Genomic DNA, 126,886 nt, shown 5'->3' with positions numbered 1-126,886 from the left:
AATTTAAGAGGAAATTTGTTGAAGAACTAAATTCAGGGGTTACAACAATGGTTAAAATAATGCATCTTGTTTAAATGGTATTGGAAGTATTTACTTTTATTAAAAGTATTAAATTGTTAGGAGAATTTAAATTAAATTAAATTCTTAGGAGGGGAGGGGGTGACCCAAATTTCTCTTGGCTTCTCTTTTCTCTACAGCACAAAATCTGTAATAACATGGAAAGCCATTTTAATGCTGTCACTAATGGAAAAATAACTTTTTATAATTTACTACAGTACCACCCAAGCTCATTGTTAGAGGACATTATGATTAAAGGGAAAAAACAAGGTCCCATTTAAGAAAAAAAGTCCACAATATATAAATCTTCTTTGCTATATTCAAATGTTGTGAAATTCAGTCGGTCAGCCCCCATATAAGTATTAACCCTTATCATTTCAGTTTTGTCTGAGTTTGGTTTCAAATTTGCCTTCATTCTTGGGCTGTATGTAACTTCAGCAGCTTCCAGTCTGTGAACAGAATTTGGCTTGCAAGCTTCCCTTGGTCACAGAAGGTCCCCAAAAGCTTTGTCCAAGGTCTGTGTATAGGTAGTCCTCGACTTACAACAGGTCATTTAACAGTTACAATGTCACTGAAAAAAAGTGACATGACTATTTTTCACACTCATGACCACTGCAGCATCCTCATGGTCACGTGACCAAGATTTGGATGCTTGGCAACGGGTTCATATTTCTGATGGTTGTAGCATCCCCGGATTATGTAAACACTTTTTGCAATGGGGAAGGCAGATTCACTTAACAACTGGGTTATTAACAACTGCAATGATTCACTTAACTATGGCAATAAAAGTTGTAAAATGAGGCAAAACTCATTTAACAAATATCTCACTTAGCAACATAAATTTTGGGCTCAATTATGGATGTAAATCGAGGACTACCTGTATGCTTCCCACGCTAAGTGGAGGCTTCCCAAAACCAAGAACACCTTGATCCTCCTCTTTTTAACCCAGCAGGAAAGACTAAGTGTTAACAATGTGTCTTTGTGAGAGGCCTCAGGAAGCCTGGTCCCTGTCTTTTGGTGTTATTTGGTCCTCAGAAAATTATTGGAGGTCAGTCCAAGGTTGGGACTGAAGTTCCCTATGTCTGAACTAGAGAATAAGACCTTACGCAGGGATTCTCTAAATTTGTAATTTAGGAAAATGGATTGAGAATATCTTTTGAAGCAGCCATGACATCTTCCAAAATATGCTTCGAAAACAATTTTTAACTGCTTTGCATAATCCTAGTTTCTTCAACCATTTTAAAATCTAATGTTGCATTTAATTAAGGAGGATGTTGCCCTTAATCCAAGTTTTTCAATGCAGTTTATTATTATTTAATAATTTCCACTCCTTATTTCAAAGTTAAACATAAATTCAGGTTTTCTAATTATATACATGAAACAGGCATAATATTTCAGTTAGTCTTTCTTATTTAAAAAGTAAATATCCCACTAATTAGATTCACTTCTATAAGAATTATCGGAGGGCTTCACGCAAAGGCTGCCTAGAAATTATTGTGTACAGTGGCATTCTGTGGTGGGACATATTATGATATATTGGACCCACCACTTGATTATGGTAGGTCCATTGAACATTGCATTATAAAAGTTATTGATAGTGGAGTACACATATAGCAAAAGCATCCAATTTGGCTGGCAGCCCTCATGCAAATATCACACTTCTACAACTGGATACCATATTGCAGAAATATTCCACCACTGTTGCCCTTGCAACACAAAAGAACGAAAACATGTAAAGCCAATATATATATTGGGGGATGTGTGTGTGTGTGTGAAGCAAATATATAATTTTTTTCCATTACTGCTTAATAAAATATATTGAATAACAAAAGTTTTGAGAATTTAAATTTGGACAAACACATTAAAACTAGTGAATTGTGAGGAGAAAAGAAATGAGTCTAAGTCCAAAGTCTTTGGGTTTTTATAGATAGATATCAAGACTTAGGCTCTCCACCAGCATGTGTTAAAGTTGATAAATCCAGTTCAATTGCTAATGCAAGTGAAAGTTCCTTGGACAATAGAGCATGAAGAGAAATACCATCATGAGAATAAATCCAATTTTTTCCAGTCCAGTCATATCGCTTTGGGCCACTGAAAAATTAACACATAAGAGATAACACATAATTTAAATGTTTATAAAATAGGAAAGAGAGTGCATAAAGTAAAAGCACAGGTTTACAGTAACTCAGAGAACTTGTACATAACCCTGCTTAAAATGTGCGAAGAGTACTCTCCGTTCTGTACTATAGGAGAAAGTAAAAGGAAACCTGACAAGTTATTAATTATAAAGTTCAAATTCATCATATTCCTTTGGAAATGCTAGATTTTCACCATTTATTATACTCAAGGCACACATCTCTTCATTCCTTGCTTTACAACGGGTGCATATCTCTCTAGCATAATCAAATTAAAATGTACTATTTTGTCCAAACTGGCAAACTACAGTTTGAATAAGACCTGCAGCAACGCTTTAAGTCTGCATATCTGGTTAACAAGACTACTTCAGTTTTTTAGGGGGAAAAAATCCCTGTGAAATTTTAGTTTTTTTCCCCTCGTTCTATAACAACTTTAAAAGTTAGGCAAACACTTGTGGTTACCCCTCCCCAATTTTTCTAAGGTGCTTAATGTTTTTACAGCTACAGAATAGATTTCTTTTAGTCACCTATCAAAATTTAGTAATTGAATTGCACAGCTGGTTTAAATCTGCTTGCTGGATTATTTTACATGTACTTAACTGGCAACTACCTTGTAAAAATATTTGTCAGCATACAAATGGTGCATAAATATACACTATTAATTCCAGTAGGACATCCCTATGGAAAAAGCCTGTATCTAAGGCCTTCTTCTAGAGCAGCGATCCCCAACCTTTTGGGCACCAGGGACTGGTCCCTTGGAGAGAGGATTTTCCGTGGACCAGAAGAGGGTGTGGTTTCTCATGCTGCCTGCATCCCGTGGGTGGGGCTTTGCTTGTTTGCATGGCCTGGTTTCTGGCATGCCGCAGCCCAGTCCCAGTCCACAAACTGGGGTTGGGGACCCCTGTTCTAGAGAGCAGAAATTGACAGTTTCTGACACTCTCTTATTATTTGGATGTTGTGTGCTTAGAAAACAAATAAGACGTTCAGCTACCTACAGTATTTTATTTACTAGTAGATTTTACAGAATCCAAGGATGGTTTATGTATTTCTTCCACAAAACCACATCAAATCAATAGTCTTTCAACTAAGACAAAAGCATTAGAAGGTAGTAGCATTCAGCTGACTTCACCTGGGCTTGGAAGTTAAGCAATCTCAAATTGGTTTAGAGATGATGGACAGCCAGGAAATTCTGGGCAATGTGCTAAGCAGGAGATTTTTGTTATGACATCAAAGTTTAGAATCTGAACAATCTGGAAATGCCATGCTATTGATTTAGAAATTTCAGAATGATACCTAACAAACGAATTGTGCATAAAGGTGTTTTAGTTCAACTACAAATTTTCAAGTCATTTTAACCTATAAACTACTCACCTGATTGGAGAAGAGAGCCATATCTGTTTATTTGGTGTCTGTTTATTGATTACATAAGTTCCCATGTTTCCACCCAGTTTCACTGTTAATACTCCATTCTACAGAATAAAAAAGTAAACAAAAACCTTTGAATTAACAACATTATTGTGAAAGAGGTTTTCAAATATTAAGTAGAGGCTACTTCAATTAGAAGAATCACTCATATCATTGTTAAATGAGCACATTTGAATCAAATTATTTGCTTCATTTAATTCCTTCTTTGCTTTTGTCACCCTTTTCTATATCAATTTGCTTCCAAGAAGTTCAGCCAAATATACACTCTGGTTCTAAGCTACACATACTGTAAATGTAGTTATATCTGCCCAATTGTAAAACATAAAATGGTATCTCACTTGTTACATTTTTCCCCAAGTATGCCATCTTCTGGTCTCACAACACAGTGTATTCAGTAAAAATAATTATCAGACTATAAGAGAAAAGTGCTTCCAGATGACAGCCTATTATTTTTTTTTTTCCTTTCACTGCTTAACAAGTTCTCTGCAGCTAGAAAAAAATATTGGGAGGGGATATGCAATTGTTGCAGAAGGAAAATAACATTGTCTGGTGTTCCCCCTTTTCCCCAATAATGTGTTTGAGACTTTAATCTGGAAGTACCTAGTCAATACGACCAGGAAAGAGAGAAGAAATGTGCACACACACATGTACACACACTAGTATTGTATCTCTTATTCAGGGGTGTCAAACTCAATTTCATTGAGGGCCGCATCAGCATTGTGGTTGCCCTCAGGGGGCCGGGTGGATATGGCCAGGGTGGGCGTGGCTAGTGTTGTGTGGCCTACTGGGTGGGCATGGCCAGCTCTACATCGTTCGCATCAAGGGTGCCTATGGGGGCCTGGGCAGGAGTAGGACAGATCTGAGGGTCTCTGGCAGAAGGAGGGTCTCTGGGCCAGGGCCAAGGCAGCAGGGGCCGTTCCCTCACTATTTCCAGGATGGCTTCGCGGGCCACATGAAATCACTTTGTGGGCCAGATCCGGCCCCCGGGCCTTGTGTTTGACATGTCTGCTCTTATTGGTCACACTTTCTCAAAATCTTTAATCCAGAACCATAACTGAAAAGCTGAACAGGGAAAAAAAATGCAAATACTGAACTGTGACAAGAACCAATGTTTCCACAGGAAAATTCTTTCATATACAGAATCACAAAGATCATGTAAGAGGAACTAAATGAAGCAACGGTTTGAATTCAAGTTTAATGCTAAGGGGCAAGGCCTGAGTGGTCTTAATGAAACAACATTAAGGAATGACAGGGTGGGCCTACATAGTGTTGTGCATAAGGTTTCCAAAAGATGCAGCAAATTTGAAGGATGGACATTTTTCCACTTATACAGCCACTCAGCTCGTGTGTTGGGGCTCAATTTGCTTGATTCCACGTAACCATGACTTTCAGAGCTAGGCTGGTCTGTGATATACTTGCAGGGCTCCATGAAAAAGGCTGAACAGTGATTTTACTGCCTTTGAGGAACACTGCCTCCGATACAGGTATTGCTCGACTTACGACCATAACTGAGCCCCAAAATTTATGTTGCTAAGTGAAACATTTCTTAAGTTAGTTTTGCCCCATTTTACAACTTTTCTTGCAACAGTTGTTAAGTGAATCATTGCAGTTGTTAAGTTAGTAACATTGTTAAGTGGATCTGGCTTCCACACTGACTTTGCTTGTCAAAAGGACCCAAAAGCTGATCACATGACCCCTGGACACTGCAACTGTCATAAATATGAACCAATTGCCATGCATCCAAATTTTGAACAAAGACCAAGGGGATGCTGCAACAGTATAAGTGTAAAAAATGGTCATAAGTCACTTTTTTCATGCTACTGTAACTCTGAAAGGTCAATCGTGACCTCCCGTTTGGACTACTGCAACGCTCTCTACATGGGGCTGCCCTTGAGGACCACTCGGAGGCTTCAACTGGTGCAGAATGCGGCCGCGCGAGTTGTGATGGGGGTCTCCCAGTACTCCCACGTAACACCTCTACTCCGCGAGCTGCATTGGCTTCCGGTTGCCCTCCGGGTGAAATTCAAGGTGCTGGTGATGACCTATAAAGCCCTACATGGCTTGGGTCCGGGATATCTGAGGGAACACCTGCTGCCGGCATCAAGTTCCCTTCGTCCAGTGCGCTCCCACAGGGAGGGTCTGCTCAGGGTGCCACCGGTAAGAGATTGCCGGTGGGTAACACCCAGGGATAGGGCCTTCTCTGTGGGGGCGCCTGCCCTTTGGAACCAGCTGCCAGTGGAGCTGAGGACTGCCCCCGACCTCCGTTCGTTCCGCCGGGGCCTGAAGACCTGGCTCTTCGAGCTCTCTGGCCCAGGCTGAGGACTAATTTATTTTAATTGGGGTTTTATTTATACAGGGATAAATTTAATCTTTTTTAAATTTGGTTTTTAACTTTTGTATTTTTGGTTTTTAATTACCCTGTAAACCGCCCTGAGTCCCTCGGGAAAGGGCAGTATATAAATGTAATAAAATAAATAAAATACTAAATGAACTGTTGTAAGTCAAGAATCATCTGTAATAACTTTAGGATTCTGGAACTGTAGTGAAATCTCCAATATTTACAGCCACAATTATTAATATATCAAGAGTTTTAAAATGTTCTATCTACAAACAACAGGTTAGAATTTACAAAGAAATACTGTAAAAAAGCAATGATAACATTATACCCCAAAGTAGACATCGTAATCTTTAGAAGAAAATGGCTTGTCTGCCAAATCCTCAAAGAAATCTGTTAACGATTCCAGTGTTTCTTCAGCAAGTTTTTCATACTTGGTTTCATCTAATGAGCTGTAAAAGTCATGTGAATAAAGATTCGCTCAAATTTACTTGCTGAAAACAAGAGGGAGACAATATAAACATTCAGAGGAGAAAAAATGCAGACTACTTCAAGATATTTGTTACTAGCTAGTGTTGGAAATATTTCATAGATTTTATTAATAAAGAATGGGGAAAAGTTTATTGTAGGCCATAGAGAGAGAAATCAGCTGAGTTTTAATTTTAGTCAGGCCATTAAGTCATTTCTGTTCATTTAATTTAAGCAACCATCTGATATAATAATTCTAAGCTTATTACTTGAGGATTTCTAAAAAAAATGGATATGATACAAATATAGTATATTAGATAGTAGCAATTAGCTCTCTATGAGACAAACCACTGAGTACACTTCAGAACTTCTAGAAACAACAAATTGAACTTTGGATGAATTACCAAATTCCTTTTCTTTCAGGAATGGAAAGTAACCTTAGCTTGGTTGTTCTTTCACTATCCTTGGAGGAGGAACAACTAATTTTCTTTTCTAGCTCATAAGGAAGGAAGTAATTTCAATAAAGAGCAGTCTCCTAGCTAGTTAAGAGATTATGTTCAGTAGTACTGAAACAGCATCACCAATTTTAAGGACTAATCTGCAAAAATGTTCTGGCTGTGACTTGTAAATTAACCCTGCATCATCTCATATAAGAATAAAATAAGGACCACAAGTTGCTCAATATTTATTTGTATTCTGCCTTTATTATTTTTACAAATAACTCAAGGCAGCAAACACATACATCCTGCTCTTATTTTCACCACAACAACCACCCTGTGAGGTGGATTGGGCTGATAGAGAGTGACTGGCCCAAAGTGACACAATCGGCTTTCATGCCTAAGGTAGAACTCCTGGTTTGGGAGCCTGGTCCTTTAACCACTAAACCTAACTGGCTCAGTAGATCAGTAATAATCCTAATGTTTCTGTGCAACAATATATACAACAATTACGGCAACAGTTAAGGATACCTCCAGCGCCAGTAGGAAAACAGAGTAACAGACTTACTCTAAAGCAGAACAGAGAAAAGAAAGGGTAACATTTAGCAAAGGACTCCTATAGCTACCTGTAAACCAGAGTACAGGATTTAGAAAACTAGGAAGATGCTCTCTTCTGCCATCTAGAGGCTGCAAAAAAGTTATTTGGTTCTGCCTGTCTGGAAAGAGAAGCAGCTGAGCTAAGAATATTAAAGCTGCAAGAATCTGTGGTTTACTACACTCAATTAGCAAGGACATGTGCTTTCAGTTAAGGATTCCTTAACCCCAACATTCTCCAGCTTGTGCTGCCTCAATATGGCAGAGGGTGTTTTGGGTACAGATGAGTGAGGCAGTTACACAAACACTGTGTTCTTCCAGAAGGGTCACCCAAGATGCGAAGGTCATCATAACTGCCCAGCTAAGCAAGCACCAGTATCAGCAGCAGCAATAGAGGAAGGTGTCAGAGGTGGATGATCACTGTAGTGACAATAAAGACATCATTTCACACTGCACAGGAGAAGGCAAATAGCAAAGCACTCCTATATTTTATCAAGTAAACCAGAAGGACAGAGAAGATATGAGGGGTCCTTGGTACTCTCCTAGCTTGGTTATTTTCTTGCATACGTTTCCTTACCCAAACAAGGTAACATCATCAAGGTTTTATCTTACAGAGAAGTTGAAGTGAATGCTGGATGATAGGCCCATCAGGTTGAATGGCACTCAACATGCTATGGATCCTCCAGAGTAGACATAGTTGACATTGGCTGATCAAATCCTATGGGATGTCTACTGACTGATGTTTTCATGCAGAGAAAAGAAAATCCCAAACTATAAAAACAGAAATGCAGTAGAACGCAAAGCGGAAGCCCAATTATGGAAAAGCTCAACCCAATGAAAAATGAAATGAACTCACTACACAAGTGATTCCTTGGGCATCGGTGAATTGAAACAGAGTGAAACTGGTTACTTTCAGTCAGAAGATCATACTGCTTACGTCTCAGAATGTAAACAATCAAAAGGACCCTGTTGTTTTCATAGTCAGGAAGGCAATAGTAAAGACAGTATTTTGGTACAATGCAGCTAATGAATAAATAATATCAATTAGATTTTGTAGACAACCCTTTAACGATCTGTGAATAGTTATCCAGATCTGTGATCCTGGTATAGAGGAAGAAGATGAATGAATGCTATGGTCAAGTTCAATCAGAAATCGACAGAACATGCAAGCAAGATGCACTGTTTGTGATTGGGAACTGGAAAGACAATGTTACAAATATTAAGGAGGAAAACATGTAGGGAAAAGAAATGAAACAGGAGACTGGATGGTCAGTTTCTGCCAATTCAATTTCTTCATTGCTAATACAATCATTATCATCAGATGGAACAAAAGAGAAACCAAATTGACTGTATTATTGATGTAAGGAAATGGAAGAACTCCCTTAAAACAGCAAAGACATGGTGAGGGGCTGATTGTGGAACGGATCACAAGCTGCTAACCTGCAACTTCCAAGCCAGGTTAAAGTGGAAAAACAAAACCACTTTCCGCTACATAATCTTGGCAATATACTTACCACGCAAAGGAAAACTATGAAATCCTGAGCTTCATTTACAGGGAGCTATAGGAACTGTGGAATTAATTCAAAGAAACTGTTTAGGATGAATGTGAAAATATATTTCCAAAGACCAAGAAACAGAAGAAACCAACTGGATGAGAAGAGAGTTGATACAAATTGCCTACAAGATAAGCCAAAGCTAAGGACACTACAGGAACTGAGCAAAGAATTTCAGAAAGCTCTTAAAAGAAAAAAGAAGCATTACCACAGCATTACCACGGTAAAGACACTAAAATGGAAACAGCCACAGAAAAACAACATTTTCCAAAAGATCTCCAAACTCAGAAGGATATTCCAACCTCAAACCTAGTATGCTAAAGGAGGTCAATAAACAATAACTTATTCAAACCAGATCAAACAAATACAAAGTATAGTGAAATACTGCACAGTTAATATACCAATATCCAAGATACTTAGAAGATACATATATATTCATGTTTGTAAGAACTTCTAGTCCTGGAAGTTAAATCAGCATTCCAGTCATTACGAGGATAGAATGCTATAGGAACAACAAAAGAATCAAGAGAAGTTCTAACCAAATTTTGCAAGCCAATGGGTAGAACAATACAGTTGTCAATAGTCTGAAAGAGTTGAATCTACTTATCAATATCGAAGAATAGAGATTTAACAGATTATGCAAACTACTACACCTTAGCCTTAATTTCACATCCTAATAAAATAATAGGGTCATCCAAAACAGATTAAGAGTCTTAAGCACAAAGGGGAAATAGTGGTTTTAGAAAAAACCAAGGAATAAAGGACATTATTGCTTGTGTATGATGGAGAATTGAAAAAAATCAAGGAATAAAAAAGACCAACATGCATTTTATTGGATATAGAAAGGCCCTGAATTGTACTGATCATGTCAACCAGCAAATGTCCAAAGGAAAATGGGAGTCTCTGAATCTCTCACATGCAAAACCTATATGCATGACTGAAAGCCAATTCTGAGCAACACAACAACAGACTGGTTCCAAGTGGACAAAGGAACGAGATAAGGCTGTACTGTATACTCTCTTTATTTATTTAATTTATATGTTGAATATATTTGAGGGATGCTGTATTGGTAGAAGATGAGCATGGTTTAAAACTGGACAAAATATTAATAACTTATGATAGACTGATGACCACTTTGAAAGCTATAAATGATGTGAAAGTTGTAGTAATTAAAGTCAGAAAGCGGGAAAAATGGAATTAAGATTAAATATAAAGATGATCAAACCAATGATAATTGGTACAGTAAAAAGCCTTTGAAATGATAATGAAGACACTGAAGTGCTGGATTGACCATCAACAGTGAACAGGCACCAGTCAACAAAGATGCCATAATATCACTTGGTAGGATAGCAACAAGATGTTGAAAAATATATTTGGATGCCAAAATGTGTCCGTACTTAGAATCATTAGAATGACGAAGACAGTAGTTTTCCCTGTGACATTCTATGAACGTGCAAGTTGCATTTTGAAGAAGCAAATTAGAAAGAGTATTGACACTTTAATGTTGGAGAAGATTCTTGCTAATATTATGAAGAGTCAGAAAAACAAACACTGGACCACAAAACAAATCAATCCAGTTTTCACTTGAGGCACATGTGACCAGGCTCAGCTATCATATTTTAGACATATTATATAAAGATACAACTTCCTTGAGAAGTTCATAATGCTGAAAAGTAGAGTGGATGATCAGTAGCAAGTTGGTGGAACTGAATTTCAATAGTCATTAATTCACTACTGATAGACTTAAAAGGTCAAATTTTTGACAAAGTTTGTCTATGTGGTTGCTAAGAATCAACATCTCCTTGATGAAACTTAAATCACTATGGGCACTGGCTTTGGTTAATGTCAGCTCTGAAGTGCCAGATATCAATTTCTGTCTTGCTCACTAATTTAGCCTTTGGGGGGGAAAAACCTAATACAATGTGTTATCAATTGTATATACAACATACCTTTTGTCTATGAGAGTTCCTGTGCTTCTTTCAAATATAAGTTGAATATTCTTGACTCTGTTTATCAGAACATGGTCTAAAAAGTACAGATGAACATCCTGTAAAAAAAAAGTTTCAAACTTAAATGTGACCTATAGAGGGGACTATAACTTAATTATTTTGTGGATGTTTTCAATGTTTTTAATGTTTTTAATTGTTTTATAATTTTAGAATTGTAAGCTGCCCAGAATCATTTGATTGAATTAGGTAGCTATAGAAACTAAATGAACGAATGAATAAATTTTCTAGAATTCTACCATTGGTACTTAACATCAGACAAGTTAATAAAAAATTTATAAAGGTATTTCAAATGAATGTTGGAAATGTAAAGGAAAGAGGGGACATTTTACCATTTATGGTGGGCATGTGATAAAGCAAGAAAATATTGGAATAGGATTCATATGTTAATACAAAAAATTCTTAAACTAAATATAGAAAGAAAATCAGAGACTTTTCTATTGGGACTAATGGACAAAGACCTGGAAAAAAATATGGAACTTTGATGTTATATATGTTGACAGTAGCAAGATTACTCTACACTCAGAAATGGAAGACTACATCGATTCCTACAGTAGAGGAAAGCTTACAAAAACTGATGGAGCTCAGCCAATATCAAAGCAAGCTAATCCTAAGGATATGTATTCAGTAGTAAATCTCTATGGAGATTCTCAGGCAACCAGGTCATAGTTGTCCCAAAGGTGTTTTTTCACTAGGCAACTGGACTTTCTTGTTTTTCTTTGAAGATGTTTCCCTTCTCATGTAAGAAGCTTCTTCAGCTCTGACTGGATGGTGGGGAATTCCTGAAGAAGCTTCTTGGAGAAGTGAATCGTCTTCAAAAAAAACCAAGAAAGTCCAGTTGCCTCGTGAAAAAGCACCTTTGGGAGTAGTAAATCTCATTCTCTGCAATGCCCTTTGGATTTTAAGCACAAGTTAAAGGAATCAATAAACTATGTTTTTTTTCCTAGTGCAAACTATGATTAAGTGCAAGCAATAAAAGCGCACAGGCTGCACAGAATACAAAAGCCTTTCTTGGAAGACTGTTGATTCTGTTCCATTCACCTCGTTCAAAACCTCCCTCTGGATTGGCAACATATTATTACAGAACGTAGGTAGCAGATACATCTATTTAACAGTGCACCACCTCTTCTTACCTGTTTCAACTTTTCAGCTGGGGAGAATTCATCAGCCTTTAGAAAGGCATCTAATCTGGCCTACAAGAGCTTCAACGCCCCCCCTGGGGTAATTTGGTTTCTTCTCCCTCCTTCCCTCCCCATCCATGCATTGCCTGGACGAGGGTGGTGAACAATTACGCTCTTTTTATCTCAAGACTTTCAGTGGCCACCATGCCAATTTATGGAGAACGAACTATATAACTCAGGGCTGTCCAACCGTGGCAACTTTCAAAGAACTGTGGACTTCAATTCCCAGAACTCCCCAGTCAGCCATGCTGGGAGTAGAAGTCCACAAGTCTTAAAACAGGGGTCTTCAAACTTGGCCCTTTTATGACTTGTGGACTTCAACTCCCAGAATTCCTCAGCCAGCTTTGCTGGCTGAGGAATTCTGGGAGTTGAAGTCCACAAGTCATAAAAGGGCCAAGTTTGAAGACCCCTGTCTTAAAAGTTGCCGAGGTTTGACACCCCTTCCGGGCTACTCGAAGGAAGCGACGACAGGCTCTGCAGGCCCGGGGCGGATCAGGGGCGATCCCTTCCCGACAGAGGCAACGCCTATCTCGCCTAGAACCGCGGGAAATAAAAGTTCAAATCCTCCGCCAAGGTCCCTGTCAAGGCCTACTCTCTCCTTGCCCCCCCACCAAAAAAAAAAAAAGACGATCTGGGCAAGTCCTGGTGGCCTTCCTTCCGCCCTCCTGGGGACGCCCGCGCAAGCCATGCACACTCACCGGCTGGCTGAGAAAGAAGGAAGAAGCGGCGGCTGCTGCGGCCTCTTTCCTCCGGCCCCCGCCGTTGCTTGGACGGCGGGCCCCGAGCAACAGTCCCGCGGAGAAGGCGCAGGCTCTCCCCCGGCTCCACATGCTGCCAGGCCACCGTAGGAGGAAAGAGGCCTGCTTCTGGCCGCCGCGGCCCCTTCCGCGAACCATAGAGAACGGCGGCTGTGGAAGCTCGTGAAGGCCCGCGGCTGCCCTCTGGCGGTGCCGGAGAAGGATCCGCGGTGCTTCGGCGTTGATCTTTTCCAAGTGGGATTTTTTTTTAAAAAAAAAATAAGTTAACCATTTGGGAGTTTTCTTTTTACACTAAAAACACAAGAAACTAACAGAAACTAATAATCAAGAGAAGGAAGAGAAGGAAGTAAAGGACAAAGAAAAAGTGCAGAAAGAAAGAAAAAGAAATGTAAGAAATGATTCTGATGTTATTTATTTATTTATAAAGTGCGTATAGTCAAGGTGATGGTCTTCCCAGTTGCAATGTATGGCTGTGAAAGCTGGACCATAAGAAAGGCTGAGCGCCAAAGAATTGAAGCCTTTGAACTATGGTGCTGGAGAAGACTCCTATGAGTCCCTTGGACTGCAAGGTGATCAAACCGGTCAGTCCTAGAGGAGATCAACCCTGACTGCTCTTTAGAAGGCCAGATCCTGAAGTTGAAACTCAAATACTTTGGCCACCTAATGAGAAGGAAGGACTCACTGGAGAAGAGCCTAATGCTGGGAAAGATTGAGGGCAATAGAAGAAGGGGACGACAGAGAATGAAGTGGCTGGATGGAGTCACTGGAGTCACCTTGCTCCTGATGCAGAGACCTGATCTTTTTGTTCTGAAAATGTATAAAAGGTGGAAGACATATTTCCTGGTTGTTGCCTTCATTCCTCTACCAGCCACGAAGAGGGATGAGGCCACCCCTCTCTGTTTTGTCATTCTTTGCTGAAACCTAGGCTCAGGAGTTTCTTTTGGCTCTTAAATTCCTGAGTAGCGCTGGGACAATTATGAGGCTAACTGGAAAACCTTACAACAAAATAAAAATACAGAAAAAAATTGAGAAAGAAAAAATGTAAAGAGGAAGAGAAAAAAGTGGTGACTTTTTCAGTGCAATATAATAAAAAAAATACAATTGCAACCTTTTGTTTCTTTAACATCATGTAAGGCCTTCCTGCCACATTGACTGGTTATGTATCTTTTACTACTACATGGTAACATACATGAAATAAAACTTCCATAATACAGAGAAACTTACCATTTCAGTGACTAGGTTACCTGTTGCAGTGGTCTAACCGTCTTATCATATACTTTGAATGAGCTACAATTTACAGGGTTTACAAAACATGCTAAGCAATAAGCTATGGTGTAGAATGCACACTTGTGTTGTGCACAGAAACAAAATGAATTATTGATGTAAATGTGATGTAGTCATGTTGTATGGACATATGTTTGTGAGATATTTATCCATGGTTAATGCATGGTTTATTCATCCTGGTTAACTGGCTTCATCCCAAACACTGAACCATACAGTAAACATGTCTTCTTTCAATGTGCTAGGCTAAAATGTGGCTGGCTTGTTTGTCGTTCTGTGTATGGAATGCAAAAAGAAAACCACCTTTTTAATTACATGTTCTGTGGCTAAACATACAGCCTTAACCAGAGCTAAAATCCTATTCAAATTAGGGCTGAAAGCTGCTGCTGTTTTCTCTTGTGCTGTGCTTGGTTGTTGTTTGCCTTACTTATGCTAAGTAGCCAGATTAGAATAATTATATGCATTGGAAAACATTCTGCATCATACTGATTTTGCTCTCAGATTATAGGGCCTGGAAAAGTAAATTAGGCCTCTGCAAGGCAGTTTAGTGAGGCATTGCACCCTGCAAACACAATGTGATTCACTTTGTTGGAGACCCAAAACTCCGCAGTTGTCTCATTTCACTGTTAGCAGTTAGTGGTCATTCCTGTTTCTCTTTTTAGGTAAGGAAACAGGTCATGGGTCATCTAGTATCCCTTTAAAGATTATCTTGGAAGAAACAATGTGCTGTGGCTTTGGAGAATCAGGTTGAACAAGTTCTGAGAACCAGACAAATGCAAGCTAAAGGCTCTTTGTGTAATCTCAACTCCTGATAACTACACAGTCACAGCTAGTAGGACAGAAGTGGTTTGCCCTTCTAGAATAGTTTTCTGTTCCTATTGAGCCTACACCTGTGGCCCTAAGACCTCCCAGTGGTCTCCCAATCACAAACTGATCAGTCCTGAAACTGGTTTGCTTTTACACCCAAACAAATTTGTCTGGCTGCTGCCAAAACCAATTACACAGCTTAAAACGCAGGATTGGACAGGTAGAGTTTCAATTCAGCAGTTAAATAGTTCTTGAAAATAAATTCTTCATTCTTTTAATCAGCTTTTTTTTAAAATAAAATGAAATAAAATGCTTACTGTACAGAAAAAAGCAATTACGGTATTTAAATGATGAGTGCTTATTATTTTTTGGAGAGTCGTAATGTAAATAGTCTGACTGGCTTAAATACTTTGTCAGAGTCTCTCAAAGAACCGTGCATTAGGCCAAGAGTTTAATATATCCTCCTGGCCATTCCTACCTCTTTTTCCCTGAGGATCTTTTCCCAAGCAATGAGTAGAGAACACCTGGTCTAGTTCTCACCTGGGTTCATCTGTATTTATAGTATGTTACAATGATACATTTATAATAGAACACAAGACTCAGCTAGTAGTAAAGTCTCTTGCACATTTTTCCTCCAACTGTGCTCCCTTTGAGGGGCAGACTCTGTGCATGGGCAGGAATCTGAATTTTCCACTGAGGGATTTTCCTCCAGGATGTCACCACCACCACCAATGGTTTGTGGGGACTATCTTGGGAGACAGGAGGCAGATGCTGGACAATCAGCATGTAAAAGAAGTAGAAGTGTGGGAAGCATTTTGGAAGGGACCTCCCCTAGTTTCCTGGATATAAAATACTTTCAGATTGTGTTAATAGAACCTTACACTAAAAATAGAGCTGGTATTCCTGGTTGTGCTTCTTGTCTGGACTACCACAAAGGGCCTCAAAATCATGACAGTCCCTGCCAATCCTGTATAGCTGACAGACATGACTGCCTTTCTTTTAAAGTATTAAAGTATTAACACTGCAAATTATCTAACTACCATACTAGCTCCTCTAGTTGGTAACACCACTCATCATTCCAATATTCACACGACTTCACTAGCAAAATTTGGAAAATAAAACGACATGGATGAGACCACGGTTTCCTATGAGGTGACTTCACTCTTCACTTGCATCCCAACAATTGAAGCTGTCATGGTAGTGAAAAAATGTCTGCTACAAGACAATGCAGTGAGCCATGTGCCTATCTGTACATTGTGGGGGGAAACCAACAACTTCATAAATGTATGGCACAACATACTGTAGGAGAACAAACCCATCAGGACAAGAGTCAGCAGTTCATCTGCATTTAAAAGACAAAGGCCACTCTTGAAGACGGCAAAGTCCACATTTTGGACAGGCAGGACAGGACAGGCTGGTTTGAAAGAGGGGTCAAAGAGGCCATCTGTGTCAAAATTGAACAGCCCTCTCTCAAAAGAGGGGGCGGGAACCAAAATCATCTATCTCCAGTCTACAACACGGTCCTTTCAACAGTTCCAAGAAGGCTCCACACCCATTTGCACTACTCGGGTGACCCTGAAGACACAGATAAACCTCTGGGTGGCCTCAAAAACTCGCTAAAAGAATGCAAATGACCAGCTGTCTGCAAGGAATATAAATCCTTCCATTGCCCACCATCCAAGTCAGAGCTGAAGAAGCTTCTTGGATGAGAAGCGAAATGTCTTCAAAGAAAAACAAGGAAGTCCAGTTGCCTCGTGAAAAGGCATCTTTAGGATATTAACATGTTGGTTTGTACAGTTGATGAGTCTAACAGTCCAGAAATACAGGAAGACTGCTCATTTCAAACTATTTCTATGATTTAATTCAAGGGTGGGCACCTTTAGCAACTTTATGACCTGCAGACTTCAATTCCCACGATTCCATGGGATTTCATTCATTCATTCATTCATTCATTTATTTGCCGCCCATCTTACCATAGGATAATTCTGGGCCGCTTACAATTAAAGCATAAAAAGTTAAAATCAAACATTAAAACCAAAGACACATGAAGAAGGTGGACGCAGAGTGGGGGGGGGGAAGTGGGATCTGTTATTAATCAACCACCTCCACTGTGCTGTTCCCCCACTGGGACCCCAAGCCACTGGCAAAGCCACAGCAGAGAAGGCCATAAGTCATAAACTTGCCATAGTTTCCTACCCCTGAGTTAACAGGATATATTATGTAGTTCACCACTACATCTGCAAAAGCATTTCCAACTTTGATTGGGATTTACTGGTGTTACAGTGTTACAGTGCTAGAGCACCATATTCCATCCTCTGCCCTAAAATGTTTGAGACAGACATCTAATATATTTTTAGAAGGGGCATCATTCACATTCTTCTCTTCTCTTCTCTTCTCTTCTCTTCTCTTCTCTTCTCTTCTCTTCTCTTCTCTTCTCTTCTCTTCTCTTCTCTTCTCTTCTCTTCTCTTCTCTTCTCTTCTTCCCCTTCCCCTTCCCCTTCCCCTCCCCTCTCCTCCTCTGTTAGAATATGTGCATTTATGAGCACAAGTGACTCGGAAAATGGCTAATTGTGTTTTTTGAATTATGAGTTCGGGCAATGCCTTGAGGGAAGCAGGTAAGAAGACCAAAGAGGGCACAGTGAGGGGAGGGGGGGAGTCACTGAGTGAAAAGAACAAAAGAAAAGTCATCAAGTTTCTCCTTTTTAAAAAATTCTAATTGAGATTGGCCTGTACTTAAAAACAGGAAACACGAAGACTGAGTTGGGGCCTACAATAGCAAAGTAGGGCAATGAAGCGCTTCAGTTAGCTGGACAAAAAAGAGCTTTCTCTGCAATTTTTTCAAGCAGTTGCATTTTTTTTTCTCTTGCATTGTGCAGACTTGCAGCTGAAGTGCAACCCTGGGGAGATATATCTGATATACAGAGATGCAGGCAGGTGCTCCTTGTGGGACATGCCCTGGAGTCCCTTTTTCGAACTGCAACACTGCACAACCTTTTGACCTAAATACATGCAGCTCAAGTATGGAAGCAATTCTTAATTTTTGCAACAGCCATCTGCATGCTCAGAAAACATACAAAATCGTAGGAAGCTGAACTGTGGTTTACTGAAGTAGTCCAGATGCTTTGAATCATAGAAACTGCTGTCCTTGAGTTCATGTAAGGAACTGACCCACAACCTACCAGGCATGTTTTAACCAATTCTTCACTGTAAAAACTACCTTTTTCAGAAAGGAGATTGTGGAGCCCAGCTGCTCATTCTGAAAATCAGATGCATGTTGGTGAAACTAATAAGGGCTTGGATACTGAGGCAGACAGAATGAATCCAGGATAGCAATAGCAACAGCACTTAAGACTTATATACCGCTTCATAGTGCTTTACAGCACTCTCTAAGCCCTTTAGAGTCATCATATTGCCCCAACAATCTGGGTCCTGGTTTTACTGACCTTGGAAGGAGGGAAGGCTTGAGTCAACCTTGAGCTGGTCAGGATCAAACTCCTGGCAGTGAGCAGTTAGCCTGCAATACTGTATTCTAACCACTGCGCTCTTGTACGGAGGATGCCTTTTGTACAGAACTTGAGACACATACTTTTATGCCACAATAGAAACTGTGCATTCTGAATTATATACACTTTTTATAAAGTGCATTCAGAAAGTATTTTTAAGTCCCCCTTTGCTTTTGACAATGTTATGCTGCAGCCTGATTCTAGTTGTTGGACATTTCTACAATTCTGTTTTCACTTTGTCATTATGAGGTACTGAGTGTAGATTAATGGGGAAAAATGAATTTCAACAACTATAGAATCAGGCTGCAGCATAACAGCATTGACAAAAGTGCAGGGAGCCTTAAAGCTTTCTGAATGCATTGTATATTTGGAACAGCATAATAGAAGAGGCAGATGCAGATGGAGATACAAATTGAGAAACCAGCATGTTAAATGAAACCTGTCTTTCTGTTAAACATATGCTAGTAAATAAAGGCTGCAGTGGAGTACTGACTTGAACGCACATCACATGTACAGATCTCCGCAGGGTGCTCTTGGAGCTACCTGGTATATGGGTGTCGTTGTTGTTGCCACTATTGATAGCTCCACAATAGACCGAGAGATTCTGAGAGAAGCAAATGGCACTTTGGTCTTCAAGAAATGTTACACGTCTTCGTTTGAATCAAAATGATAGATGTTTTTTCCACAAGCATCTGAGAAAGACACCATCTCATCTGAAATGCCACAAGGTAGTGATTTTCTGACCTGAAGGCCTTCCCTTCTGACATGAGGCCTCCTGCTTTTCAGGATCCCAAGGCCACAGAGAACAGTTCAATAAAGCCAGAACTTCTGGTGTGAATTTCACTCATAAATTCAGACTCTCCCGATTTCATGGTGAACGTATGTAGTTTGGGGTGAGGGGTTCTGTGGGTGGTTTAGTCTGTTTTGTCTTTGAGATGGTAATGTTCTATAAAGGTGGAAGACATGGTTTATTATTGATTTTATCTAACAAAGGGAGGGATGTAATATAGTTCTATAAATCCTAACAAACATTATGGCCAGACCAAGGGGGTTTAAAAAGGATAGATGAAATAAGGGATTGTGATAATGCTTATGTCTAAAGCTATTATATATTTTAAAAAGTGTTATGTTTTTTCTGCAATCTATGGCAATAATTCTCTCTTAAGTAATAGCAATAGCACTTAGACTTATATACTGCTTCGTAGTGCTTTAGAGCCCTCTCTAAGTGGTTTATACAGTCAATATTGCCCCCCAAAATCTGGGTCCTCATTTTACCAACCTTGGAGAGAAGGGCGGCAGGGTCAACCTTGAGCCGGTCAAAATCGAATTGCTGACAGTCAGCAGAATTAGCCTGCAATACTGCATTCTAACCACTGCACCACCAGGGCTCATGGAAAAATAGAATTAGAAAATAAAGGTGTGATATATTAGTGCATAATTATATATATTTTTAGGACTTTTAGATCAGAATAATCTTAGATAATGCAGTATCAGGTATTGTTTTGCTGATACTTTTTGCACAAGCTTAAATTCCATGTACTAGTAGGCAAACCTGAGCCTTTACATACTTAATGTAAACTTTTAAATAGTGTATTTATGCATACATATTGGAAGAAATAAGCAAACATAAAGTTGGCTTGCAAGACAAGATTTAAGTTAGCGAAATCAGGAATTCTTCCACTTACATGAAAGAATATTTTCTAAGCCATAAAAATAGAGATCAAAGTGCCATGGAGAAAAGGTTACACACAATCTTTTCTACTGATTCATGTTTTATATTTCCCAGTAGTCTTCCATAAATATTGTTTTTGAGGTATTGTAGCTAGGAAGAAAAACTTGTCTAGGCCATGTTTGCATGCTGTATAAAAACTGCCTATTTCTGGAACGCACATTGTAAACATAGCAATCCTATGTGTTTCCATACATTTTTAAATGCCATTTGTAAATTATTTAAAATATTGTATTTCACTGTCCAGATTTCTAAGGTATCTGAAGTTTGCATTAATTTATTTAAGATTAATCAAAGTCCGCTCTCCAAACCTGTGAGTTTCAAGCAAGCCAATGGCTCCCTAATGGGAGGGACTTTAGTCCTGCAATTAACAGAGCCCTTACGCCTGGAAATAGGCGAGCACTGGGAGTTTATTTGCTTCCTGGTAGCTCCAAAGATGTCTGAGACTGTGATCCTAAGACTAGCCTGGCTAGACAAATGGAAGTCATTTATCTGGTGGGAAAAAGGAATGAGAACTGTGAGATTACCCATAGGGCCCGATCCCCATTGATTCAACAGATGTTACAGGGGATTTTAGCCCACCCAATGAACAAGCGCACATGGCTGCCTTACGGCCACCTGGCGAGCTGCTCATCCCCAGCAAGTATCAGGACCTAGCAGAGGCGTTTAGTGAGAAAGAATGCAATACCTTGCCTCCTCACTGTCCCAATGATTGTTCCATTGAACTGTTACCTGGAGCCAAACTCCCCCAACCAAGAATGTACGCTATGTCCCCCCTTGAAATGGAGGAGATGCAGCAATATGTGGATACAAACTTAACGAGGGGATTCATCGAACGGGCCAAGTCAACTGTGGGATCCCCTGTGTTGTTCAAAGAGAAAAAAGATGGGTCTCTACATCTCTGCCTGAACTATAAAGGTCTAAACGCTGTGAGTGTGGAAAATAAATACCCTCTCTCCCTCCTGAAAGACTTGCTAACCCACCTGGCGAAGGGGAGCATCTTCACCAAGTTAGACCTAAGAGAAGCATATTACCGGGTAAGAATAAAGGAGGGGGATCGACGGATTGCAGCAGTGAAAATGAATGTCCTGCCCAAATTTTTATTTTTGTTTCAAATGATACCGATTCTTAAGAAAGATTCCAACTTGGAGGAATGGCAGCGTGGTATCAATAAATTTGTGTGGGCAGGGAAAAAGCCACGAGTTAAACTTAAGATTATGCAGGATACTCGTGAGAGAGGTGGCCTTAAACTGCCTAATTTTAAATTATATTATGAAGCTGCTGCATTAGTAGGAATAAGCGATTGGATTAATTTGACGCAATTGAGGTTATTAAATCTTGAGGGCCATGATTTGTTGTTTGGCTGGCATGCATATTTGTTGTATGATAAGAAGGTAGATACTGTGTTTAGGATGCATATTTTAAGACAGGCATTGTTGAGAGTTTGGAAGAAGTATAGACATAAGCTAAGCAGCAAGATACCATTGTGGGCAATTCCAAAACACGCAATAGAAAATATACATGCTGGTTTCAAACATGATGTGACTACGTACAAGGAAATTTTAAGCTTGGAAAGGAACGTTTGGTGTTTGAAATCATATAGCCTCTTGCGAGAAGGTTGTTCAAACTTGGTTTCAATATATTCAATTACAGACCAGGTGGAAAGAAGACCAGAAAAATGGATTTACAATGACTGATGAAAATTTGATAAAGCAGATTAGAAATCAGGGACCAGCACATATTAAACGGATATATCTTGCATTGATAGAGATTGACTCGGAAACAGAGCTTGTTAAGGATTGTATGATTAAATGGGCCCAAAACATCCAGGAAGTTATTACAATGGACACGTGGGAAAAGATTTGGGTGAGAAACGTAAAATTTACTCAAGCTCAAAATCTAAGAGAGAACTTTTACAAAATGTTTTATAGATGGCATCTAGATCCTAAAAAGCTTGCAAGTATGTATCCGAATTATCAGCCTAAATGTTGGAGGTGTGGTGATGAGGATGCAACATATTTTCACATATGGTGGACATGTAAGAAGGTTAAGGCTTTTTGGATAAAAATCTGGTGGAATATGCAGAAGATTTTTAAACAGAGGATAAAGTTTTGTCCGCAACTTTTTTTGCTGGGAATAATTGCAGATGCTACAGTTGTGGACACCAAGCTGATGTTGAACTTAATTACGGCGGCAAGACTTTTGATAGGCCAATATTGGAAGAAAGAGGAGTTGCCGACCATAGAAGAGTGGACTTTAAAGGTTTCTGACCTGGCAGAGATGGCGAAGATTTCGGCCTATTTGAAAGATTATTCGCAAGAACGTTATATTATGGAATGGAGAAAATGGATTGAGTTTATCCAGAACAAGTATAGGGTTAAGAAGTTTTATGTAGCATTCGAATAAGTCTTCTTTCATTTCTCTTTTTTTTATTCTAGTTTTTTATATATATTTAATATTGTTAAGGTGTGATTTATCCTATATAAGCTAGAGAGAGATGGATTTTAGAACTTATAGTTGTTAGTATATGGTTGTTTATGATTGCCTTTTTATATATATATACCTTGTATTTAGCTCTGGGAAGTCGGGGGGGGAGGGGGGGTGGAGGGAGGGGTGGAGGGAGGGAGGTTGGGGGGAGGTAGGGGGGGTATAGGGAGGGGGAAGGGGGTTTTTTTAAAGGAAAACTGTATTTTAAAACTTTTCAATAAAAAAAAAGAATAAAGGAGGGGGATGAGTGGAAGACAGCCTTCAACTGCCCCTTGGGGAGCTACCAATTTAAAGTCATGCCATTTGGACTGCAGGGCCCCCCAGCCATATTTATGCAGTTGATTAATGAGGTCCTACATGAACACCTATACAAAGGGGTCCTAGTATACCTTGATGACATCCTGATATACAGCACAAATATGACTGACCACATAAAACTGATCAGAGAAGTGTGAAACTATTGAATGCCAAACTTTATGTCAAATTGTCGAAATGTGAATTTCACCAAACCCGATTAGATTATCTTGGCTATAAAATCTCCAATGAGGGTATCGAAATGGACCCAGCCAAAGTAAAAACCATAATTGAATGGCAGCCCCCCAAACTCCAGAGCTTTCTAGGGTTTGCCAACTTTTACCGTCAATTTATTCCCTCTTTTGCTGAGATTACAGAACTACCTCTTACAGAACTACTCAAAATGGGCGAGGGGGGAAAACCGCGACCTGGCCAACCACTAGCATGGACTATGAGTTGTCAGAAAGCTTTTGAGAATTTAAAAAGACTATTTGCGGCTGAACCAGTCCTAAAGCATCCCTGCCCAGGGGAGCCCTTCGTAATTGAGGCAGATGCCAGCGACGTGGCAGTAGGAGCGGTGTTATTGCAAAAGAATAAAAGTGGGGTCCTGCGACCTTGTGCTTACACCTCAAAGAAATTTACTGAAAGCGAGAGATGGACAATCTGGGAGAAGGAGGCCTTCGCTATTAGGTGGGGGCTATTAAACTGGTGGCACTTAGAAGGGAGCAAGGTGCCTTTTGAAGTATGGACAGATCACAAAAATTTAGAGGCACTAAAAACTCCCTGCAAATTATCCCCAAAACAAGTACGATGGGCACAGTACTTCAACCATTTTAACTTTACTCTAAAGTACATACCAGGAAGAAAAAACTTCCTAGCTGATGCGCTCTCCCGATTGCCACAGTACAAAAGCGAACACGAGGCAATTATCCCCGGTCCACAAACTGCGGCCCAACTCACACCTCGCAGGACCTCTAATCCTGATGATCCCGGGGTAAAGAAAATAAAGCGAGAACTCTTCACTGATCAATGGTTTAAAGACAATCAGACATCCCTAACATGCAGGGATGGTCTGGCTTACAACAGGGGAAAATTGTACTTGCCTGAAGCTCTTTGTCTTAATGCCCTCAAACACAGCCATGATGTCAAACAGGCTGGACATTTCGGATATCTAAAAACGCTACATCTCACTCGCTGGCAATTTTGGTGGCCGGGACTAAAACGAGACGTAGAAAACTATGTCAAGAGCTGTACTGTATGTGCCACCATGAAAAGAATCCCAGGAAAGACTCCTGGGTTACTGCAACTGGCAGCCGAAACTTCTCAACCATGGGAAGAAATAGTTATGGACTTTATAGTAGACCTACCTGACAGTAGAGGAAATACTGTCATTTGGACTGTGATAGACCTATTTTCAAAGGCTCACTTTATCGCCTGCAAAGGACTTCCATCGGCTCAACGCCTGACTAAATTGTTCCTAAAACATATCTATCGACTACATGGCACCCCTAAGCGAATAATTTCAGACAGAGGGGTGCAGTTCACAGCGAAATTTTGGAGACTATCTTAAATTAATTGGATCATCTCAAGGCCTATCAACTGCTTTTCACCCGGCTACTAATGGAGCCGCAGAATCTGCCAACAAAACACCTTAGATGCTACGTCTCTTACCAACAAACAAACTGGACCGACCTCCTCCCTTTTGCAGAGGTGGTTTACAATAATTCAGTACATAGCAGCACCGGCTACACTCCTTTCCGTGTAGCCACAGGGAAAGAATTCAACCCCATACCAGAATACCCTCAGTTACCCTCCGCTTCCCAGACTCTTGATCATTGGGTGAGGGGTTGGGAAGAAGTTTGGAAAAATACAAAGGTGGCCTTAAAAAAGACCTTTGAGACCTACAAAAAGCAAGCTGACAAAAAGAGAGCTCCCCAAAGAACATTCAAAGTTGGGGAAAAGGTCTATTTGTCGACCAAATACTTATGCCTTAAACTACCCAATGAATTGGGACCAAAATTATTGGGGCCTTTCCCCATTGTGAAAATCATCAACCTGGTCACAGTAAAATTGAAACTACCCAGAGTTTTGGGGAAAATTCACCCGGTGTTCCATTGTAGCTTGCTGAAACCTTTTTGAACCTCCACATTAAGACCTCCCCCTAAGAAAGCACCTGGACCCCTCGTGGTAGCAGGTCAGACCCATTATGAAGTGAAACATATTCTTGACTCTAGAATCTTTAAGGGAAAATTGCAATACCTAGTACAATGGAAGGGATACCCATTGTCTAGAATCTTTAAGGGAAAATTGCAATACCTAGTACAATGGAAGGAATACCCATTGTCTGAAGCCATTTGGGTGAAATCTACTGATGTGAAAGCTGACAGACTTATCAAAAGGTTTTATGAGAAACACTCCAACAAACCAAAAGCCAGTTCCTAACTTGTTTTGTTTACATTACAGGATCTGTCTTGTTTGTAAGGGGGGGGGATGTCAACACTGCTAACATCAAATGTTGCTTGACAAGAGATGAAGAAGTAGCCATTTCATGTTAAACTTGTGTATTGCTTTAAGAAATTTAGTTTAAGGTTGGGAGGGGGGACGAGTAGGATTGCATCTTTCAAGGCCATCTCTAACTAGAGAAGACCTTGGCGGGTTTTCTAACGGAAGGGAAACTGATTCTTTAAATTAATTGGAGAATATGATTAATGACAAAATTAGAAAGGTGGAGAATTGTGTTTTAATATATTGTGCAAGGGGTGGAGATTTCAGATTCCAGCTCCCTTCGAGCAAGCATTTGCCGGTGTATTAGGCTAATAAAGGACTTTTAAGGTAAACAATGCCTCAGAGTCACTTGAAAAGCCCATACGTCGGAAACTTGACACTATTATTTCCTCAAATGGAATGTCAATTACATATTGGCTTCTCCATGAGAAATAAAACATGAAATATTATTTATTTTGGTTTAGCATTCCACTTTGCAATCATATTCCGTGTAAAAAACAGATTACATAAATTCCCCTCATCCCATTTAATGTACCATAGCAGTCTAAAAATGGAATTTGATACAAATAAGACATCCATTAAGTTTAAAGACTTTCAGCAATATTTATTTTGAGAACAAAATACTTTATTTGTCAATAAAACTATAGTTTACAGTAGAATATACTAAATAAATTATGTAATTTATCCTTTACAAGCAATATATCTAATCACAAATATTTCAAAGACAATATATGTACACAACATAAGGCTTTGTTATAAATAGCTTCTTTATTTCACTAATAAACAGTGAAAATTTCTTTATAGAAGATAGTTTCCATAAAGTTATGTGCAGACATACTAACTCTTGTATGAAATTAACAGATGAACAATCATAATTCTGGGGGAAGGGGAGAAAAGCAGAATTGATTTATAGAATAGTCACCACCGTGAAGATGGCTCTTTAAATAGGAAAGGTGGATTAGATATTTTTGTCCATGTTCAATGAATACATGCAAATGAAAATACCACCTTCAAGTCCTAAAAAGACAATAGGAAAGTAGAAGTAGAAGCTAAAAGGATGGAAGAGGCAAGGCTTCACAGTTGAGCAGGCAACAGCAGGCCATGATTAATTGTGGAATGTTTCCCATTTCATCTGCTGAGTCTAGGGTGAGATGTCTATAGTTCATGAGCCGTTTGATGATTTCTGTAGAGCTCTGATGATTAAGACTTTGTTTACCAGGCTTAACAAAAATTTTCCCCAAAATCTGGAGTGCAGAAAGTGCATTTATTAAAATATGCTCATTTTCTTTCATCCTTCGTTACTGTAAAAAAAAAAAAAGAAAACATTTTACAAAAGAACAAATCCATTTTCTTACACGTGTAAGGCCTAAAATGTTTTGCTGCCTTTGTGCACTGTTTTTTTGTCCTAAGATAGTTATAGATCAGCTTTTCTATAGTAACCACACCATGTTTTAATATTTATTATACATTAATGACAGCTACCTGCTGCAATCTATTCTTCTTCTTCTAAAAACACAAAATGGTACACATTAGAAACTAATTTTTGAGTAATACTTTGGCAGTTAAAACTGACTCTCCACTGACACAATAATGATATTTGGGATGTTTTTATGCTCTGTTCCCAATTATATGTATATTTGCCTTCCTTTTTTTCCTTATTGCTCACTCTTTTTCAGTTGGCGTTCCAATTCTGTTACATGACCAAATCTTCAGCCATTTCAGGTTAATGAGTACATAAGGGGACACACACTGGAAAAAAGGCTTCCTATAATAAATGATCTTGCCCTATATTCAATCTTTAGAAACAAAAATGTACACTAATAATAAAATAAAAACATGCTGCCTATATGCCTGCTAAATATTTTTGGTAGAAAACAAAAATCACTCAATATCAAAATGATGAGATATCTCTCTTTCTTCATGTGATACCCTTTATTAGAAAAACATGTTTGTGTATTTCAGAAAGTAGTAGTATCTTTGAGTTGAAGGACAGTACTGCCTTACACCTGGGAGGACTGGTTGTGGGACCACAATATAGTATCACCTGTACCATCAAAATTAAAACCACTAGAAAGTCTGGCTTCCAAGGTAGTTCTTCTCCATTTTTAACAATATCAATGTTTCTCTTCTGCTTAGCCTTAGACAAAGCTTACTATATGACTTCACATTAATTTTGTCACATTGGTATGAACTATATTAACATATTCAGCTTTAAATTAAATTTTGCACAGACTTCTAGTATTTGTTAAAAAATTGTGATGCTATTTAAAACGTTATGTAAAAAAAATAGCTTACAAACTAACACAAACAACAAAACAACACCTCCACCCAAAACCCCATCAAGCTATTTTTATAGCCTTCCACATTAACAGAAAAGTAAATGTTGGGAAGCATGTTAGAAATCTAATGTTGCTCAAAAAAAAAAAAAGGACCCAGCAACTATAAATTGTACTCAATTATACTGAAAATGTCGGTAACCGGTCATGGTTCCTGGCATGAGTCATATAGTATATAATGTGCAGCATAATTAGATAATATATGAGATATTGATGATACTACTACATAACAGATTATTTACTAACTACACATGAATAGCAGTATTGTGATACTCAATACACTAGAAAAACCCTTCCCAGCCTGGCATCCTTCAGATATGTGGTAGTACAATTCACAGAAAATGCATCCCTAACACATGGGAGAGGTTAAAAATATTCTATTTATTTAAATAAATTTATATAGCTGCCCATCTTATGCTGAACTCTGGGTGGCTCCCAATCAACAATTAAAACTTCTAAAAACCAACACAATACATAAATCTATAAAAGCCACTTCATAAAGCCCCTAAAAATAGAGAACTGTGCTTAAGTTAATTATACACCCATTAGCAATGGAAGTACTGAATAGATTGGAGAAGCTATCAGTATCCTTCAAGTAATGCACAATACACTGTATTGCAAACTCAGATATTCAAAGTCAGGTATCAATATTTTAAATGTCTTTAAAAAAATCAGTTCAGTATTATAGACATATCTAAAGAGCCTTTCTATCTTAGAGAGGCTGCTGAGATACATATCAGAAAATGCATCTCAATCTATATTTTTTATCTCAGCATTTCCTGGAGATTGTGAAGCTAAAGTATATACATAAAGGAAAAAGGAATGAAACCTGGAAAGCCCTGAGTGAGAATGTATATATTAATGGGCAAGGAAAGGAATTAGACAAAGAGAGAATTTTCTTATTATATCCGAAAGGAAATGAAGCTGTTTTACTGTTCAAATCTAAGGCCTTATTAGTTAGATGTGCACTGTGCACAACTCAAAGAAGCTTCGCCAATCTATTCCCTTATTTATATTGCTGATGGCTATATAATTAACATTAATAGAATTACATTTTTAGGGGCACCTAGCTTTAATAGATTTATGTATTATGCTGTTGTTACTGAGGTTGTTTAGGGTTGGAGTTCTTACTTTTATATCACCTATTAATTATTTGAAGGCCAAGATAGCTGGAATTGTGTTAGTAGCTTATAAAACTAGCAGATCACGTTGGTAATTAATGCTTGAAAACTGGGAATTATATTTATAACCCATATTTTGCCCCGTTTAAATATAAAACAGGCAACTGTTTCATGTTTAAAAGATATAAAAAGATTTATGGAGAACAACCATGCACTTAAATCCAGGTAGTCCTCGACTTACAACAGTTCATTTAGTGCCCATTCAAAGTTACAGCGGCACTGAAAAAAGTGACTTACGACCGTTTTTCACATTTACGGCCGTTGTAGCTTCCCCAGGGTCACATGATTTACATTCAGATGATTGAAAATTGACTCACATTTATGACGGTTGCAGCGTCCTGCGGTCATGTGATCAGTTTTTGTGACCTTCTGACAAGCAAAGAAAATGGGGAATCCAGATTCACTTAACAACCATGTTATTTACGTAAAAATGCAATGATTCACTTAACGACTGGGGCAAGAAAAGTCGTAAAATGAGGCAAGCTCACTTAACAAATATTTCACTTAACAACATAATTTTTGGGCTAAATTGTGGTCGTAACCTGAGGACTACCTGTAGTGCAGTTACATTTACAATTTAAAAATATTTTTTAAAAAACTGAACTTATGAAACTGACCATTGGGATAAATAGCAGTACATTATTGCTTTGTCCTGAACTCCCCGGGCAAACAGTAAGTTAGACGTTTTGTACCTACCTGTATACGAATGACATGTCAAGTCAAATAAAAGATGCCTATGCTATTTTATCAACAATAGGTGGCAGCATTGTGTTTTGAAAGATAACATGAAACTTGTTTACTGTTTCTTTGAAGACCTAGAAGGTTCTAGTTTTGGCAACAGCATTATAATATTCACTTAACGAAATAGCTGCAATGCTAATTTTAATCTTGAAAAATAACTGATAAAGAGATTGATTGTTATAATTATAACTGAATTATTCTATACTTGCAATGAAATTATTAGATTTAACACATGCATGAATTGACCTTATCCCACCAAGAACAAGCTTGAAAAACTGTTCCGAGAATATAGCCAGGAATAAGCTCTATTCGAAAACTACTCATTATTTAGTTTATCAATATTTCCAGTAGTGATGCATATCACAGCCGAAGATGACAGAACTTGATAAAAAGGCCCCGAGTTTCTGTTTGGCCACACATATCTAATGGCATTGAATTTTTTACTTGTTTTCTCCAGCTTTTTTACTTCACGTTCTTTCTCTACTACTGTATGCCTTGAATTTATTGTGAGTTATTTTGTATTCATGCACTCAGTCAAAATAAAAAGATACTAAATCATCTTAGGATAATGTTTTACTTTAAAATGAAAGCAGAGATTTCTAACAGAATCTTGGCTGCTTGGATCAAGCTTTTCATTCAGAGTAACTAGGGTGCCTGTGTATATGAATGCTAACACTTGGACAAAAGAGCAAAAACAAAGACTGCTTATTGGTGATTTCCAGTTTTTTGTTGCTTTGCTACAAACTCTGACTCAAGAAGAGGCTGCTGTGTTTAGTCTCCAAAGTAAGAAACTCACACAAACTATTGAGTTTGCTTCTCAGGATGAAACAACGCAGTATCAACATAGGCCTTTCAGTGCATATCAACATAAAAATATACTATTACTTGGACCTTCTCTTTCTCATACAACAAACAAGAAATGCTTTTACTCAGTTTCGCGCGCACACAAGCACACACACATACAAAATAAGAGAAGTCCCGAACTAAAGCAGCTGATAGAATGGATTTGCAGCTAAGTAACAAACTGTATTTATTCTGAGTAGGGTAGCTACAATCAGTCAAAACTAGAACATTAAAGAAAACTTCCTGAGCAGAGGTCTGCATTATGCTATCTTTTTATAACTAGCAACAACAACTTTATTGATTAGCCCTTGGGCCATATCAAAGTACAAAGTTCCAGCAACAAACCGTCACCAAAACTTGATAAAAGCAATCCAAAATGGAATTTGATAAAATACAATTTAAAATGGAATTAAAATACAATTTAAGTTGAAATAGTAATAAAATACAAATTTAAGATATAGATAAAATATGATAACATTATATTTCGGAGTCGCCCTTACAATCTACCCCAATCAGTCCCACATATGCAGATCTTAACTGGATCATTTTGTTTAAATACTGTGCTACGTTGAATGTTATTTTCAAGTTCTGGCCAGACATAAGGTAAGTTATTTTGATATGGGGATCCCAACGGGTCATTCGTTTGGTATATAGACCAAGATACCTATCTCTCACCCTTTTATACAGACAACAGTCAAATAGGATGTGAGCCAGGTCCTCTACCTCTGCCGCTCCGCAAATGCAGAGACGCTCATTGTATGGTATAGGCTATCTTTTTATAGTTCCCCTGCAGGAAACCGTTATGGTTAATAAAAATTAAAAATGGATTCAAGTTTCCTGACATCTGCCATATTGAATATAGAGGCAGTGCTGACACAGGCAGTTGCCGGAAGCTACTCTGGCATTACAGTATTCCTAACAGGTTTCTCTTCCCTAAAATCTGTATTTCCTCCCCCCCCCAAAAAGGTATATTTTCTTAAAATATAATCATTAGTGTCAAGAAAGACTTACTCTTGAGGTAGTAGTTTTCCCAAACATGATCTATTTTAATGAATATGCAAGTGGAAATGAAAGACTCTTGGAAATTAACAGAATAATCTGTAAGAATAACCAATCTGCTAGTTCCATCACACTACAAAAGAGATGAAAAGATTACCCACCCCACCCCCCACCCCCACCGGTCACTTCCCAGATGGCCCATGGTCATCTTCATTAGTGAGATCCTTGAAATGCAAAGACTCAGAAGTGCTTGGGAGACAAGAATTGGGTAGTGGGATAAACTGAGAGTTCCCACTTGTGGAAAATGGATTCACCCATGGTTCTGCAAAACTCTAATGCTCTACTTGAAAACCATTTCCTGAACTAAAAATAAATCCACTATCAAACAAGGATGTCAACATTATGTATGGCGGTCCTCAAAATTATTACATTATCAATGTTGTAAAAATATAAAGAGATAGCTTGGCAAATACTTTACATTTTCTAGATTATGGGATGAAATAGGAATGAAATATTTACACCATACTATGAGCAGATTACAGCACATGACGATTCAGAGTTAAGTTGAAACATAAATTGCTAAGCACATTGATTTGTGCTTTAAATTGTAAGCCGTCCTGAGTCTTCGGAGAAGGGCGGGATATAAATGGGATTAAAATAAAAATAAATAAATAAAATAAATGCTTTAAAAATGTAATCAAAACACTACTAACATGATTGGACAACTTACTAAATATACATCCAGGACAGAGGCATTATCAGTCTCAGTTTCCACCGTGCTCTGTTCTGAAGTCAAGCAGATGGCACTGTCTTCTAAAGTGAATGTTGAACTTGAAGGCAACCCTTTACTGGATGAGAAAAGAAGATACGATGAACACTCATAAAATGAAGAACTGTTTTGGCCTTTCCTGGCCTACTAAAGAGCTTTCTACATATTTGTTCAAGCTCTGGTTAATGCTGGGTTGCCATGCAACTCTACCAAAATATTACTTAATCAAAGACCAAGCCCTTTGGCATCCAGTAACTTGCCAGGCCTCAAAGCTACAATACCCTGGCTGCTACTTGGAGGAGATGAAAAGTTATGAAGGGCATGAAGGAAAGATCATAAGAAGAAACCTCTACTTGCTATGGGATGACCCTAGGCCAGGGGTAGGCAACCTCGGCTCTTTTATGACTCGTGGACTTCAACTCCCAGAATTCCTGAGTCAGCTGACTCAGGAATTCTGGGAGTTGAAGTCCACGAGTCATAAAAGAGCCGAGGTTGCCTACCCCTGCCCTAGGCAGAAGAATGCTAGGAGATTAGCAATATATAATTGTGGCTATGAAGATTTCTATGAGTGCTGCTGACCTGTTCTCAAGCGCTTTCTCTAGAAACACAATCTTCTGAATTGTGATTTTGCTATATGTTCCTAGCATGCATTATATTAAAATAATTAACAGGAACAATAGAAATATTCCTTTGGACAATGAAAAAAACCTCCACTTAATTATATATCCTCATTATATTCTAATGCTACAAAAACAACTTCCCAACATTACATTAGGGAAAAACTGGTCATGTATACATTGTTGTTGGCAGTGTCATAAATAAATTTAATGTATTTATACACCATGATTTCCAGAAGTCATCAGCCTAAAGGTATTTCTACATTCTTCGTCTGTTTATACACACAACATCCACACACAACCTAGGAGCTGTTAATTTATTATGGTTATTTAGAAACAGGAAAAGCAAAACCTGATACACCCACAGAATGAGCCAGGTTCCAGAGTGAGTGATATGTTGTGGCTTTTCCTGTTTTATTCATCTCATGCTATAAATATATTATTACAGCTGTGACTAAATAATCTGTAACATTAAAGAGTTTATTCATGTGTTTCCGCACAGATTTTAGAACCATTAGTAATTCAAAGAAAGAAAAATAAACAGTAACATTTCCATAAATCCTAAAGGCTGTATAGTAGTTATCCTTCTATCAAAATAGGAAGGGAAGTATTTATTTATTTATTTATTTGTTTTTATAAACCGCCCTTCTCCCGAGGGACTCGGGGCGGTGTACAGAATAAGGTAGGTATACAGATTGAACAATAGTGAAAAAACAATAGTAAAAACAAACTGGGACCCCAATTAGAGCTATCAGGCCAGGCCGGACTGCTGGAACAGGTAAGTTTTTAAGTCGCGCCGGAAGGTGCGGAGGTCGGGGGCCATCCGGATTTCGGTTGGCAAGCTGTTCCAGAGGGCTGGCGCACCCACTGAGAATGCCCTCCCCTTGGGGGCCACCAGCCGACATTCCTTGAGCGGTGGCACCCTGAGGAGGCCCTCTCTGTGGGAGCGCACAGGACGGTGGGGTGCTGACATTGGCAGAAGGTGCTCCCGTAGGTAGTCCGGACCCATGCCATGTAGGGCTTTGTATGTCATTGTTAGCACCTTGAACTTCACACGGAAGGCAACTGGAAGCCAGTGCAGCGCACGGAGGAGAGGTGTGATATGGGAGTATCGGGAGCCTCCCAAGAGTGTCCGTGCCGCTGCACTTTGCACCAGTTGAAGCTTCCGAGTGGATCTCAAGGGCAGCCCCATGTAGAGAGCGTTACAGTAGTCTAGGCGAGAGGTCACAAGGGCATGGGTGACTGTACGTAAGGCATCCAGGTCCAGATAAGGCCGTAATTGGCGAACTAGTCGAACCCGGGAGAAGGCCCCCTTGGTCACAGCTCCTATGTGATCTTCCAGGGAGAGCTGCGAGTCTAGGAGGACACCCAGGTTGCGGGCCCTATCAACAGGGGGTAGTAACTTGTCCCCGATGTTAAGGGATGGGATGTTCTGAGTATCCTGGCTTGCCGGTACGTACAGCCATTCAGTCTTGTCCGGGTTCAGTTGAAGCCTGTTCCTCCCCATCCATTCCCAGACCGCTTTCAGGCAGCGGGACATCACGTCGAGGGCATCACTGATGTTGTTTGGAGTTGAGATGAAAAGCTGGGTGTCATCAGCATACTGATGGTACCCTACTCCAAAGCTGCGAATGATCTCGCCCAGCGGTTTCATGTAGATGTTGAACAGGAGAGGCGAGAGGACCGACCCCTGAGGGACTCCGCAAGCGAGAGGCCTCGGGGTCGACCTCTGTCCCCCTGCCAGCACCGACTGCGAGCGACCCTGGAGAAAGGAGGAGAACCAACGCAGAACCGTGCCTCCCACTCCCAGTCCCCTGAGGCGTCGCAGCAAGATACCATGGTCGATGGTATCGAAAGCCGCCGAGAGGTCTAATAAGACTAGGACAGAGGAATGGCCCCTGTCCCGGGCTCTCCAGAGATCATTTATCAGAGCGACCAGTGCCATCTCCATGCTGTAGCCCGGCCTGAAGCCCGATTGGTACGGGTCTAGATAAACCGCTTCATCCAGGATCTGAGGAAGTTGGTGCGCCACCACGCTCTCAACAACCTTCGCAAGGAAGCGAAGATTGGAGACTGGACGAAAGTTATTCAATGAGGATGGGTCCAAGGTGGGCTTCTTGAGGTCTCACCACCGCCTCCTTCAAGGCGGTGGGGAAGTGACCCTCACTCAGAGAAGCAGAGATGACCGCCAGGAACCAGCCTCGTGTCCCCTCTCGAGCTGCATAAGCCAGCCAGGAAGGGCACGGGTCCAGTAAGCATGTGGAGGAGCTCAACCTCCTCATAATCCTGTCCACTTCCTTAGGAGTCACAGGATCAAATTCCTCCCAGATGACGTCGACAAGACTGTCCATGCCTTGTTCTTCCAGCTCAGCCCAGTTGGAGTCCAGGCCGGTTCGAATCCGAGCAATTTTATCCAGCAGATATTGACCGAATTCCTCGGCTCGACCCTGCAAGGGTTCCTCCCTCACCTCTTGGTTCAGTAGGGAGCGAGTCACCCTGAACAAGGCAGCCGGGCGATTATCTGCGGACGCGATGAGGGTGGAAAAGTAGTTGGATTTTGCCACCCTTATCGCAGCGAGATAAGACCTGGTGAGGATTCTTAATCGCAATCGGTCGGATTCGGATCGACTGGATCTCCAACAGCTCTCTAGGCCCCGTCTCCGACGCTTCATCTCCCGGAGCTCCGCGGTGAACCATGGGGCTCGCTGGGATCTGCGCCGGGTCAGAGGCCGCAAGGGTACAACTCGGTCCAGAGCCTCCGTGGCTGCCTTTTCCCAGGCTTCCACTAAGGCATCCACCGAGCTGTGAGCAGGGAGTGCATGTGCGTCCCCAAGCGCTGCCTGGAACTATCAGGGTCCATTAGGCGCCTAGGGCGGTACCATCTGGTTGGCACCGCGCACCCACGGCGGGGGGTGGCAAAGGGGAAGTCTAGCTGCAGGATGTGATGATCGGTAACGTAACGTAATATATACACACTTATGAATGAACACGAAGGCAGTTCAGGCAGTTCTATATCCACAAGACAAGTTTGACTTCACAGATAAATTATTGTGGCTTAAGCAAGATTTTTATTCATGTACACATCACTAGAGCAGACCAAAGCTTCAACCATGCCTTAAGAAAGTTAGGGTTCATAGGCTCAAATCCAATGATCCAGGGCATGGCTAAAGTTTTTTACTTTCCCAGGGGTAAAAGCTAACAACTGTGGCACAAGTGGGCTTTAGAAACCATTATCCAGACAGGCTTTGCTAGAGATATTGCTTGCCTTCCACCAGCCATGTTTCTGATTTGCCCTTGTTTGTTGAAGATTTAGCTTTTTCAGCTGCTCTCTGCTGGATGTCTTGTCTATAAATGTTGGCCTTTTAAGTTTATTGTGAATTATTGGTTTTAGGTACTTCAGATTATTTATTCATTAGCTTCCTAATACCCTAGACATGTCTTAAAAAGGGTTAGGGGAATGTAATCAGTCCCACCTTAATTATGGCATCATCATAAGCAGTTATATTCATTTCTTCTTATCCCACTTTTACCCCAAAGAAGCCACAGCTCTCTTTTCTCCACATTTTTCCATACAACAATTATTTGAAATAGGTTAGCCTAAAAGCTAAAGACTAATCCTAAGTTACTTAGGATCACTCAAAAAAATCCTCAGAGTGGGCCTTCACAGTTCTAATTCATTATTAAAAACTACACGGTGCTGGACCTTTTAAAAAACTTTTATTTAACAATTATTATAATTTGTCCCAATCCCCAAAGGCTATGAGTGAATACTAAAACAAACAAAAAAGAAAAACATAATCTTGGCAATAAAACCCAAACCAAAGCTTATGATAGATATATTCAATCAAAAGACGTAGTCAAAATCCATCGAAGTAAAGCCCCAATGGGGACTGCACATATTTCTTATCTTATCTACATCCACTTATCACAAGAAGGCGGGGAATTCTCAATAGACATTCTCTAGATCAGGGGTAGGCAACCTTGGCTCTTTTATGATTCGAGGACTTCAACTCTCAGAATTCCTGAATCAGCAGCTGGCTCAGGAATTCTGGGAGTTGAAGTCCACGAGTCATAAAAGTGCCAAGGTTGCCTACCCTTGCTCTAGATGATTAAACTGGATGGGCAGATTTGATGCTGTTGCTGGTTATATCCTATATTCTGCTATGTGTAGCTTTAAAGGTGATGATCAATCCAAATAGGAATTTCTATTTCAAGAATCCTAAAGTCATTTGTTACTTCCCACTACGGTGGGAAGGTAACAGCGTTCCGTGCACCTTTGGCGTCGTCATGTTGGCCACATGACCACGGAGATGTCCTCGGACAAGCGCTGGTTCTTTGGCTTTGAAACGGAGATGAGCACCGGCCCCTAGAGTTGGAAACGACTAGCACGCATGGGGAATCTTTACCTTTAAAGTCATTTGTAAATTTCCTCCTAAAAAGCTCCATTAAGAAACTCAGTATGTTATGAGTAAATTAAATAGCCATCTCACCGTTAAGGGAGATATGAAGCTATTTTTAAAATGGCCCTATGGGTTGTATGTATCTTTCTCAATCTCGGGTGCTCTACCATAGGCTTGGGAGTTTGCGGGTTCAGCATCTTAGCTGTTCCTAGCACTTCTCTCTTCCGGGCAAAGAACTCTGATGTTCCCTTTGGGATCTGTTGGAAGTCATTCTTCCAGCTTAGGAATCAGAGCTCCGAGTGTTCTACAACCACTGGGAACACTTTGGCCTTTACTTTCCACATCTCCTTTAATTTGTCCTTCAGACCCTGGTATTTCTCCAATTTCTCATACTGGTTGTTCCTGATGTTGCTGTCATTTGGCACGGTTACATCTATCACCATTGCTATCTTCTAGTCCTTGTCTAGTACCACAATGTCTGCTTGAGTTGCCAGTACCTGCCTATCTAGATTTGGAAGACTCACAGGATTTTAGCACTGCTATTCGCCATGACCTTCTGTCTATTCCAAGCATACATTGATCAAAATTAATTCTTACAGTCAAGTGTATTTAGTTTATCACATAGACATAGTCAAAACATATAAATGATAGATATTCTTAATTTGAATTGCAATTATTATTGGTTCCTTATTTTAAATAGTATGCTTAGTAAGTCTGGAAATACATTTCCAAGAGAAATTGGTTGTACTCCTTTGTAGGAGGAGGGAAGCACAATGGCTCAGTGGTTAAAATGAGCTTGTTGGATGGAAAGCCAACCCCCCAGACTTGAGATCTGAGTGCCACGCAATGGGGTGAGCTCACGTCCTTGCCCCAGCTCCTGCCCGCCTAGCAATTCAAAAGCATGCAAATGTGAATAGATAAATAGGTACCACTTTTGTGGGGAGGTAATAGCGCTCCGTGATGTTATGCTGGCCACAAGACAGCGGAAATGTCTTCAGACAGCACTGGCTCAAAGGCCTTGAAATGGAGATGAGCACTGCACCCTATAGTTGGCAAGAACTAGCGGAGTAAAATATGCAGAGACTCCCTTTACTTTTTTTTTGGTAGGATTAGATAAGATCATGATGAAAGCCATGTGATGTGAGAAAGTAAACTAATTTGAACTTAGGAGCCACTATGATATTTCTTTTGAGAACAAGTGAGATCAAAATAGATGAATTATAAGGAATGCCAAATGAGATAAAAAAACCCAATGGTTTAGGCTACTGCTAAGCTTGTAAGCCACCCTGAGTCTTCGGAGAAGGGCGGGATATAAATGGAATTAAAATAAAAAAATAAAAATAATATCTAGGCGTTATTATCTATAGCAGACATGTTCACAGAGTTCAATTACAGAATTTAAATTTGCATGGTAAATTAGTGTGAATTCCGTCCCATCATGTAAATATATATTCCATTACACCATGCAAATAAATCTTGCACATTATGGCAAGACATAAACTACTATTGGTTCTTACAACATTTCTTATCAAATCCATCCAATTCAGTTCAGTTTAATTAACAAAATACCCATGTATATTTTCAGGACATGGCTGAGACAAGATACTAATTCTACACTAATGTCAATTGGCTCTTCCAAGGTTATTATTTTTATTTCAGAGAAATGCTTACTTTTCTTCCTGACAATAGCTTGCTATTAATTGGTTTTCCCAGAAAACTTTGATGTTCTGCTGAAATGAAGGAAGTATAAAATCAGAGGGTTTGGGAAATATTTTTCTGCTGAAAGCACCTCCCTCTTCAAATGACTTTTTGGCACTCGTTTTAAAACCATCCACCTATCTTGATCTCACTCGTTCTCAAGGGCACCATTGTACTGGCACCTAGTTTCAAATTAGTGTCGCTTTCTTGCCTCATGTGGCTTTGATCATCCCCCATGCTGACTCTACAAAGAAACCGGATGCTATAATGATGAAGGAACAAAGAATAAACCATAAGAGTAGAAAGAAGGATGAAGAACACGGCCCTGAAAATAACCGCATGCTTCCTTGCAGAAAATAATTACTTGCTTTCCAATAAACTTAACACAGTTTTGTGGTATAGATGGTGCTCTTCAGTCAAAACCATTTTAGTAACATCTAAAATCTATCTATTCCCCTTAGAATAACTTCTTGTGTGCCTATCTTTTGCAAAAGTTACCTAAATTCAGGTACAACTCCACAATCATATTTAGAAATCATGAAGATATATTTTGTTGCAATTATGGACTTTTAGAAGCATCTCAAACACACAGTTGCATATTGCACATAGAAAATACAACACACTATATTTCCCCCTTAAATTGATACCTAATAAAGATAAAAGCAAAAAACACTTATCAATCCTTCAGTGGTTTTAGTCTAATATGATGTAAATAACCTGGTGGAAGATTAACTGTTGCTAACACTGAGTCTTTAATACCCAATTTTGTAACAATTTTTTGTCCCAAGAATATTGAATCTTTGCTTAATAAAACCCTTCCTATGTATGCATGATATATTGTCAGCTACAAAAAAGCCATACAAAAGTCCTATTAAGTTATTTATATACTTCAGCATGCAAGGAATATTGAGAAGTTGCTGTGGTAAGTAAAACTGCGCTGCAACATCAATAAAAATGCGGGCTATTCATACAAATACTGTCTGCAGAATCCTGCATTATAAAATCATGGGTCTTCATATGGAGAATTCTAATATATTCTTCTCTACATTGGAACAAAATGGATTGCAATTAGAGGTTCTTTTGTGTTACCAAATGTAGGTTAGGGCAGAAGCATGTCTGCATTATTGATGTTTATTAGGGACACTAGATACTGACTACTCCAAGCAATACTAGCCTGAACTACAAAGGTGAGACTACTTCTGAAGTTCTATGTTGCTCATCATGACACATCACATGATGCGGCGAGCTTGACACCTGTGCTCTATACATTGCTAGTTTGGCATTCCTCGTATCAAGAACTGGTCCAGAAAGGTTAGCATAAGCATTCTCTTGATGCCCCGCTGACAAATTTGAGAATCTACACAAAACTATCTAGAATGAGCAACTGATTGCAGCAATTATTCTTTTATTCAAAGTATCTGAGCATTCATTATACATTTTTTCAAACTTAATAATTGTATATTTAACATTTCTAAAATTTTCTATTTTAAACATTATGGTTTTAACTGAAAATGATAAAACATTGGTTAAGTTGCAAGAATTTCTATTGTTTATCAGTTAATAGTGGTATCAAACCTTTTTAAGCACTAAGAATACTGCAGAACCTTCCCACACTGTGAAAATCAATGTGGAGCCAGAGAAAAATAAATGCATCAGCATTTATCAAGTTCTTTGACTTTATAATCCCCCTAGGAGTGTGTAGGGGCAGGAGAAAATAATTCTGCATCCCCACTTTGGCTAGACAGACACACTTTGGGTGGAACTGTACAAGTTTGGGCTTGTTTGACTTTGGATCCAAGACATAGCTTTGCTTTTTCTACTTTTTGAATCTTCATGAATGTCTATGTGACAACTGATGGTAGTATGCACAGAACTGTTCAAGTTAGCCATAAAAGCTGGGAAATAAACTTGAGCCTCTAGAAATGTAGGGTGAAGGACAATTCTTCCCCTAACAAACATCATCAAAGATATTGCCTGTGGGAATAAGCAAATCCGGAATTTTCAGGATGTAGCTTCTTTTTACCCCTCTCTCCAGATGACAGCAACACAAATGATTGTTATAGATCTGAAATTTTAGAAACTGCTCTTTTGCTTTGCTTTTTCAAGATTCAATTGTCTGAGGCTTTGTGGTTTTATATTTGGATTTTGTTCAAATCGGATGCACATTCATACCTGTGCAGGTTTTGCATATTAAAATGGAATTTTTGCACCTTGAAAGTTAGAATTGCATTGAAGAATTCCTAACGTAATACACAGAGTTAACAAAGAGTATCACGGAGAAATGTTAAGAAGATTTGCTTCAGTAATTCCACAGAAAATACATATGCGGGATTTTATACCAAGTGTATTATAGAACTAAACTAATATAAAAAACAACTGTTACATAATTCCTGGAGAAGGTAATTAAAATCTAACACCAACTTTTGTTCTTTTGTAATGAAAAAAATAACTTTACAAATCTTTAAGCTTGGCAACAAGAGTGCTAAAGTGGCGTTATGACATTCATAGATTCATTCCTTTTATATGCAGGCATTTCTGTAAGAACCCACAAAATAGCAAGATTCCAGAGCAACAAGCTTAGAAATAAGCTCAACTGGTATTTGGTTAGAACTTTTCGCTTTTTGGAATGGAAAATAATTATTCCTGTGATTACATGGAGGTTCCGAAGTTGCGATCTTGGCAATAGTATGGAAATACTGTTTTTATTTCCAATGTAGTCTGCAGACTGGGAATATCCTATGGGCTTCCTATTCCCATAATAAACAAGGCCAAGTATTTCAGTTTTCCAGATTAAATCAGCTCCCTTGGTTCTGTCACCTACGGTGATATTGAAGCAAGCCCCTAGTCGAAGGTGAAATGTTGCATCTAGCCCTCCCAAATGTGTGAATATCTTTTCTGGGCATTTTGCTTGGCTGTCATATCTCAGCTTGCTGTCAGCAATGAAACCCCCACAGTAGCTGTTATAGAGACCCTGTTCATGCTACGGGAAGTACAGTAATAATTGCAAGCCAAGATCTCCTGCCTTCTACTAATGAATTTACTTTCTAGTTTTCATAGTCAGAATAGCCATGGAGGTACAAAACAAAGGATTCTCTCTTTATATAGGTAAAAGGTAAAGGAGTCCTCCGGTAGTCTTAGCCAACTTCAGGGGGTGGTGCTCATCTCCATGTCTAGGCCACTGAGCCAGCCCTGCCCAAAGATGTTTCCGTGGTCATGTGGCCAGCCTGACATCAGGCCACAACACTGTTATCTTCCCACCAAATCCACTCGCATTTGCAAGCTTTTGAACTGCTAGGTTGTCGGGAGCTGGGGCAAGTAACGGGAACTCACCTCACCATGTGGCGCTGACAAGCCCTACTGAGCCATTGCACCACTCTTCTCTCTTTATATGCCACTTCTGATTTCTACTTTTATTTAATTAAAAACGACAGCTTTAACTAACAGAGGCAACAGATGAGAATTATTATAATTATTCCACGTTTCTGCCTACCGTAGATGGCAGAATGTCACCACCATCTTTATACAAAAGAAAAGTATTTCTGATTGTGAAAACAACCAACCAAGATGTCCACTTTGAGAAAGGAAACAGAAGTTTGTATGATGTTTGCTGCCTTGAGTTGACCTCTTTTTCAGAAAAAATGGTAAGATAAGGCAAACAAGTTTCAGTTACCAAGCCTCTTCAGAACTGTTTAACTATATATAGTTTATTTTATGTTGGTAATATATTATGTAGTAGAAGACAGTTTCACTTTAAAGTCAACAATATAGTTTAATATATAACATTTATTTGGACCACTTTTCCTTATCCAAAACTAACACTGTTGTTTCTTTTCAAAGGCAGCTTTCCAGAAATTCTCACTGCATTTAGAAGAACAAGTTTAAATGAAAGCAGCTAAAGATTCGCACTGATGTTAGCTCATCTCTCAATAGGGATACATAGCAGCTTACTAGGTTTCAAGTCACTGAAGATGACCCTGACGTGAGACACCAAAACTTTCTAATTACCTTCAGCTAAATTGAAAAGAGGGAAAAATGGATAACTGAGTCTTCAGTTACTTCAAGAAATACCAAAATGTTTAAACATTTCAACCAGTGGACCACACGATAGAACAGGAAAAGCATGAAGCAAAATGTTCTTGATTTCCAAGCAGAATTTACACAATCAATTCTTTTTTTTAAAAAAATAAATTATTTTCTATTCTGAAAATAACAGCTAAATTTAAGTTTCAGTTTAGGGGTTTTCTGAAGCCCTTTGCACAACAGCTAGATGGGGGAGAAAAAAATGGGAACTTGATACTAACCAATACAGGGTGCAAAATAAAACATAGGCTGCAATGTTATGCACACTTATTTGGAAAAAAATAACTTGAACTTGTGGGGCTTAGTTTAAATAATGTTCCAAATAGCCCAGAAAGGACCAACATCTGCACTGATTGAGGTGCTAGAGAGTTTAAAAAGCCGGTGTGAGAATAAAATCTAGCAGCTATTACCAAAACTATCAGCAGATACATATTCTACAACATTACCAAAACAGACATGCCTCATCTCATTTGCCCCTACTAGAATGCACAAAAAAAAACAAAAAAAAACAAATCAGTTTTGCAGCAATAGATTGCTTAAAAAGTTGTCATCTGAAAGAGTAGTGCTTGCTGGAATGTTTGACTTGTAACCTTAGACCTTTAATAAAAACTATTAATCAGATTCTGAGAGACCAATTCTTTGGATTAACTGTTTCCAGTCTAGTCTAGATTGCTAGGAGAGAAGTATGAGAGCTAGAGGTAGTTCTCGATTTAAGAACACAACTGAGCTCAAAATTTCTGTTGTTAAGCAAGACAGTTGCTGAGTTTTGCCTTACTTTACAACCCCACAGTTGTTAAGTGAATCACTGCAGTTGTTATGATAGTAAAATGGTTGTTAAAGGAATTTGGCTTCCCCATTGTCTTTGCTGTTCAGAAGACAGCAAAGGGACACTGCAGCCGTCATAAATACATGCCAATTGCCAAGCAGTCAAATTTTGAACACGTGACCACGGGGATGCTGCAATGGTCATAAATGTGAAAAATAGTCATAGGTCACTTCAAATGGGCACTAAACAAATGGTTGTAAATCAAGGACTACCTGTAATTTGATTGGGATCCTGGCAAGGTGAGGAGAAACTTAACCATCCTTCCATAGTGTAGTAAAAACTGAATATTCAGTTTACCTGTTAGAATAAAACCTAGTTCCATCATGCTGATAAGGGTCATCTACGTAGAGAGAAGAGGAAGAAATTGTGGTTGCTAAAGAAGCGGCTTCAAACAGAGATGCAGTGCTTGGCACTAAATCTGGATGATGTCGGGAGGCTAATACTGTACATGAAAAAAGGGGAAAAAAGTCAAATTAGTGTATGTAAAAATCAAGGGCTTGCTTGCCGTGAAAACACACAAACGAGATACCGAAAGGCTGTGTTTGTGTGACCATCCACAGCTTCATTAAATAGGGGTTTATAAAGTTATGGATGAATATTGTGGCTGGGTGTGCCTTTCTTCTTTTAAATCCCTTATTGCATTCTGCCTTTGAACCAAAGATCTTGATTTACAGTGCGTTAAGATAATGCATATTAGGTTGGGGGGGGGTTAGGTAATCTGCTATTATTATCTATTACCTTCAGAAAAGCTTAAAACATTTTTTTCCCATTTGTTTAAATGAGAAGTGTACAATTATTTCAGGTCAAGGATTGCATTTGAGTTTACTAGCAGGGGGCTCATTTGAGAGCACTGTGCAAGTCTAGCCTAAAAGCTGAATTTAATGTAATCTGATTAAATACAAATATAATTAAATACAATTAATATTATTTTTCAGAAGTCTTAAAATCAATCTGACAGCTTTTGAAGGGAGTCTGGAGGTCCATATGCAGGGAATTAGGGAGTTTTGTTATTTACTATTCTTCTGGAATACCAGAATGCGCACCCCTGTTCTAAAACTATCACTTTTTCCTTTTGGCAAAGAATGCTAGCTTTGGAATCTAGAGCATCTTATTCTACTGAAAATTACCTTCTTCATCAAGGCTACAGTAACTTTGTCCTTCTGTGAGTAAATCATGGTTTTCATCTTTCCAGTCTTGGCTAACTACTGACACATATTCTTGTGATGTAGCTTTTAGAGCAGCAATAGAATTGCATCGTTTCTTGGAAGGAGATGACTTCAAAACTGGGGTTTTAGAGGGGAGATAATGAAAGTAATGTAAACATAGATTGTTTTTATAGCCAACTTTCCATTATTATGCAAATACTTCCTTTCCCTGAATGTCCCAAAAGAGGCTTGAAGTGAATACTCAAATAACTGCCATTATCATAAATATGACACAATCATTTGTCTTCAGAAAAAATCCACAGTATGTGCCAGTATAAATCTGAGAAACAGCAGCTTTTAGTTATAGGTTAATAAAACTTGAACTCAGCTTTTAAATGGCAAGGAGTTACTAAGAGGCTAAGTATAAGTTATAACAATGAATAGCATTTGTTCAATTTTTGTATCTGGGACAAGAGAAACAACTTTATGGCAGTACAGACAAAAAATTTTTTTGCACATAATGTTGTAAGGGGAAAAAACAGATTCAAAGTATAATCCAAAGTAAAATTCAATCTTAGTTCACTTTTTGGGATAGCCAAAATGATTTAAGAACTTCAGTGTGTAATTTAATGTGAGTCACTACAATATTCTTTTTTATCATGAGATTTAAGGATTCATCTGTTCCTATTTCCTGTGTAAATAGGAAATGTTATCTGCATCTAAAGATCTGTACTAGTTGACAAGGTTGACCAGTGCAGCTTCTCTGGATAGAGTGGCCCAATGAATGTTAAGGTATATTGACAAGACATTGAGGCCAACCTCTACCCCAGGCAACCTTCATCTCCTGCTGAATGAAGAAAGGCTAAGTTCAAAAGCAATGTTCCTCCATTAAAGGGACTGGACAGAGATATGGCATGAACAAGATTATTTTCCGCATCAGTCTGACTAGAATAATATCTGCCCATATCATCACATAATCTTCATGGAGTAACACAGGGATCTATTAGAATTTAAGGATAATTCTTATAGCGTCTTGTATGCAGTGCAGTGTGTAAACAACCTCAAAGGCAATCAAAAATGTTTTCCATATTTTATAATATCTCTTACATTGAATATTATAAGCATCTATATCTGTATCTATTGTAAGCATCTATTTTTTGCAAGATTTGTAAATTGGTTTACAAGCTATTAATTGCTCTAACCATAAACTTTCAAAATGGTATAATCTGAATGCTACAGAAAATACAACTGCAAAATACTACAATGAAGATATAAGGGACTGTGTGTAGTCCAACTACTTAAAATTATGTATCTTCAGTGACTTGGAGGAATTCTAGAGTTCCAGTGTGTTCCATCGGGTGAACTGACTTCCCCCAAAACATTTATACATATCATTCAGTTGATGACATGAGCTTGGATGCATGCTTCCTTTCATTCCAGTTTTCATCACCCAGTTTTGTTCCACAGGTCTTTCAAAAAGGAAATTTTATTTGTAACCCATAAGCACCTCTGCTGAAGTGGCTGAGTTTTATTTTGATCTGTTCAGTAGCTGGGCAATTATTTGTTGAAACATCTCAGTTTACCTACTGTCCAGAAGACCAACTCTAATTAGCTCCTGATTTTCTCCAAGTCTTGAAAATTCACGGAAGAATTTTCAGTGGTCCTGAACAGTTTAATAATCCAGAACTGCCCTCCTAAGGCTTACACAATTACAAATTTGAAATTATAAACTTGAGCAACAGAAAGCATCATCATCTGGAACTTAAGTATATAATTTAGGAACCCGTTAATCAGAACAAAGCTCCATCTAATCCAAGTCTGTTTTATCTTGCAACAAGCAAACAGGAGTTTCCAAGCCAACATCAGAGGCTTTTTGCCAACAACCATAGCAGCAGTTTACCATATCGGCCTGTAGTACTTGTATTTTATTCTGTACTGACAGTCCAACCTCAGAGATTAAGTAATCACGCAAGTGGGGGCCCTCTAGAAAACAAGATAATGTTAAGAGTGGCTTTAGTTAATTCATAATATGATGGTACCTACTCTGATTTTTTTTGAATACTCTGGTACTCATAAACTTTAAAAACCTGTCAGCATAAAAACTTGGTCGGTGGACTGAAACTGTATCCTACAAAGAAACAAAAAAACCTGTGTCAGTATGAAAAGAGGAGAGGATTTATAATCTACAGAACAACAGAACATGAAGCTAAAATTTAGTGTTTTCTTTTCACTGTTGACTTTTCACTGGCAAATTTTTAGCATACTATTAATTTATTAAGTAGCATAATACTTACTGCAGCCATTTTTTTAAAAAAAATTACAAAAGCAATTTGAAGGATATTTTCTTCAATCATAAACAAACAAACAAACATTCAGTAAACCCTAGAAAGTTACTAAAGTGGCTTTTTTCCAGAAGTTGTGGGTGCTCCATTACTGGAGGTTTTTAAGAAGAGATTGGACAGCCATATTTGTCTGAAATGGTATAGGGTCTCCTGCTTGAGCAGGGGGTTGGACTAGAAGACCTCAAAGGTCCCTTTCAACTTTATTGTTCTGTTTTCTCCTGTTAGTTTCTGACGCGCCCAAAATAAAAAGACATTCTAGATATAGATGTTTAGAGATGGCAAAGCTCTATGCACAAAATAGATGCAGCTCTTATTGCTAAATAGAGGCAAAAAAAGGAGTTTTCCGCCTGAACAACTGACATAATTCTAAAAACCATTGAAATGACTTACCCCATCATAAACTAGGGCTTTCCAAGAATGCTCCAACTTCTTTATTAACCTGATGACGATATACCAACAAAAAGTTTAATAAACAAGTATCCCACTCCTTGCAATAATACCGCTTTAACTAAATCCTGGCATAGAAAGCAACGAATATTGCTTTAAATTTACCTGTAAGACTGCAAGATATCAATTATGCCCATAAATAGCAGCAGTTTTTCTCCTCTGTAGCTTTTAGCTGGAATGCCTCCCATTCTGACAGAAACAACAAAATAATAGCAAGTCATTGCAAGGCCTCTTTTCTAAAGTAACCATAGAAATATATTAACAGCTAAAAACGACCTTCTTAATTTATGTAAGTGAAAAAGCTTGCACCATACGGTAGGGGCTATACGATTGTCAAAAATGGATTTAAGCACGTCTCTTTTCGTCTTCAGTTTTATTACTTTTCTCCATGTCTGACAATTAAGATTATGCCTTCCCCTGGTGTATTCCTTTTTCAAACAGCTGTGCCATAGCTCTAATAATACTAGGCCTTTAAGGTTGTATTTCTGTGATTTTGTATACATAAAGTACATAGATAAATCAATCGCTTTGTAGCCCCCCAACACTTTCATGGAGGGATGGAGTGGTGATGAACTAAGAGCCCATGGTCTAATTATCTGGGATCCTGACACTTTGCCAGCAATTATGTCAGAGGCTAAAGTGATCTGCTCTGTACTATACTTCTTAGCAGTACACGTGCAACATTTGTTTTTGTTTTTTTTAAAAAAAAAGTCCATTTGACTTTTATCTTTCATTGTTCGTCAACTGAAGGATGGTCTGACCCACTTTTAAGTGTAGTACACAGGAAAAAAGAAAAATGTAAAATGTGAACGAACCTTTATTTTCAAAGTACAACCATGTATACATTGAGATTAGCTGAGCCTCCCTTCGTGCTCCCACCCCCCAACTCACAGTGAGAACAAACCTCCATCTTATTACACCATGTGAACTAATCGCACCCACACACCGGCCTCGCAAGTCAATTCTGCATAAAGTTTATAAAAATTATTTCCCATTCAAAAGCCTAACAGCCCACGGATAAAAGCTGTTTTTCAGCCTGTTGGTGCGGCTGGCTATACTCCTATATCTCCTACCTGATGGTAGGAGAGTAAAGAGGTACCAACCAGGGTGTGAGTCATCCCTGAGAATTTTCCTCACTCTTTTTTTTAAAATCCCATTTATATCCCGCCCTTCTCCGAAGACTCAGGGCGGCTTACAATCTAAGAAGCACAAATCAATGTGCTTAGCAATAGCCTTCATTCTATGTATATGCCTGCTTATTAGGGCTTTCGGGGGGCCCCAAGCAGCATTTTTACAAAGTCAGCTTATTGCCCCCAACAATCTGGGTCCTCATTTTACCTACCTTGGAAGGATGGAAGGCTGAGTCAACCTTGAGCCTGGTGGGATGTGAACTTGCACTAATTGCAGGCAGCTGGTGTTACTTAAGGAGGCATTAGCCCACTGCTCCACCAAGGCTCCTCCAAGGCAATGAGCCCTGGCGATGTCATCCAGTGGTGTCAGGGGACAGCCCACAATGTCTTGTGCTGTACTCACCACCCTCTGTAATACTTTCCTATCCGCGGCTGTCAGACCAGCATACCAAACCACAATACCATACGAGAGGACGCTCTCTATAGTAGACCGGTAAAAGAGGGTCATTAGCTGTTGTTCTCCGCAAGACCCTGAGAAAGTGAAGCCTCTGTTGGGCCTTTCTAGCCACCTGGGTTGTATTAACATCCAGTAACTTTTTGTTTTCAAAGGGCTGGTTTTGAGAGACTTACGTATTGGTATTTTCTGTGATGACACAGTCCCCTGATTTTCCTGGACCTTGAATGGATTCCATAGCAGTTGAATAAAGAACTCTTTGTCCTCCCGGGCGCTTGGAATCAGAGGTGTTTTGAGAAAACTCCCCTTCTCTCTCTTTTGCTGAACTGTCCAAGATGTGGATGCCAAGCAACAAACTATAATCCATGATTTTAAAGCTTTCCAGCACCTAGGATCAGATGTTTTAGACTGAAATCTGTTATGTTGCAAAGGGCAGAAGAGTTTACAAGAAAGATAAATGAAACATATTGAATAGAGAGAGAATTAATTACTGTAATTTGATATCCCAAATAAAAATGATCATATCTAAATTTAAGTACTATTCTTTTTCCAGACTCAGAATAAATAGGATTTCTTCCATGTCTAAAAAAAACACCCCAGCTTTCTTGCTTTATATACCCTTAAGCACACAAGTTCTAAAAGTGAAGGTGGCAAAATGTGGGGTGCCTTACACTGCAATTAGAAAGATACACAGCTGACTGAACAAACACACAGTAGCTCTGTGTCAAACTGGAAGCAGGTGACTAGTGGAGTAAGTGGGGCTCCATTCTAAACTGTATGCTATTTAACATAAAATGATGAAATTTATAACACTTTAAAATAAATAAATTCAATATAAAGCACACAATGCAGTAATAAATACAATTTTACTGTAAAATATATTACTTTAAGGCAGGGCTCTTCAAACTTGGCCCTTTTATGACTTGTGGACTTCAACTCCCAAAATTCTTCAGCCAGGTACGCTGGCTGAGGAATTTTGGAAGTCCACAAGTCATAAAAGGGCCAAGTTTGAAGACCCATTTAAGGAGATTACAGATATTTCATGTTTCTGTCATGGAAGTGACAAAAATATATGCAATATTTTTCAGATAGTTATTTGCAATGTTTTGAGCTCTCAGAATTTGTTTTTTAATCACCCCTAAATTTCAAAAGCAGAATACACAAGTTCAAAAGTCTGAAAAAAATTGTTTTATAACACAGTATTTGGCTTGGATATTAACTGTATTTTTTTGGAAAGGAACCATTATCTTATTTCTTTTTCAACATCTTTTGAGAGGTAGGGTTCGTATAATCAATTAAATCTACTAGGAAACAAAAATCTGCATATTAAGTTTCCTGCTGATACAAAATTGCTTCAGGGTTTGAGACATAATTGCTTTTTCTCTTCCCTTTAATACTTAGAATATTAATGAAAAGAGAATTTGACCTCATTCTCCCATAGGGTGGGATCAAAAATGATATATAAGTGGAATGAAAGAGGTGACACATCAGAATAAAGGTAGTAGTTTTTGTGGTGTATGTATTTCCTATTATTATAACCCAATTTAAAGTATAGAAAATGACCAAATATTGGAAGTCCTGGTTTAAAAAAATGTAGGCTGAAAAGGAATCTTTTACTTTTCTTTGTACTCCATATAATAATTACTTGATTGCTATTTACTAATAATTTGGAATAAATTATTATAAATTGGAATTTCATTCCTATCTATCCTAATCTGTTGCCTATTTTTCCCCCAACTTGAAAACCAATTCTCCAGATAAAATCCACATAATTTTGTATCTCAAGCACAAGACATAAATAAAAGTCCAAAATTCTGAATGAGAGATGAATAAATTTGGAAACTTGATAGGAAGGGGGAGGGGGAAAATAATATGAGAGCTGGATCACACATTCACACATCTTCAGGCTTTATATACAGAGAAAGAGATTATCAATTACACCACAGAATGGTGAGCAACAGCAGAGAGAAAGTAATCTGTTCTTCTATTACTCATTTACCAGACTGATATCCTTGTATCACAAGAACTGTCAGTGGTTAGTGGAACAATAAAATATATAACATAACAATTAAAACATCCATAGTAAATCAATACAAAATTAGAAAATAGAAGTAAAATCACCCATACAATGGCAACATCCCAATTAATTCCCTAAAACCCATCAGACTGATTTAGTGTTACCTAGCTCCCAGAAAGTTATAACAGAGGAGCATAATCTAGCCTCAAAAGGAGGCTATTCCGAAACACTACAGGTAGTCCTCAAGTTCTGACCATAATTGGGATGGGAATTTCTGTCACTAAGCAACGTGGTTGTAAAGTCATGTGTCCAACGTCACTCAGCCATCAACAGTCCCTACTGCAATTGATGAATGGGTCACTAAGCAGGAAGCGAAGGGAGTCCCAGGTAAGGAGTGGAGGTGTTGCAAGGGAGCGCGGGAAGACCTGGGTGGTCTCTGGTACAGGCCACACGTAAGTTTGTGGGGGGCGGGGGTTTCAGTGCACCACAAGCTAAGGAGATGAAGGAAAGAATGTGCAGAATGCATGGATGCAAGCACAGGGAAAGGTCAAGGAAAGAGTACAGTGTGGCCCAGGAGCTTTTTGGCGTACTGCCGCCCTGAAGCTGCGAGAAGCCCCTGAATCACAGTGCAATGTGAAGCCCAGTGCACGGCCAGGCTAGCACCACAGCACGAAGGGGTTTACTGGAGAGTTGCAGCTCTGGAGTGTTGCAAGAAGCCCCTGAGCTACAGCTTACTACAGAGTGTAGCCCCAGTCCAACCCAGCTTCTTGCTGTCCCGGGAAGTCACAAACACCCCGGTCCTAGACACAGTCACCCTCACCACCATGCACTCTGAGGCTCCTACCACATTGCACTGTACTGCGCCAGCAAACCTTCACCATCTTCTTGGTCCTGCTGCTGACGAGGTGTGCCTGACCCGGTCCTTTGCAAGAAAGCTGCAGATGATGCGAGGACATATTCTCTAAGGCTTGTGAGGAAATGGCTACACATAACCTGAGGAATAAAGCCTCTTGCAGCAGCAGCAGCTACTTTGCAAAGGTAGGCACGCTTGGTCAGCAACAGGACAAAGGGGACGGCCAAGGCCAGGAGTGCAAGGGGCCACAAAGGACATAGCTGGGAGGGAGAAAGGTGAGTGGAGGTAGCTGAAGCACTCCTGTGGTCTTAAGTGAGGCCAGACTACTAAGGCTCAAATTTTGATCACATGACTGTAGGGGCTGTAAAACGTCGTAATTATGGAGTTAAATAGTAAGTCCCTTCATTCTGTGACACTGTAACTTTGAATTGTCATGAACGATTGATTGTAAGTCAAGGACTACCTGTACAGTCATTACTGTTCCTACTAGAAAGCAGTCTTATGAAACCATGGGCATCAACCAGAAGCTATTCTCACAAATATTGCATTAGATGAGTCAACTATGGTTGGAGAAGACAGTCCTGAAGGCACTAGATGCCAAGTCTTAAAAAGCTTGTTAATCAAAGCCAGCAATTTGAAATGCATCAAGCCACCAATGCAGATCCTGCAACAGTAGTGTAATATCATTATGGCAACACAAGTCAATTCAGCAGTGGGCTGCTGTGTTCTAGGCCAATTGCCATTTCTAAGTGATCTTCAACTTCAGTCCTAATTATTTTAAGAATGACACATCAATTAGAAATAAAAAGTTTGTAAGCTTGTAATTTTTATAGACTAATTTGTAAATCAGTTTTTGCATGGTGCTACATAACACCTTATTTCAAAGCCTTCTCCACAGCCCTCTGAATGTCATTATGTAGTCCATTCTAACTGGGAAGATTTCCAACTGTCCAGAGATAATTTTCAAGAGGATCATGGGGTTAGCGTTAGGACGAATAGGAAAATATCATTAAGAGAAAATATACAATGATATATGGCCAGGGTCATGCTATAAAAGTATTGGAAACACCAACAGCAGCAAATGTCATCCAAAATTAGAAAGACCTTTCACCAAACAACATGAATCTCTAATGATGATAACTAGTTTTGTCAAGATTCTCACAGTTTGCAATTATTACCTTGTTAATAAAAGAGAATACTTCCTCTAAATCAGCGCCACCCCCAAACTTTTGGGCACCAGGGATCGATTCTGTGAAGACAGGCTTTTCTGCAGCTCAGTGGGGGCATGGTTTCACATGCTGCCTGCATCCCACAGATGGGGCTTTGCTTGCGTGGCCCAGTTTCTGGCATGCGGTAGCCAAGTGCCAGTCCATGGACCGGGGATTGGGGACCCGTTTCTAAATTAAGGCAGCATCTCCAGAAATCCATCTATTGCTATTTAAATTCCAACATGGAACCTAAGAGCTCTATGGGATCACTATATAATGAAAAAGTGAATAAACAAGATATATTTTCTTTATATGTTACTAGTAGCACAATGATTTACACCCTACATTTTAGGATACAATCCTGTCAGGTATTGTAAAATAGCATGGACATCTAAATTAACTCAATGCACTTAAATCCATTTATTTTATTATTATTTATTAAACCAATTTATATCTCACGAACAACCATCTTTAGGCAGCACACAAAAAAGCTAAAAGCAATTACTAAATACATTAAAACTATAAAACCCAAGCTAAAACAAAGAATAATAGAAAAAAGGGGTGTTAAAAATAGCAGATCATTAGTTCCGCTGGCATAACCAAGTCTTAAAGGACTTCTAAAAGTCCGAGTGGGAACAACAGGGCAGAAAAGGCCCACTAAATGTAGCTTCCTAGGTGACAGAACTTATAATACCAGATCTGATCTGATCTCTGCTGCCACTGATAGGACAGGTAAATAAAATCGAGACGAGGCAGTCCCTCAAATAACCTGATTTCATGCCATGAAGGACTTTAAAGATCAACACCAATACCCTGAATTGGATCAGAAAACAAATTGATAACTAGTGCAGCCCCCGAAGCAGAGGTGTAATGCATATGTGTCTTGCTCATGCCACTGTGTTTTGCACCAGCTGAAGTTTACACTCTTCAAAATCACTTACATACTAAAACACAACTCCCCTATTTGAAAATATTAGACTTGCTTGTCCTCCTAACATTTTAGGAATTAAAAGAAGAATGACTCAAAAATATCCAAATAGTGAAAACAGAAAATACATTTTGAATAAGTGTTCCATCATATAATTTATATCCTACTCCAGTTCAACAGGCACTGGGTGGCTCCCTTAAAATATATTTTTTCCAATATGCAACCTTTTAAAATGAACATATTTTAGGAATTTAATCCACATTTTACATCACTTAAAATAGCTTATTTTTAGTGTAAGGGACTTTTTAAACATTTTAAAAATTAAGCATAATTTTTATACTGTAATTAACCTTTTGACCTTTATAAGAGAGTATTGATATATGTCTTCTCAGAATACACTCCTATGCATTCCACATAATCACTAATTGCCTGACTTCATGGAATATTCCTTTCCAGAAACTACAGTGACAAACAATGTCCTTTGTTAGGAAGAACATCTGATGAGCTTGCAGCTGATTATTAGATCATCAACTTCACGCTTGATTTCTGAACAAAAGGTGGCTTCATGCTCACTAATAAGACTTGACACAATACTACAGTGTGCTAATAAGCATGGGACTTTGCTAGAAGTGGTGCCTCTTTGCCTCTATAACTGCATTTCAAACACATTATTTTCTCAGACAGTTTTTAACCAATAGAACCATATTAAATTCTTTCAGCTCCAAGAGGCTGCCATCATGTTTTATTTTATCACAAACGCAAAACGTTTGCCATGGGCATTCAAGAGTGCAATCATCTTTGTGAACCATCATCACTTCCATAAATCACATTACTCAAGATTACTTTTAGGCATCTGAAGCATTCATAACTGAATCAAAAATCTAACACCCGTTACACACACAGCCAAATTTCTCTGAAGTACCAATGTTCATAAGCAAGTTTCTATTTTCAGCACAACCACAAATACATGGGTACACACACATCCATAATTAATGTCGTGATGGGCTTCATGTTAATTCCAAGGAAAGTGTTTTCTTTGTAAAGAATGTAAAATGTGAAGCTAAATTTGCTTTTTGTTCGGCAAGTCAGAGATACACTTTACCTAAGTATTTTTCAGACTTTTAAGGTTCTGTCTCTTCCATAGGAAAAAAATGTAAATTGTAAGTAAATTTAATGCCCATTAATGTATTGATTAATCTAAATTTGTAAAAGCAAGAGTATTTAAGCATCTAGATTTTTTATGAAAAAACGCTGCCATTTTCTGTGAAAAGTTCAATAGAAAAATGTACAAAATAATTGTCTTCAGATTTTTTATTCATAGATCTTTATACAAACAATTTATTGCATATATAAAATTATGCCTGTATAACTTCCAAAAACAATTTAACAATATGTCAATAACTTTTTGCATATTCCCACCTCAGAAATAAGAAAAAAATCTACTTTTAACTGTGGCTGGAGCTACACTGTACACCAATAGATTTGCTTCAATCTTTTTTTGCTAAGAAAAATAATTTCCCGTCAATTTTCTTAAATAACATGCATTTTATGTTTATTTATTCTATTTGTTAAGATCTTAAAGCATTTTATTTGAAATTACTCCCAATTTTTTAAATAGTTAAACCTATTAATAAGTATATACATCCATACATCTGCAAAACATCCAATACTATAGAATCCATAAAAGCTAATTTATAACAAGATTAGTACTTGTGTTTCAAGTACTAATGTAATTTTTGATTTTTCATTCTGTACTCAAAATTTAAAACAGAGAAATAATTTTGCTTATGGAAAAAAAGAGGAATGCAGCAAAATGGAAATAAATGCCTTAAGGTACAATTGAATATAACAGGACATTATGTATGGGGCAAAGTGTGGCAGGGTATGAGAAGATTCAAAAGAAATAAGAAATTGACAGATGAAAGAAAAAGGACATTCCTACTGTAAAAACCTGGGATGGAAAGAAGATAAAAAATGAAGACATACTATTTTTATGTCTTGACAAGACAGAGAAATGGTATTATAATTAATAACAGTATGGAATACAACAAATAATGTCTGTAAAAACATCTGGTCTCAAAAGAGTAACCAAACAGCTAAGTAAAAAAGGCAACGGACCTTGAGTACACACACCTTAATCCATATCAAAAAACTAAGTAAAAGCACATTTTTATCTATGTCTGCTCATAAATAGTTGAATTTAATGGGATCTACTCTTCATTTGAGCCTTGGTGGAGCAGTGGGCTAATGCCTCCTTAAGTAACACCAGCTGCCTGCAATTAGTGCAGGTTCGCATCCCACCAGGCTCAGGGTTGACTCAGCCTTCCATCCTTCCGAGGTAGGTAAAATGAGGACCCAGATTGTTGGGGGCAATTAAGCTGACTTTGTAATAATGCCGCTTGGGGTGTGTGTGTGTGAAAGCCCTAATACGGTCACTCATGCGCTCGTGACCTCTCGCCTAGACTACTGTAATGCTCTCTACATGGGGCTTCCCTTGAAGACCACTCGGAGGCTCCAACTGGTACAGAATGCGGCCGCGAGAGTTGTCTTGGGAGTTTCCCGGTACTCCCATGTTACACCTTTGCTCCGCGAGCTGCATTGGTTACCAGTTGTCTTCCGGGTGAGGTTCAAGGTCTTGGTTATGATCTTTAAGTCCTTACATGGCATGGGTCCGAGATACCTCGAGGACCACCTGCTGCCGGCGTCAACTCCCCTCCGCCCTGTGCGTGCCCACAGAGAGGGCCTCCTCAGGGTGCCTCCAGCCAGGGAATGTCGACTGGTGGCCCCCAGGGGGAGGGCCTTCTCTGTGGGTGCCCCGGCACTATGGAACCAACTGCCGGTTGAGCTCCGGATGGCATCGGACCTCCGATCCTTCCGTCGCGGGTTGAAGACCCACTTGTTCGAGTTAGCTGGTCTGGCCTGAAGGGGAATATGGGTTTTTTAACTGGTTTTATTATTTTTTATTGCTGTATTTTAATTGGGCATGGTTTAATTCTCTTTTAATTTTTGTATACCTATTTATATATGCCCTGTGAACCGCCCTGAGTCCCTAGGGAGAAGGGCGGTATAGAAATCCAGTAAAACTAAACTAAAACTAAACTAAACTAATAAGCAGGCATATACATAGAATGAAGGCTACTACTAAGCTTGTAAGCCGCCCTGAGTCTTCGGAGAAGGGCGGGATATAAATGGAATTAAAAAAAAATTGTTGTGACCTAATTTGCAGCACAAGACAAATGATATGTACAGGGAATAATAAAAAGCATCAATATAGGAATAAAATAAAATAAAAGTAAGTAAATTGTAGTTTAATTTGAAGGCCACGCTAGGTGTATTCTACATTGAGGACACCAAAAAACTATTCAATAATGGCATAGGTTTTCTAAACCACAGGACAATCCATCTTCTTACAATGTTTGTACAATGTCTTGTTAACAAGAGAATTATGGCCTGATTATAGATATTGAACTCAAAACTTTTCACTTACTCGGCAATCCCTTTGTAGTGTTTTCATCAATGCGCTGTAGGTTTCGGAGTCGAAATATAATCCTTCATGCAAATCTTGCAAGAAATCCAGGTCTTTAAATGTGGGGTTAGACTTCTCTCGTTCTTTTCGGGATGCTCTTCTTTTGTATGTAGAGCCTTTCAAGTCATAGTTGTAATGCATTCTCAGTGCTCGAGGCAAAACATTGTTCATCACAACTATCCTTATATTAATACCCCCCGACTGAACACAATACAGGCCATAAAATTTGGGTAAGAGCGTCCTTGGGTTCTGGTTGAGATTCTTAAAAAGAAACACAAAATGTATCAATGAACGTTTGCAATACTATAACACAGCAGTGTCCATCCTTGGCAATTTTAAGACTTGAGGACTTCAACTCCCAGAATTCTTCCAGCCAGCCAATTATGGTAGCTGTATCCCACAGGTCTTAAAAGTTACCAAGATTGGACACTCCTGCTGTAAAGTATAACCAAGATCAGAGTTCTACACATAAGTAAATATAGATAGGCAAATCATTTCTATTTCAACAAATCATTTTTGCACCTACCACTAAAAAGTGCCCAAGTGCTAACTCAAACATTCTAAACTTTAGTCAGGTGGTTGAACTCTTCGGACTAAGGCAGATTTCTCAAACGCAATACCAGTTTGCAATACCAGGCGTACTAAAATTAAAAATTAAATTTATGCAACCTGTTCAAATAAAATTAAAGATTAATTTTATATAAGGGTTGGAGTAGAAATAAAGATACCATTTTAATAATTTAATTCTAATCTTTCTACCAATTCAAACAATAACAGATCCTTATAACTTTACAAGATGAAACCACTTCATTGGGACTAAGTTAAAAAATCTCCCTCAATAATGTTCAAAACCATTTTAGTGGTTATGATAGACTTGCCATTAATTCATAAAATCTGGGCTTCATTCTGAAAACAATCACTCTTATTCAATCAAAGTGGGGAGAAAAAAACCAGAAAGTTCCTTGCCCTAAATTAGCTTCTTTTAAATTGCTTTTTAAAATACTACAGCTTGCAAAACACTGAATGTAAATTGTTTCTGGCGCTCCTTCTGCAAGCAACCTCCTAAGATAATAATCACAGTTCATCTTCTTTTTCCTTTCCTGTCTAGTCCTACAAATCCATTTCCCCGCTCATCATTTTCTTCTTATACCTCTCCTCCCTTCCTTTATATATATCTCTCTCTCCACAGAGTGAGCAGAGAAATCAGTTTTACATAGGAGTCTTCTGCCCTCAAGCACATCACTCCACCTTTGAATAAAAAAAAAAGACTTCAAAGTTTTGTATCAAGTTGGTAAGCCTGCCTGGAAAGGACCTGCAAGAAGAACAACATGCTTAAAGCTTGAGAAACTAACATCTGGAGTAAACAACATGTGTTTCCTCATCCTTCTTGGAATCTGCCCTGGTGTAGACTAGACTGCTGGACTGTAGCTAAGTATTACTTGAACAGTGACATTAATTAGAATGAAAAATAACCATATTTTCCTCTTATTAGCTTCAAAGGCAAATTCAGTTAACAAGAAGGGAAAGTAATACAACATAGCTGTTTATGTTATGAGGGCAATTCGGAAATAAACCTTTGTTTGGTTATCAATGACAGACACTCAGATACAGAACTTTTATTATACGCATTAGAAAATTACAACATTACATTACTTTTTCACATAATCGCTATTCAAATTGAGGCACTTGTCATAGCGTCATACAAGGTTTGAAATTCCTTAGTAGTAGTTGTTTGGCGCCAACACCAACATCACACCGGAAGTGGTGCCATAGAAAATGCCACCAAATGTGAAGATGCCAAAGGAGTACTGCTAGTGGAAGTTCATGGAGCGTGGTTCGACCATCAATTCAGAAGTCTACTGTGAAACGTTACAAAAATTCAGATAAGCCATCCATAACAAGCATTGGGGCATGCTGACTTCCGGTGTGGTGTTGGTTCATGATAATGCTTGCCCACACACCGCTAGAGGCAGCCAAGAACTTTTGAAGCAGTTCCGTTGGGATGTTTTGATCACCTCAGATTTGGTGCCAAGTGACTACTACTAAGGAATTTCAAACCTTGTAAGATGTTATGACAAGTGCTTCAATTTGAATGATTATGTCGAAAAGCAATGTAATGTTGCAGTTTTCTAATGTATATAATAAAAGTTCTATATCTACAAGTGTCTCTCATTGATAATCAAATGGAGGTTTATTTCTGAATTGCCCTTCTATCTAAGACAGCCATTAAACAAATTTTGTATAGGTTCCCACAGACCAGTAACCAATCTGCAGTAAATACAACATTGCAATCAATTTTTGGCTTGTAAAAAGATTTTTCATACCTAAAAACTGAATAACCAAGGAAACTGTATTAAGCTTTGAAACAGAGAAAATAAAAATTATAATAAGCCAAACTTATAATTTGCTCCTTTAGAGGTAAATGATTTATCAATGAAACAAGATAAAATAGGGTATCTATCAGTATCATGATCAATTATTCCACTTATTAAAGAAAGTTTGTCTATTAACCTCAAATTTATTTTTTAATTTTTGGCTTGTAAAAAGATTTTTCATACCTAAAAACTGAATAACCAAGGAAACTGTATTAAGCTTTGAAACAGAGAAAATAAAAATTATAATAAGCCAAACTTATAATTTGCTCCTTTAGAGGTAAATGATTTATCAATGAAACAAGATAAAATAGGGTATCTATCAGTATCATGATCAATTATTCCACTTATTAAAGAAAGTTTGTCTATTAACCTCAAATTTATTTTTTAATTTTTGGCTTGTAAAAAGATTTTTCATACCTAAAAACTGAATAACCAAGGAAACTGTATTAAGCTTTGAAACAGAGAAAATAAAAATTATAAGCCAAACTTATAATTTGCTCCTTTAGAGGTAAATGATTTATCAATGAAACAAGATAAAATAGGGTATCTATCAGTATCATGATCAATTATTCCACTTATTAAAGAAAGTTTGTCTATTAACCTCAAATTTATTTTTTAATTTTTGGCTTGTAAAAAGATTTTTCATACCTAAAAACTGAATAACCAAGGAAACTGTATTAAGCTTTGAAACAGAGAAAATAAAAATTATAATAAGCCAAACTTATAATTTGCTCCTTTAGAGGTAAATGATTTATCAATGAAACAAGATAAAATAGGGTATCTATCAGTATCATGATCAATTATTCCACTTATTAAAGAAAGTTTGTCTATTAACCTCAAATTTATTTTTTAATTTCTCCCATTTATTATATGCAATATAATAGGAACACAAACTTAGAGAGAAAAGGCCAATTTTAACATTCATAAGAACACAAGCAAGAGTTGAACAAGGGAGTTAAACATATCCACATACACAAAGAGAAACCAAATTTAAAAAGAGCTTGAGTATCTTTACCATGTAGTAGCCAGGCAACAGTTTCTGAAGGAATTCTGCTTCTTTGTGTTGAACTGTTTTGATTATGAATTCATCATCACGAGTGACAAAGAACAAGGATCCACTGGCACCAGGATTCGACAATTCTATTAATGGTTCACTGCAAATTGAATACTGAATACACAAACAGAAATTTAATGCCATTCTGCAGCATGGATATATAGAAATATGTTTTAAAGTATTTTATGAAAGGAAGTCAAGGAGACCTGTGTGTACCAAGGCCCTTGAAACTACCCAGACTACTCAACTGTGTAAGGTCTATTTTTTAAAAAAAGAAAAGAAACAGTGATAATGTTTTCTTCACGACATGGTATGCTATTTCTGATACAATTTTTAGAACACTAAGTGTTACTGGTGTTGACTGAAAAGACTACTCAGGAGGCTTTTGTTTTTTGCATAATTTATTGAAATATACAAACAAAAGTTGCAAGAAGATATATGTTGTCTTACACAATTCCTTTTCTCTGCAATAGAATCCATGCAATGCTGACCTACTAAAAACTCTCCTGGTTAATCAAGTGAGTCAAACCTTTGCCCTGAAAAAATCTAACAATATGACAAACTAGAATTAACTAATATCTTTCGGGGCAAATATCTTTAGTTATGTTTTAAGTCCAGGTTTTTGAGGTTAATTTGTGGTTAAAAACAAGATTTAATCCTCTGTGTCTGGTAGTGTAAAAACTCAGGTCAAAACACATCTTCGATTAGTCTTATTTTTTCTCATTAGCACTTTTTGTAAAAGACAAAGATAAATTATACTTCAACAGAAATTAAAGCAATATAAATAACTGGGATGCATAACTTAAGAATAAATTAACTTATCACAAAGAATACAGGTTAATGTGAACAAATAAAATAAAAAATTAATGGTGTATCATGTTTAGAACACTCTTTGGACTGCCAATTTCCTTGATTTTAGCTGCTTTATATTTTTGGAATAATAAACAGTATTCCTAATTATGAATACTTTCTAACATATTTTAAAACATGTTCTCAGCAGCCAGAATGGCCACTGAAATATTCAGATGTGAAAACTTCACAATATCTCTTTTATCTGAGGAACTGATACGTTTGATAAACCTGAAAGGAAGAAATCAGCTTCTCACAAGATAATGTTTCTATACAAAATATTGGCTCTCTTTAATAAACTGCATATCCCCAGGTGTACACAATTTATGAAAAGTAAAGAACTCAAAGGGCAGATTAAAAAGAAAGCACAATTAGAAGTCAAAAGATGTCATCAAAAATTAAACTCTACAGTCAATATAAAAAAGGTGCACCTGGCATATTTTATGGTTTGGGAAAATCTCGACAAAAAAATTCCTGAGGCTCAGATATGGTAATAGAGGCCATCAATGTTGCTTAAGCACTGGTTTTTATCCCAGATTGAATAAATATTATTTTTTTTGCACTGTGCTTTAGCAAAAATGAGCACACACTGATATTGCAGGCTTGTCCAATGATTCCTGTGATACAACTAAAACTTCAGTTAAGGGGAATCTTATTTTGGCAGATTTCTAGCATCTTGTTAGCAACAATCATGATGAAATATAAATCACGAAGCACACTGAAGAAGTTGAGAAGAAAGTTTTATTACTGGCTGAAGAGTCTAGAATTTTTTTAAAAAATGAAATTCTTCAGTTATATGTACTTACAAATTTGGCATATGGTACAGCTAAAAGTGAATTAAACCTTGTTCTTTCTATTGTTCTCATAGGAGAACAAAAGGGAAGAGAGGAATATGTAAGATCAGCACTTTAAAGCCTTTCCTGCTAGTCACATCCTATTAAATTATGTTTTAGCACTGCAAATAGATATGTTTGTTTTACCTATTAATGCACTTAACAAAGTATATTTATGTTACTTTATGATGCATCAAGCTCCCTGCGCCCTGTGCGTTCCCACAGAGAGGGCCTCCTCAGGGTGCCACCGGTCAGAGAATGCCGACTGGTGGCCCCCAGGGGGAGATCCTTCTCTGTGGGCGCCCCGGAGCTATGGAACCAGTTACCGGTTGAGCTCCGGACGGCGCCCGATCTACGCTCCTTTCGCCGCGATCTGAAAACATACTTGTTCGAGCAAGCCGGCCTGGCCTGAGGGGGGATTGGTGGGGTTTATTATTTTTATCGGGGTTTTTTACTATGTATCAATTGTATTTTAATCGGGCATGCATTTAATTATCTTTTAATTTTTGTAAATTTCTGTGTTTTATTCTTGCCCTGTACACCGCCCTGAGTCCTCCGGGAGAAGGGCGGTATAGAAATATTAATAAATTAAATTAAATTAAAATTACATTTTTATTCTGTTGAAAACTATATAAAAAAGGTGAAATGACTTGGGAAAGATGAGAGTCAGAGGTTTTGCCAGCAGTAACTTACTGGCAAGGAAACATCTTTTTTATCATTTCGACAGGTTTTGAATTTTATGCTACATTATTTATTAAGTGCCACATTAAGTATAAAAGGGAAAAAGTTCCACACTGCACTGAGCTGCAAGCACAGTGCAATACTGAAATATACTACAGCTCTTCTAACTATTTAGAATAATAAGCATTCAATAGGGATCTTATGGCAGCAGTTCTTTGATTTACTCTGTGTTACATTTTGCTCTGTGCATGTTTGAAAGGACATTCTAAAAGTTGCTTAATTTTCTATATAAAGGTTATGTTTCCCTAAGGAAGCATGCACTTATTCACGTTGTTAGACAATTATAAGGAAATTAATGAATTATATCTCTTCACCAAAATTCAATCAGCAAAACCCACAGGGTATTTAAGTTCAATTATAGTATTTCTAGTAGAAATAATGACTTTGAGTACAGCCACACCTCAGTTGGTGAACTGTCAATTAATATATCAAATTTCAGGAGAAGCAATTAAAAGGTGAAAATGGAAACAGTTAACTATCAACTAAATTTATGCACTTCAAAACATCTTGATAATGTAGGGATTTTTGCCTGACCCAATTTGAAAGTATTCCTATAGAGTATATTTAAAGCATTATTGCTACCCTTTCTCCATTAAAAATAAATACACAGATGAGTGGAAATTGGTGTTTGAATCAAAGCAAATAATACTAAACAATTCTCTTCACTATAATGTCAGGTGCATTACTCAATCCAATCACAAATCAAAGTAATTGATGGGTACTGGTTCAGAAGCAGAAAGAGCTTTTAGGTTCCCTATACTCTGTGGGGGGAAAAAGGAATAACTCTTACCAAGTAGTCATCAGGCTTAATACCAAAAAGTTCTCTGAAGTAACGGAAAGCTAGAGGAGCATAGGTCTTAAATCTAAAGTCTGGATAATGATGAGCAGGAGTCAGATTGCTTCCTTCACTGAATTGAAAGAGAAATTTAAAATATTATGTCTGCACATGTGCATTTACAATACATACATCTTAACTTTAATTTTATTAAAAATAGGAGCCTTTTCAGACTCTTCTGTTGACTGAAGAATAAACTAACATAACAGAATATGAGGATATATCTATCTATCAATCAAAAAAAATCAATCAATCAATCAATCAATGTTTTGGGCTCCTTTTCTTCTAATATTCTTCCTGAAGAAAACCAATGCCTTTAAAGATGTACAGGATTATACTGTGTTTCCGGCAACTAACATCTTCAAATGTTAATTATTAACATCAGCCTCCAAATAACATTTCTCAGTAAAATACTTTATGTACTTCATTAAAATTGATACAGATTAGAAGTTTGAAGCACAAAAGAGGAATAGTCCTTGTCAATATACTATCAAAATGTCTTGAAAAGCATCAAATTGAATTTATTTTTCATTCTGTTTTTTTCATAATTTCTGTTTTTTACTCTTTCATTGCTTCTGAATGTTTTTAATCAATACATTATTTTATTTTAAAGCCTCTTTTCTCTTTTTCCTGAGAAGAATTGAACTACATGCTCCAACATTGGAGGTTTTTAAGAAGAGACTGCACAGCCATTTGCCTGAAATGGTATAGGGTTTCCTGCCTGAGCAGGGGGTTGGACTAGATGACCTCCAAGGTCCCTTCCAACTTTATATTATTATTATTATTATTATTACATAATAAGAATTCACAGCCTATAATCTGCAACACAACCTATGTCCTCTCAAGGCCAATAGTGTGGCTTCCAAAGCCTTCCCAAAAGTTGCCGCCAAGTTATAATTAACTTTTCAAAATGGCAGCTTTGAAACTTCATATGCATTGTTCCTAAGCAAAGCAACGTAACTGAGCCATTGTTCGTGTAGCCAGCTGAAGTTCTGCTCTGCATTTAGTCTGGTTTTTTAGTTATATTTTTTTCTGCATAAAACTATTTACTATTTCTAGCTTTTACTGACATTACAGAAGAAAATGTTAATGTAAACAATGATTGTCAATACAAATTTGTTTAAAGATTCAAAACTCAGAAAAACTTAACAATAAAATTAATTTAATCTGCATGATACAAATGTTGTAGGAAAACTCTGCAAAGAGTCATACATTATATACTATTAAAGCAGCCCAATTTATCTGTTGTGTTACATTACATTATGTTACCTGTGGCTTCTTGTTATGTTTCTTTTTTTACATCTGCAGGTGACTGATTTCAAAAATTACTACTTATCAAATTCTGCTTGGAAAAGGCCTTTCAAGAGGCGAACACTGTGATACCAGTTGTTGAACCTCTAGAACAGGGGTGTCAAACTCCCGGTGGAGACTGCACCCACCCCAGATCTGGCAATGCAAAATACGTCACGCCACGTCATACAGCAAGTTTGACACCCGTGCTCTAGAGTGTAATTTCATCTTTTATTACAAAGATTCTATTTCTTCTATTGCTAGATTTTCCCTATTTTCTTCAAACAGGAGATAAAACTAATTTCTGAATTAATCTGTGGCACTTCTCCATGAAGAAGAGCTATCACTTAAAAACATACTAACTGCGACCTAAGTAAGTATTCAGCCATACTCCTGTGTCATAATGACTACCAGTCAATATGTGCTAAATATCTATACTTATATATGCCATTTAGTTGAAACCTTCATTATATTTTCTTTGGAATTAAACAACAGTCTTTAAGATTAACATATTAACTGAAAAATCTAAATAATATGAAATAATATGCTCTTCACAAACATGCACTGAGATAGTTTCCTTAAATACATGAAGAACTGACTGGAATTTTGGTTTTGTATAGATTTCCGAAAAATTTTGTTTTACTATCTTGTTAAGTAGATACTTCATACTAAAACACCCATCATTTCCCACAAATGCAATAAAACAGCATTCAAACTGTTCTGTTCTCATTTAATATTCCCCTTTACTCTTCTTATTCAAAACAAATTCTGACTATTTAGAGAAGCAAGGATGAAACTCACATACATATAACATCAGTGCGATTACTTATGAAATAAAAAAAATCTCTTTATTTCTCAAAGTATATTTTAATTGTACATGACTTAAATTCTTTATTTTATCTATTATTATAAATAAAACACTCATAAACCAGTCTTCTCTTTAATCCATAACATAATCAAAAGTTTAAGAATGAATTTTGATTTATTCTGAAGTGAGTGATACCTAAAAATACAATACAAAATTGTTCAAACGGACCATACAAAAATCTACATATGCCCAGAAAGATCAGGGGAATTTCAACCAAATCTGACAAATTTTCTTTTGATTGTTTTTTAAAGTGAGGTGAGTCCAAGAAGGAAGAATGATTATCGCCAGAATTAATCAACAATACTGCTAAATAATATTCATGGAAATAAAAAATAATTAACTCATCCTTTACCTGGGAAGAAACACACTTTCAACTACATAGAAATCTTGCATAAGTACATCTCTGTCTGGTTTAGATGTAAGGTTGCCCACTGTGTATCCTATTCCCAATTGTATGGTACCTTTGATAGCTGATGATGCAGTCTGCAAAAACAAATACATATTATTTTTAAAATTGTCATCTTGCAATATATAGGGTTTTTTTCTAACCTTATACATCTCTAAGAATATTTCAAAGTCCCGGCTTCCTCTGTCTAAAAAACAAGTTGATTCATCCAAGAGCATTTCTCAGATTTTGAGACAAATGATCTCAGTACTTCATACAAGTCTACCACAAAGATTAAAAAGCATTATTAGAAACTCATAGGTCACATACTGTATGAAAAGAAAGTTCATACCTCAAAAGCTGCCTAGTAGTGGGGGGGGGGGAAATGAGCATTCCTCTGCCTGCACTCGCCCTTTTCACAGCAGTTGGTCTACAACAAGAAAGGAAGAACTCTGGAAATCTTCCGAGTGCTCTGGAATTCTAACAGCTCCCATAAATCATTATATAATTTAAGCAGGAGAGAAAAAGGCAAAAAAAGGAAACCTCGGTTTTTTCCAATTAATAACGTCTTCCTCTACTTTCCTTTTTGTCCCCTATCTCCCCTTCCTTGCACAACTGCGGGGAGCTCAGAGCTTCTAGTTTAGGAAGATGCTCACAGCCATAATATTATGCAGCAACAGAGGAATGGGCAAGGCAGAAGAACGTAACTTGAGTTTCTAATGGAAAGAATCAGCTGACAGGGCATCACTATCATCTGTGTAAGTCAATTATTACTACCACTATAGTGGCTGGATAAGGAAAGTAAATAGTTCCTGGGCTAAAATGCTACAGTGAAATTGTACGGAGGGTCCCAGTGAACATTGTAGGTAATGGGCCAGGCAAAGAATCACTTAGGGAAAAAGAAAAACAACCAGTTATTGTGTTTCTGTGAATCAAGCAGGAAAATCAATATACAAAATTTATATTTAAAAGGCATCTTTTCATGTCTGGATGATTTTCAAAGTGTGATGCTACTAAGAATGGATGATGATAATGATGATGATGATGACAGCTTTTGAAAAAGAGAATGAGAGAAGGCAGAAGCCTTCTGAAAAAAATCTCTATCCGCAGAAAGCTCTCAATGGTAGACAGATTACAAATATGTTATTTACTAGATGAATACATATGTTCTTCAGCAGCCTCAGTATTCAGACTAATATAGAATCAATCTGGTTTTGTTATAAATTTTTGAAGCTAATATGGCAAGCGTCTGGCAATATCTTCTCCACCTACAGCCAACAAAATTAAAATTATACACTTAATTAATTAGATTGCAAAGGACTTCTGGCAGCCCAGAATCATAAAACTCTAGAAATACAAATTCAGAAACCCAAATGAAAGGACTAAGCATTTCTCTGTGTCTTTTGTTCATAGTCTAGTCTGATTTTATTGAACTTTAATAAGAAACAAAAGGAATAAATTTCAAGCCATCAACTGCTGCTTAAGGCTTCTATTACATTCTGGACACAGAGACTTTAATTGGTGAGATTCGGTATTTTAAGTGGCAAAATAGATTTATTTTTTTCTAAATACACTGTCTAATTTTAATTTATTTTAAACTGCAAAACAATATAATGACAGATGACTGTTTTGTTAATTAAAAGTAACCAATGTCATAAATCACACACCCTCAGCCTGTGAATGGCATGATTATATTTATTTTATTTTATTTATTTTATTTTTATTACATTTATATCCCGCCCTTCTCCGAAGACTCAGGGCGGCTTACAAGCGTTAGCAGTAGCCTTCATTCTATGTATATGCCTGCTTATTAGGGCTTTCACACACACACCCCAAGCGGCATTATTACAAAGTCAGCTTAATTGCCCCCAACAATCTGGGTCCTCATTTTACCTACCTCGGAAGGATGGAAGGCGGAGTCAACCTTGAGCCTGGTGGGATGCGAACCTGCACTAATTGCAGGCAGCTGGTCTTACTTAAGGAGGCATTAGCCCACTGCTCCACCAAGGCTTGTATGAAATAGACAACACATTCTATTGCATTACACTCCTTCTATTTTGTTCGATCAACACACTTTGCTCCATTTGTGTCAGAACCACCAGTGTCTACTTAAACATGGTCTTATTTAATGGCTGTACTAAGTGGAAAAAAAGGTCCACTCTTCATGAAATAAGCAGGTGCCTTTGCCTTCTTACATTAAATTATAAAGACCACCTTAAGTGAATTGCAGACTGTTTCATAAAATGGATAAGAGTTTTGTTCATCTACTGAGCAACAAAAAAGTAGTTATACTGTGGTAGTTTTTCTATGCAATTAGCCTTTTAAGTAGTCATTTATATATAAATATAAATAAATGACTACTGAATCTGAACGTGCAAACTATTTCTAAGAATATAGAAGAAGCAAAACTGAAAATAAAGTAAGAAATAAATCCTCAAATGTATGCTTAAATATAATAAGTAACCACTGTGTGACCTTTGAAACAATATCAGTTAAAGACTTTCCTTGAAATTCTAGTCCAAGATGTGTCAGCGTTTTTTTATTGAAATTGGACATCACATAAAATCCAGACCAGCTTGGAGCCTAAGGCTTCTTTCTCTGAAACCAGTTACCAATCAAACAAAACAAAAGTCAAATAAGAGAAGCCAAAACAAATTGAAGTAATTAGACAAATTTCTTACATCTCTAATTTGGATAAAAATATGATACCATATGTGGTGGAAGTAAAAGGGTAGTAGATGATTCGCCTTGAAGATTTGTTTTATATAGACAGGCAGATGACACAATCTTACTTGCTTTTCTAAAGATGGGTAACATTTGTAATTTCATCCACCTGTGACAGAATGTGTAGGTACATTATGGTAACAATTTTATGCAAACCATTTAACCAAAGTTACATAATTAGATGTGACAAACCAAGGAAGTTAGTTTGGTTTGGAAATGCCATATTTACTCATGGATAAGCCAAGAATATTAGGTTCCAGCACCCTCAAATAATGCTTTCCAAAAGTTCCTGTATTTGCAGTATATGTTTGCATATAAGCCCATCCACAGACCCTCAAAAATTTAACCAAAATATCATGAAAAAAGTAGGTCAGCTTATCTGCAGGAGGCACGTTTTTTTCATGGTATTTTTGTAAAAAGATTATCTGTGGATGGGTTTATACGTCAGCAAATACAGAACATAGTGTCTCAATTATGAAATTGTAAACTAACAAGCTTCACAATGTGGTTATCAAGGATAGTAGGCTTTATTTATGAAAGAAAGTGATAAATATTGGTGAACATTTCATCATTCATAAGAATCCCAAGAAGACAAGGCAGGTTCTTCTTCACCAGAGGTCCCCAACTTTTTGAGCACCAGGGACTGGTGCCATGGAGACAGGTTTTTCTGTGGACTAGAGAGTGTGTGGTTTTGTGCGCTGCCTGCATCCCATGGATGGGGCTTTGCTTGTTTGTGCAAACTGGTTGCTTGCATGCTGTGGCCCGGTAGTGGACCACAGACTGGGAGTAAGGGACCCCTGTTCTACACTGAGTTTATAATTCAGAAAGATCCTCCCCCTAAATGTTTGGTAACATGCAGAGAGTACTGCATCTTATTAGACAAACATATTTCAAAGGATCTTGTCTTAAATCATTGAGCTAAATTTATTGGAATGTTTTGTTGTTGTAAGTTGCACACTCGTGTCTGACCCATCACAACCCCATGGACGACGTTCCTCCAGGCCTTCCTGTCCTCTACCATCTTCTGGAGTCCATTTAGGCTCATGCCTACTGCTTCAGTGACTCCATCCAGCCACCTCATTCTCTGTCGTCCCCTTCTTCTCTTGCCCTCAACCTTTCCCAGCATTAGGCTCTTCTCCAGTGAGTGTTTAACAATTTGGAATGTTTAACAATTGTTTATTGTTTCTGGATTTTGTTGTGTATAGATTTCTTTTATTCTGGATTGTAAGCCACCCAGAATTTGGTTTAAGATAGGCAGCTATACAAATATCTTAAATAAATAAATAAAATTTTAATTTAAAACTACCATCTTGCTCTTGATGGATTTAGATTTACTTCCCCAAATAAATGAACTGCATCTATTAACACAATGTGGTGGCTGTTATTATTCCTAAAGTACAGTGCATGGAAAACGCTAATAGATCTTATGTGTTTTTGTATAATTATGCTTTATTTTATGGATAACTAAATGTCAAATCAAAAATTAAAAAGTACCACGAGTCCTTCCTAATTTCATACATGAAATATACTCAAAATAGAACAAAGCCTCTGTAAATGATGCAACTGCCTTGTATTACTACAGAATGAATAAAAAGAAATATTATATAAATAAAAAAGCATAATGCTAAAGCATAAGCAACCACTTAGAAAATGTTATAGCCTAGAAGACAGATCATTTAAGAAAAAGAATAATCTTAAAATAGATGTAAAAGTATTCATTTTTATAAAGGAGGATTGAGGAATCCTAATCCTTTTTAATGCCTTTTATTTTGTGTATTGTAAGCAAGTAATTTATTGCAATTTAAAAGAAAAATAATTACAATAACATTAAACCGAGAAAAGAAAAAGTAACAGATTCACCTGTGCTCAAAATTTTGTGTGAACCAAACTGTTCTGTCTCTTAGGTTTGCATACCAATATTCTGAATATTCTCCAACTCACTTTAAAATGAATCAGCCATTTTTAAAAGTTCAAATTCAGATGCATATTTTACTTCAGTTTCGAAGCCTGACTATTTATTAATATGACTCTGGGGACAGAAGCCCAGAAAAATTAGGTCAAAAATTCTTTTTGAGGATTGAAAAAGAAAATCTGGGAAAATGAGCTAAAAACAATTTCTTTCCCAATTATTCAGATGGTTTTTCCCTGCAGGTTTTCTAGAAAACAATCTACAAATTGGCTCAATACATTAGTTTTAGCTTACAGAACTAGAACATCCAAGTAATTACCGCTTCCTTCACCACCTTAAACTTTACAGAGTAAACACAGACTTGATTAAACAAATATTAGCTTCTATACAAGAGCGCACAACTACATATTTGCTGAACCGTGGGGTATGCTGCAACAGTGCAAGATTAGCAGTAATGAAAAGGAGCTCTCTTCAGGAGAAGACTTCATCCTCTCAAGGCTAGAAATGGCTCTCAGGCCAAGCCATTAAATTAATAACGTCAACAATATTCATCACTAGACATGAGCTGCTGCCTCAAGACTATGATAGAATTAGGAGAGCCAAATCATTCAAGAAGCGTAGAATGAACTTTAAATAGTTATTAATCTGGAACAAATGTGAACAAATCAATGGAAGAGAGCACGACTTTAGATTTGGAGTACAGAATGTTATAAATTATCTGAGTTCATAACAAAATAATCTTGAACAATTAAAAACTAAAAACAAATATCGGAATACTTGAAACAACGTAGGATGAAATAATTATTTCATTCCATGTTGTTTCGAATGTTCCAATATTCTGATATTTGTTTTCAAAAAAGTTATCCATGTCACAACGATACAGAGAATGTGTTTGCTAATATAAGTAGAGAAACAGATTCCAACCTCACTGGTATTGGCTGGACTGAAATAATGAGATGAATGGGAATTATTGAGGACTACGTATTAGTTTGTTTCTGGGTTATGGTTACTGTTGTTTTAAACTCTTTGCTACGGAGAAGCTAAATTGAACAGGGGTTGCAAAATAATGTTGCCCCTTATGTGTTGTGTTTCCACATGCAGATTAAGTTGTTTAATGCAAAAATATGCAATGTGTGCATCTTTAAATAGTTTTTTTAAAATTCAGTTTTAGGTATATTCCATAAAATACAACTTTTTCTCATTTACAATGTCTAAATTACTGTTTACTGGAAATTGCCCATATGTCCCAACTAGAAATAGCTGTATCTGCTATGTTTTTAAAAAAATAAAGAGATCTGGATTGAAAAATATTCCTTCCTTAATTAAGGAGTTGCAGCATGCAAAAACATACCAGGAATCCTTTATTATTCCAAACTTGAAAATAATAACCAACAGAGCAGGTATAAAAATGTGACTTCTTTTAAGTCAAAGTTGAGTCTGATGATTCATGCTCAGTGATTTGTCACTGCCTTCTTCAACAATGCTTTTGAACATCCCAGTCTTGCATATAGTTTGGAGGGTCTCTTTCTCAGTCAAAAGCTAACCAGAGTTAATTTTGCATAGCTTCTTATGCTAAGCATCAGATCCTATTGAGATACCTTAAATTACAGAATCAGTTTGACTACAATGTGTAATATTAGTATCCCTTCCAGTGGCGTAGCGTGGGTTGTCAGCACCCGGGGCAAGGCAAGTAATTTGCGCCCCCTAACCTGTGGATTTTAGCACTCGAGTCTCTTCCACTAGCTCAGGAATTCTGGGAGTTGAAGTCCATGAGTCATAAAAGAGCCAAGGTTGCCTACCCCTGAGTTAGGTTCAAGGCAAAAAAGGGTCTCTGGAGAAGAGGGAAAATGCTAGTTTAAAACTGAAACAAGGCAACTTTAAGGTGCCTCAGCTGTGATTTAGGATGAGACAAAGAGAGGACATGGCGTTGAAAATGGTTAATGGGGCATGTTTGTTCCACTCTTAGTGGACGTCAGGATAAACCCCACGAGAGAATGACCTTACAACAGATGTGAATAGGCTTGGACTACGTTTGTAGATTGAGTGCATACATCACATGGAGCGATGATGGGCTTCATCAAGATTTATGATCCCACAATTGGCTAGTTTTCTCCATCTTGTCCTAAACCCTGGATACCAACCACGGTTTATGGCTTAGCATGTGGCGTGGGGTTGACCCAACATGTTAGGCGACAAACAATGACTTCCAACTTACAATGCCTCAGCTTCCCAAGGTTATTCCAAAGCCGGAAAAGCCAACCAACCCACCCTGCAGCTTTGCCTGCTTAGGCTGAACCCCAGGAATTCATACTTGCTGCGGCGCCCGACCTATTTTCTGCCCAGACGCTGCTTATCCAAGCCAAGCCGCCTCCTTCTCTTTGGCACCTCACCCCAAACAGAAACTGAGATTGAAGGCAGAAGAAGAGTTCAAGCTTTTAATGGGGGGGGCGAGGGCTGCTTTTCTGCATTCCAGCAGGACAGGATTTATTTTTATTTTTATTTATTTATTTTTAAAAAAGCGCCTTTTGCAGAACAGAGACAGCACGGGCGCGCCCACAAACACACACACAAACGCACCCGACCACGTCCTCTCGCCCCCAAAGTCTGCATGCACGGTTGGATCGGCAACCTGCCGACGCAGCTTTCGTTCCAGAGCAGGGACCCCCGGAGAGACGCTGCAGCGATCCTCCCCCCGCGGGAAATCCACCCTCTTTCAAGCCCCGCCGCGCCCCCCCCCGCCTTTGGCAACCCCGGGAGCGCCTTGGGAGAGCCTCCGCAGCGGAGCCCCGGGCTTGCAGGAGGGCTGCGCTCTGTGCACGCTCAGGAGCCGCCTTCTCCTTTGCGGGGGGGGAGGAGGGAGAGAAGGCTTCCGTCCAGCGCCGGCGGCCAGAGCGAAGGCGGAGCGGCCCGAAGGAGGAGTCACGCTGTGTGGTTGTGTGTTTAAAGCAATTTGCAAGGAGAGGCCTACCCCAGCCTGCCACTTTTCAAACGTGCTGGGCTTGCAACCAAATACGGTGGCTAGCAATTTTGGAAACTGCGCACCGGGTGCGTCTGGGCAAGGCGCCCCGTTCGGGAATGCCGTGCCCTATCTGCTTGGGACAATCCAACCGTGGCGGTCTAAAAAAACGTGGCTACTTACAGACGAGCAGAGAGGGGGGCGAAGCAAGGAAGGTCTGCCGAGTGCCGAGAATATATATATATACTTTTTTCCAGGCCAACATCCACGATTGCCAGCCGGGGAGCGGTAAGGAAGAGACAAGCCAGGATCTGCGATGATCAAACTTGAAACTCATTTTTTTCTTTCTTCCCAGCTGGGGCTCTGGTGCCTCCGCCCTGCCGGATCCCGGCGCCGTCGAGTGCGCCCCCCCCAGATGTTGCGCCCGGCCCCCCCTGCACCCCCCACGCTACGCCACTGATCCCTTCTAGTACTAAAGAATAGCTTTAGTCTATTCTTTAAAAAAGGGATGTGGTGGCTCAGGACGCTGAGCTTGTCGATCAGAAGGTTGGCAGTTTGGCGGGTCGAATCCCGAGTGCCGCGTAACAGAGTGAGTGCCTGTTACTCGTCCCAGCTTCTGCCAACCTAGCAGTTCGAAAGCATGTAAAAATGCAAGTAGAAAAATAGGGACCACTACGGTGGGAAGGTAACAGCATTCCATGCGCCTTTGGCATCCAGTCATGCTGGCCACATGACCACGGAGTCGTCCTCGGACAAGTGCTGGCTCTTCGGCTTTGAAACGGAGATGAGCACCGGCCCCTAGAGTTGGAAACGACTAGTACGCGTGTGCGGGGGAAACTTTACCTTTACCTTTTATTCTTTAAAAAAATAACAGCAATTTATGAATGATTGCTAGAGTACATAAATTAGATATTCAAATATATAGAAAGACATGGACTGAGTTGAAATGTCTGAGAGAAAAATATCAACAATTATTTTGGCAGATAAAGGACTTATTTCTTGAAACTTAAAATTATAATTGGCAAAAATATTTTGTAATATACTGAACATAGATGTAAATTTTTGGATATGTATTAACCATGCAATACTGGTTGATATCATGTGGTCATATATTAAGGCAACTCTCATTTGGATTTAAATAATATATTAAATTTGTTTTGGAAGATTATAATTTTACAATATACTATACAGTAAATCCCCTTCATAGATTACTGCCTTGTTGTGGCGAAGGGGCTTGTGTAACTCAATGAAGCTATAAGCTATGCTGTGCAGGGCCACCCAAGACGGACAGGTCATAGCAGAGAGTTCTGACAAAACATGATCCACTGGAGAAGGAAATGGCAACCCACTCCAGTATCTTTGCCATGAAAACTCCATGGACAGTACCAAAAGGAAAAAAGATATGACGCTGGAAGATGAGCCCCTCAGGTCGGAAGGCGTTCAATATGCTACTGGGGAAGAGCAGAAGGCTAGTACTAGTAGCGCCAGAAAGAATGAAGCAACTGGGCCACAGGTCGGCAACCCGCGGCTCCGGAGCCGCATGCGGCTCTTTGAGCCGGCCCATGCGGCTCCCAGGCCTCCTCCTCCCTCTTGAAAAAAAAAATGGTATTAAAAAAACTTAATCAATTTAAACTTCTCACAAAAAAACTTGAAAAGTTTAAATTGATTGGTTGGTTTGTGGGACCGCCCACAAACCGTTTGTGGGCTACCCACAAACCTTTGTTTTTTTACTGCACTTGGCAGAGTGGAGGAAGAGAGGAAGAAGTAAAACGTAAGTAGATCTGCTTCTTCCCCCCCCCCCTTCCCTCTCGTCGCCGGGGCTAGCAGCCCCAACGAGCAAGAAGGCGCGCTTCACCCGCCCGCCCCCCCCCGTTGGCTCCTCGTCGCCGGGGCTGAGAGCCCCGGCAAGCGAAAGGCGCCCGCCAGCCCCGCCGAGCGAAAGGCGCCCGCCCGCCCCCCGTTGCCTCCTCGTCGCCGGGGCTGAGAGCCCCGGCAAGCGAAAGGCGCCCGCCCGCCCCCCGTTGCCGCCTCGTCGCCGGGGCTGAGAGCCCCGGCAAGCGAAAGGCGCCCGCCCGCCCCCCGTTGCCGCCTCGTCGCCGGGGCTGAGAGCCCCGGCAAGCGAAAGGCGCCCGCCCGCCCCCCGTTGCCGCCTCGTCGCCGGGGCTGAGAGCCCCGGCAAGCGAAAGGCGCCCGCCCGCCCCCCGTTGCCGCCTCGTCGCCGGGGCTGAGAGCCCCGGCAAGCGAAAGGCGCCCGCCCGCCCCCCGTTGCCTCCTCGTCGCCGGGGCTGAGAGCCCCGGCAAGCGAAAGGCGCCCGCCCGCCCCCCGTTGCCGCCTCGTCGCCGGGGCTGAGAGCCCCGGCAAGCGAAAGGCGCCCGCCCGCCCCCCGTTGCCGCCTCGTCGCCGGGGCTGAGAGCCCCGGCAAGCGAAAGGCGCCCGCCCGCCCCCCGTTGCCGCCTCGTCGCTGGGGCTGAGAGCCCCGGCAAGCGAAAGGCGCCCGCCAGCCCCGCCGAGCGAAAGGCGCCCGCCCGCCCCCCGTTGCCGCCTCGTCGCCGGGGCTGAGAGCCCCGGCAAGCGAAAGGCGCCCGCCCGCCCCCCGTTGCCGCCTCGTCGCCAGGGCTGAGAGCCCCGGCAAGCGAAAGGCGCCCGCCAGCCCCCCGTTGCCGCCTCGTCGCCGGGGCTGAGAGCCCTACTTCTTCCCCTTTTTCCCAGGCCCCCCCGCCCCCTGCTAGATCTGTAAAGAGGTTCCATAACCCCCGTGGGGATATTTGGGTGTTTTTCCCCCCTTCCTCTCTCTCTCTTTCTCTCCCTCTCATCTCCCCTTCTTGGTGTCTCCCCGTTCTTCTCCGTCTGCACCCCCCTCCTCAGAATCCTTCAGAGAACCCCTTCCCCATCCCCTCCTTTTCAGTTTTTCAAAGGTGTATTTTGTTTTTTCCCCCTTTTTATCTCTTCGATTTTTCTGTTTTTCTTCTTTTGCTTATAAATGAATAATAACAGTCACCAAATGGGAGGGGCGTTTACTCGTTCCCAAGCAGCTGAGGGGAAACTTGGAGCTGCTCACAGCCACCTGTGTGCAAGGCTGGCTTTTTAAAAAGGATTTTACCTTAAGAACCTGGGTAAGGAGGCGCAGGTGGGGCTGCCATCCCCAAGGACTCGGGTAGGCAACCTTGGCTCTTTTATGAGTCCTGGGCTTAAACTCCCAGAATTCCTGAGCCAGCCATGCTGAGGAGAAATGGAGAGGTTTCCATACTGGCTCAGGAATTCTGGGAGTTTAAGCCCAGGACTCATAAAACAGCCAAGGCTGCCTACCCGTCACAAGGGGAAACCAGATTCACTTAACAACCTGAATACTAACTGCAGTGATTCACTTAGCAATGGTGGTAAGGTCGCAAAATGGAGCAAAACTCAGTAAACAAATGTTTCACTTAACAACACAAATGCAACTCAACCAAATAAAATGGCTTAACAAAAAGGTATTCGTCTCTTAACAGTGATTTTTTTTGAAAACTGCTGGAATACTGCTGACTAAAGAAAAGGCCTGTTTATTCCTCAGGTGACTGTCCTACTTTCCAAGTAAGTGGCAGGGGGGGGGGAGAGAGAGAGAGAAGGAGAATATGAATATATGTGGTTGCCCTTACTAGACTTTTAGTAAAGAACTTTAATGAAATATTTTGATGTTTAATTAAGAGATGAGGTATGGCGCAATTATGCTGTATTTAAAGATGGTAGATTAGCTGCTAAAATTGTTTTTACTTGTTGGGATGAAGGAGAAAGGGTTTTTTTCCCCTTTCTTCTTTCCTTTTCTACACACACACATCCCTTTTTTTTCTTTTGTATTTTTCTATTTGTGGTTTTTATAGTTTGCACTGGCTTTTACTATTTTCATGTATAATCCTTAATATAAATATTTGAAAAACAGGACATAGAAATGTGACAGAGACAGAGAGAAAGAGACAAAGAGAGACAGAGAATAACCTGCTATAAGTGACTGGATGAAAATGAGTGCACCTGATCAAGCACAATTAAAGTTCTTAAACTTTTTTTGTGATATCGATAAAGATGGTGAAGCATTTTAATGTCCATTTTAAACTCATGAATAGCTGGCTGGCTGGGGAGGGGGGATCATGGCTCTCAAAAAATAAGCTGGCTGTGCTTCTTGCTCATGTTCACTTGCCTTCTGCACCTTGAGTGTGTGTGGGGGGAGGACGAGCTTTGCTGCTGCGGTTTGCTTGGCCATGCCCGGGCTATGTCCTGCCGCTGCCTCCCAACCTCCACCTTTGCCACTGGGTAAAGCAGCGGTGGAGCGCTCTGTCCTGGGGGGAAGCAGCAGTGGCAGTGGAACGCTCCATCGGGTGGGGGGGAGTAGTGGAGGCTGGGTGCTCTGTGTGTGGGGGGAGAATCTTTGCAGGAAACTGGTTCTTACATTATTTGATTCACAATACTGGTTATAATTTCCACCGTGCGACACCCACCAGCATGAGATTTATTTTGCTGTTTGCCCCTCAATAGGCCAACCATGGACAAATCATCCAAGAGAAGAAAAATTTCGGAAGAAAACAGAGTGTTTAATGATGAATGGGCACATTCATTTGCTTTCACCACTGACAAGACTGGTTTACCAGTATGTCTAATATGTGGTGAGAAATTTGCAAACAACAAGAAGTCTAATGTTGCAAGACATTTCCAAAATAAACACACAGCCTTTGCTGAAAAATACCCAGAAGGAGAAGAGAGAAAAAAAGCCGTTTCAGAATTGATGCGGAAGGTTGATCAGAGCAAGAATCAATTTAAGAAGTGGGTGACGTCTGCAAGTTCAACTACATATGCTAGTTTTGTGGCTGCTCAGGAAATAGTCAGGCATGGGAAGCCGTTCACAGATGGAGAATATATGAAGGAATCATTCATTAAGATTTCAGAACATCTATTCTCAGACTTCAAAAACAAGAGTGAAATTGTGCAGAAAATCAGAGATATGCCCCTCTCTGCGAAGACTGTTAAAGACAGAACCCTAAAAATGGCAGAAAACATCACCAGACAGCAAATTAAAGACATCAATTCAGCTGAGGCATATTCAATTGCCTGTGATGCATCCAAAGACACAGGTGATATTGAACAAATAGCGCTGTTCTGCCGATATGTGAACTCTGCTGGGCCACAGGAAGAAATGTTTGAGTTGATACCACTGAAAGGCCAAACAAGGGGAGAGGACATCTGTGAGGCTGTCTTGGATTATTTTAGAACCAATGAAATCAACACCACCCACCTTGTGTCAGTGGCTACTGATGGGGCACCGAGTATGACAGGAGCGCAGAAGGGCTTTGTGGCTTTACTGCAGAAGTCGCTGGGTAGAAAGCTGCTAACATTTCATTGCATCCTGCACCAAGAGGCATTGTGCGCTCAAACATTTCCTCCAGAATGCACAGAAGTGATGAACCTTGTCATTCAGATTGTCAATAAAATAATGGCACAAGGTTTAAATCACCGTCAGTTCCGTTTGCTACTAGAGGAGGTGGAAAGTACGTATTCTGATCTCCTGCTGCACAACAAAGTCAGGTGGCTGTCCAGAGGGGAGGTGCTAAAACGCTTTGCTGCATGTCTGGAAGAGGTGAAAACGTACCTGAGCAGCAAAGGGCTCACCTATCCTGAGCTGGAACATCCAGAGTGGCTGGAAAAGCTACACTTCATGGTAGATATGACAGCACACCTGAACAAGCTGAACACAAGTCTTCAGGGTAAAGGAGGCACAGCCCTGCACTTGCTGGAGGAAGTTATGGCATTTGAACGCAAGTTGACAGTGTTTGACAGAGATTTACAAAGAGGTACACTGTCTCACTTCCCGTCTTTGAGAGAGTTCAAACAAGGTAGCAATGTGATAAATTCAGAGTATTTGCAGTCTGCAATCATTGCAATGCAAACATCGTTTGGGAAGCGATTCTGTGACTTCAAAGAGGAAAAAAATACATTATCTTTCCCTGTCACTCCCCTGACCAGCGATCCATCTGCATTGAATATGACTGCATTTGCAGGTGTAAGTCAACCTGATCTGGAGATGGAACTTGCAGACATAGCCGACAAAGAGATATGGGCATCAAAGTTCCAACGCTTGACAGATGCTCTTGAAGATGTTGCCCGTCAGAAGGCCAGTCTTGCACTGAATCACAAATGGAGTGATATTGAAAACCTTCCCAAACAGGACAAGCTTATATTTGATACATGGAATGCCCTCCCCAGCACATACAGAAATATGAAGAAATATGCATTTGGAGTCCTGTCAATCTTCGGATCCACATATGTATGTGAACAGGTCTTCTCCAATATGAACTACATTAAAAACAAATATCGCTCACGCCTCACAGACAACAGCCTGCAATCTTGTTTAAAAATGAAGGTGACGTCTTACAGCCCTGATATGCAGGTGCTGTGTGCTGATGTTGAGAAGCAAAAATCACATTAACCAGGTAAAATAATTATTTTAATTTGCTATTATTTTGCAAATATATATTTGATGTTCTTCAGTGAAAGAGTGCTTTTTTATTCCTTGCCAGCTGACTGCACACTCCACTACAGATGGACTGGCAGACGGGCACATGGACTGGTGGACAAGCAGACGGACGGACAAGTGGACGCATGGGCAGATGGACTGGCGGGCAGACGGGTGGACAGATGGACAAAACGACAGAAGCAGACAGCATTTTGGGTTTGCTGCAGGCGGATAAGTTAAGTTTGGATTTTTATTTCATAAATATGAGGACTCAAATAGACATTGAGTATTATATTTGAAATTAACATTTAACCCAGTGTCTTTTTTTGGAGTTCAAAATGTTTCTGTTGCATGCTGAAATAAGAATTGGCTATTATTTTGCAAATATTTATTTGATGTTCACTGAAACAGACCTTTTTTATTCATTGTCAGCTGACTGGACACTACAGTACAGACATGGACTGGCAGATGGGCAGACGGATGGACGGACGGGCAGATGGACGGATGAGCAGGCAGATGGACTGGTGGACAGATGGCAGATGGACTGGCGGGCGGATGCACGGATGGACAGACAAGAGGACGATGGGCAGATGGACTGGCAGACAGGCGGGTGGGCAGATGGGCGGATGGACAGAATTACAAGCAGACAGCATTTTGGTTTTGCTGCATGGGGAAAAGTTAAGTTTGTCTTTTTATTTAATAAATATGAGGAGGACTCAAATGGACATTGAGTATTTTATTTGAAAGTAAACCTTCGACCCAGCGACTTTTTTTGGAAGTTCAAAATGTTTTTGATGTATACAGAAATAAAAAAATTTCTTTGTAGAAGTTCATTGATTTCATAAATTTTGCAGCTCCCAATGTTTTGTTTTTGGTGAGAAATGGGGACGCCAGGGTGTTCAAATCTGGGTGGGCTCCCAGCAAACACGCACCAAAGAAGTGATGGGAAAAGGGGGGGGAGCGCCCCGTTTCTTCTTCAGGCAAAAACTCTTCTTCAGGCAAAAACTGTGCTGAAGCCAGATTGGGGAAGGGGGATGATGAGGAGGAAGAGCTGTGATTGACAAACTGCCAGCCAAACTCTTTGGGAGTGGGGGCGCAGGATGGAGAGGAGGGCAGCTTGCCTTGGAGAAGGAGGGGGGAGCCAATTTTAAAGGTTGTCCAGCTAAAAGGGAGCAAAGAATCTGGGCTGGAGTGCCTTGGAAAGGCGAGCAGGCAGCGCATCTGCACGGGCTGGTTGGGCTTTCTGCAGGTTTTACCTGCAATTAAGGCAGGGTGAGTTTTTTGGCTCAGGGGAGGCTGGGGGGAGGGGGAGCTGATTGTGGGGGGACATGCCTGCTCACATAAGTGCAAATGTGTTTCTTCTACATGGAAGCTGCTTTGCTGAAGGTTATATCTTCTTTCCTTCCACATTCTTCGCCTCTCTGCTTTGTTCCGCCTCTGGGGATGGAGGGGGAAATTTACTCTGCACCTTTTCCTCCTGTTTGTGTGTGTGTGTGTGTGTGTGTGTGTGTGTGTGTGTGTGTTTGAAGCCTCTGTTTGCCTGCCTGGCAAGGCAGGGGAAATTTGCTCGGCCTCCTCTCTGGTGGATGTCTTGCTTAGGTAAGCTCCATTTTAATCAAATCCTGTTCTGCACACGTGCATGCACGTGCGCATGCGCACGCGTATTTTGCGGCTCCCAGGGGTTTTTTTAGTGAGAGAACCGGTTCCGAGTGGCTCTTTCACCGATTCAGGTTGCCTACCCCTGAACTGGGCCAAAGCCGAAAGGACGCTCAGCTGTGGATGTATCTGGTGGTGAAAGGAAAGTCCGATGCTGTAAAGATTTTTTCTCCATAGGAACCTGGAATGTAAGATCCATGAATCAAGGAAAACTGGACGTGGTCAAACAAGAGATGACAAGACTGAACATCGACATCTTAGTAATCAGTGAGCTAAAATGGACAGGAGTGGGTGAATTTAATTCAGATAACCATCAGGTATACTCCTGTGGGCAAGAATCTCTCAGAAGAAATGGAGTAGCCTTCATAGTCAATAAAAGAGTAGGAAAAGCAATACTGGGATACAATCCCCAAAATGACAGAATGATCTCAGTTCGAATCCAAGACAAACCATTGAATATCACAGTAGTCCAAGTCTATGCCGCAACCACCAGTGCTGAAGAGAATGAAATTGACCAGTTCTATGAAGCTCTACAGCACCTTATACTGTAGAACTAACACCAAAAATTGATGTCCTTATCATCATGGGGGATTGGAATGCTAAAGTAGGAAGCCAAAAGATAACCAGAATAACAGGCAAGTTTGGCCTTGGAGTACAAAATGAAGCAGGGCACAGGCTGATAGAATTTTGTCAAGAGAATACGATGGTCATAGCAAACACTCTTTTCCAACAACCCAAGAGACGGCTCTACACATGCACATCACCAGACGGTCAACACAGAAATCAGATTGACTATGTGCTCTGCAGCCAAAGATGGAGAAGCTCTATACAGTCAGTAAAAACAAGACCAGGAGCTGACTGTGGCTCAGACCATGAGCTTCTCCTTGCAAAGTTTAGGCTTAAACTGAAGAAAGTAGGGAAAAGCACTAGGCCACTCAGGTATGAATTAAATCATATCCCTGTTCAATATACAGTAGAGGTGACAAATAGATTTAAGGAATTAGATCTGATAGACAGAGTGCCTGAAGAACTATGGACAGAGGTTCGCGACATTGTACAAGAGGTAGCAACTAAAACCATCCCAAAGAAAAAGAAATCCAAGAAAGCAAAATGGTTGTCTGAGGAAGCTTTGCAAATAGCTGAGGAAAGGAGGGAAGCGAAAGGCAAGGGCAAAAAAAGAAAGATACACCCAATTGAATGCAAAATTCCAGAGAATAGCTAGAAGAAATAAGAATGCCTTCTTAAATGAACAGTGCAAAGAAATAGAAGAAAACATAGGATAGGGAGGACCAGAGATCTCTTCAAGAAAATTGGAGAGATGAAGGGAACGTTTCATGCAAAAATGGGCATGATAAAGGACCAAAATGGCAGGGACCTAACAGAGGCAGAAGAGATTAAGAAGAGGTGGCAAAATTACACAGAAGAACTATACAGGAATGAGCTTAACATCCCTGACAATTACAATGAGGTGGTCACTGACCTTGAGCCAGACATCCTAGAATGTGAAGTGAAGTGGGCCTTAAAAAAACTGAGCAACAACAAAGCTAGTGGAGGTGACAGTATTCCAGCTGAGCTATTCAAAATCTTAAAAGACGATGCAGTAAAAGTGCTATGCTCAATTTACCAGCAAATTTGGAAAACTCAACAGTGGCCACAGGATTGGAAAAGATCAGTTTACATTCCAATTCAAAAGAAAGGCAGTGCCAAAGAATGTTCAAACTATCGCACCATTGCACTCATTTCACATGCTAGTAAAGTTATGCTTAAAATCCTACAAACTAGACTCCAGCAGTATGTCGATCGAGAACTAACAGAAGTACAGGCAGGATTTCGAAGAGGCAGAGGAACTAGAGATCAAATTGCCAACATACGCTGGATCATGGAGAAAGCTAGAGAGTTCCAGAAAAACATCTACTTCTGCTTCATTGACTATGCTCAAGCCTTTGATTGTGTGGATCACAACAAACTGTGGCAGCTTCTTGAACAGATGGGCGTACCAGACCATCTTATTTGTCTCTTGAGAAACCTATATGCGGGTCAAGAAGCAACAGTGAGAACTGGACACGGAACCACTGATTGGTTCAAAATTGGGAAAGGAGTCCGGCAAGGCTGTATACTGTCACCCTGCCTATTTAACATATGCAGAGCACATCATGAGAAAGGCAGGGCTAGATGAATCAAAAGTTGGAATTAAGATTGCCAGGAGAAATATCAACAACCTAAGATATGCAGATGATACCACTCTAATGGCAGAAAGTGACGAAGAACTAAACAGCCTCTTGTTGCGGGTAAAGAAGGAGAGTGCAAAAGTTGGGTTGAAACTTAACATTATAAAAACCAAGATCATGGCATCCGGCCCTCTCAATTCCTGGCAAATAGATGGGGAAGAAATGGAGGCAGTGACAGATTTTATTTTCCTGGGCTCCAAGATCACAGCAGACGGGGACTGCAGCAAAGAAATTAAAAAGACGCTTGCTCCTGGGGAGGAAAGCCATGACAAATATAGACAACACACTGAAAAGCAGAGATATCACCCTATCAACAAAAGTGCATATAGTCAAGGCTATGGTCTTCCCAGTTGCTATGTATGGCAGTGAAAGCTGGACCATAAGAAAGGCTGAGCGCCAAAGAATTGAGGCCTTTGAACTATGGTGAGGGAGAAGACTCCTGCGAGTCCCTTGGACTGCAAGGCGATCAAACCGGTCTGTCCTAGAGGAGATCAACCCTGACTGCTATTTAGAAGGCCAGATCCTGAAGTTGAAACTCAAATACTTTGGCCACCTAATGAGAAGGAAGGACTCACTGGAGAAGAGCCTAATGCTGGGAAAAGTTGAGGGCAAGAGAAGAATGGGACGACAGAGAATGGAGTCGACAGAGATGGAGAATGGGACGACAGAGATGGAGTCACTGAAGCAGTAGGCGTGAGCCTAAATGGACTCCAGAAGATGGTAGAGGACAGGAAGGCCTGGAGGAACGTTGTCCATGGGGTTACGATGGGTTGGACACGACTTCGCAGCTAAACAACAACAACAATACAGTAAATCTTGCAAGTGCTTGTATGCTGTTAAATTATATACCAGTGGCTACAAAACTAGCAGGATAACAATGGAAAGGATATTGCAGTCTTTTATAGTTGCAAAATGAGCCTGATGCTACAAAAGCGATTGCTGGACTCCACAATACTGGACAATTCTCATCCACAACTTCATATAGTGAAATAGCAGCTTCAAAAGGCCTTGGAGGAAGCATATTATCTAGATACTTTCCAGCTGAGATTCAGACCCAGATATGGAGCGGAAACAGGACTGGCCATGCTTAAAGATGACCTAGATAGGGGCGGTGTATCCATCCTTGCTGTATTTGACCTGTTGGCAGCTTTCAATACTATTGACCAAAACCTATATTGTGTTGGTTCACCTCCTTCCTTCCAAATCCATTCCAGTCACTAATGATTGGGGAGAAGTCCTGCACTCAGCTTAAGTGAGGTGCTGCAGGGTCTGGTGCTTTCTCCTTTCATCTACTTGAGGCTTCTGGGTCAGCTTATCCATCACCATGGGGTGAGGTATCATCAGAATGCTGATTTTACCCAGTTTTACATTTCTACCCTCGGCAAATTAAATAAAGCCATGACCATCTTATCCTGGTGGCTGGAGGCTGGAGTGTCTGGATAGGGAACAACGGGCTTCAGCTGAACCCTGCCAGGACTCAGTGGCTTCGGTTTCTCAAGCCTGCTGGCTCCAGGACTATGCCATTTTTGATGCTGGATATGGTTGCACTACCCCAGACTGTCCCAAAGGGGTTTTTACAGGTGGCAACTGGACTTTCTTGTTTTTCTTTGAAGATGTTTTGCTTCTCATCCAAGAAGCTTCTTCAGCTCTGACCAGATGGTGGAGAATGGAAGGATTTATAGTCCTTGTAGACAGTTGGTCATTTGCATTCTTTTAGAGAGTCCTTGGGACCGTTTGGAGTCTTCACACACATTTGCACTACTCAGGTGACGCTGAGGACATAGAAAATGGTCCCAATGACTCTCTAAAAGAATGCAAAATCCTTTTATTCCCCACCATCCAGTCAGAGGTGAAGCAGCTTCTTGGATAAGAAGCAAAATGTCTTTAAAGAAAAACAAGAAAGCTCAGTTGCCTCCTATAAAAGCACTTTTGGGACAACCATGACCTGGATGACTGAGAATCTCCACTGACACTATCCTAGACGGACTCAGGTGCAATTCTGGGGTTCTCCTAGACTCATAACTGCTGCTTGATGAGTAGATGGCAGTCATGGCTAGGAGGGCCTTTGCGCAGCTTTGTCTTGTGTGCCAGGTCCACCTGTTTTTGAATAAGCACGTCCTGTTTACAAGTCACTCACACCATAATTACCTCCAAACTAGATTACTGCAATGCGCTCTACAAGGAGTTGCCCTTGAAGAATATCCAGAAATTCCAACTGATACAGAATGCAGTGACATGGACATATGTGCTCCTGGAAGAGTGCATGTTACACCTTTATCCAAGAACTACACTGCCTGCCTGTTTGCTTTTGTGTCCAATTCAAGGTGCTGGTTTTAACCTTTAAAACCCTTCAGGGCGTGTGTCGAGGCTATCTGATGGGCCACCTTTCCCCACTTACATCAGCTTGCCCCATCAGATCTGGATAGAAGGCATGCCGTAGATCCCATCGATCAGGGATCTACACTTGGTAGATCCCAGAGAGAGGTGCCTTCTTTGCCATGGTGCCTGCCTTATGGAACAATTTTCCCTCTGAAATTAGATTGGCCAACTCCCTTCTGACATCCTAAAAGGCCCTCAAGACCTGGTTATGTGACTAGGCCTGGGGCTCCCATGGAACTAAACGCTTGGCAAGATTGTTGAGGGGCCATTTCTTATTTTCCCTCCACTCTGATTGTATTTTGAGTTTTTTAGTATATTTATTACCAGTATTTAAAATTTGTATATACTGTTTTTGTATTTTAAATTTATTATCATGCACCACCCACAGCTGCCTTGGTAAGATGGGCAGCTATATAAACTTGATTAATCAATCAATAACAAGAGTAGAATTCTTCATCAATTATATCATGTTATAGAAAGTTAATCTCTCTATATTTGAACAAGTACTTCAACATTGGGAGAGTTGTGAACCCCTATTTTGAGATTTAAACCACATGGACTGATTTATATGGTTAATTTCCCTTTTTTGTTCTTATAATAAAACGTATTTTACAATTGTAATTATATCACATGATATGACTATACCATTTAAGGCTATTTTTTTGTTTGGTTCCTAACTATTTAAGGCTATTTTTTTGTTTGGTTCCTAAGAGCCGTATGTTTTTCTAATGATGTTTTTAATTCATCTCTTTATACTTGTAATATATGACAACTATTTTTATTTATTTATTTATTTTATTTTAATTCCATTTATATCCCGCCCTTCTCCGAAGACTCAGGGCGGCTTACAAGCTTGGCAGTTCTCTTTCTAATTAACATTATGTTGTTATTGTTATTTAGATCTAATGTAGTCATCCATTTAATATAGCCATAGTCTAGCGTTTTGTATTGTATTTCTTCCGCACTGCTCTAAACTAAAACTTTAATTACTATGTTATGATGTAGCACCTTGAATACTTTGGCTCTTGGTTACATATTGCTTTGTGAGAGTACAGTTGTAGAAAGTGGCTGAAATACTTCAAATAAATAGCACTGACATTCTAAGCAAAACATTTACAGTTTGGTCTCGTAGTTAAAGCACCAAGCTAGAAACCATGAGACCACGAGTTCTAGTCCTGCCTTAGCCATGAAAGCCAGCTGGGTTACTTTGGGCCAGTTACTCTCTCTCAGCCCAATTCACCTCAGAGGTTTATTTTTATGAAGAAATAGGAGGAAGGAGGAGTGTTAGATATGTTTATGCCTTGAGTTGTTGACAAAATAATAAAACTAAAATATAAAACAAACAATATTTTCACTAAATATTTCTTCAATATTCTAGCATAGATCTACTCGCCCTCAGGAGTTCCCCCCTCTCCTGGGTTCGTCCTGCCTTCAATACATCAAACCTCGATGACGGGCCCGACCATTGGGCCTCTGAGAGATGGCCAGGCAGGGTCAGGGGCCTCCATCACAAGACCAACAAGAACCCCCTGGTTAAGTTTCTTGTTAAGTTTTTTGTCGGGTTACGGAGGGGGGCGGGAAAAGAGTATGGCTGCTCGGGGAAGGCAGGCCTTCCGGCTACCATAACGCAGGCCAGGCCTACGACCATTCGCGATGGTGAGAAACGAGGACCAGTCCCCGACAATACCCAATGGCGTACTGACGAACATCCTATTCCCAGGATGGTGGGGAACGGCAGAAGGTGCACAAACAGAGGGCCGTATCATCACCGGGAGTGTCATCTCCGCTCTGTACAAGCGGTGAGACGCTCCGACCCTCTGTACTTCCCCGGAGGACCCGGGAGCGAAGGTGTGCAGCCTCCTATGCTAAGGCTGGTCTACCTGAATGCCAGGTCCGTAGCTAACAAGGCTCACCTTGTTCGTGACCTAGTGGAGAGCGAGCACGCGGACCTGGCTTGCATCACGGAAACCTGGCTGGGCCCAGAGGGTGGTGTCCCTCTGGTTGACCTCTGCCCGCCAGGTTTCCAGGTGCTGCACCAGCCTCGGACCCATGGGAGGGGCGGGGGAGTGGCAGTTATCATCAGGGAATCCCTTAGCCCGCGAGAGACCACCGTCCCTCAGATGGTCGGGTGTGAGTCTCTCCTACTGAGATACGGCCCGGGGGCGCAGTTGGGCCTGCTGCTGGCATACCTACCACCTAATCGTGCAGCGGCAGCCCTGCCCGAGCTACTCAATGTCCTCTCAGGGTTGGTGGTTGAATTCCCAAAACTCATGGTCTTGGGCGACTTTAACCTACCGTCCCTGGGAGGATCGTCTGATCTGGCTCGGGAGTTCATGGCTTCCATGGCGGCCATGGACCTGTCGCAAATAATTTCTGGACCGACTCATGAGAGAGGCCACACCCCAGACTTGGTGTTCTTGTCTGGACGGTGGCGCGATGATATCGGTGGGGGTGCCACGACTGTTACGCCCCTGTCATGGACCGATCATCACCTCCTGCGGCTAGACTTCCCCTTTGCCACCCCCCGCCGTGGGTGCGCGGTGCCAACCAGATGGTACCGCCCTAGGCGCCTAATGGACCCTGATAGGTTCCAGGCAGCGCTTGGGGACGCACATGCACTCCCTGCTCACAGCTCGGTGGATGCCTTAGTGGAAGCCTGGGAAAAGGCAGCCACGGAGGCTCTGGACCGAGTTGTACCCTTGCGGCCTCTGACCCGGCGCAGATCCCAGCGAGCCCCATGGTTCACCGCGGAGCTCCGGGAGATGAAGCGTCGGAGACGGGGCCTAGAGAGCCGTTGGAGATCCAGTCGATCCGAATCCGACCGATTGCGATTAAGAATCCTCACCAGGTCTTATCTCGCTGCGATAAGGGTGGCAAAATCCAACTACTTTTCCACCCTCATCGCGTCCGCAGATAATCGCCCGGCTGCCTTGTTCAGGGTGACTCGCTCCCTACTGAACCAAGAGGTGAGGGAGGAACCCTTGCAGGGTCGAGCTGAGGAATTCGGTCAATATCTGCTGGATAAAATTGCTCGGATTCGAACCGGCCTGGACTCCAACTGGGCTGAGCTGGAAGAACAAGACATGGTCAGTCTTGTCGACGTCATCTGGGAGGAATTTGATCCTGTGACTCCTAAGGAAGTGGACAGGATTATGAGGAGGTTGAGCTCCTCCACATGCTTACTGGACCCGTGCCCTTCCTGGCTGGCTTATGCAGCTCGAGAGGGGACACGAGGCTGGTTCCTGGCGGTCATCTCTGCTTCTCTGAGTGAGGGTCACTTCCCCACCGCCTTGAAGGAGGCGGTGGTGAGACCTCTCCTCAAGAAGCCCACCTTGGACCCATCCTCATTGAATAACTTTCGTCCAGTCTCCAATCTTCGCTTCCTTGCGAAGGTTGTTGAGAGCGTGGTGGCGCACCAACTTCCTCAGATCCTGGATGAAGCGGTTTATCTAGACCCGTACCAGTCGGGCTTCAGGCCGGGCTACAGCACGGAGACGGCATTGGTCGCTCTGATAAATGATCTCTGGAGAGCCCGGGACAGGGGCCATTCCTCTGTCCTAGTCTTATTAGACCTCTCGGTGGCTTTCGATACCATCGACCATGGTATCTTGCTGCGACGCCTCAGGGGACTGGGAGTGGGAGGCACGGTTCTGCGTTGGTTCTCCTCCTTTCTCCAGGGTCGCTCGCAGTCGGTGCTGGCAGGGGGACAGAGGTCGACCCCGAGGCCTCTCGCTTGCGGAGTCCCTCAGGGGTCGGTCCTCTCGCCTCTCCTGTTCAACATCTACATGAAACCGCTGGGCGAGATCATTCGCAGGTTTGGAGTAGGGTACCATCAGTATGCTGATGACACCCAGCTTTTCATCTCAACTCCAAACAACATCAGTGATGCCCTCGACGTGATGTCCCGCTGCCTGAAAGCGGTCCGGGAATGGATGGGGAGGAACAGGCTTCAACTGAACCCGGACAAGACTGAATGGCTGTACGTACCGGCATGCCAGGATACTCAGAACATCCCATCCCTTAACATTGGGGACAAGTTACTACCCCCTGTTGATAGGGCCCGCAACCTGGGTGTCCTCCTAGACTCGCAGCTCTCCCTGGAAGATCACATAGGAGCTGTGACCAAGGGGGCCTTCTCCCGGGTTCGACTAGTTCGCCAACTACGGCCTTATCTGGACCTGGATGCCTTACGTACAGTCACCCATGCCCTTGTGACCTCTCGCCTAGACTACTGTAACACTCTCTACATGGGGCTGCCCTTGAGATCCACTCGGAAGCTTCAACTGGTGCAAAGTGCAGCGGCACGGACACTCTTGGGAGCCTCCCGATACTCCCATATCACACCTCTCCTCCGTGCGCTGCACTGGCTTCCAGTTGCCTTCCGTGTGAAGTTCAAGGTGCTAACAATGACATACAAAGCCCTACATGGCATGGGTCCGGACTACCTACGGGAGCACCTTCTGCCAATGTCAGCACCCCACCGTCCTGTGCGCTCCCACAGAGAGGGCCTCCTCAGGGTGCCACCGCTCAAGGAATGTCGGCTGGTGGCCCCCAGGGGGAGGGCATTCTCAGTGGGTGTGCCAGCCCTCTGGAACAGCTTGCCAACCGAAATCCGGATGGCCCCCGACCTCCGCACCTTCCGGCGCGACTTAAAAACTTACCTGTTCCAGCAGTCCGGCCTGGCCTGATAGCTCTAATTGGGGTCCCAGTTTGTTTTTACTATTGTTTTTTCACTATTGTTCAACCTGTATACCTACCTTATTCTGTACACCGCCCCGAGTCCCTCGGGAGAAGGGCGGTTTATAGAAACAAACAAATAAATAAATAAATAGAATTTATACATAAATACAATTCTGCCTTGGTGATTTTTTTCTCCTTGTCCTTTCTCACAGGTTTGGCACTATTTTTTATTGCATTCAGGATCAGAAAAAGCCACCCCCCACAGCTACTGTCAGTAAGGTTGGCAGTACCCTTAATGTTTTCCAATAGGAAAGAGGCATAACTTCAGAAGTGAGTTTGTGGTGATTAATTTTCTTCTTCAGAAAGCAAGAGGAAAGGCATTGATTTGAGGCTTGTGCCCCAGAAGGTTCTGCCTGTAGTGGTTAGCAAACTGCTGCCTATAACTGGATAGTAGCAATCTTCTATCTATCCAAACCTATTTTGTTGTGTTCAAAGAATCATAAAGCACAAACGAGAAGAGTGACCATTCTAGTACTCTATGCAAGGTGTAAAGCAATGTAATTATTTTGAATCATTCAAAATGATATGAAATTTTACAAACCTTTTTATATGTTTTCTCCTCATTTTGTTTTTCAGAAGGGGGATCTCCATTTTCAGCTATAGTTTGCATCTGAAAAGATTTAAAAACACAAAAGCATTTTATTTCTAGTGTTCTAACTCACCTTTCCCAGAAAGGCAACAGTCAAATTAAATAAAACATAAAATATAACACATCAATGTACAAACAACAACTACTTTAAAATCAATATCTGGTGGTAGTGCAGCTAAGCTATGCCAGACAGTGAGTGGGTTTTACAGATTGACACTTATGGACTTTGTTATTATTTCCCCATTCTCTGGATAATTTGTGGAGTCTTTAATTTCTAAGCCACATTTTATCTCTGGATAATCACAGAATATTCTAAATGCTATTCAAAGGCACAGCAATAACAACAACCCTGGAAAGAGTTATTCTGATGCCTGAAAGATAGTAACTAAGAGAACAAGAAAGATGCCTGTAATAAAGACTTTAATTGCTGGGAGATTCATGTTGTAAAAGGTAATCCTTCAAACGTATTAGTCCCAGTCTTTTTAAGGTTTTAAACACTAAAATCAATCCTCAATCAGACTGGAAACAAATCAATAACAATGTACTTCTCTGAATACCAGGTTGATAATATGCTCAGGACAGCCAGTGCTAGTAAATAATGTGGTTCTTCTAATGGTGAATCAAACCAATACTTGTCCTAAAAGCAATGCATTCCTAATCTGATCAATACTGAAGCATGAGTAATAGCAGTCAAGCCATGTCTCTCCAACAAAGGAGTTCAACAACAGAGCAACCAAAGCCACGTGGAATATAAGAGCTACCTTTAGCTCCTTATAGGAAAAAAATGTTTATAAGAATCTTACCCAAGACAAAGCAAAAATTTGGACTGAGAGATTTTTCATTAATAGTTCTATCTTACCTTAATAATCAGTGATGGCCATCATTTTTTATGATCACCATACTTACCCTAATAGCCCCCTGGATTGCATGGATGAATTATAATCCTAACCTAATATGTCTACAATAGCTGGAGGCCTGTTCAGGTCTGTTGGCTTCGGAGTTTACAAAAGTATATATACCCTTGTATACTTTATCTGTTTCTATCTAATGTAGGACAACTATAGAATCATAGGCTATTTAGGCAAATTAGTCCATCAACTTTGTGCAGGAATCCAAATCAAAACGTCCCAGAAAGATGGGTGTCTAGCCTCTACTAGACATCTCAGGAGTTTAAACACATAAATTATAAACAACATTCCCAGTGATCCTTAAAATATCTCTGAATCATTCCCATTCTGTACCTGTAGAGGGATTCCCTGCTGAACAGCGTTGGCAAAAAAATCATGAGCACATCAGAGAATAATATATAACCAGCAATAGATATTTAATGTAATTCTTATTTATGCGTAGAACATGCACAAATAGTGAAAAGAGCCAGATGACAGAGCAAAGGCAAAAAAAAATAGTAAACCCACCAAGATAAATAACAATTAGAAAGTTTTACAATTTTAGTGGCAAGCAAAGAGCCAAGAGGTCATAAAGACATGAGTAAGTATGGGATTCTGAACTGTGTCCCAACCAGCCATGTCTCAATCGTCATTAGACAAAGTGAAAAGCCTATCTAGGATATCTTGGTGAATAGATAAACGTGTAGAGAATATGATTGTATTTTCTTTATCCTGGACTCAAAATGTTCAGCTCTTAAAAAAAAAGCATTCACCAAAATGCTGGAGTGGGTCTGCAAGCTGATATAGTTACTACATAACGGGCATAATGTCCTCTCATAGATAACATCTTAATTTAAGAAGGATCATTAAACAGCTCATCTGGCTTTACAAGCTGATTGCAAAGCAACATTCAGAAGATGGAGGTTCATAGTTCATGCTATAAATATTCCTTTACTAAACCGTTCTTTGAAATTAAAATGTGCTAGTTAACAGATTGATGCCTACATTAAACAGGTTATTAGTCAAAATGCATGTCCTTCTTATTTAGGTTGTTCTACTCTTTCAGTCACTCAAAGATCTATATTAAACTCTATGATCATAAAACATTTAGAAACTGCCCAGACTCTGCATATGTTAGCAACCACTCGTTTAATTGACTCTTCGAAATTACAATAGAGATGAATGCCAAAGACTTATGACAGGTCCTTGAAGTTGTGGCCATTGCAGTGTCTCCACAGTCATGATTACAATTCGGACACTTGGTAATTGGCTTGCATGTACAACAGTTGGACAGCCTATGATCATATGACTGCCATTTGAGACCTTCCCTTCCAACTTCCCACAAGCAAAATTAATGGGGAAGCCAGCAGGGAAAGTCACAAGCCACTCCCACGTCACTCTTGCTGCTTTTTCTCCTTTAGAGCCCAAGTGGTAGGATGAGTGTGGGTCCCAGGCAGGCAAGTGCCTGCCCAGTTGTAGTCAGATGATGCCTCAGGGCTCTCTCCCCGGCCTGCACATATTTCTGTAGCCCATCCCCCAACGGACACTACGTTGTAATACAAATTCTGGTTCTAATTATCATATTTAATCAAAGACTACCTGTAGTATATTTTTCCATTCTTACTGTAAGCCTATTTACAGCAGCAAGTATTAGTAGCATACTGTTATCAATAATATTAGAATTTCATGTACCTTCCTTAGCTATGTTACAAACAGTCTGCAGTTGAGAGAGGGAGTCAGCCCTTTCATTGATGCAGTCAATTTTTCCAGGACACACTGTTAAAAAAAAAGTACTTTTATTAACCAGGGTTATTTAAAAAATACTTTTAACACAGAATAACAAATAAACAAAAGCATGGCCCTACACACACATATATATAAAATATAATCATTTATGTGTTATTACATTCATACATTATTTATGATCATTCTAATTACATGGGGTGCTCGATTTACAACCTACCCGAAAAAGGAGACTGTACCCTTCCCCTTTCTTATCTGAAGTTCTGACAGCCAGTCCCTCCCCCATTGTTACATGACCCCACTTCAGGCACTCGGCAACATGGCCACATTTATGGCCGTTTTGTGGTGTCCTGCAGGCACATGGCTGCATCTTAAGAGTTTTGCTGAAAACCGACACAGGATCGTATTTATGATTGTGGCATTTGCTTAACGACCACAGCATTCGCACTTATGACTGCCACATTAGTTTAATGACCCCCGTGAAAAAGTCACACATGACCGACCGGTTTTATAACCATCACGACATACGACCATAATGGGTAGGTTCTATCATAGTTGTATCTCAATGACTACTCCATTTCACATTTATGAAAAGAAATAGATGCATGTTACATTGCAGACCATTACTAAAATATATTGAAGAATTTATTTCAGTAGACTTTTGTGAGGCTGCCTGAAAAATACATGAAAAGGAACTATAAAGCCAGTTACCTCATTCATATAGAAGGCTCACTGTACCCACATACAAAATATTATTACAACAGCAAAACCACATAAGTTTTGAAAGAGAACCGATAGGATCATAATTAGTTTTAAAATCTTAGTTTACCTATCAAGCTTCTGAGACTTTGCTTCCAATAGAAAAATGGGCTGCATGCAAACGTATATGTGAAAACCTGCCTCTAGTTTCTGAATAAACCCACCCCTCAATAAAAAGGAGGGGATGAAGACAATAGAAAATCTAATGACTGAGAACTGCATCTCAACCTCGTGAAAAGCAACTTTTGTAAAACTATGCTAATTACAGGGCTGCTTTAAAATAAATCCTTTTTCAATATTTTTCCCCTATACATATAAATATAATGACATTTTAAAAGGTTATCCCACATAATTTATTTTATTTTATTTTATTATATTTATATACCGCCCTATCCCTGAGGACTCAGGGCGGTTTACAGGGAATTAAAAATCAAAACATACAAAAGTTAAAAACCAGTTAAAAATATTAAATTCACCCTGTACATTTAAAAACCCCAGTTAAAATTTTCTCCTCAGCCTGGGCCCGAGAGCTCGAAGAGCCAGGTCTTCAGGCCCCGGCGGAATGATCGGAGGTTGGGGGCAGTCCTCAGCTCCACCGGCAGCTGGTTCCAGAGGGCAGGCGCTCCCACTGAGAAGGCCCTATCCCTGGGTGTCACCCGCCGGCAATCTCTCACCGGCGGAACCCTGAGCAGACCCTCCCTGTGGGAGCGCAATGGGCGAAGGGCGTTTGATGCCGGCAGCAGGTGTTCCCTCAAATATCCCGGACCCAGGCCATGTAGGGCTTTATAGGTGATAACCAGCACCTTGAATTTCACCCGGAGGGCAACCGGAAGCCAATGCAGCTCGCGGAGTAGAGGTGTTACATGGGAGTATCGGGAAACCCCCATTACAACTCGCGCGGCCGCATTCTGCACCAGTTGAAGCCTCCGAGTGGTCTTCAAGGGCAGCCCCATGTAGAGAGCGTTACAGTAGTCCAAACGGGAGGTCACAAGCGCATGAGTGACTGTGCGTAGGGCGTCTCGGTCCAGATAGGGACGCAACTGGCAACCTTGTACCTGGACATTCTTGGTTATGGTAACATTTAATTTATGTAATCCTGGAATGCAATGCTGATAATTTATATTTAATTAATACTACAAACAACTTTGTGGTATCTTTAACCAATTAAGACATAATTTTTATACATTATAATATACTAGTTAGTCTTTATGGTGCCATAAGATCCTTTTTATTTTTCACTGTAATAGATTAGAAATATATAACGAGCAATTAACTACTGAAACTACACTTCAAGAAAATAAAGCTATTTTTACATGCAAAGCTAGCAAATAGTATGTTATGACCAAGCATTATATAAGATTGTTTAAAATTCTTTTTATATAACCATTTGCATTGGATACTAAATAAATCCTTAGCAAAAAAAGTTTTTCCCCCCTAATACCAAATGTCAGTTTTTACACTGCCTTTATATTAGGAAATATTAGCATTAGTAAATTCCTAATATTTAGGAAATGCCTTATTTCTAAACCGCAATAGATGGGCACCTAGCGTAGAAGATTTCTTTCCATGCTGGATCTTAATAAATTCTATATACTATTATCATTTAAGGGTCTTTATATCCTCATCAAAGAATCATATTGTTTACACAACAAGCAGATTCTCTCATCTATCCTTGCACTCTGTCCACATAGAGGTGGATTTATATGCAGTTTTCCCCCCTTGGCCGTCAAAGCATATTTCTACGCATACCAACTTGAAAGGAAATCTTTTCAGAAAAATTAATTCAATGTTATTCTGAAATAACTAAACCAAATCAAGTACAATATAGCCTTGAACTTGGTATGTAACAGAGGCTTGCTTATTCCCAATTTATTTGGAGAAAAATCTTTTTTTTTAACATGGGAATTCATATTGCCCAAGTAAAAATGGCATTGATTTCTTTAGCAGAACAACTACACTTGCGAATTAAACTGAATTAAATAAATCTGGGGTCTTCAACCTTTTGGTCAAATAACACATGTGTGTGTTCGCGTCTGTATGTGTGTATGCGTATTGGAGAAAAACAGCTTATGGCTTGAAAGAAAAATGATGCAGTCTGCCATAAAAACAATGCTTCCTAATTTAACACTTGTGTATTCATGTTTGCCCTTCCCATTATCATCTGAAGAATCACAGACCAAATAAGATCTACATATTAAATTTCGTGTGTTTGCTTGTTATCTTCAGTTGGGCAAAAATGGGCAAAAATGGAAGGTATAGGGCAGGGGTAGGCAACCTTGGCTCTTTTACGACTCGTGGACTTCAACTCCCAGAATTCCTGAGCCAGCATGGCTCAGCTTGGAAACCTCTCCCTTTCCCCTCACCATGGCTGGCTCAGGAATTCTGGGAGTTGAAGTCCACCAGTCATAAAAGCGCCAAGTTCGAAGACCTCTGAGTTACTGGGTCTTTTTCTCGGTTAAGAGTTATCTGGAGAATTCTGGGAGTTGAAGTCCACCAGTCATAAAAGAGCGAAGGTTGCCTACCCCTGGTATAGGGCAACAATTATTGAACCAAGATAACTCAAATGGGATAATTTGCAGAATGCCAGGATCCATAACTCCTATGGAAACAAAATTTGGGAAAGTTGTGGCCACTTCACTTCAGTAGCACATCTTCCAAGTACACTTTTCAAAAACCCACAGGTTATGTGGCACAACCTGTGGCCTCTGCACCCAATCAAGAGTGAGGAATGATTGGCTGCTCTGGAACAGAGGCTAGAATAGGAAATTATATACAGCAATGGATGGTGAGGAAAGAGTGAGGAAGCGGCTTGAATGCCTGCTTCCAAGGAAAGGCTGGCTGAGATTACCAACAGTCAATGGATGAGCTCTTTTACTTCCTGGAGAGAGGGGACCCTCAGGGACATGCTGGGATGGGGAGTGGTGGTGCAATTTTGTTGCGGTCTATGATTTCCTTTGTTCCCGTTCCTTTCTGCAAAGTAAGGAGGACAGCTAAGAAGGAGAAGTGATTTCTGGTGCTCCCTACCAGCTTCCCACAAGCAACATCAATGGGGAAGCCAGCAGGAAATTGGAAATTTCCATTGCTTTTTTGCCCATCCATGGTCATTTTATTTCTCTGTTTAGATGTGATGATGACCCAATGAGTCACAACTTATTTAATAGAAGTTTCCTCTAGGAAGTATTCTCCTCCATAAGAAGGGATAATATTTGGCCAACCCTGCCTGAGGATTTCAAAACTAGGTGGAATTGGGCTTGATCAAAACCTGAATATAAGCAATGAGAAACACCATAGTGCTGCCTGAACTAGGTACTAGAGGGAGGAAAAAGCAATGTATGTGCATGCTACTGCCAAGAAAACAGCATGGTTGTGTCCATGATATCATCAGAAATCAAGCTCCACTTAAAAAATATTTTACTTCTGGGTGCGTCTAAGGAAAGGAGCCTAAAAGTTTCATTATCATTTAAGACAGATGAAATACCCTGGTTCTCAAATCAACAGAGGTTTGTATTTGTTAAGTGTACATTTTGTCTAAATATGAACCCTTAATTTCCCCTTCAGCACAGCGGGTCATTTTCCTTTTCATCTGCAAAATAGGTTTTTTTTTTTTTTGTGGAATGCATGTCCACCAATTCTTGTCACTTCTTTGCAGTACCTCTTTGATTATAGCAAAAGGACATTCCTGGAGTGCCATAGTTTTTGAGCTGCCCAGCATGATGCCAACCAGTCTTTTCATAAACTTCAGAATAAATAAATGAGAGAAATATATTATGGGGGCAATGCCAAGAGGCCTGAGGACTCCGAGGAGGGGTGAACTGGTGGGGTAGTTCACTTATTGTTAACATTCCTCCGCCTATTAGTTTCTGCCTGTCTTAGTTTTGTTTTTATCATTTTTAATAATGGTTACATAATGGTTTTGAACAATGACTGCTTTATATTTCTACTGTTTTGTTGGATTGTCACTCAGAATCACTTTCTATGAGAAGGCGGCCATATAAATTTGATAAATAAATAAATAAGTACTAAAACCTAGAGGAATATGGCAAGCTACTTAAGGAAGATCTATTTGAGACATTATTCAGACAAGCATTTACTAAAAAGCAAGGAGCTATGGAAAAAGACTGTTTTGTTAGAAGTTCTGGATAAATCCTGTGCATTTTACAAATTGCAGGAATGAACCAGATTGCTCAGACACATACCCATTTAATAACATGTCAACTGAAATCCTATTAAATGCCATGCAACAAACAGAATAAAGCAATTCTTGGTTAAACACATGGAATTATTAAGAGTATTAAAAGCTTTTGTATTTAAAGAATCCATATGAATAATCAAACTCGTGTTTCAGCAGAAAGGAATGATACCTAAATATAGAAAGAATATTCTTGTTTCTTCATTTATTCATGACCAAGACTTTTTTTTCCCAGAGGAAGTCTTTATATAATTATGTGCAGTAGGAATAATTGGTGAGCTCAGCCAGTAAAAAATATTTAATGTGCAAATCTACATTTCTGAAGCAAACTATTTACAAATAAGAACTTACTTCTTCTTTAACAGCAGCAATTCACTTCAACTTTCTTAATATTATATGGCTTATTTAATAGCACTGGGTATCAGAATAAAAATACAATTTAAAGAATTATAAAAAAATAAATCATTATCATGCCCAAAGCACGGAACACTAAAGCACTGTATTGCAATATTTTTTGCCAGGAAGTGACCTACTGGTTGTAATTTCTATGATGGACAAAGATATTAAAAATGTAAGAGATATTTATACTTTATATACTGAAACCGAATGTTTCTCCAAGACTACAGGGCCAACAAAACATGATAGAAAAAGTTATAACCGTGGCAACATCAACTTTGACATTACCAACTGCCTGATGATCATAAGCATGGAATGTTGCAGTACATGATTAAAGTTAGATTTTAGTTTCCATGTATAGGAAGAAAAGACTAAATAACAATGGCTTATTCAAAGGAGAACCAATTACTATCAACTGCAAATGTCTTTTTTCCCCCACTGGATATTCATTCTAATGCTGTAGATATGATTCTGTTGTTTCCTGGGTTGGAATTGAACATGTAGTCAGCAATGTCCTCTATAAATATTCTTTCCACTCCATTGTTTTGCATAATATCATACCATGAATGCCAACTACGGATAAAATATACCATACTAGGAATGCCACCATCTCTTATCCTGAATATTATTATGTACTTAGGTGAACCTACTCCAATTTGTCTACACCCACTAGCATCCACTTTAGTGCACTTCATTTCTGCTAGGAGAGTTTCAAGTTTTCTTTGGCATATATTTTTTATATTCCAAGTTCCAATTGCATTTCTCCTTATAAAATGAGGAGCTCATTTTTCTATATTGTCACCTAGAACAGGGGTCCCCAATCCCTGGACCGATAACAGGCCGCAGCATGCCAGCAACCGGTCTGCACAAACAAGCAAAGCGCCCTCAGCTGGATGCTGGCAGCACACAAAACCACGCCCCCTCTGGTCTGCGGAAAAACCTCTCTCCACAGAACCGGTCCCTGCTGCCCAAAAGGTTGGGGAGCTCTGACCTAGAATACTAGACTTCTTTGTAGTTTTGCCTGGCTACATTATCAGCTCCAGCTCTACTCATAAATGTTCAATTTTCCTCCTCCGGAACCAGTGAAGTGCTTTTTGATTTTTGGTAGTCTCATTAACTGACATTCAAACTGGTCTAAATGTTTTATCCATCTCCATGCAATTTGCTTGGCAACAATACAGAAGTGGTTTGTCATTGCCTTTTTTCTACTTTTGAGTTTCTAGGTAGATTTCTTCCCACGTGTTGCAAAACCCCTTCTGCCCTTACTTCCATCATGTGTTGTTCTCTGCTTAACTAGTCACTACCAGCAGCTTCTGGTCCTTCCAGCTTCCAGCGATTCTCAGGGTTATTGCACCTACAGAAATATCCCTCAATATCAAAAGGGCTCAATTAAAGAAATAGATGACAGGCTATGGCTATTTCCTAAACAGAACATAGAAAAATATCTGTGCTCACAGAAAAAGTGGAGGAGCAAACTCCCATACTCCTTGTAATGAAAATATTGTTTATGAAAGTCTACACAGCCCTTGAAATATGCCTGATTATTTTTTTTGCTTAAATCAATTTACACCTTCTCAGCCTTGCAGCTTTAACTCAAAGAAAGCCCAATTAAAGCCATTTCAATCTTGCAGCCTTAATTCGGAAAAGCAAAACTTACCTGTCGTTTTGAATACAAACTCGACAATTCTCACAAAACATTCATTAGGTATTAATTTCCCTAGAGACGATTCTTATTTTCTATTGGTTAAATGAAAGGACTTTATCTCTGAGTAAAATATGTGTCATACATACGTACATCTGACATGCATACCTTTTTGAGAAAAACACTGACTCTCCCAATATATTTACAAAAAAGTATGTGTGAGGAGGGAAGGATATTATAGGCTGAATGTCTTTATGAATAAAGCTGTGTAAGACTATGACATATATAAACACTGAATACAGATAGTATCCTTTCCTTATTGTATGCATTTTGTACATGAAATTAAACAGGCAAAATATACAATGGTATAGTCATGAGCTAAGGAATGACTCATATGTTTTCCATAAATCTAAATAAACAAGAAAACACAGAATGAATTAAAACTGCTCTTGTGCTGAGAACAAGTCATGCTTTTAGGCCTTTAGGGCAAAATATACAGCCCCAATAGGTAAAATAGATAATGTATCTGTATGTAGCTTTTAAGTGCTGGTTCTTCCAGATGGAGAACTAGTAAGCATTTCCAAACCTTACCCTTATTTTGCAAATGGAGTTCCCATTAACTATCTTCCACTCAGAGAGCCTTTTAGATATAATTTGATTCAGCAGTCAATGGAATTTCCCCCAAATCGTTGTACGTCCTTCTCTTGCTATCTCATCCAGCACTTGTGACATCCACTTTTGTGACCACGTTTGTAAAACACTGCTTTTTTTCCTAATAAATTTCATTATCTCTCCTTTTATTTTTCTTATCAATTTCACAATCAGTTTAGAAAAGGGCACAATTCATTAAAATTGTATAATTTACAGGGGAATTATAAGATTGCCACCAGATCTTTTGTATTTGATTCAGAAGGAAATGCTGAGTTCTACAAAGTCTCTTCCTCTTTTGTAAATTCAGGATATGGAAAGGAACTAACTTTGCAGCACATTAAGTTGCACACACCTCTTTTTCTTAGAACAATATTTCATCCTATGCCAGAAATTCAGATTTCTCTGTCCATACCGGCTGAAATATAGCATGTTTATTCCACACATTTTCTTCCTACCTAAAGATGATTTTGAATTTAGAAAAAAAATATTAAATGGAAAAATATAGGTTGTCAGTATTTGTTATTTGGAAGCACTCCTGATGACATAATCATATGGAATGGGTTGGATGCAAACTTTACTTTTACTTTTATCTGCCTGCACCAAATTCCACACATTCTTCCCTCCCGCCCAACACCTATTTTGAGAATTAACTTTGAGGAAAACAGAGACACTTAGGAAGAAAAAGTTTCTGAGACCCAATTCATTTTCCCCCTCCCCCAGAGTGATTCAATTTAGTTAAGGTTTCTTGTGGTATCCATCTTTAGTAATGTTATTGTTAAGACCAAACAGATTTTACAGATTTCTCAAATGTTTCAAAGAACGTTTAACGCTTTTGACCAGGGCATGTAGATAGTACTTTTTAATCATGATAAGAGGAACTGTCATAAGAATTAGGAGAACCCATGGACATCAAAAGTGCTCAGATTGCTTTCCAATCTCTGTGGGTCCTATGCTTCAAAGAAATCTAATATAAATCTAAGGTTCAGGAGCAAAGGATTACCCTCTGTTAATAAAACGTTTATGCAATACAATCAGGGCAGGACACATAACTGAATGGTACTCAGTTGGTATAGTAGTTAAGGAATCAGGCTAGAAAACAGGAGACTGTGTGTTCTAGTCCAGGGCTTTTCAACCTTTTCACCCATGGCAACATCCGAGTACCACAAGTCTCCTAGCAAGGTGTCAAAAACTTGATGACCAAAAAAAAAAGAAAAAAAAGGAAAAAGTGATGAAGTACAGGTAGTCCTCGACTTACAACAGCTTGTTAGTGACTGTTTGAAGTTACAATGGCACTGAAAAAAGTGCTCCCCAAGCCACAGCCGAGCAAGACACCTGGCAGCGCTCTTCCTCCTGTCCGGGGTTTTCATTGTTGTGATCATTTCTGTTGAGGATTGACAGTGGGGGTGGGGTGGGGGGTGTTTGGTTTTTATTCCCACCCCCTCTGCTGGGTGGTTGCAGCAGGTTTTGGTCACTTCACATGACCCTGGGACACTGTGACTGTGATAAATATGAATCAGTTGCCAAACATCTGAATGTAAATCACAAGACCCTGGAGATGCTGCGACATTCCAGCTGATCGGCGCTTCTTCTGGGCTCAGCAGAAGCGCCAGGATCAGTGCCGAGCTCCAGCTGGAGCCTGGCGCTGATCCTGGGGCTTCTACTGAGCCCTGACAGCCCCAAAGAAGCACTGATCCTGGCGCTTCCGCTGAGCCCTGACAGCCCTGCAGCTCCAGCCGTCTCTCAGGCTTCTGCGGTGCTCATTCAGCTCATTCCCCTCCCCCGCTACCACATTTCTAGGATGGTCGCATACCACCTGCCAGGTGTCAATGTACCACTGGTTGAAAAGCCCTGTTCTAGTCAAATCTTAGGCACAAAGTCAGTTGGGTGACCTTGGGCTTTATTTCAGCCCTAGGAAAGAGGCAATGGCCAATCATTTCTGAAAAACCTTCCTAAGAAAACTGCAGAGACCTGTCCAGGTAGTATCCAAAAGTTGGACATGATTGAATAGAAGGAAAAAAATCCCTAACTAACAGGCATCATGCAATTAAAACATCTGAAAAACTAAACTCCGGGAACAAGGAATTCATTCTGTTCTGGGCACAAGCTAACATTCTTTAAAAATATTATGTAGGTTCCTTGGTGGAGAGATACACATAGCTATGTATGTCCAATATAAACATTACAAAGGTTTCTCTATCAGAAGCTCTCTGAAACCATTTTTAACGTTAGTTAACATTTATAGTATCTTATATTGGTAAACCTTGTTTAACATCCACCAATTCAACGATCATTTAAAGTTATAACAATGCCATTGTGCAATGTCACCACAGTCATGTGATTGTAATTCAGGCACTAGGTTACCAGCATGCAGTTACAACACGATAGCAAACCAAGAAGCTAATGGAATCTTCTACAATGCCTCTGTGAATTTTTAAAATATATTGAAATAAACCACATTTCTTCCCTCCTACTCTAAATGTGAGAGCATTATAGCATCTTTTAAAAATGAATGTAAATGAGTAGATAGAAGACAATGCATGTGCTTCTTACAGAAGGAGCACATTGAATAAAGCACAGGTACATATTGTAAAGTACAGTGCTCCACAAAGGTTAAATATCTACTGTTCTGCTCCTGGCAAAACAAAATTAAACTGACTCAACAACAGAATCATGACAAAAAACCTGATGGAAAATTTCTCCCTATTTAATCAGATATAGTTCAGTATGATACAATGTTGGGGAACATTTTTCTAATGTTTAATATTTATAATAAAGACAGGATGTATAAAATTAAAATGGATTTTGCAACATGAGTCTCAAATAAGAAGTCTCAGTCAGTATATACTAACATAATACAGAAAAGTAAACACATGGAAACCCTTTTAAAAAAACTTTTATCAAGTAATGAACAGTGGTTTCTTTCTTTAAGAATCAATTATCTTGGAAGATCTTTAACAAAATAATATTTTAAAAAACGTAATGACGTTAAAAAATGTTTGACAACCCTATGCAAAGTTTTCACAATTACAGTATATATAGGTAAGAATCAATAACAAGTTTTATCTGGACTGGGTAAACACTCATAAATATTTGATTTTTAAAAATATTATTTAAGCAGGTGTTGAGATATGTTGATAGCACTTTCTGAGAATTGCTAAATAGATGATATATTTATGAAATTATATTTCACACATTACTGCTGTGAAATTCCAGCAATTAAAAGCATATACTTAGAAAATTTCCTACATTTCACTACATACAGTACCTATCTTGATTACATTCTTTTATTTTATTGCTTCAAATTACTAAATTAGAATGCTATTTTTTCTACATAACTTGCAGTAGCTGTCATACGAAGAACTTAATAATCTTTCCTCTTTTCCAAATTTTTCAGCACTGCATTACAATATTTTATTATATTACCTATGTTTATGCTGCTATTTACATGCACTTCCCTGGGATCGTATTTCAAATAACATAATTTTAAAGAATTTCATCAAGTAATAAGAGAATCATTTGAGCTATATGTAAAGAAAGAATGTTTTTTTCAAAAGATTAACTTCTTTATGTTAAAGATTAGTTCTGCTAATTACAATAGAATGGCAATGCATTGAGAGATTATCTAGCTTCTCTTTGACAAAAGGTGGGACTAAGAAACTTTTATCCTGGACCTATCCTTGTCACAGGAAAATAGACTGAGTTAGACAAAAGAGGAAGTAGGTGTTCCACTTATGATCTCTTCGCATGCAAGAGAAATTACAATAAGAAAATACAAAAGAAAGTTTGTTTCATGAACGATATATTGCTGTACAAGTGGGTTATATATTGAATTAACTGCAGATAAGAAACAATGCCATTATTATAAATGTAATCCTTTTAATTTTTCAATAAGGATAGCCATATGCAAACAAGCATAGAGCCCATAAAAGGTTTACTTTGACACAATGTTTTTCATAACTATTTGAAATGGCTCCTAGAAATAAAATTTTGCCTAAGATTAACCTTTTTGCCATAATTTCAAATATTAGAGAATTCACAAAACAGGTTAAACAATAAAATGAAGTGAACTAAACAATGTAGTGTTAAATTTATATCACAATGTGTTATCAGCAGAGTGCAAACATTTTCAGGCCAAGAGGCACAACTGGTCTTTGTGTGAGGTACAAGGAGAAAAGCCTTATTTAAATGTATTTAAGTATATTACATTAAAAATTAAATATGATTAATATTACCAGTATTTTCTTATACACTTTAATTTTCTTTTATCATTTGTCAACTCTTGATGGCTGCAAAGCCCCCATCTCATATTCACAGATAGCCAAACGTGCATCTGGATTTTAACTACCACATTCCCAAAGAAAAATGCTGCCTCTGCCACGTATAAATGGCAAATCTCCCAAGGTGTCCCTCAAATGGAGACACTGAATATTAGGTAAAGTACCTAGTTGTACTTTAAGTAGAGGACAAAAGTAACATTGTCCTTACCTCTGGATTAAAGGCAACTATCCAGAACACTCTGGAAAATTCCAGGGAAGCCAGAAGACTTGTTCTAGTAATTCACTTGCTTCATTCAATACATAAACACTAGCCAATATTAACTTTTACATTTCTGTTTCGAAATGCTTCTAAAGCTTTATTGTCTCTAGTATTTATGTTCACTGTATAAACTTTACAACTGAGTTTTACATAACTGACAATCATTTTACAGCAACGTCCTATATCAGTAGGGAATTAATATATTGAGATCTATTCAGAGACGTACATTTTCCTTTCCTTTATACGGTATATTTTTTTCCTATGGAACGACTTGGGAATTTATTGAAATTGCAATTCTCTATTTTTATATCCTTTAGTGAATGTTTTATATTTGACTGGTTAAAGCTAAAATTTGATTTTTACTTTTTTTAACAAAAATTGTTTGATTTTATCTCTCTCATAAATTGAGCCCCTCTTCCAAAGGAAGAGAGAGGAAAAAAAAGAGTTAATTCTCCTAGCCCCACATCTCAAAGCTACAAGACCAGAAGATGATGCTATGGAATTTAGTTTTTCTTTTCCTTTTAATTTGCAAGAACAGCACAAGCTTTGGAAGTGTATTTCTCACACATGCCAGGGTTGTGATGAGAAGCTTTCCGTAAGCATCAAGAATTACTAAGATAAGAGGTGGAATTAAGGTGTGTAAATCCAGAGGACTTCTGAGACAGCGTGTTTCAGACCTTTAAACTTCACTTGATAGGCTAAACTCTACTGCTACACATTGTGCATTTCACATTAGATAACATTGGTTATGATCATGTAAGAGATTAAATCATAAGCAAACAAGTTACAGTTGGCCTCGAGAAATACATTGTGCAGATAATTGGCACATCTATTGTTAAAATTTAATAATAAAGATACGAAAAGGTTAAACAACCATACCAGATTCTGTTAATTCAACAGCAAGGAAAGATAGGAATACTAACATTTTGCTTTGGATACCCACATTTAAGATTTTACTGACACATTTTTTGTCAACCATCTTTGGAATAATTATGGACAGCTATTTGTATTCTACTAATATCAATAAGAGGGACGCGGTGGCTCAGTGGGTTAGGACGCTGAGCTTGTCGATCAGAAGGTCGGCAGTTTGGCAGGTCGAATCCCAAGTGCCACGTAACAGAGTGAGCGCCTGTAACTCGTCCCAGCTTCTGCCAACCTAGCAGTACGAAAGCACGTAAAAATGCAAGTAGAAAAATAGGAACCACTCCGGTGGGAAGGTAACAGCGTTCTGTGCGCCTTTGGCGTCTAGTCATGCCGGCCACATGACCACGGAGACGTCCTCGGACAAGCGCTGGCTCTTTGGCTTTGAAACAGAGATGAGCACCGGCCCCTAGAGTCGGAAACGACTAGCACACATGTGTGGGGGAACCTTTACCTTTATATCAATAATAAATCTGCTCTACAATGAACCAAATGTATTGCCCATTTTTTACTTCAAAAGCAGACCAGCTCTGTTTACTGCATATTTGAAAACTGTGAGCATTCAAATGTTGGGGAGGAAAAGAAAAAACTAATTTCAGTGAACATAAAGCCATATTCAATCCATGTTGTTACTATTCAACTGTTAGTGCAATTTGACTGTTATTGCAGATAAAAGAAAATCAAAGCAATTACTACACATTTATGAGTTGCAATCGCATCTCATAAAATCACAAAGCAAGAAAATTTGTATCTTTCACTGTGCTGGTATCTGCAACAGGATCTAGCAATGCTGGTTACAGCTTTGCCAGAAACACATTATAAAATAGTAACACAGAAAGCACATAAGAGATAACCAGTGGTGAGATTCAGCTGGTTCGCACCACTTCGGCAGAACTGGAAGCTAATTTTTTGTTGCCCAGGCCCAGAATGGACTTCCAGAGGCAGCATCCACACAGAGAACCGGTTGTTCACATATCTGAATCCCACCACTAGAGGTAACTATTTCCTGCACTGAACACCCAAGAAACACCCTAACAGAAAACTTAAGAAATCAGACTAGTGTAGAGGTGGTATTACACAAATTACACAATCTGATACTGGTAGTGATATGACTCGTTTAAAAATATAGACATACAGTTAATACCATGAATAGCAAGTACTATTCTTATAGAAAGCCCCATGCACCCACCATACATACAATATAAAAATCTGAAATTTTATTTTGAAATAACGTGAATTTTGCATATACTCATATGCTGTAAGCCTTATAAATATGAAATCACATACAGCATTGGAAATCATCTTGTGAAATTACAAAATAAATCTATTGTTACATAAGGTTTTCTTTAAATTTCCATTTAAGGTGTATTTCATAGACAGAACCTAAATGAAAATAAAGTTATAACCAGGAATTTCCGAATCCAAATTACACATACTAAATCATTTAGAATTTTTAAGTATCCATAACAATAGCAAGGCTCTACCATTATGGAAAACATTAACAAAAATTCCAACAGGCTACCAGAGCAAATATAATTTTCTATTAAGTTCAGTTCAAAATCTTAAAATAAATATATCTATATATCCAGCAACATAGACCTCTCTGACACTGATATGAATACAAATTTATAACTTATAAATGAGAAACTGCACCCATTTCAGGGAGAAGCTTTAAGAGATAATGTTCCTGACAATCTTGAGGGAAATACGACACTACAGTAATGAGATATTAACTTTTCAGGAGCTCCTATTCGGGAAACTTCTTAAGAAGAAATAAAAAGATTTCAAGCATGTTTGAGATTCCTCAAATATTGATGCGTACAGGTAGTCCTCGACTTACAGCCACAATTGGGCCCAAAATATCTTTTGGTAAGTGAGAGAGTTGTTAAATGAATTTTGCCTCATTTCACGACCTTTCTTGCCACAGTTTTGTTAAGTGAATCCCTGCAGTTGTTAAGTTAGTAAAATGATTGTTAAGTGAATCTGGATTCCGTGTTAACTTTGCTTGTCAGAAGGTTGCAGATGATGATCACGTGATTCTGAGACACTGCATCCGTCATAAATATGAGCCAGTTGCCAAATGTCTGAATTTTGATCACATGACCATGGGGATGCTGCAACAGTCATAAGTCACTTTTTTCAGTGCCATTGTAACTTTGAACACTCACTAAATTAACTGTTGTAAGTCGAGGACTACCTATATTGCCTTTTGCCTTGGATAGCAAATCCAGCTATGTTCAAAGATTAGTCTACAGCTGGCAACTAATGAAGTTGGGTTAGCAGCAAGCAGATTCACACAATAATCACAGACTCAGGTTTAATTCAGAACTGCACTTATTAACAATATATTACATGTTACATGTTCCTTTTCATAGGAAGAATTGTAGCAGTTGGGGTATCATAATGCGTTATTTCCTAGCTATATTTTTTTAATAAAAGTGTTAAAACCATTATTTTCCCTATTTCTTTCTCCCAGGACTGTTTTGTGGAAACAGAACTCATTCAAAGTTTGTTTGCTTTTTAAAAGTAAACTTTAACATAAGAAAAAAAGTTTAACCATGCCCCAAGGCTATTTCATATATAATGATTTCCTTTGTAAGATAATCTCCAGATGGAATAATAAATATCATCAGGAATAAGAACATACAGGTAATCTTTGACATGTGACAGTAACTGAGCCACTAATTTACACTTGGTAATTGTAAAGTGGGTCACTATGTGACACTGCCTAATTTTACAACCTTTTTTGCAGTGGTCATTAAGTGAACCCATTGTTCACTATGGAGTGGGCTTTGCCAGAAAGCAGTTACTAGCAAAAATGTAAATCATGGTTACATGACCAAGGAACACTGGAAACAACATAAATGTGAACAGTTACCAAGCACCCAAAATGTGTGACTTCAGGGTGTGTCTATGTGAACATCAAAATTTCAATTCCGAGTTGCAAGTCCCATTTTCAGGGTCCATTATAACTTTGACGGTTGTTAAGCAATCGGTTTTAACTCAAGGACCTGTAAGCAGTGCCCTACTAGAATGAACTTCTGGTACAACTAATCAATAGAAATATAGTGCAAATATATGGACTCTTTCTACAGCTAGAAAATATTAAGAGTACTACAGTATTAACAAGGTTTAGATAAAGGTTTGTAACGGTGCTGTACTTAGCTTGAAGTACTAGTGGCAAAATCAAACAAACCACAATGTGAGACTGTAGTTTAACACAAAATGGGAAGTGAGTCAATATGGGAAGTTAGGTTTACTAATATATTTATGATTTACATATTTTGTGTGTTTATTGATTTTCTCATGATTTTTAAAATATGACCATTATTTGTCATGGCTTTTTTAATGAAATGTGACTAATAAACAGCAATAATAAACCATTACCTACAGTTGCCATTTCTGGATCAGGGAGTCAAATATTGCTGATTGTTTTATCCATTACGATATCTTGGTTACTACATTAGGTGGCAAACAAAACCTATCATTTTTTTTGAAACTTGTCATTTCTCTTTCAATAATCTTTCCATTTCTGCTAATTATATACTAGACATTTCACAACCATGATTTAACACAAGTTTGATGTTAGAAGGGCTTTAGCTTTATGAAAGAGAAAGGCAATCTTTAAAGTTTCCACTTTTTCACTTTCATTTTTAAATATTTCTGCCTCCAAGGGTAGCAAGGCTCTTAGTTAGAGAAAAAAATGAGGTTGCAGCGTGGACAAGCTGACATTTTGGAGGTGGCAATACTAGACAATGTGGAGAGTCAGAAGAAAAACAAGTGCATTAAATCTTGCTGCACGTTTGTCCCTTATTTTAGAAAGCACTGAGAAAAATCATGCTGTATCATTTTTTGCTGCTAAATGTTCCTGGCACATACTGCAAGTACTCAGGGCCCATGACTACAGGTTGCTCATCCTCCTGGTTTTAAAGCCAAAATTATACACCATTTCCTTAAATTCATCAGATCATGTACACTTTCACATCTTTGACATCTTTCTCACTGACATGCTTACTATTTCCTCTCTGCTTTGAAAAATATAATTCTATTTCTGGAGGCTGATCAGAAAATGTGTCCTTTATTTATTAAAGAAAAAAACTGATATAGTAGCTGACTTAGAGTTAACAAGCAAGTTACCATTTTCCATTTCTTCTTAAATTTTTGCTTGCATAATTAGAATTCTAAGTTTGATTAGACTTCTATATTACTTAAGGCAGCACTTCCCAAACTTTTTCCTTATCTAAAACAGCTTATCTGAAAGTCCTTCTTACGCAATGTAGGTAAAACACCTTAAGTCAATTTAAATGTTTCCATTATGATTGACTAATGATTTCATGTTATTAATTAAAGAAAAACCACTTTTACCCAATTTTGAGTAATCTACCCAGGTTTGGAAAGTACTGACTTAAGGAGACAATATTCCCTGTTTTACTTGAATTTATTTTACTCTTGAAAAAATAAACTATAAGTCTTTTAAACAATATAACTCAAGCTGATCAGGTATATCTAGACCAAATGCTAACAATGGAGAACTTAGGGCCCAAAAACTGATGTTGAGATCATGGTTCCACACCTTGGCAAACAATGTTATCATATGTGGGAACAAAATTAAGCAAAACTTAGAACCGAGATAGAGGAAAAAACATTCCTGTGAAATGCCACTCTTTTATGCAAAAGTGGTTAACTACCAATTAGTAACTATCAGCCACACAGGTAGCCCTTGAGTTACATCAGTAATTGGGAATTTCTGTCACTAGGTGATGCAGATCTAAAGTGTGATGTCACATGACTACCTTACTTAGCAACAGCAAGTCCCGGTTCCATTGTTAACCAAATTCCACTGTTTGTTAGCAGAGGACTTATCTTGACCCAAACCACACTTGGCCCTTGTCCAAATTGTGTATGGCCTTGTCTGAATTGCAGGTGGTCCTCTTGTGAGATTTCTGGAAGCTTCAGAAGCCTTTCAAAGGTCATCTAGGCCAAGGCAGGCGGGCATGGTAGGGCCAAGGAGTGAGTGCAAGGCCTCCAAAGGGCAGAGATGAGGGGAGATAGGCAAGTGGGGGATGCAGAAGTGCTTCTGCAGTTGTAAGTGTAGGTGGTTGCCAAACACCTGAATTGTGATCACATGACCACAAGGGTGCTGCAATAGCTGTTAACACTGGAAAATGGTAGCTTGCAAATAAAACAAAATGTCAGAGTATATATTTTTCTTTAAAACCTCTAGAAATACCTATTTGGGATTCATGATGATAAAATGTCAATAAGTGTTATTTCATTATTCTGACTATTAGCCAGGGTGATATAAAAGCATAAATTGAAGAAAACTGAAAAAATATATACAAAAAAGGCAAAAATCATATAAAACATATCATTTTTTTCTGAAACATTTGCAATTTAACAGATGAAAACAAAAACAATTTTGTGTTTATCATCAAAGTTTTAGACTATCATTGCCCTTCAAAAGGTACCCTTACTTTCAGAAGATGTTTTTTTATGGATATTCCCTAACATTTATTTATTTTAATCCCATTTATATCCCGCCCTTCTCCGAAGACTCAGGGCGGCTTACAATCTAAGCACAAATCAATGTGCTTAGCAATAGCCTTCATTCTATGTATATGCTTGCTTATTAGGGCTTTTGCCCCCCCCCAAGCGGCATTATTACAAAGTCAGCTTATTGCCCCTAACAATCTGGGTCCTCATTTTACCTACCTCGGAAGGATGGAAGGCTGAGTCAACCTTGAGCCTGGTGGGAAAACATGAAACATGAAAGCTTAAATGACAAACTCCATCGATTAAAAAACTTGCAAGATATACAGGTAGTCCTTGACATATGACTGCAATCAAGCCCAAAATTTCTGTTGCTAAGTGAGAAATTTATTAAATGAGTTTTGCTCCATTTTACAACCTTTTCTGCCACAGCTATTAAGTGAATCTCTGCACTTGTTAAATTAGTAACACGACTCTTATGTGAATCTGGCTTCCCCATTGATTTTGCTTATCAGAAGGTCGTAAAAGATGATCAAGATGACCACAATACACTGCATCTGTCATAAATATGAGTCAGTTGCCGGAATCTGAATTTTGATCACATGTCCATGGGAATGCTGAAATGGTCATAAGCATGAAAAACAGTGGCAAGTCACTTTTTTTCAGTGCTGTTGTAACTTTGAACAGTCACTAAATGAATTGTTATAAGTCAAGGACTATCTGTACAGCAACTTTCAAACTAACGAAACAGAAAAGTTAGGTAAAGCGTTTGAGACTTTATCTACCCATTTGTCTGTCAAACAGTATTATAACTGAACAGAGTACGACAAAATCTGGTACAATGGGAGACACTGCGAAAAGAAAATGTAGGTTTCAAAATAAATAAAATCTTGGTGGAAGCTACAGAGAAAAACTCCTGAAAAACTCTTGCAGCGCTCCTTCATTCTAAGCACTCCTTACTAGTCATATGACCCAGAATGGATTACTGTAGTACAGTATAGTAATCTGCTCTATGCTTCCCTGTACACACATAGATGTAATACAAAGGAAAAACAAAATACAGAGAAATTGAACACATTATTCATTATGCAGAATAAAATACAGTGCCTCCTATGGCCTTTGAAAGAGTTTGGAAACAAGTTCAGAATTCATTCTCTGCATACTTTCCCTATCTTGTTTTATAAGACGTAAATGATTTTACAGGGCTATTGACTGAAGGAAGTATTTTCTATACAGAAGTTTCATATGCATCACACAATAGATAATTGAAAGCATTTTTAGCAGATACAAAATGAGTATAATAGAAGAAATGTACCATTGTTTTTGGCAATGCTTGTATTTTCATAACATCTCCAGTGATCGTAGGAAAATAACTATAGGCTCTTAAGGGAACTTATTCCTGGGTAAACATGTAAAGGATTATACCGGAATGGATGAAAGAAATTTCTAAATCCATGGATAAGTTGTAAATGGTAGAGAAATAAGTGCATTCTCAAATATTGACGAAAGAAAAAGAATAAAGTAATGTATTGGAAAAGCTATTTTTGGTCCACATCTTTTAAGAGAGGGTACAAATAATTTATTACAGCTCTCTATCATTTTGATTTTGTGAAAAGATTAAAAGATAGCTTCATTGACCTTTAATATTTTTGTTAAGTCACTACCCAAAGAAACCCAGGCACAGTTCTTTCTTCCAATTATGCAACACAAAAAAAGAGGGAAGTCATACAAACCTCAGTACTGAACATTAATGGAAAAAAAGACTGCAAAGATTCCGACTTATGATGCATTCAAAAAGCTTATATTCCAATTTAGTAAACAAGCCTTGCAAGCATTAGGAAATACTAAGATCCTTATTGTAAATTAATATAAGAATCAAATGTAGATTTTATCTATTGCAACTGATTAGGACAGTGACAACTGAAGTGCTAAACATCTAGGAGTATTTCTCCTCCAGCATAGTTCTTCAAAATAAAGACTGAGGAACTATCTTTCGTTTTGGTGTTGGTATTTGAGTTTTGTTTTCCACAACTTAAAAAAGTTATAGAAATTACAGAAAACCTATTGTATACCCATTAAGTAATTACTATAACTTTAAGCTGGTATTTTACATTATGAGAGTGAGTCTAGCCCACAGGTCTGCAACCCGCGGCTCCAGAGCCGCATGCGGCTCTTTCAGCCGTCTCCTGCGGCTCCCAGTCCTCTGCCATGTGCAGTCCAAAAAAAAAAAGTGGGACTAAAAAAGTTCAACCAATCAATTCAAATATGCAGGGTTGGTGCATATCTCGCCTTGGCTCCACTCTTCAGTCAAACCCTGTTCTGCGCATGCGCGGATGTGCGCGCATTTGCACACATTTTTTGCGGCTCCCAGTTTTTCCTTTTGTGAGGGAACCGGTTCTGAGTGGCTCTTTCACTGTTTCAGGTTGCTGACCCCTGGTCTAGCCCCTTCCTAGGTTCATACATTTCCAGTCCTTGCTTTAAGTCTAGATGAATTGTTTTGCACAACCATGGGTTTACTTTAAGTCTAGATGAATTTTATCTTAACGTGTTATCTCTTACTATTTGTATACTATATTGTTTATTTCACTAGTATTGTTGACATTAATATGTTCTGACCAGGTTGAGACATGAAAAGGTACCAAGACTAAAACATAGTGAACCTAGGAAGTGAAAACTTCTGAATTACTAACAATTATGGATTGTGGGACTCCTGGGAAGGTTAAATGCATTTGTACGGGCTAACCTGTGGCTTACTATTATCTCTTTGATAAAATCATTAAATCTCTCATCCCTGAATATTCTATACTTTAATATGAGATAACTAGAGTCAGTTGATGCTGGTAATCTAATCCAACAGCTAAAAAAAGTTGGAGCAGTAAAAGAATAAATAGCATCCATCTTTGTTCCCATTTTTTTCACCTAAGTTGTTTCTGCTTAATGGAGAAATGTTATTACACAAAGGTATGTAGAGCAAATACACAAAGGTGTGTTTGCATATAGTGAAATAAAAAACTCACCTGCAATAGCTAGAAATCGGCACTAACTATTGGTTCCAGGAAGCAATGCTATTTTAGGTAAACAATCTTATGATAATGCAATACAATATTCATATTTTGAGCAAAAAACTTCCTTTAAGAACAGAACATAATATTTGCATAATATCAAAGTATGTTTATATTATTACTTCATCATTTCAGTGCATATTTAAACCTAACCTGGTGAAATTGATATCCTTCCTTTAGTCCAGAAAAATCACCTGAATATTTCAATCCTAAATTCCTTTACACAGTAGAAAAAATTCTAATTCTCCTCCCAAACATCCATTTAAGATAACAGATTCAATTATATTTTATCTTATGAATTCCTGCAAAAGGTCTCGCAATTATTTATATATATATTTATAGCCTTTAGATTAAGGTGCCCTTTCAATTATAAGCAGTTGCGCCCCGCTCTCAACCAAATTTAACACCCAAACCCTGATCTTGATCCCCTCCTTAAAACTCAAAAAGGGATTTCCAAGCTAGCACATTCTACTACTGGAATAAAGCCCAAACACACGGGAGTACGGTAATTAATCCCTTTACAAGTTTTAGAAGAGATTCCTGACCTTCTCACAAGCTTGAAGAAACCAAAAAGAACCAACATCATGAATAGCAGGCACCGGCCTAGCCTTAACAGAAGTCTAACTGTTGCTTGCTCTTCTCCATAACAGGATGCTTAATTACCAGAAGGCAAAACTGGAAAGGGTTGTGGGAAAAGGACATTAAATGCTCCGAGATTCTTTCAGGCAGCCAACGCAGCTCGTGTCCTTCTCCCGTTTAAGGACACTTACAGAATCTGCGCGAAGTACTTTTTTTTCTCGATTTCTTTTTTTTGGGGGGGGGAGGGGTGCCGGAATACAAATCGTGGCGTGTGTATAAGCCAGGCAATGACTGTTCCAGAACATTTCTTCGACTTTTTTATATATATATATATAAAATCACCCATCGCAACAACTTCCCAGAGCCGTGGACTCGTCCACCCCTGGCAACAGCCGAACCAGCCGCCCCCCCCGCTCCGAAACTGGCCACTTTGAAAAGCGCGGCCACCAGCCCCCACATCCTGAGGCGCTGAATGAGAAGGACCTCGACCGTCGCCCCCTCCCCGTTTCCTACCTCTCGTTGGTCGGTTGTTGCGTGGAGGGTGTGGGTATCAGTCGGCGCAGGCTGAGGCGCTGCGGATTAAAGACAACAACCTCCCCCTCCACCTGTTCGAAAAAACCAGGGCTGGCGCTGGCGAAGGGTGCAAGAGCCCTTCCGACCGCCGCCGCTGAAGCCATGTCTCCCTCTCGCCACGCCACCTTCCACCTTCAACCAAAGAGCCTCCCCGTTTCTCCTTGGCGCCAACCCGGCACTCCCCCCCCTCTCCTCCTCACCACGCAGCTCCCCAGCAGGCCAGGCTCTGGTTCCGGGGGCAGCTCGGAGAAAGGCCTCCTCCCGCCAGCCGAGTCTCCCGCACACCCACCTCCAGCAATCGAGAAACCGGGCTTGCCGCAGGCGACGAGGTTCCAGAAGACCGAGCCCGGACTCCAAGGCAATACGGCGCGGGAGGGACTAAGCGGCGGCGGCGGCGGCAGGAGCCAATTGCCTGGCGCTCTCTAGCTTCGGCTCAGCCCGGGGCGTCCGCGCTTCTGCCCCAGTTGCGCCTCTGCGCCGCAGGGCAGCAGCGCCTCCCGACGGGCACGCGACCGGTTTGGTCGCCAGGTTGCACCACCCGCCCTTCCTCCTCCTCCTCCTCCTCCTCTTCTCGACGCCAAGTCCCGAGCTGGGCTTCCCTTTTTTTTCCTCCGGCCCTGTTTAAGAGGAGAAATAATCTCCTCGTAGAAACCAGAGCCGCCCGCCAGCCAGCCTCCTCGAAGCTCAGCGCAAAAGCCTCGGCGGGCCTCGCGCCCTTTTCCTCCTTCCAGCTACCAATCTGGACTGAAGGTCCAGAGGCGGGCGGGCGGGCGAGGGAAGGGAAGAAGAAAAAAAAAAGGAAAAGCCAGAAGCCAGCGACCCAAAATTAAGCGTCCGTCTTAGGCCCCTCCCGTGGCCCGGCAGTCGCGCCAAGGCTCTTCCTCATTGTCCCCCCCCCCCCCGCCCTCGTTCCACTTTCTTTGGCGTCTTCTTACAGCCGCCTTCGGTCCTCGTCCTCTGGGCTTCCCCGCCTTTCACGCGCCAGGGGTTTACCTGGGAGGTCCCACCGGCTCCTCAGACCGTGGCCTGTCAGTTTGATCCGGCTTCGGGTTGAGGAAATTGTTGGGTCCAACTTGATTTCTGCTCTCCGCGCAGTCTCGGAGGTGGACTCTGTGCTCTCCGATAATTGCTTGCTTGTAAAATCCACAATGGTATCTTGAAGGCAAGCAAAATTTGTGATGCCTCAACCTTTAGTCCACTTCCTCCAGTCAGTGTATCTTTTCATATGTCTATTCTCTCTCCCTCTCTCCCTCTCCGTGTGTGTGTCTGTGTGTGTGAGTGAGTGAGAGAGAGAGAATCGTACTAAAGGGTTTGATCTACAGCCAAGTTTGGACTTTCCCAGCCATTTTTTTAACCTTTTGTTTTGAGGACCTGAACAGTTTAATTGACATAGTTGTTGATTTAACCATCACAAGTCTGCTTCTCCAAAGTTAGCACTCAAGAGGCTGACATTTTAGTATTCTGCATGGAAGTCATTGGTTTGCAGGATGCCATTTGTAGGCCTTCGCCTGAATTCTCAAAAGCTGTAAGCAACCTTGATCTGATAATGTGCCCCAGGGAAAAATGGTATTTTCTTCAGCCCCCACACTTCAGTTGGGATTTGGGGGAGGTGAACAGCATCAAATTTTGAAAATCTGGGATGAAGCAAAAATTAAAGAGCCATGCCCAATGCTTCAAAGATAAAAAAAATGTGGTCTTTTATGTAATATATTTTATCTGCCATATTTTTTCTTCAATGTTTTAATAATGGCTTGCTCAAGACCTAAACATCTTATGAGCAATCTGGATTTTGGTACTGCAATGGAAGCTGAAGGTCATAGCTACCATAAAAACAGTAATAAAGAAAGACACCACTAAAATCTAGCAAACAGGAATAACAGAACCTGAGAGCTATGAATTAAGTAGTGATTTGTACTAAATAAGCATGTTGGGATTTAAATGCCATATTTGCTCCTTGAGCTAACTCTTGAAGCAAGCTTGCATTAACATTGATTCCACAAGGGTATTTGTTGTTTAGTAATTATTTCTAGTGATCAGACTCTAGTGATTCTAATAAGCCTTACTCAATAGGTTTGTGCTTCTTATCATAATTGGACTTTGTTCTTGCTGTCATAGAGCTGAGGAAAAGATAAGTGCAAGGGGAAGTTCTAAATAGAATAAAAGTTGTTCTTTTTAGTTTAGTTTCTTTTATGCATTCTGACACCAAGAGGCTCCTTGCCTTATATATATATATGGATTTGTAGAAAATAATACATGGTTTTATAGACAAAACAGACAGTTGTAGAAGATAATTTCTCGTTTTGACACAGTTCTATACACTTTCATCGAATAGCCATTTATTACATTAGTCGTTAGGAAGAGAACCTTTTTTTGAAAGACTCAGACAAATGCCCTGCATCTTGCAAACATTTTCTTTAGTTCAATTGATTAGAAAGCGCACTTCAAAATATAGCCTATAAAACTGGCACTTTGATCTATAATACTCTTTCTTTGAGGTACAATTACTTATTTTGATCAGAAAGTTTTGGAAAGAAACAATTTGTGGACTGGATCTAAAACACTGTTTGCAATATTCATCAAAGCAGTTCCTCTCATTAGACTTTCAGTTGGGAGGTTTTGATGACACTGAGATATACAGTAGATAGGGGAGCAGTGGCCATTTATATTTCTGTAAATAAAAATGTCTTGGAATGGATATGTTCAAAAATAATGTAGTGGCAATATTCTTAAATTGCCTTTTTGGTTAGAAATGTTTTACTAACTTGGCTAACCATGTGAGGTTAATAGAGTAGGCCAGGGGAAAAAATCATAATAGATTCTCTTTATAATATGCAGAACACATTAGCAGTCTTTTTTAATCTATGCTCCACCTGTGGTCCCAACACATCTTCACAGTGTCAGATTAAGAAAGCCAAAGCTGTTTAAAAAACCCAATGCAATCCTAGGCTGCATTAACAGGGGGCTATCAGACATGTCAAACTCACAACGTCACGTGACATCATGTGACGTATCGGGACTGTTTTGCCATTGCCAGCAATGGGGTGGGTGCAGCTTCTGTGTGATACGTCCAGCCCGTGGGCCAGCAGTTTGACACCCCTAGGATAGATGAAGACCACATTAAATGTTAGTACCACTTTATAATGCCTTAGTAAGACCACACCTGGAATACTGCATCCAGTTTTGGTCACCACAATATTAATGCTGAGACTAGAAAGAATGCAGAGAACAACAAAGATGATTAGGGGATGGAGGCTAAAACGTGAAGAAATTGCAGGAATTGGGTAGTCTGGTTTAAAAAGGATTAGGAGTGACATGATAGCAGTCTTCCAATATCTAAATGGTTGCCACGAAGAAGGAGTCAACTTTGTCTCCAAAGCACTGAAGGCAGCACAAGAAGCAATGGATGGGAACTAATCAAGGAGAGAACCAACCTAGAGCAAAGGAGAAATTTCCTGACAAAACAATCAGTGGTAAAACTTGCCTCCAGAAGTTGTGGGTGCTCCATCACTGGAGATTTTTAAGAAGAGATTGGAAAACCATTTGTCTGAAATGGTACTATAGAGTTTCCTGCTTGAGCAGGAAGTTGGAGTAGAAGACCTCCAAAATCCCTTCCAACTCTGTTGTTCTGTTATTTTATTTTTATGTAGAACAGGGATATGCAACCTTTGGCCTGCCTGGGCACCACTGAGTGAAGAAGAACTGTCTTAGACCGCATATAAAGTATATAATATAGTTCATGTATATGAAAATCACATAATAATATTAAACATTTGTCATCCTGTGGGATCGTATTACCAAATGGCCCTGGACACGTCTGGTGTAGATAAACCATAATGCAGAGCTTACCCAATAGCCATATTCTATTTCTGGGCCTAATGTTAACCAAATAATCACAGTTTAACTTCAACATTAGTTTAGAGTGTAGTATGTTACATAGAGTTGGAAAATTGGATTAATTGAGTGAGCCACTATTTGGTTAACTATAAAAAGGTAAAGGTAAAGGTTCCCCCGCACATGCTAGTCGTTTCCAACTCTAGGGGCTGGTGCTTATCTCCGTTTCAAAGCCGAAGAGCCAGCATTTGTCCGAGGACGTCTCTGTGATCATGTGGCTGGCATGACTAGACGCCAAAGGCGCACGGAATGCTGTTACCTTCCCACCGTAGTGATCCCTATTTTTCTACTTGCATTTTTACGTGCTTTCGAACTGCTAGGTTGGCAGAAGCTGGGACTAGTAACAGGCGTTCACTGTTACGCGGCACTCGGGATTTGATCCACCAAACTGCTGATCATCTGATCGACAAGCTCAGCGTCCTAACTCACTGAGCCACCACGTCCCTTTTTGGTTAACTATAGGTGAGTGTAATTTGTCAGCACAGCCCCAGTGTGGAGCCAAATAATATTTCTAGTGAACATTTTAATGGTCCTATCAATGTGACTAAGTATGGCACAAAGAAAATGCTCATATCATCTTCTTCTTTCAAGTCAATATTAAATATTGCTGCTACAGTAAGAACTAATGAGTGCAGTTAATTTCTTGATAGCATAAAGACAAAAATAGAATGAGTAACATAAATTACAGAAACTATACACTTACAGCATGAAGGTGTAGCTGAATGATATGTTCCAAATTTGTTATAATATTATCTTTATCTAAGGATTATAGGCAATAATATCTGGAGGACATTCTAGAATTCACACCTATAGAGGACCATTATATAAACATATCTGAGCCACTCAAGGTCACAGAGTGAAACACCAAGTGTCTATTAACTAGGACAAATGGAATTAAAATTTAAACCATGGACCTTTTGATACTTTTGTAAGTATTCCAAATTCTTATGGTCAATTCAGATCTTTGTAGGGCATTCCACATGTTTAAGAAGTTGGTGCTAAACCTGAAAGGTTTCCTTGATGGCCAAGAGCATTTTGCTAGAGACTTCATCTTTCTTTGCAACTGAAAGGAGATTTCTGAAAAAAAATAGCTGGAGAGGAGGCTCCCCTCAAGCTATGGAGAAGATTGTAAAAGCACAGCTCTGATGATAAAATCTGCATGCAATGGGGCAATAGGATCTAAATGGCAGAGGAGAGCTGAAGTAAATGCTGTTAAAGAAGGACTTTTAGCACTGGAATCCCACTTAAAAACTTTTTCCAATATTTGTTATCGCTTGCATTCCTAGTACCAAGATTAAGCAGGTTTGACCATAATCACATAAACCAAACTATTTCTTACCCTGCATTCTTTCTCCAATCTCTATTTTACATTAAAAAAAACTTTGACATATGCCCTATCCTGTGATACCCCATGGGTCAGAAGTCTTTCCTTAACTGATCAAATCCAGGCTCAGCAAACGCAGGAATCATCCTCCCACAAAACTCAGAAGCTGGAGATCAGGTTTATTGGACCTTCCTTGTAATTGCACAGATCATCTTGTTGCCTTTTATCTGTAGCTTCTAACCACACTGCGGATACATCCAATTTTCTACAATTCTCTCCTGAAATGGTCCTCTTTGAGCATGTCTAATCTCATCACTCCTACATCTCACTTAGAAGGAATGGGGAAGAAGTTGAACTGAAGTGCAATTCAGGTAGGAGAGAGAAGTCTGGAATATTTATTTATTGGAAGGGGTGCCTGAACATTGCGTTTTCTTCGGAGGTGGTAGATGACATTGATGCACCTCATTTAGTTTGGCAACCCCAGTGGCAATAGAGTAACAGAAGCTTAAATTTGCCATGCAACCAGGCCTTGGCACTTGAAGGGGGCGTTTACATGACAAATGAAAAACATTCAACAATAAGATGGAGAGTTTGGTAATGGGGAAACTTCTTGAGAAAGATGTACAAGAGAGAAATATCTCCCTCTTTCTGGAGGGTCAAAAGGAGAAATAATTATGGGAATCTGAAACTTTAGAGATCTCACAAGGTTCAGATCAAGAAGTAATGGAAATCCATCTCCCTTCCTGCTGTGTAGAACAGGAAGGGAAGATCTCACCAACTCTATCTGACAAAGAAATGGAAATGAAGGGGCGCTTGCCTTCAGGCTCCCCAGAACCAGAAGCAGAAAAAAGAAGAAAAGAAAAAAGAAAAAACACAAATGTTCAGTTTTGGCAGAAGCAGTTAAAATTAGAGAAGAATATTTTGTAAAAACTGAAATTGGCAAGGCAGCCAACAGTGATTTCCAGGCTAACACAACATGCCTCTGTAACATCACAATATGATGGAATGTGCACCTGCAGCAGCAGAGGGGGAGGAACTTGTCAACTCAGAGCTTTCCCGGAAGAGAAGAGATCCGGATCAAGAGAGTGCACATTCTCGAGATGGATGGGCGAGGAAGGGGGAAGAGATTCAGGGTAACCACACCCTAGAATTTCTCAGGATATATTTAGTAGCTTAAAAAGTTACAGTTTTAGTTTGGGAAAATTCTATCTACTAGGTGTAAATAAATAAAGGATTGGACTCAATTGGATTTCACTGTCTCATCTCTGGGCTGGGCCTGACACATTTCTATAGTAGCTACACGGGATCCCACTAGGCTTCTGGATGCAATTCAAACTGCAGCTTCTCACCTTTAAAGCCCTCCATTGTATGAGGCCAGGTTACTTGCTGAATCATCTGTCCCCAATGGCTTCTACCTGTCTCATTTGATCAGGCAAAGATGCTCTGGTCCTCGTGGTGAAATAGGTCACTTAGCTTCAGAACTTTGCCTTCTCTGTTATGGTGCTTGCCTCATGGAACAGCTTGACTATTCTGGCTTTCAGGAAAGCACTGAAGACCTGACTTTTCCCTCAGGCACTGGGCCAAGATGTTGATGGAGTTCACACGGCGTGACAGATTTATGAATGAGAGTTTTAGTAGGGTCTGAACATTGGTTTTCATTTTAAATTATTTTTTTTAAAAAAACATAATTATATTATGTTTTCATTTTTGTTTGTCACCCAGAGCATTTTCTGATAGATGAGTGGCCACATAAATTTGTTGAAAAAAAGAATAAGAAGAAAAACAAACACTAGAGTTTATGATCTGGAACATAGACCTATATAAAAGCTTTAACTTTACATCACTGCATATGGCAAATAATCTATGTGTAAGGCTTCATTTTTCTCTGAAATGAAGAGCCCAGTTAGTGGAGATGTGTTTGACAATCTTCTGCCAACTAAGCAAATTTTTGAAGGTATTAAATGTTTGGAAATTCTAGCTCGATTGCTGAGTTCTGGCATGAAATCTGACTGACATCAAACTGCTTAACCTTGATCTAGAATAGCAACTGTCCACTCAGGAGTATGAATTGGGCTTTTCTGGAATCGACTCTGTTGCCTTTGTAGATCATAGCTGTAGAAAGCAAAAGGAATGGTCTTGTGGGACAGGAGAAAGAGCTACTGCCGAGACAACGGTCAAATTAAAAAGAAATCCCAGTTCAAGGCAGACCTGTAACATATGCAAACATCTTAAACAAGCCACTCCCTAGTTCACACAAAGATAAAGGGAAGGAGGGGGCAAGGCACATTTAGATTTGCAAACTTCTGTTACTCTAACTTTACAATAAAAATAGTGCTGGACTACATGATTTTGGTTTACTGGTATGGTCTATTTTGGACTGACAACAGTACCCACTGTGGAAACTTCTTGGAGACAGATGATTAAATCAACTGTTATTTTTTTATTTATTAAATATCTAGGTTGGCAAATCTGGAAGAACCATGGTGGCTTTCAACAACATAGAATACAATAGAATATCCTTGGTAAAACAACCTTATATAAAACAAATTCACTGAAGAAGATACTTCCAGCAGTTCAGTACTTCAAGAAGCACTAATTCACAGTGGTTCAGATAACTAAACAATATGACATTGTGAGATGGGCAGAGGGAGGCTAATTGGGAAAGATCCTTACATCCTCCTCTCCAGAGGTTGGTTGCTATGCACCTCAAATCATTTCATCTAATAACAACCAAAGTTGAGATTGGCATCCATAGATCAAAACAAAAAAGGAGCATGTGTACTTTCAGCTGACTCCAAACTTTTTAGAAACATACATTTTTATAGTACAAAAGGGACACCTGCAAAACACTTCATGCCCAACTTTGAACGGCCAAGCAATGTTGAGTGAATGCACAGATCAAGTTGATACACAGCAAATTGGTCTGTTGAAGCTCTTATAGTTTATAATGTCCTGGATACAGGTGATTAGTGAAAAATGAAACCTTAGCAGAATATTCAAAAAGTACAGTATACACAACTGCTTTGAAACTCATTCAATTTGGTACTCAATGCATTTTGATGTGAAGATTTTGTCCTGGTACTCATCGTTTGTTTGGTACTCAGTGCACAAGCTAGAACATGTTGGTGTCAGCTAACTTATGACTCACTATATTATTCCTTATAGGAAAAATTTTTTTGGTACTTATTGTTTTTGTTACACATTGTGACTGCTGGAACCAATTAACGATGAGTACTGAGGTACCACTGTAATAGAAAA

General features: G+C 39.5%; 3 protein-coding genes across 8 annotated transcripts; 1 reads left to right on the top strand and 2 right to left on the bottom strand.

Annotated features, from left to right (window-relative positions):
* Positions 1-1,341: 1,341 nt before the first annotated feature.
* Positions 1,342-13,118, bottom strand: FXN (frataxin). The gene is made up of 5 exons (XM_083352567.1): positions 12,890-13,118; positions 10,954-11,051; positions 6,284-6,404; positions 3,564-3,661; positions 1,342-2,148 (listed from the first exon to the last, which is right to left on the bottom strand). Exons 1-5 carry the CDS (start codon positions 13,085-13,087, stop codon positions 1,992-1,994), a joined length of 672 nt encoding a protein of 223 aa, XP_083208693.1. The 5' UTR covers positions 13,088-13,118; the 3' UTR covers positions 1,342-1,991.
* Positions 13,119-26,306: 13,188 nt separating this feature from the next.
* Positions 26,307-119,626, bottom strand: PIP5K1B (phosphatidylinositol-4-phosphate 5-kinase type 1 beta). 5 transcript variants are annotated; one of them, XM_083352555.1, is made up of 16 exons: positions 119,407-119,626; positions 95,565-95,648; positions 92,938-93,006; positions 67,293-67,423; positions 64,738-64,855; positions 61,486-61,638; positions 58,057-58,356; positions 49,740-49,951; positions 48,085-48,168; positions 47,923-47,971; positions 47,234-47,318; positions 45,173-45,328; positions 44,343-44,487; positions 32,386-32,503; positions 29,390-29,441; positions 26,307-26,856 (listed from the first exon to the last, which is right to left on the bottom strand). In XM_083352555.1, exons 3-16 carry the CDS (start codon positions 93,004-93,006, stop codon positions 26,834-26,836), a joined length of 1,695 nt encoding a protein of 564 aa, XP_083208681.1. In that variant the 5' UTR covers positions 95,565-95,648; positions 119,407-119,626; the 3' UTR covers positions 26,307-26,833. The 5 variants fall into 5 exon arrangements, with proteins under 5 accessions (XP_083208681.1, XP_083208679.1, XP_083208680.1 ...); XM_083352553.1 differs by lacking the exon at positions 119,407-119,626 and adding an exon at positions 118,703-118,933; XM_083352554.1 differs by lacking the exon at positions 119,407-119,626 and adding an exon at positions 118,614-118,694.
* LOC310634296 (general transcription factor II-I repeat domain-containing protein 2-like) lies at positions 78,357-82,118 on the top strand. 2 transcript variants are annotated; one of them, XM_083352549.1, is made up of 3 exons: positions 78,357-78,485; positions 79,422-81,370; positions 81,458-81,541. In XM_083352549.1, the coding sequence occupies exon 2, from the start codon at positions 79,429-79,431 to the stop codon at positions 81,364-81,366; it is 1,938 nt and encodes a 645-aa protein (XP_083208675.1). In that variant the 5' UTR covers positions 78,357-78,485; positions 79,422-79,428; the 3' UTR covers positions 81,367-81,370; positions 81,458-81,541. The 2 variants fall into 2 exon arrangements, with proteins under 2 accessions (XP_083208675.1, XP_083208676.1); XM_083352550.1 differs by having other exon boundaries at positions 79,422-82,118.
* Positions 119,627-126,886: the final 7,260 nt, after the last annotated feature.

Source organism: Vipera ursinii (assembly GCF_947247035.1).
Source record: "Vipera ursinii genome assembly, chromosome: 2".
Classification (NCBI taxonomy): Eukaryota; Metazoa; Chordata; class Lepidosauria; order Squamata; family Viperidae; genus Vipera; species Vipera ursinii.
Note: the sequence above shows the minus strand (reverse complement) of the source record. Positions and strands in the feature narration are given on the sequence as shown.

Bases quoted from the DNA above. Each gene is read 5' to 3' on its own strand.
- FXN (XM_083352567.1), bottom strand. From the start codon at position 13,087: ATGGTTCGCGGAAGGGGCCGCGGCGGCCAGAAGCAGGCCTCTTTCCTC. The intron at 6,405-10,953 runs GTATGTTGTATA...TGACTTTTACAG, and splicing joins GGAACTCTCATAGACAAAAG to CTCATTAGATGAAACCAAGT. The intron at 2,149-3,563 runs GTGAGTAGTTTA...TTAATTTTTCAG, and splicing joins TGGCTCTCTTCTCCAATCAG to TGGCCCAAAGCGATATGACT.
- PIP5K1B (XM_083352555.1), bottom strand. From the start codon at position 93,006: ATGCAAACTATAGCTGAAAATGGAGATCCCCCTTCTGAAAAACAAAAT. The intron at 67,424-92,937 runs GTTTGTAAAATT...TTGTTTTTGCAG, and splicing joins AGGAGAAAACATATAAAAAG to ACTGCATCATCAGCTATCAA. The intron at 47,319-47,922 runs GTAAGTCATTTC...GTTTCTTTGTAG, and splicing joins AAGCCCTAGTTTATGATGGG to GATACAGTTTCAGTCCACCG.
- LOC310634296 (XM_083352550.1), top strand. From the start codon at position 79,429: ATGGACAAATCATCCAAGAGAAGAAAAATTTCGGAAGAAAACAGAGTG.